The sequence below is a fragment of the Pangasianodon hypophthalmus genome, chromosome 20 (genome assembly GCF_027358585.1).
Source record: "Pangasianodon hypophthalmus isolate fPanHyp1 chromosome 20, fPanHyp1.pri, whole genome shotgun sequence".
In the NCBI taxonomy this organism is placed as follows: domain Eukaryota; kingdom Metazoa; phylum Chordata; class Actinopteri; order Siluriformes; family Pangasiidae; genus Pangasianodon; species Pangasianodon hypophthalmus.
The window spans coordinates 4,451,087-4,564,810 of NC_069729.1; the positions used below are offsets into that span (position 1 = coordinate 4,451,087).

Here is a 113,724-nt window from a genome sequence, read left to right on the forward strand (position 1 = left end):
AGAGTAGGCCGACCTGCAAATCAACTTCGGTATGACTGAACCTGCTTAGCGCAGATGTTCTGCTTTACAGTAATTCATGGTTGAGGTAAAAGGGTGATTCCATGATTGGGGTGCCATTACATTTACATATATGTATGTAAAGTAAAAGATATTTTAAACACAGGCAAAGCATCCATCTTAAGATATGTGCATGTTTCAGATAAACAGCTTAAAATATAATTGAAAGTATTGAAATATAATCATTAAAATACTTCGTTTAAAGTCTCACACTTTCTTTTCTACAAGTTGTCAGTTATTGGTTATGAAAAATGTCTACATTACATTTTAGTCTCACAAATTATACTCAACTGTGTCACCCGAACACATTCACCCCTATAAAATAGATGGAATATTCCACAATTTACATTAACAGGAAGTGGCATCATGTGAATTTTCTGAAGATTATGGGAAGAAGAAAAGTAAGGTCTCACATTCTTTATTTTCAGTAATACTGTGAAACTGACTGACAAGTTCACTTAGACAAACTAGACTAAATTAAGTTTGTCTAAGTTTGTTAAGTAAATTATTAATTAAATAATATTTGAAGTAAAAAAACTCAACAAAATTCAAGATACAAAATCCAAGCAAAATTTAGGATTGTCAACAAAGAAAACTTGTTAAAAATGAAATGTTATGAAATTTGAAATGTTAAAAATGAAATGTTATTACCAGAGATGGATTAATTTTAAATGGTTGAATGCAGTTAAATGCTGAAAAATGATTTTAAAAAATAACATGAATTTTTTAAGACTTACACGGCATAAATTGCACTGCAATCGTGTTATCCCCCCAAAATTTGCCACATTCATTTCACAATGGATTCGTCAATTAAGGGTTCTTAAAAGGTGCTTTCTTAAAGGGTTCCTTTTGGATTCCTCTCTGAGAGGGGAACTCTTGTTTAGGGTTCTACAGAGAACCCTAAATATACATAAATGTATAATGGTTTCAGCCAAGGGACAAACAGAAGAACCCTTAGGAGTTCTAGATGTAACATTGCCACCATTTTGGATAAAATAATCTAATAAATGTAAATGTTATGTAAAACTTAAAAAAAAAAAGGAAATACAAAAAACAGAGACTTGTTTCTTTCTATCTGTCTGTCTCTGTTTCTTTCTCTTTCTTCTCGCGTTCTTTCCTTTTTCTTGGTAACCTTCTCAGCACTTCTCTTCCTCTCCTCTGATCTCTCCCTGGGTTTAAAGATTGAGAAAGCGCTGCTGTGTTGATTTGGGAAGAGGAAAAAAAATCTCCCTTGATCAGCTAAATCTCCGCTTCTGCGTCAGGCCTCCTGCCATTTTCTGTCACTCCAGGAGATGACTGTGTGTGTGTGTGTGTGTCTCTGAATTTTTGTCTGCTTTTTCCTCTTGCCCACTGGCTGCCTGAGACTCGGTTCCTGCTCCTTTGAAGTGGCTGCATGCAGAATGGAGGTTTTTTTGCATGGTGAATTTGCCCCTGACGCCCGCAGCGTCCCCGCCGCACGAGTCTGAAGAACGCCGGGCGCTCGTTTGGGATGGACTTCTTTTTCTCTCGCTTCATAACCAGCCTCTTTGTGTTTTGAACTCAAGCATTCACAAGCCATGTAATCTCCAAATTAAGCCTTTCCTCTGCGTGCGAGCTGTGTGTTTGAAGTGCAATTATTTTGCTCATTACAAGTTAATTTTATTGTTATACTTCGTCAGGGTTTCCTGAGGTTACAGTGTTACAAAGTTTGAGAAGATGGTAGAGAGAGGAAATTAGTGAGAATGAAAGCTTTGAGGTGCTTGTGACATGCTCTCTATCTCTCTCATTCTGTTTTTCTTTTTTTTTTCGGAACATCTCTTACTCTCTCTGTGCATAACGAGAAACTCACACTGTCAGCTGAAAGTGCTACAAGATGACTGATAAAATAGACGTCCTTTTAAAGTGTATAAAGATTCCCAAAGTGGACAAACCGTATGAAATATAGCCTCTCTTTATTTCTGAATTTGCTCTGATATGGAAAAGCTTAAGCTCAGATCTCAGATATATTCCCGCCTTCTTACTAGCTGCTGTATATCTGCTATTCCAGACCATTTCCGATTGGCTTTATACAAAATTTACACAGGCCGTGTGTTGTATGTTATATGTGTGCGTCTGTGCATGCAATCATGCATGCACATTTTTTTGTGTGTGTATTGAGAGAACATGGGTCAGATTTCACATCGGTCCATTTAAGAACAAAGCAAACATTTGTGTTCCCGCGCACAGGCCAGTTCTAATGACGCGACCGAGTCCGATATCAGCCACTGAAATCAACGTGTAATAATAGACATCACATTTAAGCCGATTTGATATTTAGTGTCTCATTTCCAATTAAGCCCTCAGATATCAGAGCTGCCCAAAATGATGAAGTAAAGCGAGCAGGCCGGAGATTGGCTTCCAGATACGAGCTAATAGCTGCACCAGTCATTAGCCACTTATAATTGGCTAAAAAAAGAGTGTTTTAATGTGGTACTGGAAGTCTTAATAGAAATCCTTCACAATGCCCCACAGTATTCGTTTTTAAATGTTACAACATGAGGAGGATTAAGAGTTGCAGGAAGTTGCATGTGAAATGTTTGATAATGGATTTGTACCATGCTGGTTCTTCCCTCAAGCGTAGTTACACACTTCACACACCAGTGCTTCCTGGATGCAAACGGTCCTACACACCGTCCCAGATACAAACCGAGAAATATTATTAATATAAATATTTTCCTGCATGAGTGCAAGAATGTTGAGTTTCACACAGGGCCTACAAATGGCATTAGTAAAGCAGATTTTGGTGTAACTTTAAATAATTGATTTTCTGGAGGAAAGCGCACACACTGATACATATACACATCCAGCACATCTGTAGTATATGAGTGAATAACCGAGATGCAAATTTCAAAATTTTCCCTTTTACTTAAAAAAGGACCCATTGACTCAAAACTCACTTATAATAGAGGTCTTATGATTTTGATACTCTCTATTAGTTAATGTGAGTTAATTTTTGAATGTCTTAGCTTTATAGTTTACATCAGAGTAATTTCAGCTCTAGAAGGTGAGTTCTAGAAAGTTTTTGTGTGTGAAAGAAAGCGGCACTGCAAATCAATACAAAGATTTGACTCAATCAATACAATACAAAGGTGACTGATCACCTTCACCTAGTGATGAAACACTACTATCCTGATGGGCGTGGTCTCTTCTAGGGCTGACCCCACCCCCATGCACAGGGCACAACGGCTCACTGAATGGTGTGATGAAGAAGCAAATGATGTAAATCGTACGCTGTAGCCTTCATACAGTCTCACTAACCCAATAGAACAACTATGGCACATTTGGGAACGATGTGTTAGACAGCATTCTCCAACACCATCATCAAAACACCAAGTGAGGGAATATCTTTAGGAAGAATGGACATGCACATTAGACCCACAGAACTACTTCCTTCTGAAAAAAGTAGTTCCATCTTTGAAGGGATGAATACAGATTCAAAGCTTAATTAAAAAAAAACTGAACTTCAACTGAATATTTCATGAAAGTGTTCTTCAAAAATGTCTCAAATAACAGTAACTCTTTATGGCCATGGTGAGCTGAAAAGCATCAATCCTTGGGGTGGATGGGCTACAACAGCAGAACACCACAGGAGGTTCCACTCCTGTCAACCAAGAACAGGAATCTGAGGCTAGAGTGGGAGCAGACTCGCTGAAATTTGACAGTTGAAGATTGGAAAAGGAACAGATGATGCTTTTCCTGTCTTCAACAAGCTCAGATTGTATGCACATAAATACAAACATTAAAATACATTATTATATCTAAACGAAGATCTAGTATCTATACGCAGAATGTATACACCAGGATACACTAATAAACTGGCATCTCAGGGTACACACACACATCATCGGCTCACTAATAGGCAGCACACACACAAGCTGTTTATTTTTTAGCTTCTGTCTTTCATCGAGCTCATAGATAATGCTCTGTTTTATGTTCTTTCTCTCTTTTGCCTCTTTTTACTCTTTGCTCCTCCTCTTCTTCCTCACACTTAATTCCATTGACGCTAAATAAACTTTATCCACAATAATAGCCACTGGCAAGCCGCCCGTGAGAACAAAAACACAGACATCATGACAGGTTCAAAGGCAGTGTACTTCTTTCTTTCTCTCTCTCTCTCCTTCTCTCTCTCTCTCTCTCTGTTTCCCACTCTTTAGTTCATCCCTCCGTCTCTCTGACGTTTGTACCCTCTCTAGTTCTCGTCCGCCTTTGGTTTTCGTACGAGAGAAAGCTCTTTGTCTGGTAAACGGCTCCATCGGTTTTGATCCAGGCGTTTATTAGCTGGAGAGTTTAATTAAAAAGGCCATTCATATGAAAATGGGAGTTTGATAGTGATTGCTGTCCCCAGCAGCCTCTCGCTTCTACTTTTAATTAGAAGCCTGGTTGATTGACATCAAGCCCTGCCGGCTGCTTACTGACATACCCACTCTTTTTTTCTCTTTCTACTTTTTTTACACACACACACACACACACTTACTACATGCATACAATAACACAAAGGTCATTAAGGAATACACAGCACATCAAAGATCCAGCACGCTTTTTGACACTTCTCGGTAATTAGCAAGGTGTGTGTGGTTCAGTTCTGCACAAATATACACAGTTAATTCACTGTGGCCTTGTCCGTCATGCTCTGTGCACATTATCCAGACATATAATTTAAAAATTGCTTGCAAACTAGCATCCTTACCCGCAAACACTGCTCCTGACGCTGTAGGTAATAATATAACTCTATATTTTTCATTGTTCTTTTTCATTTACACATCATGTCTTCAATCCGTACATTAAGATCTTCATATGCTTTCTGTAAATGAATACATTATTCTTGTCAGTAATGGATGTCACTGATTTATTCTCGCTGCTCACTGTGATTTACTCCTCCAATTTCTTGTTTCCTTACCACTTTTCTAAGCTCAGTTAACGCTTACCATTTTATACTCGACAAGAATGAGGCCATCAAGGTGTATAGGTTTTAACTTTTATTAAAAAAATCACCAAAGCAAACAAATCAGAAGGGCAAGGCAATAAAACTTAATATCAAATAAACAGACACAGGTAAGGTGATTGTCAAACAGGCATGAACTACGCAGAGTAAACAGGAGAAAGGTAAATAAAGCTGAGGTCAAAATACTGAGGCAAAACAGGAAATAAGGAAAGGCTTAGTAATATCTCATGCACAATACTGGACTCTGCAATGTATGTATATAGGAGTGTGCGTGATTGTGAACGGGTGAATTGAATTAGTAGTCAGGTGAGCGAGAACAGGCATAGATGTTTGACAAAGGATCATGTGACATGGTTGTGAGCTGGGCATCATGGAAACTGGAGTGAATGCATCATACAGGGACTGAGAAAAGAAACAGACAAAAGTCACAAATTGGCTTATGGACAGCCACGTATAATAATTTCTGTCAGAATAATGAATAAGAAAAGAAAAGAAAGTCCTAATGGTTCTGCAGTACTTTTGCAAAAACAAAAGATGTCTGCATTAAGTAGTGCAGGAACGTTACACCTCAGAGAACATCTGTGATGATTATCTGTAGCAGAAATGCCAAATATTCAGTGAAACAAGTTTGATCAACTGAATACTCTGATGTACACCTTGTCTTCATTGTGAAGGGTGAAACGTTAGGCTTTATCACTACATACTGTAATGCAGGCGAACTGGATGTAGCACGGTCACAGAACATTTGAGAACAAAACAAGGAAAATGGATGCGACGTAGCAGCAAGAGCCAAGAAGACAACAATGCTCATGCTTGAGCAGACAAAAGTGGTACTACAAAAGTGGTAAAGTTGGTTACCACTGATTGGTGCTAATTGGAAATCTAGTATTATGTGCCACAATAGTGTGGGAATAGTCCTGGGAGAGTGAAAGTATCCTACTTCATTCCTCCTAGTAATGGTCCAGATCAAGACAGGTTCTTCCAAGCTCCGCTGGTTTGTGGACAGCATTTTTTTCACCTCTGATGACAAGCTATTCTGCAGGAATCCTGGAACCTGTTTCTACACACCAGCTCTGCCTGTACCATCCCACTCCAAACTCCTTCTATAAGTTGGTTCTTAGGGCCATGGTTGAGTATCTCCTACTGATGTAAAACTCAAATCCAGGATTCGGATGTCCAGTGTAATTCCAAATTTCTGATCACGTTCACTCACCAAAAGTCAAAACTTATTTTCAAGCCACTGAAAGATAACTTATTAGATGTTAAAAAAGTTTGTCTAGGATTTACATGGACTTAACTTAGCTAACATTAGTGTTTGTGGTAAGTTGCTAGGAAATTTGAAATAGTATTGAATTAAATTTAATCAACTTGAAGAAAAAAAGAACAACCTTAGTATTTTGATAGAATAGTGGAGACAGGGTTGGCTACTGCTTTTCTTTCTTGATGTTGCTAGCTGGATATGAGATGAGCACACATTTTCATGCTTTAGCTTTTAGCTTTGTAACTAAAGAGTCCGGTATGTTTCATTGCTGAATATGACCAAGAACCACCTTCTTTCACAGGAAAAGGCTATTTGACTGAATGCAAATAACGAAGCACTGACTTTTCCCAGAACCTTTTGGAAAACTCATGTTTACTCACCACTGACTCCTTCAAATCTAACTCTTGAAGATCTGGTGGTCCTGTGTCTACAGTCTTACTCTGAAAAGCTTACAGAGTCACGTGATCAAAAATTACCAGGCGGAAGTTGGTGCACTTACATGGAAATGCTAAAAGAGATTGCAATGAGATAACAAGATTGAAACTTTGAAGACTCTGAAGCCTGTGGCCAGAGCTTCAGGAAGTAACCCACACTCTGTGGGTTAAAACTACTTGTACCTTGACTTGCTTGCTTATCTTTGATCTAACACTCGACTTGCACTTAAGTGTATTAAGTAGAATTTGACCTGGACTTCAGATGTGTAAATAACTGTTTATCCAACATTATTTGTGTTACTCAAACTCAAACTACATGCTACAGCGATACAGTAAGTTGACCGGGGTGCCCAAACCATTTATTACTCAAATTAACTAGCGCTTATGGACTCTGGACGAGAGCTTTTGACTTGGGCCTTGAGAGCTGCTACCTGAGACTCGACTTGGACTTAAGGGAAAGATACATGCCTGAGACACTTGTAGGTCCATATCTGATTCATATCCCTTTACTGAATGATCACAAATGGACAAAATGCTCTTTACCAGTATAAGAGCCTTCTTGTGTTTGTGAATTGGGCTTGTTTTAACAATTCATTAAAACCTTAACATCTCTTTACTTGTCAGAGATCATTCAAATTATTCTCCCCTTACCATTTTGCAATGATCTTAACAATATATGGGTTTTGGCAAACTTGAGAAACCACAGTTTTGGACTACAGTACGTCTGTAATGAACTCCATACACTCCCTGTTAGTGTATAAAACCAGCATCAATCCCTATGAGACCGAAAACAGTTTACTTCCTTGCATTTAGGGAAACCGTATAAGTTTAGAGGGTCTACTTATAGTTCAGATAGACTGTTTATAATCCAGGGACACAATTCTTACAATTTAATTTTAAAAGAGCAGAATGTAAATGCCACAAACACAACCTGCCAGAATATATTTCCCCACTCTCTCTCTCTCTGTACATGTCTCCAATCACTTCTATCAAACCTCATCCCATCCCGTCAGACTTCATTTGCGCTTGCGTGTGCCTGCTTTGTTTTGCTTTGCCTGCCGTTTGGGTTTGATTTGGCCGAGAGTGTGCACTCGCAGCCGAGTGGAAGCGGAGGCAGAAGCGTTCGAGGGCCAAAACCTTGTTCCAATTACAACGGCTTCGTTACAGCCGCTTCCCCGCTCTTCTCTCCTGCTCCATATTTCATGGCTGTGCCCTGAAAGCCCTGCTGTTGTTTTTTCATATCGACTGATTTCCTGTACAGCCTTGTTTAATGTATGTGGAAGCAGGATGCAGATATTGTCCAGTAGGAGGCAGTGATGGGGAGGAAACTGCAATGACATTTCTGAAGATGGCGTGCGGGTTGCATACGGCAGCGATTCTACTGTTTCTTTATCAAATTAGAGTGCGGTGAGCAGGCAATCCTGGGCATTTACTCAACTCAACTTGGCCTGTGGCTGATGTCTCTAAAAGTCACAGCAAAAATAGCTTAAAGCCAGTAAAGCAAGGTCCAAAAACCCTATGTATTGCTATACATGCAAAACAGTGTTTTTACACGTCACATCCAATTTAATATAATATATTTTGTGGGTTTTTATTTAAGACAACCCCTTATAAAAACCTCTCTGAAGGAGCTAGAAAGATCTACTGCTCAGATGGGAGAAACTATTCAGAGGACAACCATAACCTGGACACCTAAAAAAAACCTGGACATTATGGAAGAGTGGAAAGAAGAAATTATTGAAAAAAAAAATTGCATAAGAAATCCCATTTCTTTTACTTTCACAAACTTTTTGGCCTTGGCCCAAACCCTATATTTGGCCAGAAACCCAACACTGCTAATCAACCTGACAACTATATCATTACAGTGAAGCCTGGTGGTGGTGGCATCGTGTTGAACGTTACCCTTAGCCTGACTTTTGGTGGACAGCCACCTCTAGGTTTGTTCTCTCCATGTTTTAATGAAGTTTAATGGATGGTTTAAACGTGGCATGTTTAAGGATGAAGTTTTAGGATAATTTTTTATAACTAAACCCTAATCGATACTTTTACAGAACTTTGTCCCATTAGCTCAGCGTCTATTGTGTGTCCAGGTTGATCTTCCTTAGGCATAGCTGAGGTAATAACCCTACTGGAATAGCATATTGAAGTAACATTGTTTTTCTACATGGGATACAAGTCAGCATTCACAAGTAGTTCAATTCAATTTTAATTTTTGAGCAAGTTAACATTCGTTAGCATTCATTAAAAACTAAACAAGTTCGTGTCTTGGATTTACCTGGATTTAGCTTAACTCATTCACTAACATTAACAATTTTGATAGTTTGCTAGAATCAATTTAAATGATAAATGATTGGGAAAATTGACAACCTTGGTCTTTTGCCAGATTAGTGTACATACTGTAAGTTTGCTTCCTTAGCTTTTTTTTCTTGATATTGTGAGATTGTTACACATTTATTAGCAAACATTATCATTTACTGTTAGCTAGCTACTGTTAGCTAGTTACTCTTAGCTAGCTAACATTGCAGAATGTATTTTTAGTTGTATCTCAATGTACGACAAACATTAACACTTACACCTACAAAGCCTCTGAAGGAAAAAAATGACAACTGACTTTATGACAACTGACTTTAAACTACATAACATTCTGATGTCAAGTTGACATAATTTCCAAGTCAAATGACAGCTTTTTGTTGACACACACACAATGCTGTTTGTTAACTTTGAAGACTTGCATAAGTGGAGTGTGTTTGGATTAGAGGTTTGTTAGTGCAATTGTATCTGTTTGACACAGTTAAGCTCTCAAGCTCAGGAACAGAGTATACACTTTTTTTGGTTCAGTACACTTCACACACACATACACACACACACACACACTGACTAGGGTAGCCATTCTGGTGTGTGTGAGCAGGTGTGTAGCCTATGTGTGTGTTAATGTTTGTATTCTAGTATAAATGTGTGTTGTGTTAGGTGTGCCTGTGCGTGTTTGTGTGTCAGGTACACACCAGGTTTACGCCGTGTGTTCCAGCTGCTGCCTCAGGTGAGTCCCAGCTCACCAGCGAAAGCCTCGGCTGTATTCAGTGTCTTGCTCGCTGTCGTCCTCCACTTAAATATCACTTAACTCTGATTAACCCGCGCTGGCCCACCTGCCAGCTGACTGCCATTAGACTGACCCTTATCTCCTCGTCTGATCTGGCCACAATAGAGCCAGGGCCGGAGCCGGGGCTTAAGGAGCCTCTTCAATAATAAATCATTAACTAAACACTTTTGTTCATTTGTGTCATGTTACATGTACTTCAATTTGCTCTTCTGTATCTCACGCCTTGCTCGGCAGATGTAAAACTGTCCAGCTTTTTTTGTAGTTTTTTTTAATTATTATTTCAAGAAATAAATCCCGTTTGGATGGCAGTGTCTTTTACTGTAACTGTACCTGTTTCCTTCTTTATCCCTCATTTTCTCTCTTTCTTCCCAGCTGTCAGATAGAAAGATTGTCTGGAGGTGTGGTTTCCTTTAAATATGACTACTTTAATTATATTCAAGTAATCTCACAAATTAGATTTTTAAATGCTTCAATACTTAGATAAAAAAAGAAATGATTCAGGATTTTGTGTGTATAAAGGTATCATGGAGGATCCTCTATTTAGAGGATGTGTGGTATCTGTAAGTGTTTGGTTGTAGAATCTGCATATTAAGCTAGCTAGCAAGCTATTTTTGCTAATATTAGTAACGAACAAAAGTATTGATTGTTATGGTAGGGGAGCTCAGGGATTATTTTTACGTTTGGTGTAGTTTCTTACAATTCATACGACTGAGATGAACCACAATTTGATACAAAATAGTTTTTTTCCTGTGGTATACTTTGAGAAGTGTGGCTTCTGTTAAATAGATTGCTGAGAGGAATACTGTGAGGATCCCAGATCCCACAGTTGTAGACTTCTAACAAATGCTAGCTAGTTTTGTAGCAATTAGCTACCCACCTAGCTAACTTAGCTAAAATTAGGGATGAACAAAATCTTGGGTGTTAATAGCTAAACTACTGAGAACCAATAAAAAACTGAGACCTAGATTCTGAAATCCCACAGATGTCAACCTCTAACAAATGCTAGCTAATTTAGTAGCAGTTCGATAGCCACTTAGCTAGCTTTCCTAAAGTTGGAGATGAACAAAATCTTGGGTGTTGTAGTTAAACTGCAGAGAAATAACGCAAATCACGATTCAGACATATGTCAACCTCTCACAATGGGTAGCAAGTTTAGTAGCAGTTAGCTAGCTGGCTAGTCAACTTAGGTGATGTTAGTGTTGAACAAAACGATGGCTTGTCATGTTATATTTCCACAGCTAGGACGAGTGTTAGTAAGTCACGGAGAATATGACAATACAAAAGGATGGATGAATGTATACTGAACTACCACTCTTATCTACCTGTGATAAATTTGAGCTAGTTTACTAGCAGTTAGCTAGTCACCTAGCTAGCTACTTAGCTAGCTTACCTAAAGTTATGAATGTACACAACTTTGAGTATTAATAACTAAACTGCTGAGAACAATTCAAATTTAGATAAAATCACATAAAAGTCAACTTCTGACAAAGGTCTAGTCACCTCAGATTATTTCAGGGACAATCAAAATGAGGGTATGTTGTGTTATATTTTGGCAGGTGTGACTAGTGTTAGTAAATCTTTTGAAATGGAAATGGTTTTTTCAAAAAATTGAAATGGTTATTGAAATACCACTCATGTTTATCTGTGATAAATTTAAACTAGTCTGCTAGCAGTAAGTTACACATCTAGCTAACTTATCTAAAATCAGGAATGAACAAAATGTTGGTTGTTAACACCTAAATGCTATCTATCTAAACTATTGAGATACAAGGCAACTTGAGATGCAGATACTGAATTCACACAGATGTCAACTGCTGACAAATGCTAGATAGATTATTAGCAGTTAGCTCGCCAGCTAGTTAACATAGATAAAGTTAGTGATGAACAAGATGATGGTTTGTCAGTTGTATTTTAAAAGATGTCAGAAAAACATGGCAACATTTTCAAATTTCAATTAAAAAATGATCCTAGATCATTAAGTATTTTCTTGTGAATGGAAAAACATTGCAAGTAATTTATTTTTATACTTATTATACTTTATACTTACTTATTTGGTAACACTTTAGAGAATGGCATTGTTCAGATGGCTACATGGCACCTACATAAGCCCTTTGTGAAAACATTTATAAACACTTATTATATATAACACCTATTGGCTGCTTTTTTAAACTGGATGTCAAGTTGACATAACACCTATATCAAGTGACAGAGCTTTTTGGTGACATTAAGTTGTGCCATGACACATTCTGAGTGACATAGTGAAATGACATAGCATGTTATGACAACTGACTTTGTCGCACACTGTATTTTTTTGGTGTCTCCATGACATAATGCTGATAATGTGACGTAGAGGATTTTCTTGGCAGGTTATGTCATATCATCAGCATAATGTTATGCTTGACATAACGTGCTATGTCACTGGTGTAACTTTGGTGTTATGTCAGCTTGAGCCTTATGACAACTTTTGGATGATAAGAATTTCTAAATGTTATGTAGGTTTAAGTCATTTAAGTCATGAAGTGCTTGCATGTAGGTGTCATGTAGCCTTCCGAACAGTAGGTAGTTTCACCATTCTGAGCATTATATTATGTATGCATTCTCACATGTATACACCTGGAGCTACACTAACATGTAAAATGCTTCCTAATAAACACATTTTAGAAACGTCTGTTTCATATCCGCTGCCCAATATGACCTCATCCTCGACCTTCTATTGAGACAAGATTGAGCTGTTCTGATCCTCTCAGGCTCATTTGACCTTGGTGTGCCCTTTTCTCATCTCAGACCCACAGCCATGTTCCTGTATGTTACATTACACCGACTCTCTACCTCTCCTTCGTATACTTCAGGTTCACGTGGGTGGGTAATAGGGGTTAGGAGAATATGAAAGTTGCTGTTTGTTTCTCCCCAGGGACACATACACACACATGCACACGCACACACACACACACACACACACACACACACACACACACACAGAACAGAGAATAGATGAGGCTTTCTTTGAGTATGACTTGTATAAAGTGATTACAGTCCATCTTGGCCCAACAAATTTAGACTTCTTGACGCCCCCTCTGTTGTTGCCCCCTAGTCAGATTCATGTAATCTCATTAAATGCTGACAGAGGCTCAAGACAGAGGCCTGGGTCACACACACACACACACACACACACACACACACACACGCACATACACACACAGACCCAGAGAACTACTTTGATGCCGCTATGTCGGAGACAGACGACATTAGGCCTGTCTGCAGCTTTTAGCCCTAAAACCATGTCATCTCCATCTGCACAGAGAGAGAGAGAGAGGGAAAGAAAAGAAAAGAAGGAAAGAAAGAGTCCCCTCCAGCTGTTGCATCAGTAAACAAGAAATACTACAACACCCGCAGCTACAGTGTGTGTGTGTTTGTGTGTGTATGCGTGCATACACACACCCACATGGTGCTATTTTATTACAAAATAAACTCTTATTGATCATTTTTGTTTGAAGTTTTTCTATTTTTTTTTTTATTTTTTATTTTTTTGCTGGTTATACATAGCAAACCAGTTTAGAGGTTTTGCTACAGTAACTAACACACATTTTAAATCCCATGTTCCATCAACAAATAATCACAAAAGCATCAGTATAAACGTTAAATGAGTATATTAGTGCCTGGAGATAAAAATCATTCAAATTAAAATGTATTTAATATATACTTATACAAACTTGATTTGTTCACCTTTGCTATTTCCATGTGTGTTTATGGCCCACTGTTGGGGAAAAAATTAAATAATAAATAAATAAATAAATAAATAATATTCTCACACATGTTAATGTTAAAGAATTATTCATAAAACTTTTTAAAGTGTTTTTTATTTTATTTTATTTATTTTTTTATATTTAATTGTAATAGTGCTAGTTATTCTTTTTATTTTATTATTTTTTCCCCTTTAAACTCATTTGCTACACAGCAAAGATGTATGAGTGGAAGACTATCATATATTATTTATGTATATTAATAGATTTCTATAAAATGAACAACTCAGATCACAGCTACAGTATAATGTGTGTAGAACTGATTAATATAAATACTAATGTTTTACATCAGTTATACTGACTAACATTATTTACAGCATTATTTAACATTAATCATTTATATGTATTTTTTTAAATAATGAACCAAATAAGGCAATTTATAATCACCGGAAAAGAAATTATTGGCAGAATTATTTAATAAATTCACAGTTCCAATATTTACAGCTGGGGAGTTTTTGTATTTTATTAATCAACATTTAGTAATATAATGTAATTCCTGCTAATTTATGTTTAGTCATGGATGCACTCTTAGAAAAAAAACATTAAATCTAAAAGCCTCAACAGTTCATTTGTCCCTCTTGGGGAATCTTGTTTAGAATCCAACAACAAACTGTTTCCTTATCAGAAAGTAGAACCTTCCAGAGAAACTAAGAGCCCTTGAAGAACACTTTCTATTTTCTAAGATGATGGAACACTCATTATTTGATTTAGAAATGGTGTACAGGAATCATGTGAAGAGTATTATGTGCTTCAATGTGACTACATGGTATGGAAATCTGAGTGTCAATAATAAAGCAAAATTGTCTGGAGTGGTTAATGTAGCAAGCATGATTGTAGGTAAGACACAGAGGAGGTTAAATGATACTTATTCACTAAAAGTAAGACAAAAAGCTTTTGTTATCATAAAGGATTTTTCTACATCCCCTACATTCCCCTACATTCTCAGTTTCAGTTGTTACCTTCAAGGAGACGCTTCAGACAACCACGGGCAAGGAAAATGCTGTGTCATAAATGTGGGTATATATATATATATATATATATATATATATATATATGTACATATGGGAATGTATATATATACTTCAACACACACACATATATATGTGCGTGTGTTGAAGTATAATGTCTATTTGAGTTTTAGATTTTTATACTGTTTTTTATGTTTTTCCTTTGTTGTTTTTCAGGTTGTTGTGTTGAGTTATACTATATACTATATTTTAGGTTGTTGTGTTGATTTATATTATTCCTTGTTTATACTGTATGGTGAAGCCAAAGACAAATTTCCAATAGTAAAAAAACTAACTAACTAACTAACTACCTAACTATTTGTCGCAAAACGCATAATTAACATTTAAACATGCCTCAATTATTACCTATGTTCATTCCTTTGTCGCTGTGTTAACAGTATTGTATGGTTTGTCAATGCAGTATTTAATGTTAATTAAGGGAACTTTAATCGAAAGCATTACCATATTAGTTGTATAACCTTGTCTTTGCTACACACATTAATATTATTTATTCAAGTCTCATTCAACAAATGATAACATACGTCTAATCAAGCATAAGCACATATTATTTAAGGAATAGAACACTTCACGGTGTGCTGTTATGGGAAAATAATCAACCACAGGGTTGTGTGATGCAGCGTTACTGTTACCAGTTCATGTCCTGAAGTTTTTTTTCCCTCTTAAACCTCAGCAATTCTCCAATGATTACAATTTTTAATGACCAATATGTCATACTTTTAACCATTTACAGTTACATGTAATGTTGCGCTACATCCATGAAACAAACTAGCTGAAGACTTGCTGACTGTTATAATGTTCTGACACTGGAGACTCCTTCCATAATGTTAAAGAAACATCTCCTTACAGAAAACTTCACCATATCAACAATTGTGTTTTTCTTTGTTAAATTATATGTTTTTTTATCTGTTAAGTATTAGCTTTAGATTATGTACAGCATGCAATAAACGATAAAGCGTTAGAAGATAAACATGTGATTCGAAGCACTACAGTCAGAGCTGCTGTTATAGAAAATGAAGCAACATTTTCTGATTAATCACATTTAATAATTCAACAGTGCTGTGGTATAAACAATAAGTAACAGGGAAGTTGAAGTGAAATGACCCCTTGATTCAGCATTAACATTTACATGTGAATATTTAAACACTTACACCAACAAAAGCCGTACTGAAGCTCAAATCTGCTCGTGTTTGTGTGTGTAGCTTCAACATCATGATGAATGGCCTTGTGCTCTCTCACTCATGTTATTTCAGCTTAGTCATTTTGCTAGTGCTAAGTGCTTTGAAAAATCAGGCCCATGACTGTAAAAAATAATATATGGCACCATGTTCTCTTTACTCCAGTATATTTGTAGCATCCATTATCTCGTGTCAGAGGCTTTTTCCTTTCTTGTCCATATTTTTCTTTCATCATCCCTCGTTTTTTCCCCTCCACCCTCCCTCTTTTCTCATAGTCACACTCCTTGTTTAAGGTCAATGTGCATAGGTTTTATATGAATCTTTTATTTATGTTAGTGCTTATGGATGTCTTTTTCTACCCCTAGCCCTTTTCTTCCCTCCCATTTCTCTTCCCTCTCTCTCTCTCTCTCTCTCTCTCTCTCTTCACTGGACTGGAGCGAATGCTGATAGGCATCTATGTTGGAGTCTGCCTGTATTTCTGCAGACAAAGCGCCTCCAAGAGCCACGCTGTACTCCCTGGGAACCATGCACAAACCCCCTTCCTCCTTCCTACCCATAATGCTCCTCTCCCCCTCCCCCCCCCACCATTCTACCCTCTGCCAGCCTGCCTTCCTGCCCTCCACCCACGCCTGGGGCACGAGCTTCAACACAGGCCAAACTGCACAAACTGCTGCCACTTTAAGTGCCGCTTTAAAGCTCAGTTCTCAGGCCTCACTCCGGACACACAACACTGCATGGCTTAGTGATTTCTGACTGCACTCAGCTGCTAATGATGCTAACGCTAAACTCTTTAGGGTGGAAATGGGTGTTTGATGGAGCACGGAAAAACTCCTAATGGAGTTCCTGAGCACTAGTTTGGTGGATGTTGCACCCAATAATAATAGCCATGTAACGATTTCAGGCTAGGGAAACATTTATTAAATGATACGGCTCTAGGAACATTCAATCGGTCAGGGTTTCTGGACATTCATAGAACTTTTTTACAAAACATTCCTAAACATTCCCGACAGCAAAAACCCTATATTACAGCAAATGTTATTTTCTATTAACATTACACCCTAACCTTTTAAAAACCTGACAAATAATTTCAGAAGTGTTTTAATAAAATGCTCTCTAGGCTGGGATAGTGAGGCTTTATCACAGAGTCGTAAGGAGCAGTCAGTCCAAATGTGAATAGAATTCATTTCGCAGTATTGAGCTCTTCAGTGGGAAATGATCCAAAAGTTTGAGAAAAAGGAGTTTGCTTGGGGTAATGAAAAATTTCATTTCATGTCACATTCATCAAGGTGAACTTTTATCCTGTGAATTCACAAACTCTGAAAGCATGAACCAGTAAAAACAAGAAGTTGGGCTGTGGCCTTTTTTTGGCCAAATAAACAAACAAACAACAAACAAACAAACAAACAAATAATCACACACAAATGAAGAAATAAAGTAATAAGTAATAGTGCAAGCAAACAAGCAACCAAATAAATAAATTAATAAATAAACTGCTAATTATTAAATAGGTTTATTATTGTCTTAAATTTGTAGCAACTGTCATGACTCAACTTGTATGAATAGTTACAAAGGTTAAGGTTAGGATTATTTTGTGCACCTTTACTCACGACTTGATTGATATGAAATAGTACAAAGTCCAGCACCACCATCGTCATGGCTTTGAATTCATATGCATTCATCACAAGATCATGTTTTATTTATATGTGTTCTTTTTCTAGCAGTTAAAAAAAAAACAACAACAAAAATAGTACCTAGCTACTAACTTAATGAACCACTCCTTGCAAAGCCACCAGGAGCGCCCATAATCACGTTATTGTTTTAAATAGTGAGCCGGATAAAGTCTAGTTTGATTGCTGTTTACTCTGCTGGAGACATGCTAATGCTTCCTGTAAGATGCTTGCTTAATTGCTTACTTAAACAGCCTTTAGCCTCAGCAAACAGTGCAGGTGTCGGAAAAGTCATCTGAAACTTTCTTGTGCAGAAGCCTGGCTTACATTTGTCTCCCTGTGTTGATTATGGAAAAATGGGAGCAGATCAGTGGAAGGAAAGTGAGGCGATGGCGCTAGGCCACTTGAAGAGGTGGTGATTTGGAGCTTGCCTGCGTCTCCCCTCGCGCTTTCCTGCGTCAGACCTCTGGACGACCTCTGAAACTTGTTGTGGGGGTTCGGAGTTGGCGGAAAGGCGGCTGCTTAGGCCGAGGCCCGTCGCACACATTCCTCTCAGGCTATCGCTGCCATCACTTGACAAGAATTATATAATTGCAGCCTGTGATCTCATTCTCCTCAAAGAACATTTTGAAGTTTCCTTTCCTCTCTTTAGCTTTTTTACGTTTTCTCTCTCCCACTCGCTGTGTAATGTTCAAATTGCTCACATTAAATCACCCCCCCTTCCCTCCTCCTTCCTTTCCCCCTTTACTTCCTCATCTCTTTCTTTCTTTCTTTCTTTCTTTCTTTCTTTCTTTCTGTCTTTCTTTCTTTCTTTCTTTCTTACTTGTTTTTGCATTCCTTTCTCCCTCTTTCCAACTCCGTCCCTTTCCAAATTCTCCTTCCGTTGTTGTCAAATTGTTTATGATGTGCTTATCGCTTTAATGTGTGTGATTGCGCTTACGTGCATGAGTATTTGTGCGCTCGTTTGGCAAACACCACGATGGAGCGATACAAAGCCACATTTATCTACGTCGTCCACGTTTAAAGATAACCGGCCTCCATGTTGGTTAAGGGAAATGGAAAACAGGCAGAGGGAAAGAAAGGAGAAAAGGGAACACTGAGGAGGACGTGAGAGAGAAGAAGAATGAAAAATATAGTGTATGTTTTTTTTTTTTCTAAATTCTTGCCTCTTCTCTCATGACATCACTGCAAAGTCCAGTAAAGACGCACACACACACACACACACAATAAAGAGATTAAACATTCTCACTTTAATCTTGTACTCACAATCAATAAAACAGGTCTCAGCTCAGCGATTCATAACCACGCTCAGTCTCCAGAACCCCTATTATTCCCATGTCTGATCTGAGAACAGTAATCAGGTAGATCCACAAGCATCTGTGAGTCACTCAGCGATCATAGAGTCATACCATGTGCTAATGACGGGGGTCACAACCTCAGCAGTTGCGGGTGAATCCCAAATTGAAGAGTCACACACTGCGCTCCTTTGATCTGATTAATGAATCAGTATTGCTAATTCGTCACAGTTTAAAGGGACAGCTTCTCCACAAAAAAATTAAACTCACAACAATTCCCATGCATGGCAGATGTAGTCAATCAGCCATGACACGTTTGGTGTCTGACGCGTGCTCCCAGCCTAATATAGCTAATCCAGTTTTTAAGTAAGACTTGACAGTGTGGTTTAGGACACAGTACCCTAGAAGTTTCTTTCAGTTTATCCATTGCAGAAAAGTGTTATAGTTAATATAGCACAATGCCGAATGTGTACTACATCAGTTGCAAATTTTTAATCTGTTATTTTATCCTTCAGTTCTTTGATATACTGCTCTGACTCAAGCCAGACAGTTTATTTTTATTTTATTTTATTTTATTTTTATTTATTTTACTGAGTGAAATATTTTGGTTTGCAGGACAGCCCAAGTTACTTGTTGATTTCCTCCAAAAATAGGAAATTTCACATTAAGTTTGTTTTCATATTTCTTAACAGTGACAGTGAATTGACTTCATATTATAGGATCACACAGTATAAACGGTCCTTTACAAGAATATACCATTTTTTTTTTTTTTCTACTTACTGGAATGTAGCTTTTTACTCAGCCTCAAAGTTGAAGACATATCACAATTTCTTACAAAGCATATAAAAAAAAAGAAAAAGAAAAAGAAAAAATCTTAACTTGTATTTTGTTTCTATACTAACTCGTACTAACTGCAGGGCTGTAGATGGATAGTACTTTTAGAGCCTGGCCTGTTTGTACTAGAATGAGGATATGTTTTTGAAGGAAACTATAAACCACTTCTGTGGGTCGCTCTAAAGATAAGAGCATCTGCTAAATGCCGCAAATATAAAGGTTCTATGCAGAATCCAAACTTGGTTTCTCTTGCAAAGAGAGTGCTTAATTAGGCCTATCTAAATACCCCTTGGACTGTAATATGCATCTTTAGACTTCATAACTTACAAAAGACCTCTTATTGTAGCTGAACGGTGTAACGTGTTGGGGCCATTGTGTACAAAAAATCAGCTTCTTTATTAGCACTATTTGGTATTATTATTACACCATAAGTCCCACCTCCTAAATATCATACCACAAATCTGGATGTAATGTGGATGATGATAAAGTTTAAAAACTTACATTTGTAAATACAGATGTACACAAGTTTGAAAGTTTATTATTTCACAAAGGTTTGTCAAAAATGACATTACATAACTTAACTATGCTACTTTAAATACCTAAAGCATGTATTTGAAAATTCAGGCATGCATTTATGATTTGATATGACACAGAATTATATCACATGTTAGCTCTACCAACCTTCAGGGCAAAGCTTAAAAAACTATTAAACCACAATGTATGTTGGCTGATTAATTATGAAATAAGTGGAAAATTGTATTTTTCCTACAAACTGTCTAATCTAAGATCAGATTCTTCAACAAACTGTATTACAGACCATGGATCAGCTGTTCTTTTTTTTTTTTTTTTAAGTGCATGTATGAGGTTGCTACTCTCTATTAGCTACTCTCTATTAGCCCTATCCCAGTGTCACAGCAGCATTTCTTGTCAATTATATCACTTCAGATTGTCATGTTTTTCAAAAGAATCCTGAAAAATGTGTCCAAGAAATGCAACCCTTGTTTTAAAATCCTGAAACAGTTCAAACTAGTGTATGCTTTCAGATCTTCAACTACTCAAAAAAAAAAACTCATTAAAAAACACCAGGAACACTGGTGAAAGTATAAATCCATTTCTACCACACATTATTGTTGTATTCTCAAATCAGAGGGTGTTGATTCATTTTCTTTAACAGCTGCTCTGACAATAGTTCTGGCTGTAATTCAAATCACAGGTTTATATTAATACACTCATTCTAATACATTATCATTTTTATAGTAACAACTTAGTAGCACTGACAGACACTCAGCAAATTTAACAAAGGAAAGCCTATACGTGTTGACATGGTGAAGTTTTCCATTAGGAGATGTTTATTTATCATTTATGGAAGGAGTCCACGGTGTCAGCGCTTTGTCACAGCCAGTAGGTTTTCCACCACGGCGAAGTCTTCAATTTCTCAGAAACATGACAAGCTGCGTTTTTGTCTTTGTCTAAAAATAGAGGCTGGAGAGGCAACAACTGTTTATGGCTGCTATAATGTAAATAATAACAAGAACTAACTTGTCTCATGGACATTCTATAACGTTGAATACAACTATAAATGGTCAAAAAGCATGACATGTTGTTAGTTAGTAAATTACAAATTGTAATAATTGGCAAATCACTGTGCTATAAGAGGAATAAGACACTTCGTGCTGTGCTGTTATAGGAAAATATTCCTCTTCAGGTTGGTAACATTAACTTAACATGGCCGCATCACACCACCACCATGTCGTTGATTACTTTCCTACAACAGCATGACCCCATGTGTTTTATTTCTTCCTCATCAAAATATCGCTCACGGTATCTTGTAGATAAAACCTGAGAATGTTTATTCAGCAAAAGCTTCCCAGGTGACTATGTCAGTGCTGTTACATGTTAGTACAGACGTGATTGTGTGTTACCGAGCTCTGACAAGAAATCTTCATATAGTTAATTTAGCTTCACTGCTGAAAAGATTTAAATGAGTGTATAGAATTTGGTTGTTTCGTCTTTCTCCTGTTCATTCCGTCTCTTCTCTAGTCTTTTCTCATTTCGTCCATGAGGTATACACATGACCATTGGGAGGCACTAGAGTCCTACATCAATGAAGGACCTGTGTGTGTATATGAGTGTGTGTGTGTGTGTGTGTGTCTCCATACTGAATGCTTTACAGTGTGGATTTATTGAGGGTGGAAATGCTGTTATTATTATTCAATCCTCCTCTCATGCTCTGGAGGGAGGCAAGAAAAAAAAAAAACCTCTTTTCAGAGGGGATTCTGCTCATCGTCTATGTGTGTGTAGGGAGGCAACACTGACATGTCTCACTCCTTCTTTCATTCCTCCTTTCATTGCTCTTCTTCCTGGATGGAGGGCAGAAGAAAACAGCTTGGCAGAGATATGTAGAGTGTCCTCTCATCTCTTTATTAACACATCGTTGCCTCTCGTTTATTTGGATCCTTTTTTTAATGTTTTTTTTTGGAAGTGACAAAGCTTTATCCATCACTCACAAACACTAAACTGACAATATGATTAAACTGTGTACACCATTCTGGGTGGATTTGATTCCAAGCTGTGGACAGGATGTCCTGCAGTGTGTGTGCTATTCTTCTTGAGGTGTATGGTAAATCATACAAGGGAAAAAATGAATATTGGAACTCAAAAATATTGTTTTAGCAGGAAATTTCTCATATAAAGACAAAAGAAAGATAGAAAGAAAAAAAAAGAAAGAGTTCTCCAGTAGGCCGCCATGAGAGGTCTGTATGCTATGAATCATGGGTAGTGTGCATTGAAAAACAGGCTAGAGATGGATGAGCAAAGTCTAAAAACTGAGACAGAGAGAGAGAGAGAGAGAGAGAGAGACCCCGACCCTGAACAACCAACCTTGGAGGAGGAGTGAAAAAGCGATGATCCACCCATCATCCATTTTATGATTAGAGAATCCATTTTGCCGATGTGCGCCTACACGCAGCCCTGTGTCATTTGTGTTATTTTTTTTTTTCTTTGTGTCAGTGCTAATTAAGCAAAGCATGTTTAGGCAGGAAATTAATTGATACATCCCCAGCCATCTCTCTCTCTCTCTCTCTCTCTCTCACACACACACACACACACACACACACACACACACATTAGATCTGTGTCTTTTTCCACACAAAAGATGGCAGCATTTGGAATTGGACTTGGAAATGAATGCAAGCGTGAGAATGAGCATTTGAAATCTATAAGCCTCCAAAGATCTTATTACACAGATGATTCGATAAGTGTCTCCGCTGCAGAAACGCTTAGCACGCTGTACTTTTAATTAAGCATGAATATGTGGAGGACAATGAGAAAAACAGGACAAGGATGAGAACGGAAAAAGTGTGGAGAGAAGAATGAGATGTGTGTGTTTTTATAGTCAGAGGAGGATGTTAGAGAGAGACAGAAAGAGGTGACATTTATCTTCACTTCATGGCGCTTTGACCCTTTTCGTAATTTGAGCTGTGAAAGTATCAAAGCATGGACAGTGGTGTAGACCGAGATAGAGGAAGTCTGAAGGAAGGCTCATTAGTTAAAGTATTCAATGATTAATTACTCATTGGCTAACTCAATCACAAAGTCGATGAAAATTATATAAAATTATATTAAAAATCTAATATTTACTAATGGTTATAATTGTGAGCAGTGTGACAATTTCTATGAATTCATACAAAATGCAAACAATGTGGTTGGAAAAATCTACGAATACTAACCCCGCCCCTAAACCTAATCTTAATTTTTAACTTCCAACTCAATCTCTGCTTCTATTTCCCATTTTTGCTTCAGTATTACATTTTTCACATTTTTTTTACTCCTTTATTTGTGGCGAGTAGGTAATTAGGAGATTCTAGACACTACATAGAGCATCCTACATTGTATTTTCACTTTAATTTATAAACTGCCAACCAGAATGTGGAAAGAAAGAGTGCGTGAACATGTTGTAGAGTCATAATTAGCACTATTTTAAATCCTTGCAGTTTAAAAGGCATGTTTAGAGTAAATTATATCATAGTGGCAATTAAAATAAATTTTATTTTTATCTCATATAACTATACTTTTTGCTTTTAATGTAATTTTCTATACATTGCAACATTAACGGTATAGATCTGATTAGGTTATCAACAATAAACCCTTTATTTAGTATATATGTAAGGAATAAAACACTTAGGGGAGTGCCGTTATTGGAAAATAATCAACTCAAGATGGTGTGATAGAGTCTGATTCCTTATATACCATAGCAATTTGCCAGCGAATACAATTTTATATTTATTAAGCACGTCATACTGTTTTTAAAATCCATTTTTAGTTCAATTCGAAACAAATTCCTGTTATCATTTACATTACAACAGCTATATTTTTCTTGTTTGGTCTCTTAAAGTTAATAAGAATAATTTTAAACAAGCAGCTTTTCATGTTCCCAAGAAACCACAACGCTTTCCATCCAGACTTTTCCCATGGTGGAAAACGTATTGTGCATTACAAAGCGCTGACACTGGAGACTCCTTCCCTAAATGTTAAATAAACATCTCCTCGCAGAAAACTTCACCATTTCAACATTTACACATTTTCCTGTTTTAAACAACACCAGTTTTTAAATCTTTTTTTTTTAATAGATGTAGATTATGACCAGCGTCCACCATACAAGTCACTGTGAATGAGTTCTTACTATAGAAATGATAACGTTAATTAGAGTGCATTAATATACACTTGTGATTGGAATTACAGATGGACGTACCATCAGAGCTGATGTTGCAATAAATGTAATGAATGGCTTTGATCATGTGACTAATTACTTCACCCATATAAACATGTTAATATAAAATCAAAGAACTTTCTTTTCAGTCACGATCGTCATTCTATCACTATCCTGATCCTGTACACCAGCAAGAAGCCACAAGCAAAACCACAGTCAGGTGGCCAGTGTGAATGTGTGTGTGTGTGTGTGTGTGTGTGTGTGTGTGTGCACTCGCACACACCCTTTCTCTTAAAAGTGCGGCCTACGCGTGCCGATGCCTTAAGGCATGTATATATGTGTATGTGTATGTGTGTGTGTGTGTGTGTGTGTGTGTGTGTGTGTGTGTGTGTGAGTGAGAGTGAGAGTAGTCATCCTCCTCTTTGAAGTCAGCGATAAGAAACACTTGTCCAAACAGGGCTGCATGGTCGACCCAAGTGGTGCTTTCACATTTCACATCCTAGACTAGTGTGTGTGTGTGGATGTATGTATGTATTTGTATGTGTGTGTGTGTGTGTGTCCTCTCCATCACTGCAGGAGTGACAGCACTGAGCTCAGATTTAATCATTTTAAGACTGAAAGACCCTTTTTATTTAGTTTGGTGTGTTTACGTGTTGCGAAAATCACTGTATGAATTACACAACCCAAATAATTAAGTAATCTTAAATAATCTTAATTCGTCACCCAAATTAGTATGACTTCTACAATATGATGTGATATGATAAATGATAACAAAATGTAGAAAAATTAAATTGATTTGACGGATTGTAATCTAGAAATTAACCCCTTAGCTAGGAATTTTAATAATAAGACTGAAAAAAAATCAGATCAGCAAATTCCATGGAATTCAGTGTCAAACTGGTGTAAAAACTTAGGCAGCACTTTATGTGAACACTCAACAGAATAATGCATGAGAATATATGAACCGCTTATATCAGTATTTACACAACGACCTCAATTCATTTAGAACAGTAATGGTTTTGTATGGACGTAAAAGAAAACAGCATGTGTGAATAATGTATGTTATAAATACTTTGAAGTGATGGAATCAATCAGATGAACATTTTTACACTTTATAAACCATATATACTATGTACTATCGCAAAATATAATATGCTCAAAAGAGCGCCTTTGTGTTTATGAATGTATTATTAAGTTGTAATGTAGATGGCCATCAGAAAATAAAAGATTTGGCAAAAGTTCTTAAGGTTAGTATGAGGTGCAAATTCATCGCTTCATTATCATTATCTTTTGTGTGTGTTTGTGTGTGTGTGTGTTTCGTTTGATAATTTTTTTTAAATGGGTAGTACTTCCAGGAAAAAGAAAGTGTGTGAGAAAGAGAGTAAGCATTTAAACCTCTGTGTTTGTATGACATGGGACTAAAATTAGCTGTGCTTTATAAGCAAGCACCTTCAACTGTTATCAGGTGAATATTCGTGGACCTGGCAACCATACAAATTACAAAGTTCTGCATTTTAAGATAGATTAACGGAAGGTAAATGAAGAGCTTTATCTACTTTCTTGTTCTCTCTCTCTCTCTCTCTCTCTCTCTGTCTCATTCACACAGACACAGACACACACACAGACACACACACACTCTGACAGAAAAGCCGAAGCTGTGAAAGGGACAGGAATTGAGCAATAAAGAGAATTGTAGCATTGTCTAACACGAGGTCATACTCTGGGGGCCATCACTAAAAAGTGCGCTGAACTGGGATTAAATCTCTCTCATGCATGAACACACACGCACCCATGCATTCACACACACACAAACACACACAAACACATTTACATATCCATATGACTTAGTTTGGTTTTTACACACTGAGGTAATATGACTTATCTTTCTAAGTGATAAATGACACACTTATAAATTACCTCCAAAATACCTTTGAACACCTCCAAGTAACACCTAAAGGCTTTTCTGTGTCATTGCCTGTTGCTTGATGACCTCTGGGACCTGTGATTTCATGGCTGGATATTAGACATTGTGTGTCTAATGTGTGTCCCCTATACATCTCTGTTATGAATGAACAGCATAATGGTTAATTTTCTAAAATAAAATCATAAGAGACACTTTTAGCTATAGTTCTTGTATAATAACAACAAAAAAGGATAACCAGAGGTGAAAGTTACTTTATAATATACTGCATAATTATGCAATAATATTACTAAAAGATGTTTTTAAATATATATATTAAAATTAAGTTAAAAAAAACCAAGAATTATACACCACCAAAAAAAAGTTTAACATGACTTGAAGTCTTTACATTTTATAATACATAAAACACTTACTTTGTCCTCTGTTTATTTGGTAGTTTTTTTGTAGTTAATTTTTTAATCACAATTTGTTTAACATTTTTGTATCACTAAGTCAACAATAAGTCAATTTTTGAGTAATTAATTACAGTGACACTGAATAATAGTAAGAACAGTTTTAACCATGATCACTCTTCTTCTTCTATTATTATTATTATTATTATTATTATTATTAATACCTGCATTAGCACTAGCTTCATGGCTCTATATAGTCTCTGCATGCTTGCTTCTGAATCTTTTACTTGTTTATCACTTTTAGATGTAAATTAATATTCTTGAAATTACTATGTGAGTCAGGAAACACTTTGACTGGCTGTTCTTTCCCGACAGAGCCAAGAAAAAAATGTCTGGTGGTTTCAGATATCTAAATAAAACACTGCAATCCCCCATGCCCCATATATATATATATATATATATATATATATATATATATATATATATATATATATATATAAATCTCTCTAAATCATCACTTTATGTCACCAAAACTGACCATGTGCAAGATAATTTTGTCAGCGTTGAAAATCCTGTGCTTACTATTTAGTCCAATATTTCTAGCTCCATAACACAACATAACACAACACTTTTGTTTCACTGGTGAGTATGGGTTTCCAAAAGCATTGTAAAGTTAAGAGAGAGAGAGAGAGAGAGAGAGAGTTTAATGTGATGCTCGCGCTACCATTTAACCATGATCTTTGTGCTTAGGTTGAATTCTGTTTGGATAAAAGCCGAAAGAAATGACCGTAAATCTTACAAACATTTAGCTGTTCTTGTTATCTCTCACTGGCTCAGAGTGGATTCCCAGACAGGACACATTTTATAAAAACTTAAGGCCACATTTAAGCAAATAGCAACAGTCAAATGTGCAGACGACAAATTCATCACTGACTCATCTGCTATACAAGTGCTAATGAAGTTAACACACTTTGTTTGTCTACGCCTAACATGTCAGCGCTTTCTAAGCAGGCCTAGTAGCGCAGTGTGGTTAAACACATGCTGAATCTTATATGAGAGCTAGTTTGGATTGGGGTGTAGAGAGAGAGAGAGAGAGGGAGAGAGAGAGAGAGAGAGAGAGAGAGACAGCCCCTGCTCTATTATCACATAAAAAGAGGAGTTGAATGAGCCACACTCCCGGCTTGCTGCACCTGCAGTGCTGAGGTCATTGTTCAACACCCCCTCCTCCGTCTTTCTCTCGCTCCGTCTCTCTCTCTCTCTCTCTCTGGAGGGCAGCTTAGTGGCTGCTGCTCTTTTCACAGCTCCTCTTGCTTTTCTTCAGGCCCCTTCTCGCCTGCCACTGCGCAAACACAGCTGAGAGAGCAGCTCACGTGCCACTCCGTAAAGCCCTCGGCCTGCAGCCTGCTCCCCGCGCTCGCGTGGCCATGCGTGTGTGTAATGTCACTATTTGACTCCATTGTCTCAGTGTTTTTGCTGCCTTTTTAATGCTGATGAGTTTGCTCAGCGCCACCCGCTTGTTTGCTGATTGTTTGACTGGAAAGAGTTGCATTGTGACAGCGGTTATTGATCTGTAGCTGTTTTACTGGCTGCAGTGTGTGTGTGTGTGTGTGTGTGTGGGTGTGTAGGAACATCCCGGTCACACCTGCAGTTTGTATGCATATTTCTCACAGACAATCTGTTTCTCTCTTCTACATGCCTATTATTATTACTTTAAGTCGAATGCTAGTCATCTGGCTACTGGATTTGAAAAAAAAAATGTAAAAATTAAAAACTAGGGTTAATTTAGGTTCCGAAAGTCTGAGCGCACTCCATCTCAGTTGGTATTGAGTCTTTATGACACAGATATATTAGGTGTTAAATAATTAAAATACCAAAGTAAAGTTGTTTTGAGACTGTACATGTTTCAGCTTAATAAAATTTGAATAATTTTGCATTACAAAAATATAAAATGGCAGAGGTGTAAAAAAGGACAAGATATTTATTGTGCTTTCATCCAAAAGAATAATAATAAACACTTTATTATAATAATTTTATTATAAATACTATTACTACTACTAATTATGTTACTGCTGCTGCTACTGCTACTACTACTACTACTAATAATAATAATAATAACAATAATAATCATTCATTGTCTTGTGTACAGTATAGAAAAATGTAAAACATCAATTTCTTTATTTTTATATTTACAATTTTGTAAATGTATATTGTTTATAAAGTATTACACTACAATTTTACACAATTAAAATAATAAATAATACTTATTACTAAGTATTTATTGAAGAATGAGATTATATTATTATTAAATGAGATTATATTATTATTATTGTTATTATTATTATTATTATTGTTGTTGTTGTTGTTGACTCAGTCCATTGAACAGATTTGTAATTTTAACTCAGATTTTTTAAAAATGTTTTTATGGTTCTAAACAAACTTTCCCCTGGAAATATCAGACAGCTGAGTAAAACCGAGGGTTGATGATATTCACAGCATTTCATATATATATGCACGCACACACACACTATACTGTATAATATGACAATAAACATTCCTCAAATAAAAAGTTGCAGAAGTCAAATTTGCTGTTTTGTTAAAATGGGATTCTTTAAAAGACGTAACCTTTAAGAATAAATGTGGGAAATATCAGTGTGGGGAAGATAAGAGAGATAAAATAGATGTAACTTTAAACTCTTGTACATTTATAAAGATTGGACCTTCAATTTTAAAAGGCCCTGTGTGTCAGTCAATAGGTACATTAAATTTATGACTCTCTCTCTCTCTCTGTGTGTGTGTGTGTGTGTGTGTGTGTGTGTGTGTCTAACAGCTTCAGGCCTCCTCTGATGGATCTCCATTTTCCATGTCAATGCCTGGTATTCTAACCATGCTTCTTTTTACAGTTCTAGTGTGCTTTTATAAAGAAGCCGTGCATCTCCCTCCCCAGGTTAAAACAAACACACACACACACACACACACAAACACACACACACACCCTCCCCTGTTTTCCTCCTTGGCTCCACGAGCCCGTCCAGGGGGCAATAAACTCGTTATCTCCCTCTTTCAGATCCTAATCTGACGGCCGCCTGCACATTGCCAGGTGACCCGAGGTGGGGGCTTCCTTACTCTTCCACTCACTCCCTAAATCCCCAGCTTTCCACGGCCTGTCGTCGCCCTCCTACCCCTCTGCAGCTCTATATACCCCCCTCTCACCACCCAGCAGCCCCCATTACACCCTCTATCCTCTAGCAATTAATCCAGCTATTGATCACCTGGAAAGTAAAGCCTTCTCTTCTCCATTCAACTGGGCTTTATTTTTTATTTTTTATTTTTTGTTTCTTTCTTGTTTCTCTTTTTTTGGCTTCACTCCATTTACACTTACTGGTTTGTGTGTGTGTGTGCGAGTGTGTGAGCGTGTGTTCTGATGTTTTTTTTCCTGCTCTCTCACCCCCACTTTCTGTCTCTCTCCCTGAGAAACGTGAGGATGTGATTTATTTCAAGGATAATGCAACAATTTTGAGCTACCACCAAATTGGTTTAAAAAAAAAGTAATAATATATTACTTTTTTATATATATATTATAATATATTACAATAATAATTAAATAAATCATCGTATTCTTAAATATCATTGAAATTCAGAAGAAATATGGAAAGATGAAAAATACATTTTAATCTTACTATATCAGGTGTCAAAATATATACACACACAAAAAAAAACAAAACCTACAACAGCTAATTAACTAGCAAGCTAGCAAGACTACTAATTTAATTACTGAATTAGATTTCTGTGGTACAACAATTTTTAAGGAAATCCTCAAGATTGTAAAAAAAAATCTCAAGGGAAAAAAAAACCCTAAAATCTACTATTCTGTTAAAATAACTCCAGGCATCATCGCTGTTTTTTTTTTTTTTTTTTTTTTTTTTAACTTCTCATCATATCTGGGCTGAATTTCCTTAAAGCACCACAATGCATAAATATGGATGGCATGTTTGTTTGTTTTGATTTTCTCGACTGGTAAAGGGGTGTGATTTTTATAAGAAGAATTGGGTTTGGGGTGGGATTTTTTGCACCACAGTAATGGTATCCTCTCTATTAAAATCAAGGACTAGTTTTGTCAGAAATCAGAGGTAGGTGGATGTAAGCGCGAGCTTAATATTTATTAAAAATCCAAATCTACAGGCAGAATTGTGGACAAAAAAACAAGTAGAGGTCAAATGATCAGGCCAACAGCACAATACAGAGAAACCAGATAACAAACATGGTGGAAGAAAAAGCTCAAAACCCGGAAGACAATCGGGAAGTAATGCTCAGACCTAAAAACCTCACGACAGATCAGAATGAGTTTCTTAAATCCACAACGTGATTGGAGATAAACAGGAAACAGGTGGGTTAGAGTTCAGGTGAGTGTGAGCATTGTAAAATCCGGGCTGGATTCTCATCAGCATATATATATGTCAGATTTTAATTATTCACAAATCACAAACCCTAAAATCTAATAATTATAAATACATTTTAAAAAGAGTGCTATCAGAAAGAATAAGAAAACAAACCAAAAAAAAGTGCATGCAACCAATTTGGCAAATAGCTTGAGCTTTAGTGTTCTTTTTCTTCCAGCATGGCACGTGGAATGTTTTCCTTTCACATCCTCATATCCTCCCTATCTTTCACCCTCTAAATCCACTCTCCACTTTGTCTAATGTAGAATGCTAAATGTGGGGCAATCTCAGTTCAGGTAGACAGCAGAGAGGCCTGCTATGAGCTATATTGAATGCACATCCAGGCTAAGTGTGTGTGTGTGTGTGTGCTCCTGAGCTCAGTGTAGAGCGAGATGCATGAGGCATGCAGCGGCGCTTTCTTTGAGGTCCGCGGCTCTTTGATCTGGTTCTGCAGCCTGTGCCGGGGGTGTCGAGCTTGTCAGCCACTCTGATGGAGCGATAGGCCTCCTCTCTCCTCTTCTCCCTCTCCTGCCGTCCGCTGCCTCAATGCCTCTCTTCATGCGCACTGAAGGCCACATTATGGAGCCGAGAGGAGTGGGATATCCTGCGCTCCGACCCAACAGGTCACAGGTCGTGGGGGAACAGACGCGCGGATGAAAAGAGTCCATAATTACGGCGAAAACAAAAACTACCTTGTGTCCCCCCCTCCACCCCCCCCAACCCAATCCCAAATAACTATTTTTGGTGGGAAGGCAAGAAAACAGGCACAATTGAGATCATGATGGTGGTAGTTTTTTCTTTTCTTGGGAAACTGAGCGCTTATCGCAATTTGCGCTACCTCATCATGGGCATCTGTGATTGGCTGAGAGCTGCTGCTTATCTGATGGTGATTGGCTGAGGCCTGCAGGGACAGGAAGTGACAGTGTGGTTCCCACAGTCCCACCCTGGGAGAAATGTGAGGTATCATACACACGCCCACTGCTGTGTCTGGAACACAGAGACTGTGTTTTTGTGCTTGTACGTCTCCACATGCTTGTGGGGGTCATGAGCCGTCTGCCCCCTTGTCTGTCTGTCTTTCTGTAGTAATGCACTGCTCCGTCTACGGGACGTGGGCATAGCATTGAGGAATATGTAGATATAGAGAGGAGGATGGAGTCTGGAGTTTGGTTTGGGACGGGGACAGATGTTTGACATGTTGGCGTAGTCTATGGTGCGCTTAGTATCTGACTCTAATATCTGAACTCACTGATATTGAACTGTTTTTTTTTTTTAAACGTGTTTGGATTTACTGGTTCAGATAAGCTATTATCATATGATCATTTCTGTTGAAACTATTCAGCAGTCATAACAAAAAGATCATTATGACATGTTTCAGATGTTTCACTGTGTATGTGTATATACACTCCTGGAGTAGTTGTGTTTCCATCAGCGAGGAGAGAAAGAGGTAGTGAGCCCATGAGAGAAGATGGCTGGAGTAGTTGTGTTTCCATCAGCGAGGGGAGAAAGAGGTAGTGAGCCCATGAGAGGAGATGGCACAGCATCTCAAACGGAAGCACATTTTCAACAGTTGGCGCCCTCACCATCGCACCATGAGGCTGACAAAGACCAAGAGTGGTTTTTCAGTTAGAAGAAGTGTCACTTTTCCTTGAATCTGGGCTCTCTTCCTGCTACTTGATTTAAGAATGATTCTCCCATTTTAGCTTTGTGTTTGCTTAAACTTTATTGAAACTTATTGAAATTTTTTAAAATCAGTTAAAGTCACAGGACATTAATCAGTTATTATTCATGTTAAGTTCAAATGTATTATTCAGTAGATTGTAAGAAAATAAATGCATGGTTAATGTTCATTGAATTTTGTCGAGTTGAAAAAAAAAGCACACCAATATGAAACTGAGTTACTGTTACCACCCTGACGTTGATTATTTTCTGATAACAGCATGTTCCAAAGTGTTTATTCTTTTTATACCACAGAAATTTGCCAACACCAACATTTTTTTTATTTAGTACCAAAAAAAAAAACAAGTTGTACTTTAACATTTATCGGTAAATCAAATGTTGTGGAACGTCTGTGAAACAAGTTAGTTCCTGTTATTATTTATGTTATATCAGCTATAAACAGTCATTTTCTCACCAGCCTCTATTTTTTTTCTCTGTTGAAGTAAAATAAAACTGCAGCTTGTCATGTTTCCAAGAAACCAGGACATTCTCTGTCCTGAAGAGTTTCGTGTGAGGGAAACTTCCTTTTACAAAGTGCTGAAACTGGAGACTCCTTCCGTAAGTGTTAAATAAATGTTTACTCACAGCAAGAGTAAACAATGTAGGTCATGTAGAGAGTCCACCATGCACGCCCCTGTTTTGGAAATGTGTGAGACTGTGTTGGATAGTAGGCCTAACACTGGCAGGTGTAAGTTCACTCACCGTCACCAGCTGCCATATTTAGTAATTTATTTAAAACTTTATTTACAATCCTTCAGTCACAGGTGCAGGTCTACAACCACTGAGCTAACAGATGCCGAGACATTGGCAGTACACCTTCATGCCACCTGAGCCTAGCCTTGAAACGTGTTTTCTCATACAAAGAGCCACTAGCATTGAGGTTATTAATATTTTAGGAATTTGGGCTGGAAATAAAGACCTAGTGATATGGCTAAATCTATACTTCAACAAGGATTATTATTATTAGACTCAAAAGTATGGTATGAAACAAAGTGTGTAATAAGATACAGCCTGGGGGTAAGAGATATTTACAGCCATACACCCAGTAGGCATGAGGAAAAGGTATTGCACTAATGTATGATGCAGGCAGGAGCGTTATGGAGTTATGTAGAAGTGAATTTAGTCCTTATTTAGTTATTTGTATTGCTAGAAATAGAACAACAGGACATGCTGATATAGGAAAATAAAACATGATGCAGTGGTGTGAAGCACTGTTATCATCTCATAGGTAATTACTTTCCAATGACAGCACATCTCAAAGTGTTTTATTCCTTTTAAACCACAGCAATCTACCAACAAGTACATTTTTTATGAACTAAAGAACAAATCATAAGAGATCTTTACACCAGCTAGCACAAAGCAGGCATGGGTATTTGGGAGTTATCGCAAATTCCTTATGCAGTAAATTTGCACAAGGAGAGTTATGGAGCTTTACGGCGTTATGATTGTATTCGTACGTATGTTACAATTATGCTGGTATGCTCGGTTTTGGCTGTGTGTGGGTGGACGTCGTGTCGACCCTCTATGGCCCACATTGGCCTCACGCAGGCCTCACGTTGGCCAGTGCTGGCTCTCTGATTTAGGGCAAACAAAGCACTCCTCACTGCCATGCATGCGTGATGGATGGCAGTGAGGTGAGGGGAGAAAGGATGAGAGAGAAAAAGAGAGAGAGAGAGAGAGAGAGAGGGAGGAATGAGGATCTCCCTGACCACCCAGGCATGTCTTTACGAGCTCTAGAGGGAGTAGGCCTCAGGCCTCAGGCGCTCTCAGATTCCTCGGGGAGATTCACGATCGGTCCGATGAGGAATGCGGCACGAGGCCACGTGCCTGGCCACACTGTCAGGTAGGAAGAGAGGACTTGTTCGGTGGGCGTGGACGTGGGTGTGGGTGTGGGTGTGTGCGTGTGTGTGTATATGTGTGTATGCATGAGTGGGGTTAAGTGTGTCTAAGTTTATGAATATATACACAAGTGTAAGTACATAAGTGTGATTGAATGTGTGCACATTTATATACATTATATCAATAGGTGTGTTTATTTTCTATAGTACAGTATATCACAATTTAAACAGATTTATGTGTGTGTTTACATATTAGAGGAAAAATTAAACAATAGGTGATGTCTGATGTGTGTGAGCATGCATTTACATACAGTGAACAACACGTTAAAAGTATGTGTGGATTTGGTTGTGCTTGGGAACGATATATTTGTGTAATAAGTGAGGAATAAAACACTTTAAAGCATGCTGTGATTGGAAAATAATCAACGACTGGGTGGTGTGAAGCGGCCTGACATGAAGCATGAGTTACTGATTATCCTGAAGTTGAGTATTTTCCAAGAACAGCACATCCTGAAGTATTTTATCCTCTTATACTGCAGCAATTTGGCAACAATTAAATTTTTTTTTTTATTTATTAAACAACAAGACATGGTACATTTTATCCTTTAATAGTTACGTTTAATGATGTGGAACGTCTCCAAAACACATTAGTTCTTGTTATCACTTGTTATAACAGCTATATACAGTAGTTCCCTACCCAGGCACTCTTTTTTCTCTCTTGTGAAGTTAATAATAATAAAAAAAAAAAAAAATACGAAGCTTGGTATGTTACGAAGAAACTGTAAGCTGCAAGGTCTTCCATCCTGAAGACTTCCCTGTGACTGAAAATGGACTGACTGTTACAGCATGCTGACACTGGAGACTCCTTCCAAAAAACATCTCCTCAAGAAAAACTTCACCATATCAACAATATTGTACGTGGAGTGTCTGCCATACAAGCCCCTGTGTTGACATACAGTATATTAGAGCATGTGATTTGAACACTTTCCGTCCAATCAGAATCGAGAATTCAACAGCGCTGAACAATGTGCAAGGAAAATATTTAAATAATGTGTATATGTTTTTAAATATGTTACAGTGTGAACCTGTACATATGTGGTGTATATATGTGTGTGTGTGTGTGTGTGTATGTGGTGTGTGTACATGAACTAGACCTGCTCACCTGATCCTCCCTTTTTTAGTTTTAAAAGGAAAAAATATCTGCTATACACTCACACGAACACGCATATGAGGTGGAAAGAAGGGTCTCCCCCCGAGCCCACCTGAGAGAGGGATATAAACTAGTGACGGGGAAAGAAAACAAGCAAAGTGGATAGAAATTAAATTCTAGCGCTTTATTACTGTGGGGGATTTACGACAGCTCTCTTTTAAGTCTTCATGTCGAAGCTGTAAAACTCTGAGCTTTTTATGGCGGGGAGGAGAACTAGGTAATACACTAGAGGGGTTGAGAATGAGTATCAAACCAAAACAGGAAAAGATGTCGGAGTGTCTTAAAACAGGGAGTTCGAGGATGTGGGTCAAAGGAGGGTAAGTCATCCTCTCTCTCTCTCTCTCTCTCTCTCTCTTTCGATTCTTTACCTCTCAATCTTTGGAAATAAGATAACCAGAACAACGTACACATCCAAAAAGCGGTGTGGGTCTGGAAAACCTGCTGGATGTGTAAATATAATTTGTTACGGAAATGCATTTATTTCATTTCACAGATCATGTTGTACAATGAGCCAGTTTAACAAATGAAGTGGAAAAATAGGCTAGACATGTTTAAAACCTCACTAGCTAGCTGCTTTTTCTTCACACAGTCAATGTCACACTTTGATCAAGTTGTTGCAGAGCTACATGCCCTAATATAACAGTGATACGAAGCCTAATCAATTCAGTTTTAAAATGGATCATCATTTAAGAAGCCGGTGTTCTTACATTCGACACACACCACCTTCATCTTCCCACAGTTTAAGTGTTAAGCAAATCTGACAAACCGCCACAATACCTTGAACTTTTTCTGTTTGTTTGCTGAAGTCAGTAAAAGTGTGTTATCACTACCATTGCGACACAGAGGAAGCTACCATCACTTCACTATAATTGTACACCCCCACACACACACACAGAATCAGCTCAGCTAATATGATTTGCACTTTGTTTTTCCAAGCCACACTGTGCACATCAGAATTTTTTTTATTCGTTTATAGTTACATTTAAATTTGTAGAAGTTCCTGTTATCACTTACATTGTAACAGCTATAAACAGTTTTTTCCCCACCACCCTCTCCTTTTTTTCTCTTTTTAAGTTAAAAAAAAAAAATCAGTGTGTCATGTTACCAAGAAACCAGAAAGTTCTATGTCAAAGACTTTTCTGTGAAAACTCAAAGTTGCAGCTTTACCTTTGACTGTTAGAAAGTGTCGAAACTGGAGACTCCTTCCAGAAATGTTATGTCTCCTCATGGAACATTTTACCATATCAACAATTCCTTTTTAAAATCCATATTTAAAACCCATACAAGTCTCTGTGAAGTAACCTGTGATTTGCCTTATATATTGCTTTCCTCTGATATAACCATAACAGATGTCAGTTATGCAGAAAGAACTATAGAAGACTTGTAAAAAATATATTTTTTTTGCATTTAATTTTCCAGTCTAGTAAATAAGTAGCAATTAGATTCAACAAAGTTCAATCGAATCTAATCTAAGTAGTAATTAATAGGTAGGAATGTAGTAAGTAGCAGGTATTGAACAGGTAAATTTGTGGTAATGTGGTATAAGTATTTTCCAGTATATACCAAATAGCACTTTATTGGATGTTCTATGGAGCTTGGAAGCTCACAGAAGGATCTGAATATGAATTTCGTATGTTTGAATTAAATACGTCACATGAAATATTTTTTTTTTTCTGTTCATTTTCATATTTAATAAATTAATGGCAATATTTCACTGCTTTGAACTTGCTAGGTGTAAGACTTATGTATAGGTGTAAGCCTATATTAACACAGAATTCAGAATTACAGAGTACGGTTTTGAGAATAAAAAAAAATAAAAAATCACAACCCTAAATGCAAATTAGAAGTTAACAGTCTTACTATTATACTATTAGTTTTGCTAAATTACTATGTAATTGAATATCCAGTAAAGTTGTATTTGTTACGTCTCGGAAAATACTTACCTATTACATACGAGTTATTTACCACAAATTCCCCTATTAAATACTGGATAATTACCACATACTTAGCTATTAGATAATAGGTACTTACATACGTTTTATTACTAGGTACTTACCTATTAATTACTAGTTACATACTGCAAAGCAAAGTGCAACCAGATTTTTGACCAGACTTCATAAAAAAAAGTCCACCAACCAAACCCACTATCCACGAAAAGATTGGAACACACTTTCTATATCATTATTTAATCTAAAAAAAAAAAAAAATCTAATTTCCTTCACATTTTATCACAGCATCTCTTAGTCAGTGAGTCACCTTTTCCACTTCAGACAAGCATAAATGCTATTTTGGAATGTTTCCATTTGTGTTTTGTTATATGCAAATGTAAAATTTGCTTAGAAACGGCTGAATGTAAGTCTCCCCTCTTATTAGGGTGTGGTGTTCAAAGCCCTTCCACTTGTGTTTCACAGGAAATGTGTTTTATTTTACCGAGAGTTTGCTTTTGGTCCATCCAAGGTTATTTCCAGGTAACGAAACCACGCCAAAACTTCTCTAAAACAGAACCGTCGCCATTCTGGCCTGATGTGGCTCATCTACGTCCCCACGGTGTGAAAAAGCCATATAAGGAACTGCAGTAGTGCTGCTATCTGTTTCTATCTATAAAAATTTATGAACTCGCACTGACTTTGTGAGGCATCTGCGCAATCAGAGTTCCTCTGCTAACCCAGATAAATTAAGGTTGGAGATGTACATCAGTAAAAGCTGAGTTAAGACACAGAGCTACGTTTCCTGATTGACACACACTGATAAACTGAGAGATGTGATGGGTCGTGTACACATAAAGACAAAGTTGTGCCACTTTTTTTTTTTTTTTTTACAAGTTCTCTAGTGCTATGAGTAGTAAATGTGGCATAGGGGTCACACTTCATGCATGGAGGACCACCGAAATACACAGTTGAGAGATTTCTCTATGTTAATTGATCGTGATATTACAGCCACTACAACCTGATGTTGCATAAAAGTAATTCATATTAAGATTACTTGATTTTCTTTGGATTGATTGATTTCATAATAATAGTAATAACAAAATTTTAAAGAAAACTACAACTGGCTTTTCTTGGCCATTCCTGATTTAAATTATGTATGTTAAACCAGCGAAACCTTTAACCATATCGACTTGAGGACAATGATTTTTTTTTTAACTCAATTTTCTCGCAATTTAGTGGTTGCCAATCCCCATTCCGTTATCTAGATCCCACCATTTCACAACAGAATAGGAAACAGATTTTTTTTTTCCATTCCGCCACTTACACAATGTCATGGAGAGCTGAACATGCTTGGAGTAGAGTGCTAATCACACCAGTCCGTATAAATGAGCTAACAGACTACAGTGATTGGCTAGAGTCATATAATGTCATGGAATCGGTTATACAAATGAATAAAATTGGGTATAGGCCTTTTGTAATGATGTTTACCACATGATATTGTCGATACTGATTAGTCGGAAGGTATTGCGTAATTTTCTATAAGAGCAGCTTTGACAGTAGTTCCGTTTGCTATAATGTAAGAGATAAGATGGTTATCACCTTAGTGTCAGGCCGCATCACCCCCCATTTTGGAATATTTTATTCTTACTTGTTTGGTTTCTTACTGTTTGTTCAATGGAAATGTCAGTGACTCTGAACGAGTGACTGGGTATCATCAAGAACTCACAATTTTTTATTATTGGAGTTGGATTAGTTTTATCAGAGGACGCTCAGAAAAGTCTTTTGGGATTTCAGCTCTCTCTCTGGCAAAGGACACAGCTAATGTGCTCTAGAATTATTAATTTTCACACAATTTTGTTTGGATTAACATCACAGATTTAGGATTATACCTACTGAGGTAAAACTAGCACGAATAGGTCTTTAGAGAGCTGTGTCACCTTGGAACACCAAAGACAGTTTAACAGTTTTAAAATGATTTGTTAGACCACTATCTCTTTCTTTATTAGTTAAAACACTACCAGTTTACCTCTTTATCATGTTTTTCTTTTTGCTATGGGAAACCCCAACCTAATTCTATGAATATGACATCATTATGAATCACAATGAATCCATTTCCTGCTTAATGAGAACTTTGAATACTACATTTTGTAATCATAACCAACCATTTTCAAATGATGCCAGAGTAGTCAGTGAACAGATAGAATACATATTGGCATTTGTCAGTGCCTTAATGCTGCAAGTGATCTTCTATAATGACAGCACTTTGCTTTCATCTTTTTCTCTTAACTTCATTTAACTTGCATTCCCCCTGGGTTATGGAAACTTTTAAACTCCAAATCAGAAATTTGAATTTTACACAATAATTAGACAAAATCAGAGGTTGTGACTTTGGTCACTTCTCAATTTAAGAGCTTTAAAGTGCCACTTGTTACATCCATAGACATATTTTAGCTTGTGTGTGTGTGCGCATTTGTGGGTCTCTCTCTCTCTCTCTCTCTCTCTCTCTGTTACACATTTAGGATATCCTTAAGAGCACCAGACTCGACGCAGGGATTGTTGGATTGGGAATGACGTCATCACATTAGAAAATGGTACTGCTTTATATGCTTTACATACCAGCCTGCCTTAAATGAAATTATTTAATGCAGTAGTTACAAACCATATACTTCATCATTAATGTACCATCGGTAATATTAACAAAAAAACATTATCAATATATTGTATTCGGCAACATGAACAAACCATATAGACTGGGAAAAATTACTTTCAGGAACAAATAGCATTTGTTTTTGTTTTTTTTTTAAGTAAACTTCATGTAATTTCAAGTAAAATGTACTTGATTTAAATTCTTAAATATTGCACAAATGTAAATCAAACCTTTGTTGTTCCTTTCTTTCAGGTCAGTTTTACTTATGTGCTTCATGCAACAATGCTTGAATAAATTAGGTGAAGCTAACTTTAACTATTCTTGCTAATAACAGAATATTATTAATAATAGGAAATAGAAAAATGTATTAAATGACGTGCAGCACTGTAGCACCCTCATGGTCCTCTTCTGGTTGGCACGTGTTTACTTGTGAGTCCGGTCAGTTTAGTAAACATTACTTGTTTTGTAAGCAGTTGCAAAATAATTGTTCATTTAATCCGGGAAACTGAGTTTTAGCCACATAGTTAAATGAATTTAAAGCATTTAAGTATTTCTAATAATTTACCTTTTAGTGCAACAGAAATGTTCACTCTATCATTGGGAAATCACAAGTTCGAATTCTGCTAAAGCCACAGCCATCTGTGGCCAAGAGAAAAAAAAAATCAGGGACTGCTGTCAATCACAGTGACACTGGCCAATAGTGCGCATCTATGAGCTCATGTATGCGGAAGAGGGTGGATAGCGCTTTCCTCCGTGTGTGTTACACTGTCCTGTGACGCACTGTGATGCACACAAAAAGTTATTATTCAATTTATTACTTCTGATCTCTTGGAGATTACAGATCACACAGCTATCCATCTTCTCAACCTTGCTGTTTTTTGACGTGTTCTACATTCTGGGGGGGAACTAAAACTGGTATCCAATTTTGTGTCTTAAAGATTAATTCTTATTTCTGTGATTATCAGTCAATCCTGATGCCCATTTCTTGCATGCTTGGGAGATCATTTTGAGCTGGATTGCCACAGTATGTCAAATATTTAAGACAGTAAAATGCTTAGTGTAAGTCTCAATGGTAACACACACACACACACACACACAGCAGTGTTGGACAGCATTTTAAAATCACAGTGATCACAGTGAACAGGCATGACTGAGCGTCGAGTCTTATTCTCACAGGCTTATGGGTTGTGTGTGCGCGTGTGTGTGTGTGCGTGCGTGTGTGTGTATGTAAAGAGAGAGAGATCCTCAACTACACCATGTTAAGATTCTGGAGTGTGTGAGAATGGTAATATCTCCTCCATGGGCCGATCAGCATGGATTTAGAGTTGGCTTTTGGCAGGAGGGACTGTAGCAAAGACACCCTCCTGACAGAATAATCGCCCCGAGGCTTAAGAGACAGACACACACACACACACACAGATACACATGCAGAACAACAATACATACTTCCTCTCATCTCATGAGTGATGAGAAATAATCAGTGAGATTGAACTCAAGACAGATCAGGACACTTTCAGGTGAACGACAAACAAAATGGACACACACTTGTGTGTGCGTGTGTGTGCGTGTGTGTGTGTGCGTGTGTGTGCGTGTGTGTGTGTGCGTGTGTGTGTGCGTGTGTGTGCGTGTGTGTGTGTGCGTGTGTGTGTGTGTTGAGCACTTATGAAGATAATCTAAGTGAGGTTTACGTGAGACCTTTTTTTTCACTATGGTTTAATACACAGCGTAGCGAAAGGGAAGATTCAAAGGGTCAGTGTTAATCTCGTCCACATTTCTCCACTTTTCCTATCCTCTCTCTTTTCTTTCCTGCCATCCTCACTTTCCCTCAACAGATTACTGAGCCGCACTGCATCTGACATATGCTAATGAACAGTACACATTCACATGCAAGATCAAAAGATGGAGATATTTATACTCCAGAGAGAGAGAGAGAGAGAGAGAGAGAGAAAGAGAGTGAGTTATTTTAATGTAAGTGGAGAACTCGCTTTTAAGAAAGAGTGTACATGTGATTCCACAATGGATGTCTATTGCATGTTAGATAAACACACAAACTCACACACATGCATAGATGACTACCCCATGGCCAATCATCAGTTGCACAGATTTTCAGTAATGTGTGTTCGTAGGGCTACATGACACCTTCATAATCCCGTTATGTGTTTTAATGCACTCGTTCTAATATGTTATCGTTTCTATAGTAACGGTTCATTCACATGAACTTGTACATGTATGACAGACGCTCCACATCATCTCAGTGTCACAAATCTCCATGTACTTTTATTGTGACATGTGCTTTTGTTTAGGCTTTGGTCTTGTCTCTGCCCCTGTCTTGCCACTGGTTTAATTCCCAAACGTGTACACCTGTTCTTATTTGTGCCCTTGATTAGTTTGTCTGCGTATATCCTCATGTTCCTTTGTCTAGTTGCGAAGTCTTGCCGATTGTAATCGTGTGTTTTTTCCCAGTTACAGTTGCGTGTTCATGTATTGTGTATATTTGTAGTTACATTTTCCTTGTAGGGTTTTATTTCTCTTATAACACAGCCATTAGGCAACAATTACAGTTTTTATTTATTACAAAACAAAATGTTGTACTTTTTGTCTGTTTATAGTTACGTCTAATGATGTGGAATGTCCACAAAACAAATTATATACAGTATAACCTGTATGTACACAGTATGTTATTGCTGCTACAAACAGTGGTTCCCTCATCAACCCCTCTTATTAACTTCAACAGAAAGAAAAAAAGACAAAAAAAAAAAACAGCTTGTCATAGTACTGAAAAAAGCACAAAGCACTTCAAGTTACAGTTTTACCTCTGACTGTTGCAAAAAAATAATAAAAATCAAGTGCATTAATATAATATATTATATTATATTTATAATATAAATATATAAAAAATATATAAATTAATATAAACCTGTGATTTGCCTTGTTGCTGTTATAGAAAATGAATCAGCACCTTTTGACCAATCAGCTTTGTGAATTCAGTAGTGCTATAGTATAATGCTATACAGTCAAGATACACTCCTGGACAAAACAAATGGACCAAGCCCAAAATGGCAAAATATTTAGCTTTTAATGGTCTTAATAACAAATCATTGGTCAGGAATTAACAAGAATTAAACAAATACTGTAGATCTCTCTCTGCTCCATCAATCCTGGTTCCATTTATGAGCTTGTTATTAGACCTTTGATGAGCTACATCAAGAGTGGCAGATAACCAAATAATGACTAACCTTTTTAAAAAAAAAAAAAATCCCAGAAGATATTTTTGTATTATTTTGTACACCCTGACATGTGTGTGTTTGAATTTTACATCAAATTTTAGTTGAAATTTTAATTTAAGTGAATTTCCCCGTTTCTAGATTTTCCCCAAACAGGTCACGAGCAAATTGCTGCACAGGAGGTCTCAGGAGTGCATTTGTTTAATTCTTGCTAATTTTCTGTTCAATGATTTGTAGTTAACACCTTTAAAAGCTTAATATTTTGCCATTTCAGGCCCATTTTTTTGCCCAGGAGTGTATGCTCCATTGTCTTTCATATACACTCATGCAAAGTTGGCCATTCCATTTCTGACCTAGCCTTTCACGCACTCTTGATGACTATTCCACATTCTCACTCGTGTATACACACTTAATGATATCCTGCTCCACAACTCCACCTTATCAGCTTGCCCGATCTCTCAAGCAGTGCGAGAGAGGACTAATTTTTGTTAGACGGCTAACTTGTAACCAGAGACACTCTCGCGGGCTTGCTCTCTCTCTGTCTCTCTGTCTATCTGGGTGGTGTTACAGGCTTTTACAGGTGCCCTGATTCGATTTCCAGGCCTATTTGAATGTGCTGAGTGCAATCGGGCTCCTCCTGTTTGTGTGCGATAAGGGCTTGAGGTTAGCATTACCCCTCGTTGCATGCTCGTCCCTTCACGCTAATGGTTTCTCTCGACGAGAGAACAGGTGTGTGCTCAGACTTGGCCATCGCTCTGAGACTTATAAAGAGACCCTGATGAATACTATAACAGTATGTTTATGCTATATGTTTAATGATCCGCTTGCAGATTAGTCTTTATAATTTTCATATGATCTTCAATCGCATTCAAGATTTACTTTGTAGTAAAATTCTGAGTTTTAATTTAAACATATTTTATCGATATTGGTCTATTTTCACACTGGTTAAGTTCCCTATATTACCCATAATCCTGCTTGGCCCAATCAAATAAGTTTCCAAAGCTCCAAATTTCATGTCAACGCTACCATCAATGCCATCACGCTTGTCATCTTGTAGGTTGTTAACTAGCCGAGCTGAATCTCTGTCGTAACTGCGCCGTATAGCTGCATTGCATTCTGGGACACAGAGTCCAATGTTTGCTTCAATGTCTCCACTATATCTACTCTGGATTTCTCATTAATATGACATTGAACATTGGTAGAAAACAGAGTGAGAAAAGAAGCTGTTGCTCTTTTGTTTTTAGGAGCAAAACCTTATCAATATCTTTTATGTTTGAGATCGTTGAAATTTTGTCTCTTCTAAAGGCAATTGCTAACTTCTCACAGAAATAAAAAAAATAAATAAATTAAAAAAAAAACACAGGACCAACCAACAAATTAGCAACAGTATCACTAAATACATCACAAACATTTAAACGTGAACATATTTAATGTGTTTCAGGGTGGACTTTCCTCTTCACACACTCTAGCTAACACACCCCCACACAGCAATATTGTGGCCTTTGCCTTTTAGCAAAGCTGCTAATAAGCCTAAATTACTGTCAAACAACTTGGAACCATCAAGTGCTTAAATGCTCAGCAATAATGACATCTGCTTCAGACAATTCAATTAGTGCCACAAACACCAGCAAGAGGTCCTCTGAGCGTGTGTGCGACGTGTGTGGGCGCATCTGTGTGTGTGTGTGTATGAGAGAGAAATGGACATAGAACGAGAGACAGAGAATGAGGTTGCCTCTGGGGCTTGTCAGTGAATACACTCGTGTGTGTATATGTGTGTGTGTGTGCGTGTGTGTGATACCTGCTGCTTTGGCTGGAAACTGTCACTGTCTGTGGCTAATCGGATTTGGAAAGCACCAGTGGCTAATGCAGGCTGTTGCCATCAAGTCCCCCATTTAAAGCACAAATGATCCGATTGCTGGAGTTTATTAGAAAATGGAGAAGCTCATGGTGTAGCCCCCAGCTCTCTCTCCCTCTTTCTCTCTCTCTCTACAACTATATCTGTTTCCATCTCTTCCTCTCTCTCTCTCTCTCTCTCTCTCTCTCATTGTTTCTCTCTCTCTTATTGAGTGGAGATGGAAGTTGTTATCAGTGGAGGTACTTTAACATAGACTTGTTTTAAATGATTTAATGATGTAATGCAATTTCAGCGAACAGGAAACACCCAGCCATCAATGAACACTCTGGACAGAGGGCAGGTACTGCCACTAGCATATCCATCCCATCTCTAACACTTAGTAACGTTCGGAAATCAGGTTTGCGGCTTCACTTTCTGCAGATTTGATCTTCTGTTTGTATATAAATATACTAATCACTACACTTAGGATGTGTGTCATAAATCCACTGATCCTTTCAAGGGCTCAGAAACATTAGGCCTACGTATTTAACATTTTAGTGCCACAATTGTAATAGATCAAATGTAACAACGTAAGAAAATACCATCATGGTGAAGGCGAAGAAGCAAATCTAGAGCAGCCCTTAAGTCATTACAGTTTCTATTGTAATCACGTGGAAGGTTCATGGAACTACAACGAATCGTCCCCAGAGAAGATTACACAAGATTATTCGAAGCCAGCAGTCACTCGAATAGAGTTGCAGGACGATATGAAAGCAGCATTTAGACAATTATTCAGAATTGTTCTGGAACATTATACTCTGCCTGACAAAACAAAAATAGATTTTTTTAACAATAATTCAGCTTGTCATGAAGGGTTGTGTGTATGATCCCCAAGTACACCATACTTACAGAGACGTGCAAACATGGGAGCATCATTATATGGGGCTGCTTTTTTGTAAACAATACCTATGCTTTAAACATCATTGAAGGAATCATGAATGTAGAGATGTTCTAGGACATATTAGAGAAGAATTTAATGTCATCAGCCAAGAAACAAGAAGATGGAGGTTTTAATAATGAGGTTTTTCATTTTTGTTGTCATCTTGTGAAACTCAAATGCTCCTTCATCCCATATGTTCTAACTACTGTCCTAACTCCGGTACCTTCCTTTTCCCAGAATGCCACTCTGGCAGGACATAAACATCGAAAATTGATATAGTAGGTGTAACGATGCTCAGAATCAATTTTGAACTGGGTTATTTCACTGTAAGCAGTGGATCATTAGGAGAACACAATCATCTTTTCTAAGGTTTAGCTCAGTCTAACATGCGCTCCTCTCCTGGGAATTGTTGCATGGTTTTGTTTGTAACAGTATGACAAGAAAGTTGTGTGTGTATGTGATTAAAACAATGAGCACCTTGGGTACGTCATTTACCTACAAATAGAGAAAGTGAATATTTTGAATGAATTCTTATACTCATATATGGGCGGTGGGCACGTCACCATTGTGTGCGGCATGAAAATAGACGTGTCTGTCTTCTGCAGGAAATGTGCTCCAGCTAAAACTGTCTATTTAGATTGGAGTATATATTTTTACCTCACCATGTTGACCAGTTTACTGTGCACTGGGGCTGCTTTTGTGTAAAAAGTGTACTAGTGTGTCATTAAGTGCCAATATGTTGGAGGTCTGTTTGTGTTTTTCTATAACTGTGAGCGTGCATTCGTGTGTGTGTGTGTGTGTGTGTGTGTGTATGTGTGTATGTGTGTGTCTTTGCCACATCTCGCCTCTCTCCCTGATGCCTCCTGATCTTTATCACCACTCTGATTTTATTTGGCAGTCTCGGCTAATCAGAGGCTAACATCTGGCCAGTAACCATGGCAACAGCCTGACCAGATGAAGTCAGGGTAGGAGAGATCGACAACCATCTCCCCTGAGAGAGAGGAAGGGAGAAATTTGACAAAGGTGGCCTGAATGAGTGTGTGTGTGTGTGTGTGCACAAACGCACACACATTCTGAAGCATAAACATTCTCAGAGCGCTACAGACCGCTCCACACCGAGGCCGACCTGTATTCTCATATCCTTTGAGTCCAGGTTCCCACACACACATGCATGCAAGAATGGGTGGAGTAAGCCAATGAGAGCATTGTGTGTGTGTGTGTGTGTGTGTGTGTGTGTGTGTGTAGACATAATGCTATATAACTGCTTGTGTTTAACCCATTGCTGTCTAAAGGTCCAGCTCACACCAAACTCTAAATAGGTCAATATACAAATTATACAAATCATTCATTGGTTCATCTTTAGTAAGCTCTTTTTCCCAGTCAGGGTGTCAGTGGCTCTAGAGCCTACCGTAGGAACACTCATTGCGAGGTCGGAATACACCCTGGATGGGACAGCAGTCCATCGCAGTACACCATGCACACACATTTACACCTACATTCACACCTACAGGCAATTTAGAGTAGCCAGGCCACCTACCTGCATGTTTTGGGGAGGAAAACGAAGAACCAAGAGGAAATCCATACTGACACAAGGAGAACATGTGAAACTCCACACAGACTGTAACCTGAGCTCAGGATCAAACCAGGGATACTGTCATTTTTCTAGATAGATAGATAGATAGACAAAACAAATAAATACATTTTTAGTACTTATTAAATAAAGGTGGTTTAGGTTTATGATTAATGTGTCTTGATGAAATACAGTCACACATTCATATATACAGTAAGGTCCATAAATATTTGGAAAATGACACAATGATTTTCAAGCAAATAAAAAAATGGAGAAAATGTGAGAATGGAGAGACTCTGTAAAAAAATGGCTGTAATTCCTAAACGCTTAATGCAATATTTTTGTTAAACCCCTTGAATTAAAGCTGGAAGTCTACAGTTCAATCACATCTTGATTGCTTCATTTCAAATCCATTGTGGTGGTGTACAGAGGCAAAATTATGAAAATTGTCATTGTCCAAATACTTATGGACCTGACTGTATAAAAAGACCATGGATAACTGCAAAACAACATTGAAAAGTATTTTCAAATCACATTAATGTCCATAAAGAACACAAAAACAAAGGAGTTAAACTATCACAAATATTTTTTTTGATGTTGCATAATTCCTACTGTGTGATTTGGGTACATTAACTAAGTAGTATAGCTTTCATTGACGTTTAAAACAGCAGATTTGTTGATCTCATTTAAAATATGCTCTTGGCATTAATCTTCAGAATGGATGGCTAAGGTCAAGGTTATTGTTTGTACCTGGTCCCTGTGAAATTAATTCCAACCACGATGAATTTGATTGTTTGATTTTGTATTCATTTCTCATGTGATCATTTTGGTATAAAAGCAATAAAAACATACAATATTATATTTTATACAATGAAGGGAAATAGGTACTTGGACACATTTTTTGTTATTTAATGTACTTACAATATATATATGCAAATTTACACACGTAATGTACACATTTTTTGACTGGTGTTCTTGTGATCATACATACAAACCTTCTTTCTCCAAATATGATGAGCTGAATTATTGTGAAAAAGTTCTATTTTGGTTTCATCTTACCAGAGTATATTGTTCCAAAAGACTTCTGATTTGTCTATAAGCTTTTAGATGTTTATATCTGTATTTATTTTTAGTAGAGGAGTTTTGCATGAGGTGAAGAAACGGAGATGATTGCAATGCAGTTCATTGCTTATTGTACTCTGGTTAACTGTTCCTGCTGCTTTCAGGTCGTCCTGCAACTCTATTCACTGCTGGCTTCTCTCTTACCTTCTTTATCCATTAGCCTGAAAGCGTGTAGTGAAATCTTGGTTGGCACACCCGTCCGGGGACATCTAATTGTACTTCCATAACCTTTTCACCAGCATATTATCAAAATAATTTCCATTCGAGTATCGTTTAATAATGTTTAAGCTCCTTCAACTTCAATTGTTTAATAATGTTCCTGAGAAGTTTAGGAAGCTCCTTCAACTTCATCACGATTGCTGCTTGCTGTGTGAAATCTTCCTGACCATTGGAATGTCTTTGCACGAGAACATTTTTACAGAAAGTATATCTAGAATTTCATTTATTTTTATGCTACTTTTAAATAAACTTTTTTTTGTTCATATTTATATTTAAGCACAATCTCAAAAGACATTATGTGTGTAAAGTGGATTTATACACTGGAAGTATATTAAATAACAAAAACAGTATATTTATTTTCTCTCCAGTATTCAGAGAATAAGTTCCTTTTAAAGTTCACACTTCATTGTTGCCACGGCAACAACTAGTTATACTAATGTCCATAATGTTTAAGGAGTACTTAATTCTGATTATCAGAATCTGGTCCAGTGACCAACTTGTGTTAATGCTACTGTGTTATACAGATTATAACAGAAAGCACAATGCAGATACATCAATTCATTGTATATCTACTATGGTAGAGTGATAAGTATAGTATAATATATTATAGTATAGCATTAGTTATATACATACAGTAAGTACACTTTAATACACCCACAAATGTACACACACTAACACACACTCAGTTAACAAGGTCCATTACACTTTGCTCCCCGAGGCAAGCAAAAACCTCATTTAGGCAGGTCTGTTGAGCCAAGACAGGAAGCTCTCCCCCCCCTCCCGTAACTGGATTAAAGCAGGCTAGCGGATGAGCCCTAGGACAGGACACAGGGGTCCCGGCACTCTAGACCCAACCGCTCCGGTCCAGAACACAGAGACACAGGGATCGGGGATCAGAGAGAGAGAGAGAGAGAGAGAGAAAATAAAAGAGGGATTGGGTGTAGAGGGGGACTTCCAACTGTAAAATCAAAATGTTTTTCAAAGCCATGGACATGAGCCAATTTTTGTGATTTTCCCCCACTGCGTATGTGTGTGTGTGTGTGTGTGTGTGTGTGTGTGTGCGCGTGCACGGATGGGTGGACAGGCCCAAGTACAGGCAGGTAGTGTGTAAATGATGTTCCGGAGCTGTAGAGTTCAAGCTATCAGAGCTTCATCTCTCTCTTGGAGCCACCGAGTCTGATTCGCGCTCTTATTTATACCAATAAGCACATAAAGCTGGAGGCCTCACTTTCTGAGGCCTGCTATCAATCATACAGCAAGCTCTGTCCTGACAGTACAGCACACACACACACACACACACACACACAGAATAAACTGAAGCTAAATCATAGCATCCGCTTGGACACCATCACACACACAAAAGGCAAGCATTACAGTATTAAAGAATAACACACACAAGCTGATTGCTTTTAGCCACATGTTCTTACAAGCACTTTGATTTCTTTATAGAAAAATGTAGATTATAAAATAAAGGGTTTTTTTGGCATTTCTTCAAAAATTTGTCTTTTCTCCTTTTTTCCATTTCAATTTTTATAACAAAACTAGCACTGTGTAGCTTAACATGCAAGCTATGCTAAGCATAGCATATAGAGCTAACTGAGCATTCTTATTTCACATGTGATTATGTTAGTCATATACGATCACATGAATTATATGGCAATAAAATCACATGTGAAAATAAATGATGTGTAAAAAATGAATGTCTAATAAAATAACAAAAATAAATAAATCATGTGTAAAAGTTTACGTGTGGAATCGTATACAAAATGAATCATGTAAAAAAATTCAGATGTGAAAAATGAAACATTTAAATGAATCACATGTGAAAGTAAATGAATCATGTGTAAAGAATCAGATAGAAAAAAAAATTATGTCTAAAAATGAATCATACGTAAAATACAATCTCGTGTATAAAAGAATCAAGTGTAAAAGATGAATCATATGTAAATAAAATCAAATATGAAAATGAATCGTGACAAAAATGAATCTTTTTTAATCACTTGAATATAAATGAATCGTGAAAAAAACTGAATCGTGTATAAATAAAAATTACATGTTAAAGTAGATTAATCCTATGTAAACAAAAAAAATCACATGAAAATGAATCATGTACAAAATGAATCATGTGTGAAAATTAATGAATCATGTGTAAACAATCATAAATGAGTCATGAGTCAAAAAAAGAATCCTCTGTAAATAAAATTACATGTGAAAATGAAAGAATCTTGTGGAAAAAAAATCATATACAAATAAATGAATCTTGTGAAACAATCATGTGAAGTGTGTTAAAACCATATGTGCTTCTAAAATTCACGTGTGTCATGTGATCATTCACATGTGATGTTCTGTAAGTGATGGCTATGCAGCTAGCCAAAACAAGCTTGAGTTAATAAAGGCTCAATTTTGTGTCATTTACTTTATGGATGTTTTTGACTGACTTTTGTGAATCACTTTGTGATTTCCCTGCTAGTATTCCCAAGCAACTATCTAACTAACTAGCTCAAAAGCTTTAGAACATCTTGTAATAATCTCTCCCCGATCGCCAAATTGTTATGTCGCGGTCCTGGGAAAAGGGTTGTGCATGTTCACAGGCTACAGGTTCATCGTTTGACCCTCGTTTTGAAAGAACACAGGGAATTACATCACTATAAATTAAAAGAAAAAGCTCGTGCACACACACACACACACACACACACACACACACACACACACACACACACACACCTTGTTAATCTGTGTCCCAGGCACACGGCCCTGATCACAGGAGACTTTAATAGCATGATTGCTCGAACAGCGCAGAGGCTAAATTGTGCCGCATTGAAGGCTTTCACGGTTGAACGAGTTTATCACTATACGCAGCGATAAGGAGCCTGAGAGACAGAGGACGCGGCGAGACACAGCAAAGCTCACGACCGTCGACAGACAGAAAGACGGAGAGGAATGAGGGGAATAAAAGATGAGAGTAGGAAACGGATTAAAGGCCAGAGACTGAGTGATGGAGTCAGAGAAAGAGAGAGAGGAAGGAAACCGATCAGAGTTCAGCGCTAACTATATCTGTGTTTGATATTTGCAAGAGCGGTGACTCGTGACAAAAAAATGAAGCAGTTCCATCTTCTCTTCTCCCTTTATCTTTAAATTCATCTCGCCATCCTTCATGTAGCAGAATGCACAGATCTTCTTCCTCTATTTCTTGCTTAGCTTCTTCTTTTTTCACTCACCATTTCCTAGTGTAATATTAATAAGAAATCCAATGTAGAAGTAGTGGAGCTGTTGATGCAAATGTTGGACTGAAAGTCCCAGAATGCAATGCAGCTCTACTCTGAGTTATGGCAGACACTCAACTTTCATTTGTAATCTACAAGAAGACGAGTACGATGGTGTTGATAGCTGATCTGTTTGAGCAGATGAGGAGGTGAGACACTAGACTAAAGGACTAAAGCGTCGCTGCATCGCTTTCTTTAAGTAGAGACGAAGCAAGGGCTAAAAAAAAAGGGCTTTGTTTACTGTTGATGCTGTGATTTTACGTCACTGACTGAACTCAGGGTTGAGGAGACAGTCCCGAGTTTCTCAATAGGAATTCTGAGTTGAGCGGACGTTTTCTTTGGTTTTATTCCAATGAAACAATAGTGCATGGAGCAGCGTGACAACAAAAAAAGTGAGGTGGCTCACTTGACATGGCCTGAAGGAAGCACATGTTAGCCTTCAGCCTCCTGGCCTGGTGGCTGTCATGTGATGGAGAAAAATCAGCTACCGATTGGGGACTGTCTAAGACTGAGTGGAAATAAATGGAGGAGGTAAATCAGCTCAGCTAGACATGAAAACCAGTCACTAAGAAATTTCATGTCTGAATTCACATACTTATGTGAAATAAACATATCTCCACAATAAATCATGAAATCACCATGAGATATAAATAAGGCCAGGCCTGTCCCAAAGTATAACATGGGGTCAAGGAGTATGCTTCCTGCAAGAGGTGCAAAAATGTACTCTACATACATTACAGAATGTTATGGTCTAGTTTTGTTTTTGTCTCTTTAGTGTTACATAAATGTTACCTTTAATATACTTCATATGGATGGTCCTATGAACCCCTTATACTCCCAGGAACTGATGACGCATGTAGAATTAGTTACTAAATAAATATGGTTTAAAATAAATTAGCAGATAATAATGTCAGATTTTAAGGGGTTAATATGAAGCTTCTTTTTTTTTTAAGGCAGTGGTGGCTTAATGGTAAAGGCTCGGGGTTACTGATCAGAAGCTCGGGGGCTCAAGCTCCAGCACTGCCAAACTGCCATTGTTGGGCCCTTGAGCAAGGCCCTTAACTCTTCCCTGCATTTCACTGGCTCTGTACTCATACTCTGCACAATGACAATAAAGTTGAATCTAACCTAAGCTCAGACTTTATTGTTTGATGGGGTTTAAAAAAAATAAGTATTAATAATATATTTTAAAATAATTAAGTGATTAATAAGCTCAGACTTTAGGGGTTAAATATTATGTTTAAAATAACCCTAAATAATATATTTTAAAATAAGTGACTAATAGACTCAGACTTAAGGGGGTTGAAAGTTAAGCAGTAAATAATATATTTTTAAATAAACATGTGACCAATAAAGCTGAGACTTAGCTCAGAAGGGGTTAAACCTTATTATGATTTCTTTGATAGGAAAAAAACAATCCTTATAATCCTGAAAGAACAGTGTATTACAAAAAAAAATTATATACAGCAAAGTACTGAAATTCTGCATGTCATACCCCAAAACTGATATCTGCTGAAGCTGATTAATTTCAAGCTTGAAACACTCAAGTGCTTTTGTCAGATAAACTTTGCTTGTTTGAAGCATTTATTTCTGCAAAGAGCAACATTATTTGCCAATAATGACCAGACAATTTCAAGCCTGAAATTAGTCCAAATAAATCTAAAATCTTAATAATCTTATTTGTTTCAGAATATTCTCATAATGACAAATATCAGATAAATCTGACTCTATTCGAGAGATTTTCACTCGCTAATAAAGGAGCTTCTGTTTCACTCCCGAGAAACACTGCATTACTAAGGCTTCTTCTGTGCTGATAAACAGATCAGTGATCAACAGGTCAGCCTACAGCGTGTAAATACACACGAGTGACGTGAAACACGCACAGTAACCCTGCGCTCTTCTGCTTCTGCCTTGTTAAACAAGCTGCTTTTCTGCTTTCTATACAGACTTTGTTTCTTTTCTGCTGAGGTGCCATCTTTCTACACACACTCTTCTTTTTCCCTTGCCTCTGGAATTCTGTCTGGGGCCCGAAGGTGTGACCGTCCTATTTGAGGCCTTCCAGATCACACACAGCCACGAGTCTTCAGTCGGAGAATTTCTCTTGAAAAAAAAAATAGTGATGAACAAATACGTCATTGTGTGATGGAAACATAACAGAACTGTTATGCAATCTAGAGAATTCCTATTTGTTATTGATCACCTGGTCAGTTCGAGGTGATCGCTATTAATGCTTTCATTGCACCCATAAATCCTCACAATTGTGTGTCTGTGTGTGTGTGTGAGCTTAAAGTAAAAAAGACAGATTGTGTTATTGGCACGTAAGCACCATTATTGGTGCGTTTAAATGAGTTTTAAATGTACACACAGTGCCGCATAGAGCTTGGCAACGAACTGCAGAGAAATGGCGCAGAGGGACATTTTACCGTTACTGCAATTCCCTAAAGAGAGACGGGGAGCAGGGGGGGTCGCGAGGCAAAGGCCAAAAGGTCAAGAGAGAAAGGGGAAGATGAAGAGATTGTAGGATTGAGAGAAAAGAAGGAAAGCGGGAGAAAGAATGGCGAGGTGGGCGAGTGTGTGTTTGTGTGGCAGTCACACCGTCCCCTCAGGCTTTGTGTTGATGAAGATGGACGCACAGCAGGAATGAGTTGGGCTAAGGGTAATTGTGTTAGTATTTCTGGCTCAGCCAATAAGCATCAATAGATCAATCTCAGTTGCTACCTGTTTAGACTGAAGCTAACAGGCAGAGCTGATCTGAGCTAAAGTAGCGTGCGTGTGTGTGTGTGTGTGTGTGCGTGTGTACACGCATGTACATGTCCTGTGTATTTCCACTAAGAAGACAATCTGGATAGAGATGCAAGACGAAGGGATAAAGGATTAAGACAGAAATAAAGATGGACAGGAACATAAATAGAGAGAAAGAGAAAGAGAATCAGACAGGTGGATGGATGAAAAGAGCAAGATAGACAGATAGAAAGGAAAATAACCTAAACAGGAGCGGTAAATGACAGACAGGGCAGGGACTTTGATAACCTTGTCGGCTAAAAGCTTCCTCTCTCTCCTCTGGCTTAATCAAACCCCCCAATTACATTGACAAAGCTTTCTCCTGTCCCTGCATCTGATGTCCCCTCGATAAACGCAATTATTAATTAACCGGCACAATTAAATCTGTCTGTGATGGACGGGACACGGGGCGATTGGAGCCGAAATACCTGCCTAATTCAATCTGTTACAGTGATTCAGCATACACTCACGCGCACACACACACACACACACACACACACACTCTGTATTTTTTCTGTCTTGCCCACATGGACCACAACATTAGACACCGTACATGTCTAGTCCGCCACTGGTGTTGAATTCTCGATTCTGATTGGTCAGAAAGTATTGATTAATTTTGCATAACAGCAGTTATGACAGTAGTTTTGGCCTCAAGGTTTATATTAATGCTCTCTTTCTGATACATTATCATTTCTACAGCAACACCTAATTTATAGGAATTTAAAAAAAAAATGTTATTTATGTGGTATTGTTGATGCGGTCACTTTTCTGTGAGGAGATGTTTATTTAACGTTTTGAAAGGAGTCTCCAGTATCAGAGCTATAAAGCTATAATCAAGTTTTCTGCCATGGGAAGGTCTTCAGGATGGAGGACTTTACACTTTTTCCAGTTTCTCTGTAACACAAGCTGACTTTTTTTTTTATCTTATTAACTTAAAGAGAGGCTGGTGAGGGAACAACTGTTTATGGCTGCTATAACATAAGTGATGACAGGAACTAATTTGTTTCATGGACGTATGCTTTATAAACCTTCAGGATGTGCTATTATAGGAAGATAATCAAATTTGGAGTGGTTACAGTAACTCCTTTTTATCACACCATGTTCTTGACTAGTTTTCTATAACAGCATGGCACCAATTGTGACTCACTGCAAGCAGCAACCAATTGGGTGTTTATATTCTATTTTGTACTGGTTTTTGTGTTGAAAAAAAAAAAAAAAACGTTAAAATGTTCGACTACTGATCGGAAGGTCATGAGTTCAAATCCCTGCACTGCCAAGCTGCCACTGCTGGGCCCCTGAGCGAGGCCCTTAACCCTCAACTTCTCACTGTATAAAAATGTGATAAATGTAAGTTGCTCTGGATAAGGGCATCTGCCAAATGCCATAAAGGTAATCTTGATGAAAATACGTGTGGTGCATAATGAAACTGGCATCATCATGCATTGTCATATGATATTTTTTGCCATATTGCCCAATCCCTATATAAAACAAATTCAAATTGTATTTCACAAGCAATATTAAATGATATATTACATACAAGATATGAAAAGCACAAGGCACTCTATAACAAAGCTCTGAAGTATTTGAGTCAATATCACTTGTCTTAAAATCACCAAAGATCTTGCTTAAAAAATAATAACATTTGGAGTGAAGTGCCTACAATCCTGGGAAATGCAAATTAGCACATGATGAATATGCAAATTAGGAACGCCCCCAAACCTCCCACATGCCCCTTCCCCAAACAGTGGACAAGAAACATGTTGCATGAAGAACTGCTTGTACATATTGGAACATACTGGATGTTTATATCTAATCACACAATACTTCTTGCCTGTCACATGATTAATACTGACTCATTGGCTTTTCAGCTTCACCTTTTTTTTTTTTTGGAAAACAAGAATACGGCAAACTATCTACAGTGACACTTTTCACACAAGCGTGCAAACTTCTCCTGAATGGATATAATCATAAAAAAGTGAGAACTGTTAACACTTTATTAGGAATGTATGTATTAAAAATTTTTTGCATTTTTGATAAATGATAAAATAGTTAGGTCTTATGGCACACAGAAATATGTTTTTGCTCCTCGCATTCACACCTCACACACAGACTTGACAAGTTTGTCAAGGGAGGGGATTATTCATTCTTCCTTACTAAAACGTAGCAAATAAAAGAGGTTTAACCCTGTGGTTAGTGATACAAGAGGTTTAACCTGTGTGTGTGTTAGTTTGGGAATGTTGTTGTTATGCATTGGCTTGGCTTGGCTAGAGGCTGGTGGTCTTGGGGGGATTCTATGTGTGGCTTGTATGTGTTTGTCCGTTACAATAGGTGGAGGTTCTGAGGAATCAGATAAGGCCTTGTCCCATATCGGAGCCATATTCACACGTTTTGTGCTCCAATAAGAGTAATGAGCTTGGTGGACACTGAGGGTCAAGGGTGTGTGAACGCAGTCATGAGGATGCTCTCAAATCAGAATCACGGCTCAACGGTTCAATAGAAATTACCTTTGCATCACAAGAGGACTCTTGGGAATTTCATCAGCACAATTCTTTACATACAGACTTACAACCAGTTGCTTTAGGAACGATTTGGGAATTTGGGAACGATTTTTGATCTCTTGGGATCACGAAGGTGATGGCTATCAGGCTGGGAGCAAACAGTGGGAATGGGACACACCGGATCGGTCCATTCCCACACTGATGAGCCAATGATCTACTGATCACTGTGGGGACACGGATCAGACTGTAAATTAAAGGAGTGATTAGCACAATACAGCGTGAGCATACTGTCTGTCTCTTTAGCTTTTGGCACCTTGATTCATCATCTTTCATTCATTTATTCATTCATCTACACATTTTATTTTAATGCAAGTTGCTGCAGCTTTGTAAAATGACATTATTATAATGCAGAGCATTATATGGAATCCACAGAGCTTTCAAAGTGCCTCTGGACATGTTTACGATCTGAATCCAAATGTCACATGGCGTCTAAGATTTGTGGAATTATCATCTTTAACCGCTGTCTTTTTTTGTTGCAAATCGCCTCCTTTTCATTTGGCTTGAAATCAAAATGTACTCCACAGCAGTAATGTATTGTGTTTGGCTTTGCAACCAGGCCTAAACAAATGTTATTCGCTTCATCTGTCGCTCAGAACAATGATGTGGTCATTAGCAAAGGTGTGTTAACTAGCATGGTTTGTTAATTAACACAAACACATGAATATTATTAATAGAGTTTATTGTAAAAGCCATTCTTAAAGCAAATGAAGGCAGTTAATGTAGAATGACATCAACAATGCTACTTTCAACAGAGCAAAGCAGAGAATACTCTAAAAACCAGAAGCTTACCTTACAATCAGAGAATAAATCCAAGATATCCAAGAAGAACCCAAAACACACTGAACAGTGAACTGGACACACCTTCAGTATAGCACAGTAAACCCTGCCCACAGTTCACACTCTTGATTACACACCTGAGACAACTAATTAGCAATCAGCCAACAGACATCTTAAAACAATATTAAAATCAACAGTACTGAAGTCACTTAAGGCAAATAGTTCACTTAAAATCAGAAGCACCAGAGAATAATTCCCAAATCCAAATCTTACACAAGGACTTTTTACACAGAAATTAAAAGAAAAAAGTCATCGTTGATATGGTGATGTTTTCTTTGAAGGGATGTTTCATTAACATTTTTGGAAGGAGTCTCCAGTGTCAATGTTTTGTAACAGTCAAAGATAAAGCTGTGACTAAGCTTTCAGACACAGCAAAGTCGTCTAGGTAACATGACATGGCTGACACAGTGATGCTGGTTAGGAAATGGCTGTGTTTATAGCTCCTATAACGTAAATGACGACAGGAACTTAATATATGACATTAAACATAACTATAGAATGTAGGAAAAATAAAGTATTATTTTTTGGTTTGGCAAATTGCTATTATATAAGAGGAAGTAAACACTTCGGGATGTGCTTTTTAATAGAAATATTATGTAATTTATGAGCTGGTGTGACTTGGAAAATGGAAAATACTATTTGTCCCACTGACCCAAGACTTGGTCTTGGTCCTTTAAGCATTCTCAATAATATACATTTATTATCAGTGATTTAATTTAGTATTAAATATCTTACAAAACAATACAGATGAAGATAGGATTTATCCCACAATGTTATGAGAGATATGAAGCTTTTCTCCAGGCACGATGTGTGTGACTGAATACAGTGTTTTCAGTACAGCTATGACCGACAGACAACCCTTCAAATATATGAGTGTTTCTTTATCTAGCTATAGTCTCCTCTAAGGCATAGTGTTAACATAGGGCTTTTGTCACACATACACACACTCTCACACACATGCAGAATCCGAGACTTGCCTGCTCCTCTTACCATGCTCTGACCTATTAACCCAATACACACAAACATACACACTGGAAAACACGTTTGTTCACACACAATTACGAGCGCTGAGCCCTCCGATCTCTATCCACACACACGTGCTGACCCGCGTACACACACACTGGGAGTGTTGGACAGACAGACTGCCTGGCTCTCAGGCTAATTGAGTTGGGTGTGTGGCCCCGTGTAGCCGCGGCGTGACCTCGCTGTAGCCAGGGATGCCGCTGAGCTCCGGCTTTGATACATTTGATACGGTTTAAGTGTGGAATGAAGACCTAAGCCTGTTTACATTTGAACTGGATTAGCATAGGGGTGAGGGTGAGAGAGAGGGGCAAGGTGAGAGAGAATGAGCGTTGGAGTTCGAGGGAGGTGAGTAAGCAGGTTGAGCAGAACTGTTTGTTTGTTGATGTATGTAATTGAATTGGTTGAGCGGGTGCATATGGGCCCCGTGTGCTGTGATTTCGGGTGTGCTTCGGTTAGAGCATGGGTCAGGATTTTTAGCAGAGTATCAAAAGACATAAGGCTACAAAGACAAAGGGTTATGACCTAAGGCATAAACTTTTTAAGCCCAGAGAGCGGAATGCTGCCTTCCAGGTTAAAGATGAGCACATCTCTACTTTTAGGCCTAAAAACAAAAAGAAAAAAAACTGAGGACTAAAATTTTGATTTTTTTTATTGTCACTGTTTATTTTAGTGTGTTTGTGTGTTTTTCCACCATTCATCCAAAGACAAGAACAGGCCCAAACAGGAACCAGCAGAACTCCAGCAGAGTTTCTAGTTCATCTTCAAATAACTTGAGAGATAACTGGAAGAGTTGCATCATTTTAGCACACGACAAGTCCATTGTTAAGTTCAACTTGGAAGAAGTGCCTGGATTAACACTGATCCTTGGTCAGCTTGGACATTTGGTTAACCAGTTTCTCCTGGCTACAATGAAAAGGCTTCTTAATGACAGGATTTTTCATTTTTGGCAACAATAATTACAGGACAAAAAAAACTACTTAACATGCTTTTGGGAAGATTATAATAGGGCAGTGCGGTGTAACACAGCAGGGGGGGCATGGTGGTGGTTTAGTGGCTTAGTGGTTAGCACATTTCCCTCATACCTCTGGGGTTGGGGGTTTGAATCCTGCCTCTGCCCTGTGTGTGCCGAGTTTACATGTTCCCCCCTATGCTTCTGGCGGTATCCTCTGGGTACTCCACTTTCCTCACCCAGTACAAAGACATGCATTGTAGGCTGAATGGCATTTCCAAATTGTCTAGAGTGTGTGAATTGTGCCCTGTGATAGGTTGGCACCCTGTCCATCACCCTGAGTTCCCTGGGATAGGCTCCAGGCTCCCATGCAACCCTGTGTAGGATAAGCGGTACAGAAAATGGATGGTGTGGCACAGAATTCCCACCTCACAGCTCTGTGGTTTGATCCTGAGTTTGTGTCCGTGTGGAGTTCCACCTGTTGTCCCTGTGGGTTTCTTCTGGGTTCTCTAGTTTCCTCCCACTGCAGGTAGGTAGACTGGCTATGCTAAATTGCCCCAAGGTGTGTGTATGGTGCCCTGCAATGGACTAGCATCACATTTGGGATCAATTCTCTTGCCTTTCACCCAGTGTTCTCCAGAAAACAAATTACTGAATGATGAATGAATTTCACCCTGTTATTGAAATATGACAAAGCAACAACAGTAAAAGGACATCAATGCACAATCCGCTTACAAAGAAACCCTTTAAATCTGAAACCTTGCCGGGTTCGTTGTTTGTCCCTCTGGGGTAATCCTTAAAGATTCTATACAGATCCTATAACAGAATGTCTTTTTTCTAACCTTTTTTTCTATTTTCTACTATGTAAGTGTTTATGTTTGACGGCACAATCATAACACCAATGGAGAAAAGTTCCTCATGACTCATGACAGAGGGTAATGATATACTGTATGTCATGAACCTTTTTGGCTTGAAACAAAGGACAAAATTCTTTCTTTTTGGCAAAATTTAGAAGTGAAGCTCTAAAACAATAAACAAAATTCTAGTTTGTTTAAAAATACATATAGTTGCTGCTCCCTTGTGTGATTTTTGTCACTTTGTGTTTACATGTCACCATTAGTCTTTCTTAGTTTCATATTTTTATACTACTGTCAGAGTGTGTGTGTGTGTGTGTGTGTGTGAGTGAGAGAGAGAGTGAGCACATTTCTATTTGTGCCATCCCAGGCTCTAATTCACTGTGTAATGCTGTTTATTGTGGGTATCGATGTGCTTTTCTGCATTAGTTAAATGGGCCCCAGCACATTACTGTAATGGAGTGGCCGCATGAAAACACTGAGAAACCCGATCTTCCTGTCCCTCTCTCTCACTCCCTCTCTCTCACTCTCTCTGTTTCTCTCCCTCTCTTTCCCCGGTTCCTTCTCTCCCCCTCTGTCCTAAAGTAATGATTTGATGTTGCTAATGGCTTCCTAAATTTTCTAGGAAGGGCAGAACCAGTATCGTCTTTGGTTACACTGGCTGGCAGACATCCAGTGAAGGGAAGGGGGGGGTGTCTGAGAGAGAAAGAGGGACAGAGAATGAAAAAGAGAAAGAGTGAGAGCACAGTCTATGGCCTTTTCTCTTTCTTCATCTATTTATGACAAATGCCACAAAAAACAAGATTTTGCCTGACAGTGTTTCTGAAAAACTTTTTTTTTAATTTTCTTTTTAAAAAACAATCCCTCTCTTGTCTGAGACAGCTGGTGTAAATTGAATCAACTAAGTAAACTAAATAGAGAGAGAGAGAGAGAGAGGGAGAGAGAGAAGGAGAAACAGACAGTTAGAGAGACAAAGAAAGACATTGAGAGGTGAGATACAGTAAGAAAGAAAGAGAGACAGAACATAGAAATACGGAAAAAGAAACTTTAAGATAAAGATGGAAAGATAGAGAGAGAGAGAGAGACAGTCAGCACAGAAAGAGAGAGAGACTTTGACTTTTGACACTCCTTTATTTTAACCATTCATGATGTATCCACCATTTTACATCAAATAACTAGCATTTTCTAATACCTACTTAAATAAATAGATAAAAAAAACAGTTAAATGCATAAATAAAAAGGTAAGTAAACACACCAATATGTAATGATTAAAACAGTAATAATTTGATTTAAAAAGTCAATTAAAATCTTATTTAAACCTTTTCATCCAAACTCCAGTGCAAAGACAAGTTCATCGTTTAAAACAGAACACATTGCTTCACTGTAGCACCAAGTTTACTTGAATTTTTCTAGTTTCTTCATGCATTTATAAAAGTTAAAATCAACAAATCTTTGAAAGGTCCTTGTCACATTGTGTTGTGCATTTTGTGTCACTTTGAGAGAGAGATAGAGAGAGAAAGAGAGAGAAAGTGAGAGATCTGTGATCCAAAGAGGCAGCCGGTGGTGAGGTGTGACAGGCCAACACACACACATGCACGCAGACACACATGCGTGTGCACACACACGAACACAGGCACACAGACACACTGGGACCTGTGATATGAACCGCATAATGCCTTGTATTGTTGCGATTAGCACTAGCTCTCTGATTCAACCCTGATGAAAGAGACCCGGCTACATGCCAGTTAATATGTACATAAAATGAGGGAGAGATTGATCCGCCTTTGTGTGTGCGTGTGTGTATTGTGACTTTGGCAAATGGTGTCCAGCTCACATGATGGCCTATGGCAACCCCTAACAAACCGTGTAGGCGCCAGCAGAAGGAGGGAGGCACCGACGACAGAGGGGCCGAGCGGCTCGGGGTGCTGACTGGAGTCACATGACAAGGAAAGTTTCCAGCCAAACTCCCTCCCTTTACACAATGGAGTATTAATGCTGATGACACATGACCTGAGCTGAGGCGGTGTGTGTATCTGTGTGTGTCCGCGTGTGCAGCTGTGTGTGTGTGTGTGTGTGTGTGTGTGTGTGTGAGGCCTTCATGCTGAGAAATGGATCTTTAGTCTGGGTCAGCATGGTTGTTTGCATCCCTGTCTTTCTCTGTTCTCCTTTAACACACAAAAATGCATTACACACAAAGTTGTAGACCAAACCTAATTAAACATTCCCACCAGATTTTTTCCGGTAATGATGATTTTCTTCATACTCAGGTTGAGAAATACTAATTAGCCATAAATCACCAAGTGTATTCACCGCACAGCAAAACTCCATACAAGGCAAAGAGATGAACAAAATGATGACTAAATGGTGAAAGAGTGCCTCTGAAGAAATATTCTAGTAATGCGCCTCAGCCAATGCAGGAAGTCAGCTACCATACACGCATTCCGAACTCCTTTTATAGGGTGCCATTTCTTTTGCCCTAAGTGAGTGGCTGGTCTCATTTATCTGAATTTTTGGATTTCTGGATGAAATGACAGATTTTCCCGAAATGTTCATTAGATTTGTGTGTGTAATTGAAATAAAGAACTGATTTCAGCTTAACGTAATCTGTAGATAAAATTGCAGTAACTCATCTGCAGTTATATAATTTATCAGCTGAGGTTTACATTAGTGAGTCTCCATATACGTAAATTTACACAAACTCAGGAGCTTGTAGTACCACATTTTTGTGTAAATGCTCCTCCAAACAATTTACGAATAAATTCATTCGTATCTAGTTTAATAAATGAGGCCCAATGTACGTAACACTGATTCCTAAGGCTACGTTCAAAATAGCATATTCACACTAAACTCTGTGAAATCGTGATGAAGTTTCATCTTAATATTGCAGATAACTGAAATTTTTACCCTGCTAAATTGCCTAAGTACATGAAAACGCTAATGCTAGCACACAACTATTTAGCGATCCCTGCAAACCCTGCAGAACGTATTTTATTGACATTATTGACTATTAGCAGTCTATTATTAACATAGTAATACACTTAATATTAATATTCTTCTAATTCTAATTCCTGACTGGCTCTGGAGATTTACTTGACACAGAACAGGAAATTAGCAGTTTATGCTAGCTGTGTCATATAGGGATACATTCATACATTTACAATTTATTTAATTCAATTTAATTTGAATGTATTTAATGCATTTAATGTATTTGAATGTATTTTTAATACAACTAATACATTAGTAATATTTATATGTAACATATAGCCTGAGAACATATTGTATATGTAGTGGATACAAGGCTGATGATATTTAAACTCTATATGTTAAAATGATTTTGCTGTATCAAGAACTACACAGAGACAAGTCATTTTAATGTGAACAGGTTCTCCAGGAAAAGTAAAAAAAAAGAAGAAAAAAAAAAAAAAAACATCTCACAAAGTGTTAAGTTACTACACCATCATGGGTATTGAGCAAGATACAGTGACTAGGATAATTTCAGATTTCAACAACAGGACTTTGGTCTGAAATTGTGAAAATTCTGAAAAAATAAATGTAACATACTATAACATACTGTAAGTGTTATAACACTATAAGCTATAACATACTGTAAGTGATACCTGGAACTTATTTCATGAGATAGGAAATTTTGGAAATTAATTAACTTCACAGTAGAAGTAACTCTGCTTCGTGTCAGGTCACATCACACTACAGTGTCATTGATTACTTTCCTATAACTGATTGTGTTTTATTCCTTACATAACACATGGCTAGTAAAATGGCAATGTTGCCAAGTTTGCCAAAGCTCTACAAAAACAAATGTATTCTGATTTGAACTATGTTGAAATATCAGTCACATTATAGCATTTGAAAATGCATTCCATGACTTACAAATAATGTTACTCAAAAACAGTCTGGCAGCATTGAACAAACTAACGCATCACATTGTTAGACAAAAAGAAGACTTGCAAAGAGAATGAAAAAAGAGCACTGAGCGAGAAGGAGTGAATCCTTTTAATGTTTAGACTGATCGATGGAGAGCCTGGAAGAAGACAGAGTGAGAGAACAGAGCAGCCTTTCTCAGCACATGGCTCTGGTTCTCACAGGCCTAACTGGGCTGTCATGTCCAATGCGCTCGGTTCATTAATCAGCGCAAGGGTGCGAGCTTGTGTCCTAATGTTTACCCAGTGCCACACTGATCTCTGCCCGCTGGCCACACACACAGAAGTTTGACGGCGTGCTGTGAAATGGGCCTGACACTGTGTGTGTGTGTGTGCGTGTGTGTGTGTGTGTGTGTGTGTGTGTGTGAGGGATATTATAATGATGTGGCTGCGTATGAGTGAGGGCCAGCTAGAGATAGAGGAAGATGACTCAAACATGCTATCACAGGTCACTTTTTGTTTTTCACACGCCTTGTTTATCTTGCATTTGAACCATAGTCACACCATCTAAACCGAACCCAAGCATTACACTTAAACCTAGCTGTGAACGCTCCATTAGACTTCCAGTGGTCTTGCAGTCAAAACAGTGTAACATTTCTGAGAACCTTATTCTGCGTTTTCACCCAAAATGACCACGTGTCACTGAACCCCCGGAAAGACATAACAGGAAACCATGCAGGCTAAAGAAAATGCTAGTCTCAGTGCTGGGCACCTCCAGTTCCATAAGGATGTCTGGTTAGTGGAAAATATGACTTTGAAATTGAATATAGTGAAATATGAGTGGTTGTGGTGGCTCCAAATTTTTGTCTATGCACAGAAAAATTCTACATTTAGTCTTTATGACTGCTCGAATAATCCACAAGTGGTGCTAATTGGCAAGCTAAGCATTAAGAAGTCCCAAATAATGGCTTTTTCAGCAAAGGTCATTTGATTTATTTTTTTAATTTAATCTTCAATACACTGAAAAAATTACTGGAGTGCAATTACTGGAGTTCACAAGAAAAGTGTGGTAATTCATTTCACACACAAAAAAATCTTAGTAAATTTAACGAAGCATATTTTAAGTAAGTTTTACATAGCACCAAGGATTATGCTTATAAAAATTTTAAGCAAATTTAACTAGCAGTTTTCTTTTTTTATAAGTACATTTTACTCAAATTTGAGTTAAAGGAGTTACACAAATCTCAACACTGTAATATTTACACATAATCTAAACATTATCACATAATCTACTTAAATGTTTCTAACACATTAATGGCTCTAGCCAAAAGTATCATTCCAATGAGTAAATGCACTTCCATCAGGCTTCCTAAAGACCGAACTGGTAGAACCCAAAATGACTACTTAACTGAATAAAACACATGCACACACACACACACACACACACATACAGACAGACACACACACACACCATACACCTGACTGAGAAACACAAAGAGATTGAACCATGAAAACTTTACTTAAACGCTTGATCGTTCAAAACATTTCATAATACAAAAGTCTTAGGCCATAAAGCCAAGAAAAGAAAAAAAAAAGAAATATTGAAAACAAACCATCCATAATGCTGAAAATTACATTTCTGTGAACAAATATGCAAATCAAATCAAATGCAATTGGTTCAAATAAATATTACTTCTTTTTTTCTAGTTTGTGAAAGTAAGTACAATATACACTTTGGGCTTTAGCTGCATATTCACATGAATTAATTTAGTACAGAACTTAAAGCATTTAAGCAATTCTAATAATTTGCTTTTTTGTGTAAAATTCACAGATTTGTTTTTGTCATATTTACTGAAGATTTTTGAATCATTCAGTGTATCTTGGTCACAGCCATGATGGATCCAGATCCCATGGCAGAAAATACCATAGATGGACACTGGCAATTTAGCCAAGCCTCCAGTTAGTATGTTTTTAAGAGGTGGGAGGAAACTGAAGTACTCAGAAGAGACCTACAGTGAGAAGTGGAGTGAGAAGTGGAGAACACGACAGTACCAGGAACTTCAAATTTTAATCTGTCCTTTTCCTAATTGGGCTTGACTTGTTGGTTCAAAATAAGTTCATTTTGATTGGTCACAAAATTACATTACCATCAACTACTTGTGCCTTGGGAGGTCATTTACCACACACAGTTGGCATAAATCCCAGCCTCATTTTTAATGGCTTCGTAAAAATGTCTGATGTCCCTCAAGAACCCGGTTCTATGAGAGAACACAATGCTAACGGCTTTATACTTATTATTATACTGGTCAGGAATCATCAGCATTATAGGAATGGAATGAATTTTAGAATTAGGGGAAATGGAACAAGCTTTACAGTCTTACTCAGCAAGTCCGTCACTCTTCCTCTTCGCCCTCTCTCTCTCTCTCACCCCTTTTTTGTATCCCTTGATCACTCCTTTTTCCCTTCATGCCTGCATTCCTTACGGTTTTGTTCCCCTGCCAAGGAAACAAATCAAAAGCCCTCTACTTTTTTCTTTGTCTCTCTCTCTCTCTCTCTCTCTTTCTCTGTCTGTCTCTCTGTCTCTCTCTCTCTCTGCTTCCTCCTGACAGTGCAGTCCAGTGTGGACCCTCTGGTGTGTGCACACTCCTCCATGACCTGAGCAACTGATGATGTCATTGCCAGTTGACCCCAGGGCGAGTGTACTCGTGGCTGTCCTCGCGCATGCTACGGGTGGGAGAGGGCCAGTAAGACGAGCTCGCTTCCTTTTGTTTGTTGAGCTGTTCTCCCACCCTGGCTGTGCAAAAGTTTTTTCTCCTTTTATAGAGCATGTTTCATGGCAAATTAAAGCTTGATCTGTTGCCTCTGCCCTCCAGCCTTTCCTTTTCTATTGATGTCAAATGATTCTGTGTGCTTCATTAAGACTCCTTTTACAATGTTCTCTTTGCTTTGACTTTGCTGTGACATCTCAAGTGGACGGTCACAATGACTATGCAAGGGTGGTCCAACAGAAAAACATAGCCTTCTCAATGTGTGTGCGGGTGTGTGTGTGTGAGAGAATGTGTAGTTGCTGTAGTTCTTCAAAATAACAATGACTTTTCTTCTAAGTAGTCCAACGGTGGCAGATTAGGCAATCAGTGAAAAAAATACCTAGTGTGAATTTCTTTGAATTTCTCTGCTATAAGTATTCCATGGTTCCTGGTTTGATCCTAAGCTCTGTGTGGAGTTTCACATGTCCTCTCTGTATCCGTGCGGGATTCCTCCAGATTCTCTGGTTTCCTCCCACCTCCCCCAAAAACATGCCGGTAGGACTAGCCTCTAAATTGTTCCTAGGTGTGAATGAGTATGCAAATTATATGTGTGCATTGTGCCCTCTGATGAACTGGTATCCCATCCAGAGTATATTCTCACCTGCACCAGCAGCCACGTGACATTTGCGAAAGAGCTGACTCATTTTATATTTACATTTAAGACATTTGGCAGACACCCTTATCCAGGGCGTTACAATTATCTCGTTTATACAACTGAGCAGTTGAGGGTTAAGGGCCTTGCTCAAGAGTGGCAGCCTGGCAGTGCTGGGATTTGAACTCACAACCTTCCGAGCAGGAGTCCAATGTCTTTGAGCTGACTCTTTTAGCCTCTTTGAGCCGACTCTTTTAGGTGACCGTTGAGGGACTTGCATATCTGAAGAACCATAACAGACCATAACAACCTTTCCTAATAATTTAGTATTATTCATGATACTCTTTATTATTAAAGAGAATCATGAATACAGATGCATTTTATTATTCATTAATCACGAATTGAGCAAAAGTGACTGGAATGCTTTTAGTGAATTTTATCAACACCTGAGTTGTTTGACACTTCATAATGATTTAGAACCAGTTCTTGTCAGAATCTTAAGATGTGTGTTTGACCTATTTGTGTTTGACCTATTTCCTCTATTTGGCAGCATGTTGGTCCACCATACTGCTTTTATAATAATATATATACTGCGTGTAGTGTATAACAGTTATCAGGATAAACGGACAGGAATCTTCAAATTGTACTTTAATGAAAGTTAGGCACAAACACAGCAGTAACAATAATATTAATGCAGGAATATTTAATATATTTGCCAATTAAAATATGTAGTGCCTTCGCTGGTTTTATTAATATTAATTTATCAGTAATCACTTTAACCTGGTCAAATGAATCAAAATTTTAAAAAAAAATTATGAGGGATAAGTTTAAGCTTGTAGCTTTTCTTCCTATTTAATTTGTATTTTTTGCCATTTATTTTTGTGCAATTTCTGTCATTAATCTTTGCTTTTTGTGATTTTGTGATTTTGTGAGTCTCAAGAAGTACGGGGAAAAAGGCTGACTTGTCATCCTAGTAATAACAGTTCATTTGAACAAACCGTTAGAAGCTCACAGATTCTGTTGCCCACATTGCATCATAGGTTATCAAACCATATATTTTTACTGAGAAAATCTGTAGAAAATGTGAGTGAAAGATTACTAAGTGTGATTCAGTTTCCAAACCTACATGAAACATTGAAGAGTCAAAGATGATTCTTATCAACGTCTTATGTTCGGTTAGTGGTCACTTCCACGTACATTTAACCACCAACCATAACGTCTGGTGCCATCTCTTTCCCTCTCGCTCCACCATAGTCTCCTATCATGTGAGATTTTCCACTGATACAGTCCTAAACACACACACCACAGGGCCCTTGATAAGGCCCTTCTCCGAGTCTGCGTTCAACCAGCGTGTCATGCTGACGAGGACAAGCCTTTATCGGTGGCGATGTTCATGCTGGAAACAGAGATCGCATCTTATTGATGACAATCCTGCACTGCTCCAGTACCATCACACACACTGGTTCTTATACACAAGCACATTCACACATGGTTAAGTCAAATGCAACCACATCTGTTTGTTTACTTTTTGCTCTCAAGTAAATGTGTGCACACAGACATGCAGAGTATATTTCACCTTGGAATGACAGATTAAAAGTTGAAAGAGATCAGCATACTGCAAAAGAGAGGGAGAGAGAGAGAGAGAGCATATGTGAGGAGTGATGTTGAGACACATCGTTCGGCTCACATATTTTTTTGGAGATTGTCATTTCCGACTATTTTGCAGATGCATATCAAATTCTGCAATCTGCCTCAGGGAGATAAGGCCCACGAGATGCTGGAGTTGCAACATCCCACAGAGCGAGCAAGACAGCGCAGAGAGGTTCTCATAGTGATCTCGGAAGAGATACTGCTCTTCCAGCACCCTCAGCATCACTGATTACCATGCTAATCTTACAGAGACTGGCGTCTGCCAGGCTTCTGCTCAAACAGACATAGGAACATTGCCCTATCACGTGCAGGAACCATAACCATGCTACTAGCTTAGGAAAAGAGAGGTTCATGATGGAACTATCCAATTTGAAAAATGGCAGACTTAAATCTCAAGGCTTCATAACAACTCCATGTATTTCCAGTCCAGTCTAGAACTTGAACTTGGTGTCTGCTGGGGTTAGACTTAAACCAACCTAGGAACATGGCCCTGTCACATGTAGGAACATTTCCAAGCTGAAATGTGGCAGGACAGTCTTAAATCTTAACGCTTCATATCAGCTTCATATACTTCCAGGCCAATTTAGAATGTGGTGTCTTGTCCCATGCATGAACCGTAGCTGGCCTACAAGAGGAGAGGTTTGTGATGCAGGTATGTGAACTGAAGGATGGGAGTAAAGTCTCAAATAATGGCTCTATATGGTCTCAGTCCAATCAATATCTTTAACATGGCACATGATTCTTTTGCATGCCGGAACCATAATCATGCTACTGGCCTAGGGGATAAGAAGGTTATGTTGGAAGTATCCAAGTAAAAGAATGGCAGTAAAATCTCTGATCTCAAGGCTTCCTTGGAGCTCCATATCCTCTGAGTCCAGTTAACCTCCTTGAACTTGATGTCTGCCAAGATTGGGCCCAAACATGGGCCTCTTGCATGCTGGAACCACAACTGTACAACAAGAAGATGAGAGATTGTGATGCAAGTATCTAAGCTGCAATATGCCAATAACCTCTTAAATCTCAGGGCTTCATAAGAGCTCCCTATGCTCTCTGATCAGTCTAGACCAAGAACTTGGCATCTGCTAGGCTTAAAGAGACCTAGGAACATGGCTGAACTGGGTGCATGAACGATAACTGTGCTATTGGCCCAGGAGAGAAGAGGCTTGTGAAGCTGAAAGACGGCAGTAAAGTCTCAAATCCCATGGCTTTGTAGGAGCATCATATGCTCTCAGTCTAGTCAGTGTGGCTCAGGTCAGTTTGAATTTGAAGCCATAGGCTTAAAAACAAATGAACTGATAAACCAGTGACTGCAGAATCCATCATTCTTGTTGCTCCAGTGATCTTGCAAAAATGAATTATTCATCCTCTTTTCACCAATCCAGTAAATCAGTTGTGCTTGCCTTGAATCTTCAAACACTGCCAGCTCTTATAGAAGAAAAGCATTCCATGGTTTATGTTTTCATGACAATGCAAAGAAATGACTCAAGACCTGGATGTTTAGATTCATAGGATGGTGAGATGGTGGTAGACAAGACACAACAAAAAGCAGAGGCATGTGTAAATAAGGTTGATGTTTCCCTAAACTGAGCCAAGGCTTGCTCTACATGAATGAGAAGCCAAAGCTTTATCAAATGAGGCCTAGCAATCTTGGTATGCCAGGCTTTCTGATCAAACCCAGAGCTTGACTTCTTATCCATGGGGGCTAGGGGGCAAACAGAGAAAGTGCTCAAATCTGCCCTGAAATAAGACTTCACTTGTGCCTGGGACATTATTGTTCAGGGCAGCGTCTCTCTCTTTTTCTCTCTTGCATCATTGAATAAGTGAAACATTGAGGCCCAGATTCTCTTCAGGTATCCAAAGTCCCAGAGGAGCCCCGGCTGCCCTATGTCTGCTCGGATCCGGGCTACCACTGAGGCCTCACGGGGAAGATCTAGCAACAGACACCAGGTCCTCTCCATCTCTCTCTCTATACCTCCACCACCCACGTCCGGCTGTGGGCCAGTTTGGCCTGGCTTCACCCTCTCTGGTTACCTGCCTGTGAAAGCGAATGGGGTGCGGATGGGGATAGCCTGTCCAGACTGTGGCTCCCCTGAGCCTGCTCTGGCATTAGCACTTGCCCCCTTCGCTCTATCAATGAGAAGCTGGATGAATGCAACTGTTTGTGCACAGACAGCAGGGATGAATTTGTCTGCCTTAGAGAAGAACAGGAAGGCCTGAATACGTTGCCTCCTGGGAGGGTGCCATGAATGGTGAGACCATCTCAGGTGGTATGGATTAATGGCGTAGGAGTTGGTGAATGTTAATTCCCACAGGTGAGACTGCTCTCAATCGTAGTCTCATCCTCACTGAAATTGGTTCTCTCATTTGAATGCTGCCTGGACTCTAACCGTTCTTGAGCTGTTGATGCTCAAATAAGGCACACATTAGCTTAAGATTATATGTAAGGGATATGTTTTCAAAAGCCATTCAAAGATCGTCATAACTTGAATATTTTATGTGCCCACTCAAGTTATGTATTGAAAACTTGCAATGCTAGTTCTCTCAGATTTTCAGATTAATGCTAGCACAACAGAGACAGTAGGCTATAGCAAAGACTCAACCATTGCCTACATTGCCCTAGCTCCAAGATTACTCTCTAAAGCAGGATTAATAGTAATAATTTAAATTCTAAATTAACAGCACTCCAAATTATAATTTCAGATGATTAGTTACCATAACTGAGAAACTTGGCTATAACAAAAAAAAAAAAAAAAAAAAAAGACTTTATTAATGTTCCTGTTCTTGACAAGTCTCAGAGCTGGTTCTACCTTTTGCCTAGCTATAAGATCACACTCTAAGGCAGGATTAGTAGTGATGCTCAGTTTTTACTTTTTATTTTTTTTGCAAGTTATCTCAGATGATTAGCTAGCACAACTTGTCTCAAAGCTAGTTCTACACTATGGCTAGCTACAAGATCACTCTCTAAAGCAGAATTAGTAGAAATGTGCACTTAAATTCTAAATTAACAGCATCCTAAATTATAATCTCAGATGATTAGCTACCACAACGGATAAACTTGGCTATAACAAAAGTGAAGATTTTAATTATTTAATTTTTGCTATTTCTCTCAGATGATTAGATAGCACAAATGAGAGTGTCAAACTAGCCAAACAATTGGGCTAGGTCTACATTGTGGCAAGCTCTAAGGTAGGTTCAGCAGTAGTGCTATTTCTGATACATACCATTCCTGAGGATGTCAAATACTAATTCCATTTGGTAAGGCATTATTTCGGTGCTAGCTCTTAGGGGTGGCTCCCATCTAACCTTCAGATCAGTTCCAACTCTCTCGGGTGTAAGATGGCTCAATGCCGCTCGTCCCAGGTGAGAAAAGTGACCTATTTTCAGCTAGCATAGCAATCAGAAATGCCCTCTTCATCCATCTAAACTACACTCAAGCCAGAACAACTACTATAAAATATAGCACTAATATACCTAATATTGCAACTGTTTAAACACAAACACACACTCAAAATGCAGTGTACATATAGTGGCATCTCATAGGAGTAGTTTTACCACAGTTTAGATATAATTTACAGCTGTTTTCGATAGCAGTTAGCAGTTGTTTAAATGCAACTTCAGGAGACACCGAATTGAAATTCTCTAACGGGCAGTTACTTTCACAACATCGTAGGTCTTGCATCAATATGAAAAACCACAAGAAGCAATAAAAGTGGCTCATAACCACCAGTATTCATGTGAAACTCTTCTGTGAATTGTACTATTCCTTTTCTCTTTTTCACTTCTCTGCTGTTATGCACCGAGTCAGAGTGCTGTCCAAAACTGATGGTTCGGAGAAACATACGCAGGTGTATGACCTACATGCAACCTGTCTGTACTGCCAAGCATGACGATTTACTGCAAGTTTCACAGCAGCTTTCCGTCATCAATATATAACATGTTTGTAGACTTGTGACTCGGTTGGAAATAATAATAATGAAGTGGAAGTATTTCCTGCTTGTCATTTTCACTTCCTGTTTTCTGTATTTGGGGGGGTTTAGACACATATGTGCTTTATTAAGTTTAGGACCAGCTGTGGTGGTGATATGGGTGAACTAGAGAGCAGAGGGTATCAAGACTGGGAAGAGAAGTCTAAAAAGAGTTACAGGAAATATATGGTTAAAATGCTAATGTTTTTTTCATATCTGCACACTTGACGCATTACTGTATCTCTACAGATGTTATATACTTTGTCTTGCTCTGTAACACTTAAATGTTCGAATGGAAATTAAAGTACATTTTTATTAATAATGATTATTGATAATGTCAAAACTTACCAAGCAGATCTACTTGCATTTTCTCATTTTTTATTACTTTTAAGGAAGTAAACTGCCATATGGTCTTGTGACGCGTCGTAATTAGCATGACTCCATGGAAACGTTCAGTTTAAGCAGAAGACCTTGAGTAAAACCCGAGACAGTTTGAATTGATTATTTTGGAGCATGACATGGTCATAACTACACCAAAATGTTTATTATAGCATTATAGAATTTAGTTCATTATAGCAGAATGCATATGGAATCATCTATAGATATGGATGCAACACATAAGCAACGTGCATGCGTAGCTGTTGTGGGAAAATAATCAATGACAGAGTTGCTTATTTTACAGTAACACTACATCCCAAAATGTTTTATTCCTCTTATATGACAGCAATTTGCCAACTCTAACAATTTTTATTAATTAAAAACGACGGGTTGTACTTTTTATCGTTTACAGTTACATTTATTGTTGTGGAATGTCCGTGAAACAAGTTAGTTCCTCTTATCACTGATTTTATAGCTGCACTTGTCTCTTTTTTTTCTCTTGAAGTTAGTAAGTCAAAAAAATGCCATTTTTCATGTTAGTAACAAACCGAAAATTCTTTTGCCCTGAAGGTTTTCTTGTGTTAGAAGATCATTACAGCCTTACCCCTGACTGTTTCAGTGCTGACAGTGGAGACTCCAGAAATGTTAAATAAAATGATAATCTTGCAGAAAACTTCACCATATCAACAAATGATCACTTTTTAAAAATTTGTTTATGCAGGGCATGCTCCATATAAGTCCCTGTTCTTCAAAGTTGTTACTATAGATAACACAGTAACTATACTATAACATAATAAAATCAGTGCATTATATATATATATATATATATATATATATATATATATATATATATATATATATATATATATATATATATATATGTATGTTATCATGTGATTTGTCTTGCAGCCAGAACTACTGTCAGAGCTGCTGTTATAGGAAAATAATCAACACCTTCTGACCAAACAGTTTGAGAATTCAATATCACTGTGGTGTAATATGTTTTCTCTAAGCTGCATAACACTCTCAGCCTTGGTCAATTGAAGGTCATTATGAGCTTGCTTAAATTAAGCACTCAGCAAAGAACAATATCCTGGTGTTTACCGAGGTAAATTGCCAGCGCCCTTGAGCTCATGCAACTCACGCTAGTCTCCGTCTAGGCTTTACATTGGCTGCGATTACTTCTCTGCTGTTTAAAACAATAGCGTTAAAGAAGGTCAGGAAACTGGGAGGAATAACAGTGAGGAGGGAAGTTAGGAGAAGTGTTGCTGGTTTTCTCATGGCCTTGCCACAGTCCCTCAGACAGGGAAAGAAAAGTTCAAGATGGAGTAATTGGTTTCCTCTTCTACTCTAGTAAAGCGCTTAGGGCAAGGATTGCATGCTGCAGATACAGCTGGTTTTGTGAGTATGTGTGTATGCAGAGAGAGGGAGAAAAAGGAAGGGACATATTCTGTACCTGTAGAATGTGTGACCTCCTACACAGTGTTCTTGAGCTATTGAGCAGTGTCACTGTTACTCCTCCCCTTGGCTGGCATTTCACTACCAAGGGACTGTGCTTCTATGAATTTCGGTGGCCCCTGAAAAGAGGAAGTTCAGCTAATAATACCCAGTTAATTCTGCACAGCGATGTAGAGTGTGTGTGTGTGTGTGTGAGTGTATGTGTGTGTGTGTGTGTGTGTGTGTGTGTGTGTATCCGTCTGTCTCATCTGAGCCAAGCTGCTAAGCCTCTCAAAGAGCCGAAAAAGAGCCAAGTGATGTCTGTAGTAGGTCCAGCATTTATTCTCTCCCGCTCTCTTTTTTTTCTCTATTTGTAATCTTTCTTATTAAATGCAATGCTGTTTCAAAATGAGCATTTCGATATTTAACCACTTCAAACATTATCTTTTGTACAAAACAATAAACAAACATTCGTCACCAATGCAAGTGAGCATTTTTACGGAAGAAATCACCACATTTCGTTCCAAACGATGTCAAAATGAGTGTGACATGTTGACATAAAAGCTGAAGTGTTTGCACTTTTAAAAACCCAGGAGAGGAAGTGACATAGACAGTGCTGGAATAAGGATATGTCTCCTTATTTTCCTCTGTGGGGGAGATGGAAAGAGAAAGGGAGAGACAGAGAGAAGAGCTAGAAAAAGGGAGGGTATGTTCCGTTAAAGCAGTTCTCCAAGGTCAGGCGTGTGACCCCGGGCGTTGGGAGAGACCCACGGCTGAACTGCACTCTCCTCAGCTTTTATCTTTCATCTCGAGCTCCATAACTCGGCTCTGTGTGGGGACGGCCGGCGTACCTTTTGATTCTGTTAATTCAATTTAATACATAAACAAATACATGAGAGCGAGGAGGGAGAGTGAACACAGGGAGATGAAGGGAGATGCAGGAAGAGGGAGAGGATGAAAAGAAGAGAGGTAAAGGCACAGGGGGTCAGGGAGGAGAAGAAGAGGAAGAAGAAGAAGAGGAGGCTCGTCTCGATAATGGCTCTAATAAAGCTCTCACGGAGAAGAAGACAAGAGGCCACCATGCTGCTCCTAAAGCGGTGATCATAAGTTTCCCTGCACTATATTACACAGCCATTAAACGAGCAGTGCTACATCTTATTAGTCATGATTTAGCCTCTTCATTAGGGAGGTAACATATTGTTATGGGTTAGGAATGCAACTATGTTTGCTGTTTTTGTTCTGCTTCTTCACAAGATCAAGATATTCAAAGGAATCCAGAAAGCTCATAAAGACATAGACAAATACACAAACATGCACGGAGGGCACCACGCGAGAGCGTCACAGTGGCTCGTCTTCAGCGATGAATAAAGCAGCTCTTTCTCCCTCTGCCGTCTCTCTGACGCGGGCAGATCCTTTTATTATTTTGGGGAAGACAGCTCTTTCCCTTTGGAGGGGCCTCACTTGAGTCCGGTGGACATTTCATGCTCTGGGAGCCCAGCCAAATGGAACCACACACACACACACACACACACACACGACAAACAGAAAAAGAAAAACTCTAACAAGCGAACATTAAGCAGGGAAATAGAGGCTGTTACAGTAATGAAAGATTTTCATCCAGGCCTGCCACCACTATTTCAGATTTTCAACCAGTTCAGTGATGTGAGGATTTGGGTGTGGATGAAGAGCTTGATTTCTGTCACTTGGATTCTTTTCTGTGTAGGCATATGACATTTAGGCTTTTAGTGTCGTCAAGCTCCACTGAAGCAATGCATTGTTTCCTGAAACTGTCACAGATGTTATTAATCTTGATCTTCATATATGGTTGTCAAATAATGTATTTTTTGTGGTAAAGGCAGCAGGTGCTAGAAAATGTCACAATTACTGATGATCCTTCATGTAAACAAGTTATTCTCATTCTAGTATTTATTCTTTAGCTAAACTTGTCATAAGCGTGATAATTTCCATATATTAATAAAATCTTCTTCTCTAGTTTTGCTGAGAGCTCACAAAAGTGTTAAAAGTCTCACTTGTTAGTTACTTGCTAGTGCTTTCAGTACCGGTAAGGAAGATTGACGCTAACAATGGCTCATAGGTCAGACAAGTTGCTAGCTAGCTAAGCACATGACAATTGTAGGGATATGGTAGGTAGATAAGATGAGTGTAAATGATCTTAGCTAGCTAATAAACTTCATTAATGAGGTAGTAGTGACTGAATGTGTGCTGTGCTATGCATGTAGGGAGGCCCCTAAAATAATTACTCACTTGGCAGATGTTTTTCTCCAAAAACAACTGAGCTATGAAGATTGGGGGTCTTGCCGTTCTGGGATTTGAACTCCAATCCAAGTGTAGAGTTTTAACCACTGAGTCACCACTGTTCAACATTTGCTTGTTTAGTTCTGCATTGGAGCTACAAGTCAAATTTTTAAATAGCCATTTTGTAAAATAGTAAAATATAGCACATATTTACTAACGATATTTCCATCTGCATAACTTCTGGCATTATATTGCTACAGAATGTATTTGTCTCTGTTGTGAATTTAAACAACATATTCCATCTTAATGTAATGATACCAAATAGTGCTAAGTAATAAAATGATTCAAGTTATCCAAATTGGCTACCACCACCATGTTTCATATATCGTAGTATGTGTCACTGTTATTACATAACTACTTAATCACAATTATTTAAAGAAATTTGGGTATATGTATGTAAAAAACAGCTTATTTTTTTCCCAATAACCTAGTTTCCAATAACCTAGCGTATTGTGTATAATAGGTTTTGTATGCTTGTTATTATTTGTGCTGTGTCTTCCCTTTGAAATGTTGTACAGTCTGAAGTTACAGTGTTAATAAATGGCTGTATGTATTTATGTGTGTATGTATGTATGTATGTATGTATTATTATTATTATTACTATTATTACTATTATTATTATTATTTCACTAATATTACAAAACAGGAGACAGATAAATCATTACAGTTAACAGTTAATAATCATGACAGTCCCAGGTCATAAGGTGACCCAAATCACATCATCGGTTCTGCATAACATTACTGAGGAATTGGATTCAGGTTAAGGCAGATATTCACAGAAGAGATTTCGGGTGAGATAGATATTACTTGTTTGCCTGATAGCTCCAGTGCAAACATCAAACACTAAACATGTCTTGGCTGATCAGCTGGTGCACATATTTGAGTCTGGGAAAAATAATTCCTTTAACCGTTCACATATTTGAGGGGTGATTTTTTTATTTATTTTTCTATTTTTTTACAAATGTGAGATCATATTGGATAGGGAAGGAATTAAACAGGGATAAAACAGGGAAATAATCAATGAAGGGGTGGTGTGATGTGGCCCTGTGTAAAATTACTATAACCACTCTGAAGTTGATTATTTTCCAATAACAACACACCCAGAAGTGTTTTATTCCAAAGAAATTTGTCAAGGAAAGAAATTTCTGAGAACATCATAGTTTTTAATCCGTTTGTGAAATGGGTTTCTGTTATCACATACATTATAACAGCTATAAACAGTCATTCCCTTGCTTTCGCTTAAAGTTAATAAGACAAACAAACCAGCTTGTCTTGTTATCGAGAAACCCCTGTCCTGAAGACTCCTATGTGGCAGAAAATGTAAAAATTACAGCTTTACCTTTTGACTAGAAAACATCAGCACATCAACAATTACATGCTGTTTATGAGGAGCATCCACTTTATAAGTCTCTTTGTAAACTGTTGCTATAGAAACAAAAACATTTTAAGGCAAGAGCATTAATATAAACCCGTGAACTACTGTCAAAGCTGCTTTTATAGAAAATTAATCAACAGCTTCTGACCAATCAGAATTGAGAATTGAGGTATAAAAGTGAGTTTCCTAAGAATTATTTTAACACAAGGAGATCATATGATGGTTGTGCAAGTTATCACTCTCTAACTGTTAACATGAAAATTGTTAACATGATGCTTTAAATGCTCACAAGTGCCTGGAATCCACAGGCCTTACACATGGTCCGTGTGTGTGTGTGTGAGAGAGAGAGAGAGAGAGAAAGAGAGAGAAATGGCAGGACTAGCCTGGCCTCACTTCTCTCCTCTTGGTCTCTCTGATTAGCCGCTGGCCCGGGCAGTGCTTTGCTTGCTCCTCTGGGTTAAATGCTCTCCAAATGAGAGCCGGTTAAGGGCTGTTTCCTGCAGCCTCAGCTGCGAGCACATCTGGGAGAGAGAAGAGCGCCGAGCCGAACTGCCCCCCACGTGTTTGCTCACGGCTGGCCTGATTGCCTTTCCTTCCTCTGTCTCTCTCATTCCCGGTCTCTCTCTCTCTCTTCTCACTCTCTCTCTCTCTCATGCACTCTACAGACTCGTTGTCCTTCCTCTCACTCCTCTCAGCGGTTTCAGAGGAATATGCAAGAGAGAAAGACGACTGGACAAGTGAAGAGGAGGATGCACTGATGTGTGTGTGTTTGTTTCTCAGTGTGTATTCATAGTAGTTCATGAGCATGGGCGTGTACTGTATATTTCTCAGTCTGTCTGTGTGTGTGTGTGTGTGTGTGTGTGTGTGTGTGTGTGTGTGTAAGAATTCATAGCATACACTATGTTTACCACGTTGGTCTGAGTCAGACTGAAAAACCCCAAAGCTGGTAAACTTCCCAACTAGCTCAGAAGTGCTCAGGATACACACTCCCACGCTAACTTGGGTGGAATTCCCTCTGAATTCAACAAGTGTGTATTTGTATGTGTGTGTATGTAGAGGTAAGAGGGTGTGTTCACATCTCTGTATTAAGCTCTTCTTTTGCATGAATGCTTGAATGCTTGGGTGAAAAGGAGTGCCATGAGTAATAATGGTCTGAAACTGGCAAATTGGTAATGGTTTATAGCATATGACTTATATACATTTTTCATGAGATTTGAAAATTAACAATTAACATGACTCAGTTTGTATGACAAACTACAACGATTAAGGCTAGGGTTGGGGTGGAGTTAGCATTTGTACTTTTTTTAGAACTGCATTTGTATGAGACTGATTAAAATTAAACCCTTGTTTCATTAGATTTGAAAATTTGAGCCAAAATGGTTTACAAATTCATAGCAGTTCACACAATGAATTTCTAGTTAGCAATAGTACCTTTTTATGAGTATATTCGTATGACATTGATCCTAATCCAACTAAATTTCAATCATTTATACAGAATTTATATCAATTATACCAATTTATGTCTTGAGATTTGAAGATTTCATCCAAAATTGTCTCAGGTTTCCAAATTTGTACGGTTAAGGTTAAGATTAGGGGTAGAGTCTGGATTTGTTTATTATTAATAACGGTATTTGTATGAAACTCTAAACCAAATCCAATTATATTATGGATGTGTATAAACATTTAATGAGATTTAAAGATTTGAGCCAAAGTTTGATCTCAAATTTGTAACAGTTCACATGAGTCAATTTGTATGAATAGTTATAAAGTTTAAGGTTAAGGTTAGGGGCAGAGTTCACACTTCTACCCTTTCTTAAGACTTATGAACCAAATTTAAACAAATTACACTTGTTTGAATTTTGCATGAGATTTGAAGATTTGATCTAAATGGTCTCAGGTTTAAAAATTCATAACAATTCAAACATCCATCCATTTTCTATACCGCAGGGTTGCGGGGGGAGTCTGGAGCCTATCCTAGGGAACTCAGGGCAGAAGGCAGGGGGACACCCTGGACGGGGTGCCAGCCCATCGCAGGGCACAACTGTACACCCATTCACACACTACAGACAATATCGAAATGCCACTCAGCCTGCAATGCACGACTAGGGGAGGAAACCAGAGTACCCGGAGGAATCCCCGAAAGCACAAGCAAACGCCGCACACACACAGGGCAGAAACAGGATTTGAACCCCCAAACCCGGTGCTAGGCAAACATACTAAGCTACCAAGTAGTAGCTACTAAGCTACCGTACCACCTAGTAACAATTCATACGACTCAATTTGTATGAATAGCTGCAAAGATTAAAGTTAAGGCTAGGGGCGGAGTTAGCATATATTTATGGCTATATTCATATGAGATTGTTTCAAGTCCAATCAAATAGTTTAATTCAAATTTGTATACATTTAAAGATAGATATGAGGATTTGATCCAAAATGGTCCCAGATTTACAACTTTGCAACAACTCACACGACTCTTTTTTTACGACTCACGACTTTTTTTTACGAATACTTACAAAGGATAATGTTAGGTTTAGGGGCGGAGTTAGTATTTGTACTCTTTTTATGACTTTATGAAAATCATTCAAATTCAAACACTAGACATGTTTGTTTAAACTCATATACATTTTTCATGAGATTTGAAGATTTCATCCAAAATTCACATGATTCTGTTTGTATGAGAAGTTACAAAGGTTAAGGTTAGCTTAAGGGGCGGAGTCAGCATTTGTACCCTTTCTTACTACATCATTCATATAAAATCCAACCACATTCAAATTTCTATGCATTTCTAATGAGATCTGCTTGAATAAAGTTATATTTTATGAAATATAACCTAGAATTTCCATGACACATAAAGGAGAAATTAGTGGATGATAAGTATTAAAACTTTATTTCTTTATTTGTGTAATGGAAAATGATAGAAACGTACAGTTCAGCAATATCACCTTGGCTAAGATAAGTCAGTGTTCCTTTTTTTTTTTTTGTTCCTTTTTCCTTTCTTTTAATAATAACAATCAAATAATATTTATAACAATAAACATATGGTTTTGAGGAGAGCCAAAAAAGAAATAAAGTGTGAAAATAAATTATCATAATAACAATTATAACAATAACGATAATAACAATCAAGCTTTATAAACATCTGTTTGTTTGCTAGTCATGTCCATAGAGTGTGTTCAGAGGCCGGCGTGTCCGTGGAGTGTGTGTATCCCAGCATGTTAGGCATTTAAAAAGCAATCTTTCTTTTCTTGTATTTTTCTCTTGTTCAGAGTCCAAAAGCCACACACATACACATAAGACTGGTGCACGCACACAGTGACTCTGCTCTAACACACATCCTGTCTTTCCAGGCAGTACCAAAGTGACTCAGTACAAAATAAAGGAATGCTAGAAGCGACAATTGTCCTCGCTCCTTTCACGCCATGTCTGTGATTCGGAGGACGGGAGGATTTATGAACAAGAAAAGTGTCCTCTTTACACGTCTGGTTGTTTGTGTAAAAAAAAAAAAAAAAAAAAACGCTCACTGATGGAGGTCAAATAGGAAGGTTTGTTGATTTATGGGATCCTCAGTGAGGCTCAGCCCAGACAGGTGAGCGACCCGAGTGGTGCGAGTGGCTGAACGTTGGATGGATGGGGGTCGGCGTGGGCAGCATGTGGCCTGAGTGGCTGAAGGGAGGCAGGTGGCCCATGTGGGGCATGTGGGCAGCCATGGCACCAGCGGCGCTGGCGAAGGGCAACGTCTTGTCATGCATGCACTTGGAGAGCTCGTCGAAGCCCTCGGACGCCCGCTTGTTTCGCTTGGACTTGCTGGACATCTTGCGGTTGCGTGTCTGGATGCCTTCTTTCTTCATCGTCAGTGGTCTGTTGACCTACAGAGAGAGGGACAGAGGGAGATGGATGTTAGATTGGCAAAGGTATCCATTTCAGTCTGTGCCTGCAGGGACATTCAGCACATTTTTTAGTTCTAAAAATAACCAACAAGGTATGACTTTTATTAACATGGAAAAAAGAGAGTCCTTGTCTGAGAATTAAGATGCATTTAATTGCAGCTTTCTGAACAAGGGATTTTATTTAGCAGATCTACTGAACCGATGCCATGCTCAATTATAAAATGAAAAAAGATAAAAAAAAATAATAATGCCGCTGAGGCCAATGCTGTTCTCAATTATAACAGTAGCCATTGCTGTGTTGCATGTCATGATTTTGTTTCTTCAACCTGAATGTCAAGAGCAATTATAAATACAGTCAGCAAGACGGCCATCCCGAAAGAGGCCCAGCCGTTTTGTCGCGCTTGTCTGATTAGGCTGAAAATTATTTATTCATCGGATTAAAGCACCTAATAGAAGCCAAGCTTAACATAAAAAAGGGGGTGAATGTTCAGACGGCACTGAATTGGTTTAACAGACGCTGTGTGTGTGTGAATGGCCGTCCCATGCTTCGCTCCCTCCTGGGAATAACGCCTCCCATTGAAACAAAGCGGGATTAATCAAAAGCAAGAAACGGTCAGCGGCTTCTGCCTGACAGGAAAAAGCCGTCTTTGCGTCCCCATAGTCTCCTTCCCGTCTCCTAAATCGATAGAAGCTGTCCGCCCCTCTGACCGCGTCGGCCTGGCCTTTCCATGGCTGTGTTTTAGATGCTGAGCCTCATGAACCGTGCTAGTAACTCACTCATTTTATGATGAGGTGGCTTGAGTTTGTGGAAGGGACTGGATATAACACAAGCCCAGAAGAAAATGTTGGTAGCTAAAAATCTATGGATTTGGAAGACTTACACATTACAGTCTTGGGGAGGAAGCTTGTGAACCCACACAAATGTTCTCTTTTACACTCGCTTGAGTAGTCTGTCACATTATTTGAGGTCAAAGTTTAAGATAAAAAAAAAGCATATACATTAGTATCAAGTGGAAATCCATTTCAAAATGCTGTATCAGGTTTAAAGTGCCAAAGAAAAATGTGGCTCTAGCCTTTGCTCTGGCCTTCTTTTCTGAACAACTAGGCCTATGGTAATCTGTGGCCGAACTTTAACTAGCTAACTACATATCAACCGGTCCGCCTCTTCGCTTTCCTGTTTAACGATGGCAAGAAGGGGCAAAACATAAGGTTTTACTTTCAGGACCTGGGGAAAGCAAGTAATGAAATGCACGAAATAGCCAGCAACCACTTCCATTACAATACTCCTGTTAAAACCAGAACAACTTCCACATGTTATGAAAAAAAAAACAGGCTTAAATTAACTCTCTTAGAAAGGTTTGACTTAACCCTCCCTTAAAATATCCAAACCAAAATCTATGGCCTTGAGTTGATTGTAAATATGAATTTGGAAGAGTGCTGTGTTGCATCTGATGTCCGTCTTAAGTAAAGTGTACGTCAAAATAATGATGACTAGCGTCTGACGGCATACTGTTTAGACAGGTTTAATCATGTGGTTTTGAATACAGGCCCTGTAAAGTACTATGTTGTGTGGTAGTGTTGTGTTTGTTGACACTTTGTTGACTACTTACGTTGTGGAGTTTGTAGTAGAGGCCGCAGGCATTGCACACCGGGTCTCCGTTGCCGTTGCGTCGCCACAGCGTGGTCGTAGTGGTCTGGCAGTTTGCACAGCAGGTTCCGGCTCGTCGCGCCGCTGACTGTGAGAACCACACCAGTGACCAAAGGGTTAGGGCTGAGCAATATATCACTTCTTAATCAGTATTGTGATATTTGCTTGTGTAGTGTTGTTGTTGCTGAAAACTACAATGCACACATGAGCCCTCTAACTTGTAACCGATAAAATTTTCAAAGTGATGCTTTCTCAAAAAATAATAATGCACCCCAGTCTTTTACGGTGTTTTAGTGTCCTGCGAGGCAAATCACAATCACAGTATGCAGCAGTAAATATGCCTCCAGTGTAAGGTTTTGCTTTAACAACATGTAAAGTTGGTGTAAAAAAAATAGTTTGATATCTTGTGCTTTTTTATCACTTCATGGTCATGTTCCTCTCTGGGAAGGCAGATACATGCAATATACATTATATCTCTGGTTTGGTTATGAAATACATATTGCTAGGCCTTGCTCTGGAGGAAACCCTGACACATGATAAAGATCTTTTTGGAAAAGCTGGGGTGATGGATATTATGACTACTCCAGAGTAGGCAGGATTTCTAAACTATCCCAAAAACAGCATCAGAGCTACACATACGAAATGGCTTATAGGGGAGTCAGCTTAATTAAATATATTCTGTGCATTTATGCAAGCTTAATTCAATTTTCCAGTTTGCACCATCTTTGCGTCTGGCAAGATCTGCTGGCTCTGCGTTTCATGAAATGTCGCATTTCAGTAAATTTAAGCTACCAGATCCGTCATTAGTTTATCCCATTTCGACGCATTATTTCTCTTGATCCTGAATGTAGCGCTGTGGGGGTGCCGCGTCTCTGTTCGCATTGTGTCCATTACAGATCAATTTTTCACACATAATAAGAAACATTTATATGCGCACAATACAATCCCCCTGCAGCCGGGTACGCGCCGGCTGCGCGCTTTCTGTTCCATTTACAGTTTACGTGACTGTTCCTATTAACCCAGCGCACAGAATGACTCTTCAGACACAGAAAAAAAATGCCTATGTTCATTCACAGTTAAGAATGTATAGACAACAACAAAAACACGCCATGCATTCCGACTCTTAATGCCAACCGGGCAGGACAAACAAGAGCGCGCGAGCGCCTAAATCCGGGGATTTTCCGCTCGCCGACCCGCACCGCGCGCTCCCGCGCTCCTCTGCTTATAATCGCTTTCCACTGCCGAGCCTGGCGGGTCCATGCAAAATTCACTGGGGTTTGTTGAAGACGGAAACACCCGGGAGCCGTGGTTTCCTTATCGGGCCTGGCCACATATCCGGATAGGAAACAACTGGACGGCCTTTGAACGGGGAAGGGCTCCGAAAACACGGCGGCCCAGAATACGCAGAGCGCGAGCTGCTGTGTACCCTGACTCCATGGAAAAAGCTTATGGGCTTTTCATCTTTTATTTGGAGAGCACAGCACAAACTAAAGTCCAAGAACAAAATGTCTGCGGCTGCCTATAGTAATAATAATAATAATAATAATAATAATAATAATAATAATAATAATAATACAGTCTCAGTCTAGGAAAAAAGGGTATGTGGATCTTACATTTTTTTAAAGGTACACTATATTTTTCACAGTGTAACATTACTACTAGTATTACTACCACCACTACTACTACTACTACTACTACTACTACTAATAATAATACAATCTCACTCTAGAAAAAAATGGGTATGTGTGCCTTAAATATTTTTAAAAGTACACTACATTTTTCAGAGTGTAATATTACTATTACTACTACTACTACTACTACTACTACTAATAATAATAATAATAATACAATCTCATTCTAGGAAAAATGGGTATGTGTGCCTTAAATATTTTTAAAAGTACACTACATTTTTCAGAGTGTAATATTACTACTACTACTACTACTACTACTAATAATAATAACAATAATAATAATAATAATAATAATAATAATACACTCTCATTCTAGGAAAAATATGGGTATGTGCACCTTAAATATTTTAAAGGTACACTATATTTTAGAGTGTACTACTACTACTACTACTACTAATAATAATAATAATAATAATAATAATAATACACTCTCAGTCTAGGGGGAAAAAAATGGGTATGTGTGCCTTAAATATTTTAAAGGTACACTATATTTTGTGTGACAGTGTGACATTACTACTGCTATTAATAATAATAATAATAATAATAATAATAGTAATAATAATAATACTAATAATAATGTTTTTAAGTCTACCTGTGTAGATGCACGTCATTATGAATTTCAGATACAACTGACAGGGTAGACGATCATTCCTTCACATCAGAATCTTGCCTAACCCACTTTTCATTCCTTGACATTAGAGGAACTCGGGGAGAATTCCCTCAGAGACGAGCATCTTCAGTTCTGACGGTCACTCAGGCAAGTGCAAATTCAATTATAACCCCCGCCTAATGGAATAAGACTGTCCCACTCAATTAAAACGGCGTGCAGGCTCGGCGGAGGCAGGAATGCGAGCAGACGAGTACAGAGAGGTCATGAGTAGATTTTTAAAGAACTCTCTCTCTCTCTTTTTTTTTTTTTTTTTTTTTTTTTTTGATGGGGAGGTGGGGGGGGGGGGGGGGGGGGGGTGACGGATATGTAAACAGTTTAAGTAACTCCAAATGTCGCAAACATGTTAAATCCGCTCTGTGAATCGCTTTAAAATTCCAAATCCGTTCCCTTGGGTTACTCATGCATTGAATTTTTTTTTTTTTTTTTTTTTTTTTTTTGAAAGATGATTGGTTACAATTTACATAAAGCCTTGTTTTTTTGCTCTGTTTTTTTCTAATGCCAGCATAAAAAATAAGCCTGATCATAAAATATGAATTTTTTTTCCCTCCCTAATATCTTTTGAATGTACTTTCTAAGTGAAAAGCCAATAAATAATATTTAACAACTGCAGTTATTTTTTATTTTAAATTTCAAAAATTAAAAAAAAAAAAATGTAGCCACTGTTTTAAAAGACATTCATAAACTGAGCTAGTGGAAAGAAAAAGAGATGGAGTGATGACTGAATTTGTGATTCATTTTAAAATTTTACTTTTACATAATATAAGTCAGCAGCTAATATATAAAGCGTGAGATTCTTTTAAATATATCTGAATGTGCAAAAAATACATTTTCCCAGAAAGTGCTACCTAACATATATTTAACATGTAAGAACCGTGAGTATCTGAAGAGCATATGTTTATCAGCAGTGAGAGGAACCGCAGATCTCATGAAGATCAGTCAGATTTCGGAAGCATGAACAGGTCAGTCTACACAGTCTTCCTGTCCCCGTGCTGCGGTGTTAATTAAGCTGGGTTAGGCATCGTGGGCATTGGTATCAGTAACAGTATCAGAACTAGCAGCAATAATGATAGCAGCAACAATGGCAATAGTAGCAGTATTGTAACAGGCAGTGTAGGGGATCACCAGGGGGTGAGGGCGACAAACAATTCCAGGAAGATCATAGGGAAAATATAACTTTCCTGGAATTGTGTGTATTCTCTCTGCTTCAGGCTCCTATTTAGCCCTCATGTGTAAGAGTGTTTGTGTGAGACTATGCCGGGAATGTGCTACTCACCAATCTGCGTTTGGGCTTGATCAGGGGCCGGTTCTGACCGTTCATCTTGTGGTAGAGGCCGCAGGCGTTGCAGAGGTAGTGGCCTGTTCCATCTCTCCTCCAGAGAGGGGTGGAGGTCGCACCACAGTTCACACACTCACGGCCCTCTGTGCAGAATTCAGATGGAAGGAAACCAAAGGGAATTTTATATAATTAAGAAGTTCACCTCACACTCACGATATACTAATCAACTGAAATTATCTGAGGCTGCAAAAACATGTAAGGGGTCCAGATGAAGACACACAGGAGTGCACAGTTCATAGAGGAGCAATCTGGTCAGGTACGCTGTCCAAGTTAATTAGCCGATATGTAATCTGACCGTTCCCATCGATAGCGCATTAAGCTGTTCCTCATGATATAAAATCTCTCTCAAAGAATGACGAGAACAATACACATCCGTGCTTGGCTGACCCCAGGTCTGTCGCTCAGCCATGGTGAATCAGGAAGAATCAGAATGGACATAGACACCTACATGTAAAATAATCCACTAAAGCATGGCAGAGAAGCAGCGAGTGTCTAAAACCCAAGGAGCCCATTGAGAAACAGTATTACATAATTTATTGCTGAACATCTCTGTGTCTCTCAGTTTGCCATATACTCAACATTAGCATGTAGAGTGCAAGTCTATGGCTTGTAGATTCATGTATCAGGCCACTGATGTAACTCCTTAATTATACACTTCTAACAGTTTGGGAGTTTCCATGCCCTAATATGGCTTCGTCAGCTTTCCTGTTAGTATGCGTTCTCATGTAGATTTTACTCATGCAAAAAATCGAAACCTGCTAGAGATGACTTGGTGCTTTAATTCATTCCACACCTATTCTAATAGCTGTCTCTCCCAGGACTCATTCCGCTATTATTCTCTTTCTAATGTGAGGGACAAGCTGTCCCACCCAGACCAGAGAAAGGAGTCTGCCCTGGACAATAGTGGTGCTCCTTTTGAAGTGTATGTTTAGTAATTCGGTCATGTTGCTGCATTTTTCTCCGTCACCGTTCCTGTTAAGCAGACGAAGCGGTATCGGTGTGTTTGAGCTAACCTATGGTTAGGGGAGTGTTAGTACAAAATGGCCACAGGGTCAGTGGGTTGGGCCCCGTGCTGCAGGCCATCTCAGAATAGAGGTCGTTCAAAGACGACCAAACACAGAGTTTCATTATACTGACCCCTGAGATGACTTAGATTCCACAATGGTTTTGTTTTACGAAGGTGTGCAGAGTGTAGGATTGAACTCAGATTTTACACCACGCTGTGGTAAACAAGAAACAACTGCACGAGTGGGTACAAATTTTACAGTTATGACTAGATATATAAACTTTGTCATGTCAGAAATGTAATATTAAGACTGCCAGAAGTTTTTTTTTTGTTGTTGGTGCTCCTTTCCTTTCATAGCTAATATTGCATTCACATGCTTTAAGATAAACTTGCCAAGAGGGAAGGATTTCATTGGATTGTCGGTGTTTGATGGAAATTACATATGCAGCTTTGTAATGACGACAGGCTGCTGTCCAACTCGCATTGTTCAGATCACCTTACCAGCACACTGTGCCAGAACACACATCTTAGCTTTTACTACAGGAAGTAAGTAGGGAAGAACATGCCATTTTACATTAAATGTTATTGGATCTGTACAAAACTACACCATATCACACAATACACTGTTTAAGCAATGAACCTTGCATGCTGTTATTGGTAGGTACACTCTCACTCTCTCTCTCTCAAAAAAAAAAGGTACTAAACTGTACCTTTCCTTGGGGCTGGGGTGGTGCCTTTATCTTTTGGTACACTGCATGCATCTAGGTAAAAGATATATACTAAAGGTACAAAAGGGGTATATTTGAGGGTACCACCCCAGTGAGAAGGAATGGTACAGTTTGGTACCCTTTTTTTCTGAGAGTGCACCCATGGGTCCATATGGTACACAAACATTGTAAAAATTAGTTCAGTAGTTTTGGTTGTTTTTTTGTTTGTTTTTTTTTTAAACTGTGGAGCAGTTTAGACATAGTTTATTGTGAACTGATCATATCAAATATTCTACAGTGTAGATAATTATTACAATAGTACTGCTATTACTACTACTACTACTTGTAATAAAAATAACAATAATAATAATAATAATAATAATAATAATCACCATCATCGTCATTATTATTATTATTATTATTATTATTATTATTAACATAATAATAAGTTTGTTATCTCATACTTGTATGTAAGCCCTTCCATATAACACTGTAACAGTAGAATATACAACCTTATGCTATTAAATATAAAGTTTTTGAGCAACAGGCGCGAGCCTCGTGAGCCTCGTCCCGGTTTGTTGGCTTTGGGGTGGCGAGGGAGGGGAGCAGGTCGTGATTTGTTCACTCAAAGGTACACAGGATGTGGCAGGAGCCAGCGCGTCGTGACTCCTGCATGTTTTAAAAACGCAATGGAGCCCAGTCGAGAAAAAAAAAAAAAAAGAACAAAAAACAGAGGCACAAAGTCGAGAGAAAAGCGCGCGCGTGCGCCTGGACTGATCTGGGGCTTTATTCTATTTCACGACAAATAACATCAGACTTACTTTCAGATTCAATTTCTTCTAGGGAACATTTAAAACCCTAGTGTGGAATTAACACCTCTAGTGTTAAATTAGTTGGATTAACTCTTACTGTTCACTCTTGATAAAACTGCATGGTTATGGACCTATTATTATTATTATTATTATTATTATTATTATTATTATTATTATTATTATTTCACATTATCCAGTTTATATGCCTCATTTGTGCTTTCATTATCTTTGTGCAAGCAATTTGCAGTGCAAATAATTTGTCTTTTCTCATCTAAGCCACTCTAAGTGTCTCTTTTTGACTCAGTGACGTTTTTTTTTTTCTCTCTTTTAGCAGTGACTCATCTGGATGGGACCCATCACTGTCAACAAGTGCAGGTTTTTTTTCTCAAGAAAGGCCTTGAGGAGGGGAAAAAAAGCTAACCATGTCTCTCGATTTTATCTAAACCTGTCAAATATTAAACATACATAAACCCAAATCATACAAACACGTGTCAAGTGTGTCCTAAGCTTCGGGTTATAAATATACCAGTATGTGGGCGCTATTTATATTTCACTAGCTATACATTTCGAGATTAAAAGATAGTCATTAAAACTGACACCTTATTTTTAAACTATATGAGTTTTACAATCCTCGAGGAGAGAAAGCCGTTGATCCAAAAATGACACTCGTGTAAAGTTTATACCAAAATACCTACAAAAAAACCATTTTGAATTATACGCCTGTAATGTTAAAGTGCTCATCTGACTCCATGTCATGGTCAGTAAAAGTTGATGCAACTCACCCGAGCTGGAGCGTGCCTTGCTCTTGCATTTGGGCGCGAAGCTGGAGGTCGAGCCGCTGAGCAGGTTTGGGTGGAAGAGGCCGGCTCCGTAGTCGTGCGCCGCGGGGAGCGAGTAGGCCGGGTACGTGGGGATCGGGTGGTGCGTGGACGGCGTTTGCGGCGCGCTCATAGCCAGGCCTCCCCTGAGAGGGCTGCATCCCTCCATCTTCATACCGTCACCCACTTGGTACTTGACCGACTCCTTTTCGTCCATCCGCGTGACCGAGGAGGAGGAGGGAGACGACGGTCCCGGGTCTGGTGACACGTCTTTCGGAGGCGTGGGAGGGAAGTTGTAGAGCGGGTGCGGGCTCGCGTGGCTCGCCGGCGCTAGAGAGGCGGAAGCGGGCGCCGTGGCCGAGGCGCCGCTGCAAGCGTAACTGGCGCTGGTGGCGTGGAGCCCGGCTTTGCTGAACGGACTGACCGCCCAGGCGTTGTGGTGCGCCGCTGAGAGGGCCGCCTTGCTCCCGTCCAGCCACGAGAGGCCGGGACTGTGGAGGAGATGCGGCCGGCAGACCTGACTCCCAGTCAATCGAGCTGTAAACACAATTGAATTTTCCCCACATTAATTCATAATCAACACGTACTTTCAGTCGCTATTGATTAGGAACAAAAGCTGTCAGTTTTTGATTTGCGACAGCGCGCGCGTTAGAGCTGTATTCCTGCCCCGTTTCCTACCTGTTGATTCGGTTCCCGAATAACGCAAACTCGACATCTTCTTCAAACTGTATCTAATACAGGCTCTAAGATAGAAAACTATTCAAATGTTCACATCAAGGGTATAATCCTACAGTCCAGTCAAAAGGAAAGCCAACGCCTTGAAGTTTTCCTCTTGGAAATTTTTACTCATCAGGGTAATAAATAAAAAAAAAAAATACCTTTTTCATAAAAGCGCCGATGTGCCGACTTCTGCTCCTCGCACGAGTTACAGTAGGTAAGTGAACAAAAGCCTGTTATCAGTGATTTTTTTTTTTTCGTTTTTTTATTTTGTATCCGGGAAATGCCTCTCTCTCTCTCTCTCTCTCTCTCTCTCTCTCTCTCTCTCTCTCTCTCTCTCTCTCTCTCTCTGGCCGACCAGCCAAGAGAAGAAGTGACACGAACTTCCCTTTCCTCCCTGTTTCATTTTCTGAACATTTTTTTTTTTCCTTTTTTGTTTTAATCTTCAGGCCACGTTTCAGCAGAATGGCAGTTCAGCATCATCAAACTGCAACATTTAACAGCGAGCTATAATCATTTCCAGTTCCATACAAAGCTAACCGCATAATAACTAATAACCTTATGCAATAAGAGATGTGCACGACATCTTTCACATTTTTTGGATTGCAGCTGATCGCAGACCGAAAAGCATGCAGACAAGTTGTCACCAGGGTGAAGTTTATTTACTCATAGCCTCTAGTCCTGTCTTGTAGAACAGTCGATAAAGAAACAACGATTAGGCCACTATAATCCCATGCAAAATGCTCGCGGGGGAAAAAATACAGCAAACTACACTGATATGATAACTATGTTCTAATGCATAAATAGCTATATAACTCAGATCTATTTGTAGAGAGATAAATAGAATATATATAAATAAATAGAATATATATATATATATATATATAAAAGCCATACAACAAATACAGGCCTATAACAAAACACACAGATAAAGGCCTACACAAATGTTATTCCTCTGTCAGTTGTGATAAAACTTACCGTGCGCCTGGCTGTAGGACACTCTTGCCCTTGAGTTAGGGTAATACGGGTTGCCTTGCGAGTCCAAGTGATTTAGAAACACGTCCACTTCGTCCGGGGGCAAAAGCGGTGCCATAGGCTCCATGTAGTTGTGTGTGAGGCCGTGGTGGTGTGAGTCCGGGTGCTGGCCGTTGAGCACCGCGTGATGATGCGCCATCCACCGAGACTGATCTGCCGCCACTTCCATACCTGAAGCCTCCGTGCAGACTTGTCAGAAAATAAAAATCAAAGTGTCCGGATTTTTTTTTTTTTTAAAAATGATATGTAAATATTTTTATTTGCAGTATTAGGGCAGCTTTCTAAAAGCCGAGTTCATTTATAGTTCCCAAAATGCAAAGTTTTTGTGGTTAGTCTACTGCGAAACAAACAAAAGGCCCAAATAGTGGTTGAAAACGCGTCCTGTTCACTTTGGGCACAGTGGTTGTCTTGTGGATGATGTGCTTAGAGTCCTCAGATACTCAGATCCACCTGCAAAAACAAAAGTGCACAGGTAGGACACATGAGTCTACATGCATACAGCTAATTCTGCACATCATTCAGACACTGTAAACAAGCAAGCCGATTTATTTATTCAAAATGCCAACATGCATAGCCTAAGATTTCAGATTCCAATCAAAACCCTTTTCAGTTGAACGAGAATAAAAACTATTTTGGCCAAAGAGGTACTTACTGCACACGGCTGCATTTCACTCCTCCTCCTTCACTATTTTTTTATTTTATTTTTTTTTTTATCTCGTGTTAGTCCGTTTGCAGATAAAGTGAATCCCCGAGCTGCATCTTGACATTTGTGCCGCGGTTAGGTGTTGTTGTGTTATTCGGTTGTTAAACGCGCTCACTAAGTGTTGTGTCTCCGTCCCGCGCGCTGCTTGTGTTTCTTTTAATGAATCGCGCTCGCGCTCTGTCGGACCTGGCGCCAGCAAATTCCATATCACGCGAGCGTGGGCGGAGTCACGGGCTGGTAGCGACCTCCCGCCAGCCAATGGCAGAGCGAGGTGGTTGTGATAGGCTCACAGTGCCCTATGGAGCGTTGAGAGAAGCATCAATCACCGGCGCGATTTATTGAGATCTACCTTTTCTTATGGCTTCATGCTTTGCATTTATAATACCCTTTTTTTTACACACCAGCTAAAAAGAAATGCACACGAAATGCTGTGTTTTTTCTTTCATGTATAGAAAGATTATTATATTTGTCTTTCATGAGCTTTATTAAGCATAATAGTTTGTCATTTCAGTACACCAACTGTATTATCATATAGGCTATGTTTTTTAAAAGCATCATAAATGTGTATCATACAAATTTGCAAACAAAACTATGTAGCATCAAGTAAACATCAAGTTTTTGTTGGTGCAATTCCGAAGAGCCTAAAAAAAATACTGCATAGATATTAGGTTTATTATTATTATTATTGCCATAAAGAAAATCCTATATTAAAATGCTAGAGCCAGGGTTGCAATCGTGCCGTCATTAAGATGTGCTTAAACCGCAAATGTTGGTTTTCACGTCCAGCTGTAACGCAAACACACAGCAGTCCTAACACCCCGGGCATTAATTTGGGGAGGAGCGCTTTATGGCCTCTAAAGTGGGCGCCATTGTTTCGAGGGTCTAATTGTTTTTAATTAGTAGTCCCTGCATTCCTCTTGCGCAAACATTGTTTTTTCGCAGGCGATCTTGAGCGATCAAACGTCGTTTTGCATCTTAATAGTCGACCCCCTTTCCCCCTCTGCCTGGCTGGTGCCGACAGGTCGCATGGGCTTGTCCGAAACAAGAGCCAATTGGTGGCCATTAGCGAGGCTGCGTTAATTCGCGCTGGCGGTGAAACGCGCAGGCTGGACCACCGCAGGTATTAAGACACAGCGTCGCCAATTAGCTTGATAAGACCTTAGATAAACTTTGGAGCCAGGTCAGCTAAAGAACCGGTGCGCAGAATATATAATAAGCTATTATACGGCTTTCACCGTGAAATATAATTTGGATAATTTGGGTAGCGCGCGAACTGACTTTCCGACATGTAGGAAAAAGCTGAGTGCCAATACATTTCTCAAAAGTGGCCTCTTACTGCTCCATGTTTGTGTCGTACTGTGTGAATACACAATCTGCATACCGAAATTATCCCTGCTCCAATAGATTTTGCTCTATTCTTTGAAGCAATAATCATACTTATTGTTATTATTATTATTATCATTATTATTATTATTATTGTTGTTATTACAGTTAATAGGTCTTGCCTGCTCTCAGGTAACTCCAGCCCAGCCCAGTTTCCTTTCGTTTTGTTACTAGTCGCCCTTGAGCTTCAGTTTCGCACCTTTTGTAACTCTGCGGTCTCTGACATCTTGTACTAACACTTTGCGTTTATTAATTATTCATTTAACTCCCCTGAATTAAAGGGAGCACTGTAAACGCTTTCTAAAGCCCGCGTTCCGGCTGGACAGCTTCCTTAGTCGAGGTTCTAGGCTTTTTTTTTTTTTTTTTTTGTGCATGTAATTACGATGTAAATAGTCTCAGGTGAATGAAGTTAACATCGTCCTGGTAGAAAGCTCCAGGTCTGGAACCCTGATTAACTCAAGTGTCATGCTTTATTAAATCAGAGAGAGGGATTTGTGGTGAATTCATGATGTGCTTTCATTTTTTATTTTCTTTCACAAATGGTGGCATTTCCACTGTCTCGAAAGTGTAAGAGGTCACAGGTTGTCTGAACAAAAAGAAGATTGACAGATAATAACCGACCTGCTGTCCCCATCTGACGTCACTAAATCAAAGGAAGAGAAGAAGAATCTGGGCGCGCGCGAGGGATTTAGGACTTTATAAGGGGAAGGGTTGACTTCAATCACCAGTCACTTAGCTATAGCAGCTATATATTTTGATTTTTTTTTTCCACCCCCGTTTTCAATGAGTGCATCCATGATGTTTTAGTTAGCTTTAAGAGCTCTCCAGTGCACATTCAAATTGCATGCTGTGTTGCTTATATATATCTATATATATATCTATATCTATGTTGGTTAGCTTCATGGTCAATCCTTGAACATTTATGAACATTTATGTGTGATAATATCTAGCTCCAACAGACTCCAACAAACCACTCTCTCTCTCTCTCGCTCTTTGATGCCTACATCCCTTTGTTTTCATGGCGCCTGACCAGATGTGCAACACCCCTGGACTGTCACTGCCTAAAACTAATAAATAGTGTATTGCTTAATAAGGTGCATGGGCTCACTGTGCTATCATGCAGTTCACACAGACTCATATGGCATTAGGAGAATATATGTAGCCAGAGGCCTGCAGAGACAACAGCACTGACATCAGGGAATAAATTCTGGTCATTTGGGACTGGTGGAAAAATTGTGAATTATTTTTAGGGCTAAACAGCAAGGCGTCATAGTGACATTGAATCTAAGGCAGTCTAGTTTATTAATTTAAAAAAAAAATTAGGATATTTCTCAGCCTCTTGTTGCGTCCTCTTAGTGTTTTCCCACACATGCTAGTAATAATAGCCATTACAACACTTTTGGTAATTATTGACTTATTATAGCTTAATAAATGGTTTATAAAGTGTATGCAATACTAATGATGTTGAATGTTTGCACTAACTGTCGTCTTCAGCAAGAATGATGCTAATGACCCTGCTGAGTGACCCTGATCCAGCTCGTCTTCACAGCAGGCCTCTTTGAAACAGACTTGTGCTAAATGCTTGCTAGTAATCTGCCAGGTATCAACAGTGCTTAGAACAAAGATGATGGAGGTTCTCTAAAAAAAAAAAAACCCTCAGCATCTATGTCTCTACATGGAGGAGGGGGTAAAGCAATCTCAAGGGCACTTTTACACGAGTGAAGGCTCTAACGCACCATAAGCTGAGCACTTCCCCTGGCAACACGCATGCTATAGAGTGTAATGATGTCATCAAGGCCCAATTTTACCTTGAAACCCTGGGTGTTCACCAGGGTTTTAATGCGTAATTGAGGGAAGTCCCTTTAATTAACAGGTGCCCCACAAAAAGGGGTGCGTCCCCTCCATGGGGCGTTTATCGTTCTCTTAGGGGTTAAAGGAGAAGGGAGAGGGAGGGAGGGGAGGCTACAGGAGGGTCTGTGAAGATAAGCAGACGCAGGGAGATGGGGCAATGACTCAGAGCAGCTGAACCAGCATTGTCCTTTACTCACGGGTAATTAGATTGGGACAGGGCATCGGCGGTCAGCAAGGCGAAGTCACTCTCCTCTCTTTCTCTCTCTACCTCTTTTCACCTCTTCACCAATTCGAGGCGTGTACCTACAACCCCTCCTTTCCCCTTTCATAATCCGTCCTTACTGTCTCCATTTTGTGCTTTATGCTTCTTTTTTTAGGCGTGTGTGTGTGTGTGTGTGTGTGTGTGCGCTCTCAGCGAGCAAACCAAAAGTTTCCAAAGCAGTGTGACTTTGATCAGTGATGAGGTTATAAATCTCCGTCGTGATGACAGCTCGCCTTTCTGTCTGAATGCCTTTGCTCCTAAGGTCTAAATGGGTTCAGTCATAATACTGTAAAGCTTCACGCGCATGCAGCCAAATCATCTGCTTAACATGCGTTATTGCATTACATTACAATCATGCAGGCTAGTTTTCCACAGTACCAGTGACACTGGCGCATATGAAACATATGTATCTGCAATCTTGATCATATAAGCATACTATCGTGAAGTAAGCCAAATTACAGTGGAGATGCAGTTGTGCACGAGGGTGCACTCACTTTTCAACAGCTAATAAACAAGCACTGTATGTAAAATACTGTAATATGCCTTAGGCTTTAATAACACAAGCAACCTCTTTGGCATACATGAGTTTCAATAAAAGATATCAAAATAGCACATATATTTACAGAAAATACTGATTCCTTTGTAATATAATTCATAATAAACCATCAGCAATAATATTGGCTGCATTTTTGCTGCTCTAAATGTGTCCATCATTCTGGATTCCATTAACATTTTTTAGAATCCATATTTTGAAAAAAATTGGGTGTAATGCTGAGAAATAAAATGATATATCCACACTGGATATTACTCATTTTTCGTAATTCATGTCTGGCAGAAAATGTGACAATTATAGAGCAATAATAATAATAATAATAATAATAATAATAATAATAATAATAATAATTATTATTATTATTATTATTATTATTATTATTATTATTATTATTATTATTATAATAATTTTTACCTGATTATTATTATTATTATTAATTTTTTTTTGCTTATTGCTATTTATTTATTTATTTATTTATTTATTTATACTATTATTATAATTTTTTTAATGTGCCATTTAACATCACAGCAATATCAGCATTCACAGTGCGCATGGAGTACCGCATAATACGGAAAAAAAAAAAAAAAAAGATCCATCCTAGTAATCCCAAAGTGGCCACCACTGCCAGATAGCTCATGAAATCGGTTTGTTGCCGGTGTGTGTGTGTGCGTGTGTGTGTGTGGAAGCTACTCATCTATAACGCGCTTAAAAAGAAAAACGCATGTAGCCTGTACATTCTTACCCGCTTTTATTCTTGCCTCCTGTGTCTCCGGGAAATCTCTCCGTCCTGAAGGCAAAGTCCGTGCGCTGTGGGTGCGTAAAGGACAGAGTGCAGTGATTTGGGCTCGGCTGGCAGGGACAGAAGCGACTGCCGCAGAGAAATTAATAAAACAAACTGACGATCCCTCTCCAGTGGCTCGGAGCTGTATTTAGGCTGCTCGTCTGTGTTTGCACTCTCTCTCTCTCCCTCTCTCTCGCTCTCTCTCTCTGCTTGTGTGTGTGTGTGTGAGTGTGTGTGTGTGTGTGCAAACTTGAGGAATAAAGTAAGGCTGCAGACACGTAGCAGTGCGCTTCAGCCAATCTGAGGCTTCCTCCAAAAGAGTATGAAAAATAGCACGCGCCACCTATGGTTAATACGGTGGTATATTATTATATTTTGTTTTGTTATTTTTTTTTATACATAATATTTACTACGTACTAATACGGATGTCCACTGCTGGCTCGAGGATTCAGTACCTGGGAATCTGGACTCTAAACTGCTGGCATGTGTTTTTTTTTTTTTTTTTTTTTTTTCACGCATCTCATCAAACCTGCGTGTGCACGCGCATTGCTATGCATGTAATGGCTAGCTTGCGGATAAATGTCCACGTTTTGCAAAGGATTGACACATATAGGCTAAGGGCTGTTTGGAATGCATTATTTGGGATATCATGTCGCCTAGTTAATAGACCTAGTAGGAATAAAATGGCGATAGAGGGATAGAGTAGCATTGTGACTTGGGCATCAACTTTCCCCCTGTTCCCTGCTCTGCAGATGCTTTCTGAAGTGGTTTGAATATGTATATCTTTTGCTTGCATTAGAAGGCGAACCCTGACTTAATGAATTCAATCCCCCTTCTTGATCGTGTCGATAAAGTGAGAGGCTGGAAGAAAAATAAATAAAGCGACTTCGCGGCTGACCCTACCTCCTCCTCCTCCCGTTTTTTCTTTTTTTTTTTTTTTTTTTTTTATTAAGAAGAAGGGGAAAAAAAACACGCGCACACGCACACACACACACACACGCACACACACGCATGACACCAAGTTTTAAAACATGCAAAGCCGCTGCAGCAAAGCCAAATCTCCGGCACGAGACCGTCCGGGGCTCCGCAAGTGTGTGGCTGCGCGAGGCAGGTGCAGGGCCGCGAGCCGCCGCCGCCACCGCCTCATCGCGTCCCCACGGAGAACGAAGAAGAAGAGAGGAAGAAAGTGAACTCTGACAGCATTAATGCAATTGTATAAAATGCACTAAGTCGCTAATGCTGTGTTTAATGGCGCCTGTTGTGTTTGGAGCTCGCGAGCTCGCGGGAGAATGCCAAATCGCTTGTCAACACCACAGAACCGTCCGTCATATCCCGACAGTCAAACCGGGGATTACGATAAAAATCAGCATCCCTCCCAAAAACCCTTGCTTCTCCTTTCTTCCTCCTCTCTTCAATGAGGCTAAAATGAAAGATAAGAGGAGAGAGACAATTATTTGGCCACTCGATCACAGAGTTTCTGCCAAGTGCTTCAAACTTTTACTTCTGCACAAGAATAATGAGGGTGTAGAGGTGTAACGCGCGCGCAGGTCGTCCATCAGTTATCTAGGAGATCTTGCCAACAAGGGGCCAAGTACGAGGGCCCAAGCATATCAGTTAAAATTTTACTGAACTTTTCGTGCATAAAATTAGATTTATATCCAGCTCCTCAAGCCATGCACACTGCTGTAATCATGTAGCTATATAGCATACGAATTAAATACTGGCATAGTCTTAAATCGTTTAAACATCAACAACCAGTGCCAGTGAGTGTTTCCACTAATCTACTGCATCATCAAGTATCACTTTAGTACGTAGCTAGAAATGTGCATGTAGTGTAGCTTTAAAGATTTACTCTAAAAGGTCATCACGGTCCAGTTATGCACATTAAATCATAAACACATTAAATACACTTTAAAGGTGTAAAGGTACAAAAGAGAAGGAGACCACTTTTTTCAGGGACAAGAATAGAGGGGTTTTTTTTTCTAAGAGTGCACACATCTATGTATGTATGTATGTATGTACCTTTGTACCAGCTGTTGCACATACTATTGCTGCAGTTAAAAATAATAATAATAATAATAATAATAATAATAATAATAATAATAATAATAATAATGCACGCTTGGTTCTTATGGCAACTGGTTGAAATTAATAAAGACTTACTAGGACGTTATAATAATAATAATAATAATAATAATAATAATAATAATAATAATGTGTTGGTTGAACAGTAATACATGTGCTCCAGTTTAGTTAGAGCATTTTTGCCCTTCATCTTCTTCTTCTTCTTCTTTTTTTTTATTATTAATGCAGTCTTTTGTCATGCTAACTTGTCCTCGGCTCAGGTCGCCGCCGTGGCCTAAAGAAGCTCCGTCACGATGCGCCCGCGATAAGCGCTTATCAGCCGCAGCTCCAGCAGCACATAAAACCGGAGAGAGGCGCAGACACTTTAGACTAATAAAGGCGCCTGTGCTGAGCTCGCCTGCTCTGCCTGCTCTTTTCCTCATGTCCCACACACAGTGACATTTCCATCTTACCGTGTCCATCAAAGCAGGGCCTGTGCCTCGCAAGAAGAAGAAGAAGAAGAAGGAGGAGGGGGAAAAAATCTAATCCATATCTTTATAGTTCTAAAGAGGTAAAGCTAAAATGAAAGTTTTGCAAAAAAAAAAAAAAAAAAAAAGGTGCATATTTAGGCTGTTATCAGCTAAGCGGGTTTGTGTAGGGGGGAAGGTTTGATGCAAAAAAAAAAGTTTTCTGATTAGTTTTACTTGGTCACATATTATTATTATAATTATTACTGTTATTATGTTATTGTTATTGTTATTGTTATTTTTATTATTATTATTATTAGTAGTAGTAGTAGTAGTATTTACATTTATTTATTTATTTATTTATTTATTTATTTATTTATCTATTTATTTATTTATTTATTTATTCATATTCATTTCTCTTTTTTTTCCATGCGCATTACAGCTTTCCACGGTTATTATTTATATATGCATGCATCAGATGCCGGGTCCCTTCTTCTTTTCATTATTAACCGGTGGTAATATTTCATCGGTGCGAGGCCATCTTTGTTCCCCGCGCCGATAATAAATGGCCTAATCGTTATCGGCTCGGCGCTGGAGGTGTCGGAGCGCACAGAGCTGCATGCGGGGCTCCGCAGAGGCGCTGGATAAATTGGTGTTTCTTATCTCACCCGCGCAGATTATCGGTGCCTTTTGAAACCCGGCACAACAAATACATTCAGCGCATCTAATGCATCATTCGAAAAAAGGGGGGTGGGGGGTATGTGGGGGAGGTGGAGGGTGGTCGAGATCGCGCAGGTTGATAGAGACACACGGGCAGAAATATTTACACATTTAAACGGGCCAATATGAGCTTGTTTTCAGCGGGTTTTATTGGCCATTGCGCGCCGCGCACACGCACACGCACACGCATACGCACACGCCGCTTACCATATGAATGCGCTCAGCATCGTTCATATCGCAGATGATAGCTATCTGTGAGCTGATTCCCTCCTCTCATTAGATTTTGTAGCGTGTTGTATTAGGGGTGAAATTAGCCCGTTTGGTCCGAGCGCTTGTTTTCCCTCGTTTATCCGCTCCATCCATATCAGCCAAATCATCGCCGCGTTTGCTGTTTTGTTCCTTTTGTGCCTCTTCTTGTTCCTTGCATGGCTTCATGTGACTGCTTTATTGCTCACCATGTTTTATTAGGCGGCTCGAGAATGAAAAGAAAAATCTGAATAGTTATTATGAATTGGGGAAAAAAAGCTCCCATTTAACTCTCATTTGACAGCCGTAAAGAAAGCAGACGATTGACTTCCCATTAAAAGTTTTCTCATGTGTCCAAGGATTAATCAGTATGTTTCGATGGGGTCTTTGCATTGCCTTTTTATGTCCAGAGCTACTCATAAAATTATTACAAAATTAAAATAGTGAGCATCATGAGCATCAAAATTGAATATGCATGCATTTCTTTGACATGGAATAACATTTGCTTTCCCAAGGTTAATAATTATTATAATTATTATGATCACATGAAGCCACTGAGGCTATATTTGTGGCCCAGAGATGAGCACTTCAGATTGCAGTGCACAGTCTAAAGCAGCAGTAGCAGTTTGTTCTATAAAGCTCTGGGTTGTTTTATTTTGGCCACGGATAAGCACACAGTGGGCCAAAAGCGTTTAGACGTTCAGCCTTCACTGCTCATTAGTCACACAGGCCTGAGTGAATTCCTCTACTTTACAGAGCAGGTAAATGTGGAGAAACATTATATTACAGCTAAAGCCCAGGATAGTTGGATCTAATAATGAGGACTTGTTTTTATTTTTGAGAAATTCCAATTTTCTATATAAGTTCTACCACATCAAAGATATACGTTTGCTAAGCTATACTGTTTTTTGTTTGTTTGTTTGTTTTGTTTTTTTGAGGGTTCTAGGCATCATGGCCCCTTTTCAGTAAAGAAAGCCCTCAGAGATCCTTTAAGCGAGGGTGCTAGATGGAACCTTGAACAGTGTAATTAACACCAACAATAACAACAACAACAAAATATTATCATTATTCAGTAAACATATACCATATATTACATAATAATAATAACAACAACAATAATAATAATAATAATAATAACAATAATAATAATAATCATCATCATCATCATCATAATCATCAATGTTATTATTATTATTATTATTATTATTGTTGTTGCTGTTGTTGTTGTTGTTGTTGATGTTCTCTTTGTAGCCTGTATGATTATTAACTCTTAACAATTTTCTGCACAAGGTAACATTTCTGAAACCCTGGTCCTGGCCAGTTTGCTAAATCCTATTTGTTGGATCTAATTAAAGTCTGCTTTAATTAGATGTCTTAAATAATTAGCTTCATCTTGCCCAGCATGTTTTAGTAGCCTATTTATGTCAACAGATCTCTGACTGTTCATTTTGTCGAGATACGTTCTTTCAGTCTGTTTAAAAGAAGAAAAAAAACCGACTTCTTTGCCTAACTGTGCTCTCCTACGCTTTTTTTCATGCTGGAAAGAAAACAGGTTCCCATTCATAATGGAGCAGGTACCAGAGCGCAGCCCTGAGTGACACTTATGACAAAAAAGCGCCCGGTCCAATATACACAAACTCCCCCGTTTAATAACGCGCCATCTTCCCGGCGTGCGAGCTCCGATCGTCTCCATGGCAACCGCGATAACGGCGTCGCACTTTTCCATATCGGCGCCCGAGTCTATTATACAGGGGGATTAGCTCGTTTTTCCCCGAAAAGGTCAACCACAAAGTCATGAAGCGCGCTGTTTTCACCCTTCCGTGCGCGTTCCCGAGCGCTGGCGCGCACTGCCTGCGTCTCTGCACCGTTTAATTTCAGCTGATTTCATCAGAATAATTGCTTTCAGTGCGGCGAGTTTCGGGCCCGAGTTAGGAAGCCTGTGCGTGATCAGAGAGTTGAAAAAAAAAAAAAAAATACCGTCAGTAATGATGTTAAAGAGCCTAGGAATTGATGGAAACCGTTCAACCTCTCGTGCTTTGTAGTGTAGCGACCTCTAGTGGTCGAGGAGAAATTTATATATCAACCCACAAAGTCTTTCAACTCTTCGACATGTAGTCTACTAGCAGTGCGTGTTCATACGGGATGAATTGCTGAATCATACAGGCCTGCAGTAAGTGTGTGTGACACACTGAGAGAGAGATAGAGACTGCATTTCATGGTTGGAATGTCCCAGCTGGGATTCCCAATGGCTGCAAAGGAAGTGTGTGGAGTTCTGGCAGGAAGTGGACGCTGGGTGGGGGAGAGGGAGAAAGCGGCTCGTGGATCGTTTCCTGCTGCCTGCTGGCATTCCTCTCAACCAGCTTCAGCTCTGCGGCTCTGTTTTCCAAAAAGACTCTTCCAATTAGCCAGGTGACACATTGCTCTCCCTCCTTTGCTCTCTCTCTCTCTCTCTCTCTCTCTTCAAAATCCAAAATCCCACCTCCAGCATCAACCTCTAAAAAAACACTGTCTCCTTGCCAAAAAGCTCTGCCAAAAACATCTCTACAGTGGTGCACTCCAAAAACACAAGGTTCCCCAAAATCATTCTCCAAAGAATCCATCTCAATCACTTCCATACTTGAACTGGCTGCATCACTATGTATACAGAGCCAAATGGTCACACAGGTTTTCAGTCCAGTGCCTCTTGGAGATCTCTCAAAATGTGTTAAGTGTAAGTATTTCACAAATTCCTGAACTACTGCTATGTACTCTTACCAGTATGAATAATTTCTGGCAATACTGGAATAACAAAATAGGATAATACACACTGAAAATCTGGAAATACAGGTGCTTTTAGAAGGAGGTGAAAAAAAAAAAAGACTGCACCATATTTCACACAATTGTGGTTGATAAAAGAGCCAAACTCCTTTGTCTGTTTGAGGTAGCAAATGTATAACAATATACAGTATATTAAACATCTATTAAAACCTGCTTTAGAAACAATGCCAGTGTATGGCAATGTTCTCATTTAATATCTGAATCCAATTTATCTAAGTTAATCTTTTGAGAATGTTTAATCCCAGAATGTTTATGGATATGCAAGATAAGGCACTAGATTGGCCCTAATGCTTACTCACATTTATCACCCTTAAAATATTTTCACAGATAAGTCTGGATGTTTAGTAAGAAGGCACAATCGGCACTTGACTGCGGGCCAAGAGACCATTATACTTCCCTTGCCCCAGCGCAAATGGCTGTTAAAGTCGGCTCAGGCGTTTGGCTGGCTGCACAGAGGTCAGATATTAAAGGATCGGGTCAGGCCAACCAGCAGGCAGGTCAGTAGAGGGGTAAACAGGAGAGGGCGCGAGACAGGAAGCAGCAATATCAGGAGGCTACTTCCTACCCATCAGCCAAGTTCAGGCGTCAATGCTGCCCTGGTCATTGGCGTCATCGGTTCTCTTGCCAGCACACCTGGCATCACCTCCAAATGTCTCTTACACAGGTGGAGGTCAAAGAGTTAACGGTTTGAGGAAGGATGGACAGCTGGAGCAAAAGAAAGGGAAAGAAGGAGTGAAAGTACATACAAATGACAGAGAGGCGTGTGAAATAGTGGAGGAAGAAGGAAGAATCTCTTTGCGTTAAGCTCATTGGACTATCTGGGTTTCCTATCAGTTTTGAAGTGGGGGGGGGATTGTCTGTTCTGGAAAGCAGAAGGTTAGATTTGTGGCCAATGGGAAGTGCCCTCGTTCCTCTAATCAGTACTAGGAAGTGTGTGTCTGTGTGTGTGTGTGTGTGTGTGTGTGAGAAAGAGAGGGAGAGATAGAGATAGAGAGAGAGAGAGAGAGAGAGAGAGACCATTCTGTCCTGGTGCAGTTGAACAGAAATTCTAAAAGGGCTGCAGGACCAGAGGCAAAACTAGAAAGCAAGCAAACCATGCACTCGCTTAAGGCCCCTAGTAATTGAAAACAATGTCCCTAGGCAACAGACATCAAGAAGGATGTCTGCTTAGGAAAGTTAAGTCATATTGGCTTTTTAGTAATAAAGTCATAATGCAATGCACTTGATTAACCCCTTAGTGGAAACATCGAGCAGATTGAAGCATCATCAGGGAACAGGTCACCACAGGACTCCTTCAAGCCCAACATCCCCCTTTGCCAAGCAAATTGGTTGCATAAGTAGTCCTAAAAATGTAAGGAAGATCTAGGGAGGTCACAGTCTATACTACTCAATTCAGTAGTGTTACTGTATATCTTACAATCTAAGGTAAGAATGCTGTAAAATGATGTACTATAATGAACATGTACTCTTAGGAATGGTCTAAATTAGGTAGGAATATCATGGTAATAGAATGGTTCTCAAATGGCTTGTGTCCTCAGATGGCGAACTCACAGGATATTCTGACAGGAAGCTGGATATTTGAACTTGATTCCCGCTGAGGCAAAGAATAACTCACACACATTAAAAAACATTAGAACGGGATCTGACACACACACTTTCAGTAGAGATGGACCAGCGGAGGCAGGAGACTCCCTGTGGAGGCCCCAGTGCAGAGAGCCTTTGATGGGATGCCATGTGGTGGAAACCACAGGTTGTTAGCTGGAGATTTGGACCGTACCACACGAAGATGTAAAAATGCATAAGAACACACAAACAAATACATGTTCCAATATGAAAGCAGCTGCCTCAGTAGCCACATCCTTCAAAGTTTCATTGGACAGCATTTTAGCTGAAAAGGAATTTAGGATGTATTCTTTTGTTCACTATCATTCACTAGTTCATCGATGTATCTGAGAAGGATCTCAGACTAGCATTTGGTAGTGAAAATAACTAGACCTGTTTACTGAATAGATATGATCTAATGAAAAAATTTATGCTGATTCAAAGGCAGCTGGATTCTGATCAATTGGATACAAATGAACCTCGAACAGTATGAACACCAACCTCGCCCCTAACCCTGACCTTCTTCTTTATCACATTTCATATTTTGCAAATTATTACACATAATTAAATGTAATACCATGTTCATTGAATAATATTTAGCTAGATAGTTAATTAGGCCATAATTAGCGACATAACTTTAGAGGCTAAGTTAGCAGCTAGCAAGTTAGCTGCATAAGCCAGCTACATAAGCTGTAAAGTTGTGTAACATTAGATACTTCATTTTAATGAAGAAACAACATGTGGGAATCTATGAACAAAAATTTGCCTGTGGGCTACCGACCTTCATAGCTGCCTGCACTGTTTTGTTTGTCCATCTGAGAGAACCCTTAGGTTCCAGTTAGAACAAGGAACCCTTGAGGAGCCCCTTTCTGAATGTAGCACCCCCAAGGGGCCATTCAGGGAAAATTTAAAATAGATCTCATTAGGTTAGCTCTAAGAAGCTAGATCCTTTAACCCAATAAACCTTAGGTCCACTTTAAAAAGTGTTTTTTTTAATAGTATGGTGTTACTTATAACCTTTAAGGAGTTTGTCTGCTCCTTAAAGATGTGATGCTGTTTAACACCCTTTAGTGGTCCTCTGGTGTGTCCCTTTAAAATTCTATGTAGAACCTGTACATTAGAAGGTTTCCATTTTGCAGAGAGCTCCAAGTAGAACACCTTTAGGAAGCTAGAGCCATTAAACATCCAAAGAACTCTTGATGAACCCCTTTTTCTGAGCACCCTTAAGGAGTTCTCTTGTTTACCCCTTAAAGGTTCTGTGTAGAAACCAAGATCCTGGAACCCTTTCTCTGATTGTACCTACTCTTGTTTTAAAAAATTGCCATTGCCTTTAGCACTTTAAAGGAGTCCTCCAAGAAAACCCCCTTTAGGAAAATAGAACTCTTAACCACCCAAAGAACCCTTGAGGATCCCCTTTTTTAAAAGAGCATAAGTAGGTGCCTAAGTGGAACCCAGTGATAATCACATACGTAATGGGACCAAGCTCATTCACACTTCACATCATGGGTACACACAGATAGTGCTGCTGAACATCAGTGGACACACACACACACACACGCACGCACACACACACACACACACACACACACACAATTTCATTGATGTTCCACCTCTCTCTCTATATCTGTCCGTCTCTTTTTGCCTCCCTTCCCCCTCCCGCGTCCTCTCTCGGAAAGAATGCATCTCTCGGCACCCAGGACCCAATCCTGCGTTTGAAGTCTCTCCACCAGAGTCTTCCTTCCATCTCTCTGCCTCCCTCCACCCAGTCTTCTGCAGTGGCTGTCTGTCTGTCAGCCATGCTCATCTCCGCCCCCTGCAGCTGTGAGTGTGGAACAGACCATGCCTTTGTGTCCCTCGGACGCTGCCGTCCGCTTGTCACTTACCGCCCTGATCACACCTGCCCACCTGCACAGCACACACACTCACCTGACCTTTCATCCCTTTCTCTCTATCTCACTGCCCGTTTCTCTCTGCTTCTCTCATAGGATGGGGGGAGAGTGGCCAGCTTTCATCTTTCTCTTTCTCTGATTCTTTCTCTGTTTCTGTCTCTCACTCTTTCTGTCCCTCTCTCTTTCAGGATTGAAAGTAGCTATCGTTGGGGTACCTCCCACGCCCTCTGTCATTCCTGCTCTCATTTTTTTCATGATTCACCTCTCCCTTTCCCTCTCTCTCTCTCTCTCTCTCTCTCTCTCTCTCTCTCTCTCTCTCTCTCTCTGAGTGCTTGTCAGGGTGGAATGGCTGAGACCGGCTTCGTTCACAGAGCCCATTGTCGTGCCTTCGGCCTCCACTTCCAAACCATCGTGCTCGCTTTTCATAAGCGCAAGGCCAAATTACACATTTTCAAAAAAAGTGCCAGAATGCACTGAAAGCTGTGCAGCTCTGTGTGTGTGTGTGTGTGTGTGTGTGTGTGTGTGTGTGTGTGTGTGTGTGGAGGGAGAAAGATGAGAGCAGAGGAGAAAAGAGAGGAAGGGAAACCAGGATAAGACAGACGAGGGCTCGGAGTGTGGACATTTAGGGGTCACAGTGTATGTCCACCTGTGCACAGATGAGTGATGGGTGTAGGATTGTACCTGCTTGATCCAGGTGGAAGTCTGGATTCTTAGCTCTGGGGGTCCCAAACATTCTGCAGCCCGGAACCACTTTAACTGTAAAATAAATCCGACGGGTGCCTTCAGTCCAGATTTTTTTTTAATGAATTTAAGCCTTGTCCACCTACTCAAATAATAAGCTCATTATTCATATGTGTATACTATTTACTAGAGCCATAGAGCTTTTTGTTTTTCCTCCCAAAGAACACATTAGGTCCAAGGCTAGATTCTTTATAGGCCACTTGATTTTAAGTTATTAATGTTTGGATTCAACCCATTTTATTCACAGAACCCCTGGCTATGCTTCACATACCCCTGTGGGCCCTGGAACCCACTTTGAGAACCACTGGTTTAAAAGATCAAATGTGTATTTCTGCACAAATATTGTGTAGTTATATGACATACAAGATGTTTTTTCAAAGCAGAAGGTAGCTACAGTAATGCCAGTGTTTAAGAAGGTTGCATTTCGATAGCTACAAGGGTACATGTAATCCACAACCCTGCAATGTCAAACCCAGGGCTCAATGAACTTGCAAGAATGAATACTGAAACAGCCAATAGTACCTACTACTCAACATTTTAGCACTATATAGAATTCACACCTGACCCATAGCGTCAGTTTAATAAATGAAAATCACCTAGGCCTAATACTGCATGCTGTTAAATAGTTTTTGTTAGCTTTTCTTTTTGCTAGATTTGTATTAATAAATTGAATAGATAATATGTTTAGATTATGGCCCTTTCGACAGCTCACAAAAATGCTGATGTGGCCTAAGCAGAATTTGAGTTTGACACCCCTGCTGTAATAAAAATAACTGAAATGCATTTCGACCCAACATATTCAAGAAACCTTTATTTAAATATTTAAAACTGGACACTGAGGGTAATTTTTTTTACTCTGGTACCTTGACACAGGAGACTTCAACCAAAAAAAGTCGCCAAAAATAAAACGGTTTCAAGACAGTCGTTAATCAAAGCAAATGTGGCAATATACATTTATGTACCAAAAAGGAAAACAATCTTGCAACAGAATTTAGTTTCAGGGATGCAGTAGCTTTAGGCTTAGGCCTTAAAAAATTGGAAAGCTTTTTTAATTTGTAAAATATTATTGATGTTGATATTATATAATAGGGCTATTGGAGCTCCAGAAATCTGATCAAAGCAATAAATGTGTATTACAATATTGCACTGTATTGTGGTGGCTGACGTTCACTAACTTTTGTACACAGCCTGCTCCTTGTCCACCACTTGGCTGGTGTTTTTTGTGACGCCAATTTTCTCCGGACTCGCTGCACCAGCGCTGACGCACAGGATTATGAGATACTTTGAAAATTGACCAGCTGGAAGCATCAGAACAGGCAGGATTAAATTAAACATTCAATCTGGACATTACTGGATGCCTTGCTGACACACTGACAGTCTGTTTAGCAGGATTGTATAAAAATACTACAAGAAGTGGATATAGTCATATGAAAATATGAACACAAGAAGCAGAAGATTTTCTCAAAGACATTTCCTTCATCTAGCATTACTGTTTGAGGTCCTTCGACAGCCTGCACTCGGGTACACATTCATGTGTGTGTGTGTGTGTGTGTGTGTGTGTGTGTGATGGAGTGCGGACAGTAAGGGCGGTGGCTCTGTCACCGTGGTGATTTATGAGCGCGCTCAGTTGTGAGGTGCACAGTGCAGGATATTGTTCCCTGACACTGACTGTTCTCTGCAGGCTGTCAGGGAGCGTGCCCATGTGTGCGTGTGGTGTGTGTGTGGTGTGTGTGTCTGTGTGTGTGTGTGTCTAGAAGGCCTGCAGGTGAGCCTCGGTCAGCCCAATCAATCAGCAGTGTGTTCACTCCAGCCCTGCTCTCCGCTTTCTGCTATTGTAACTTCTCTATCACTAATTAACACCAGCCAGCCCCAACCTCTGCTTTGTATTTTAGTTGTCTTTTAGCCTGCTGGAGCTTTGAGCTCACGTTTTCAGAGGCTGTCATTCAAGCCTGTGCACAAGAGAATGTGTGTGTGTGTGAGCACGACCACATGGTTTCATCTAACCTGTAACCCCCCCCATCTCTTCTCACACACACACACATACACACACCTCTGTGTGTGCATGGCAGCTTTTGCAGTACACCACGTCAGGATACAGTGCTGCTTGTGGATTCCGGTTTAAACAGAATTTCAGCTCCGGTTTGGTCAACAGCTCAACCGCAACTCTGGCACAACAAGCCATGTAGAACTCAGCAGGGGAGATAGACAGAGAGAAAACAGAGAGAAAGAAAAACAAAGAGAGCAAAAGGAGAAAGTCAGTGGTAAGATAGAGAGAGAAACATCCACACTAACGAACTTCAGGCTCTTCTATCTAATCTACTAATCAGCACACACATGAATAAATAGAGTACACTCTTAGAAATAAGGGTATTAAACTGTACTTTTCCTGGTCGCTTGGGGGTACCATCAAGTACCTTTAGTGTCTGTCTTTTACCTGGGAAGGTGCATGTAGTGTACCTTTTCTATCTATCTATCTATCTATCTATCTATCTATTTTTTTGGTTAAAGGTTCTTTAAAGAACCATATGGTTCTTCTATGAGTTTGTTCTGAAGAACATTTCCTGGAACCTATTTTTAAAATATTATAAGACAGTTTCTGTTCCAGACAAGGTCCCACGTTGAACCCCTTTAGGAAACCAAACCCTTAACCATCCAAAGAACCTGTGAGAAACCCTTTTTTGTAAAAGCGTGTCTATCTAGTCATGTTAGTTAACTACGTTATCATAGTATAAATATATAACTACAGTATAACTACACTCATGGTGTTAGATTTACTCATGGCGTTAGGTTTAGATTTTCTTTTTTTTTTTTGGTTTATACCTATAGAAGATTCTATACAGAACCCTACTTTAGACAGGGATCCAAGCAGAATCTCTTTAAGAAGCTAAAAACTTCAGTTATCTTTGTACCCTTTCTTCAGTGCTACTAAACAGAAGGTTGTGTGTTCAAATCCCAGAGTTATCTTTGTACCCTTTCTTCAATGCTACTAAACAGAAGGTTGTGAGTTCAAATCTCTCAGCTCTCTCAGCTATATCACTGGACTGTATAACTAACCCTCATGGAAACTGCTTTGGATTGATGTCTGGGATTTTGTTCTGCTCCATTTTGCATTTCCCCCCTTCTAACATGTCCACAAAAAAATTTACATCTTAAACATGACAGCACATGGAGAAAAAAATAGAAAAATACATACACAGCAAAGGGGTCCCAAGAACTGTGTGTGGTTTTGAGAATTTGAATACATGTGGCACTTCAAGCTCGGTATCTGTGCCGATCTTTCGCTCAAGTTTCCACTGTTTGTACATTTAAGAGTCCAAAACACTTACATATGCACTTTAACAA

General features: G+C 38.9%; 1 protein-coding gene and 1 long non-coding RNA gene across 4 annotated transcripts; both read right to left on the bottom strand.

Moving 5' to 3' along the window:
• Window positions 1–5,010: 5,010 nt before the first annotated feature.
• On the bottom strand, window positions 5,011–58,767 carry LOC128317085 (uncharacterized). The gene is made up of 3 exons (XR_008300570.1): window positions 58,705–58,767; window positions 47,940–48,064; window positions 5,011–5,419 (listed from the first exon to the last, which is right to left on the bottom strand). It is a non-coding gene; the product is annotated as an uncharacterized LOC128317085 (long non-coding RNA).
• A 24,073-nt stretch (window positions 58,768–82,840) lies between these two features.
• gata2a (GATA binding protein 2a) lies at window positions 82,841–100,072 on the bottom strand. 3 transcript variants are annotated; one of them, XM_053227249.1, is made up of 6 exons: window positions 99,798–100,072; window positions 94,247–94,753; window positions 92,516–93,088; window positions 89,146–89,291; window positions 85,474–85,599; window positions 82,841–83,842 (listed from the first exon to the last, which is right to left on the bottom strand). In XM_053227249.1, exons 2-6 carry the CDS (start codon window positions 94,470–94,472, stop codon window positions 83,540–83,542), a joined length of 1,374 nt encoding a protein of 457 aa, XP_053083224.1. In that variant the 5' UTR covers window positions 94,473–94,753; window positions 99,798–100,072; the 3' UTR covers window positions 82,841–83,539. The 3 variants fall into 3 exon arrangements, with proteins under 3 accessions (XP_053083224.1, XP_026791260.1, XP_053083225.1); XM_026935459.3 differs by lacking the exon at window positions 99,798–100,072 and adding an exon at window positions 94,956–95,638; XM_053227250.1 differs by lacking the exons at window positions 94,247–94,753; window positions 99,798–100,072 and adding an exon at window positions 93,230–93,383.
• Window positions 100,073–113,724: the final 13,652 nt, after the last annotated feature.

Coding starts and splice junctions, on each gene's coding strand:
- gata2a (XM_053227249.1), bottom strand. CDS start 94,472: ATGGAAGTGGCGGCAGATCAGTCTCGGTGGATGGCGCATCATCACGCG. Junction 89,292..92,515: donor CAAGGCACGCTCCAGCTCGG/GTGAGTTGCATC, acceptor AATTCTGCACAG/AGGGCCGTGAGTGTGTGAAC. Junction 83,843..85,473: donor TCTACTACAAACTCCACAAC/GTAAGTAGTCAA, acceptor CTCTCTCTGTAG/GTCAACAGACCACTGACGAT.